This window comes from Haemaphysalis longicornis, unplaced genomic scaffold, assembly GCF_048455015.1.
Source record: "Haemaphysalis longicornis isolate Haplotype H1 unplaced genomic scaffold, Haemaphysalis longicornis Haplotype H1 scaffold_4, whole genome shotgun sequence".
Lineage (NCBI taxonomy): Eukaryota > Metazoa > Arthropoda > Arachnida > Ixodida > Ixodidae > Haemaphysalis > Haemaphysalis longicornis.
Window position 1 is genome coordinate 132,740,958 of NW_027526361.1, and position 144,179 is coordinate 132,885,136.

General features: G+C 48.4%; 3 protein-coding genes across 6 annotated transcripts in view; 1 reads left to right on the forward strand and 2 right to left on the reverse strand.

Moving 5' to 3' along the window:
* Nucleotides 1-2,250, forward strand: part of LOC144180579 (uncharacterized) — a 12,997-nt gene extending 10,747 nt beyond the window's left edge. The window contains exon 2 of the mRNA XM_077708910.1: nt 1-2,250. This exon is cut by the window's left edge and continues 381 nt beyond it. Coding sequence (XP_077565036.1) covers nt 1-1,542 — 1,542 coding nt within the window. The 3' untranslated portion in view covers nt 1,543-2,250.
* Nucleotides 2,251-24,148: 21,898 nt separating this feature from the next.
* LOC144179382 (dipeptidyl peptidase 9) lies at nt 24,149-89,789 on the reverse strand. 4 transcript variants are annotated; one of them, XM_077707717.1, is made up of 18 exons: nt 89,360-89,789; nt 78,701-79,081; nt 74,335-74,623; nt 70,175-70,343; nt 68,431-68,535; nt 66,778-66,971; nt 64,892-64,992; nt 61,677-61,824; nt 60,309-60,480; nt 58,436-58,500; nt 54,447-54,517; nt 52,725-52,806; nt 51,496-51,631; nt 48,022-48,229; nt 47,350-47,461; nt 44,649-44,751; nt 36,492-36,796; nt 24,149-28,926 (listed from the first exon to the last, which is right to left on the reverse strand). In XM_077707717.1, the coding sequence occupies exons 1-18, from the start codon at nt 89,602-89,604 to the stop codon at nt 28,834-28,836; spliced, it is 2,979 nt and encodes a 992-aa protein (XP_077563843.1). In that variant the 5' UTR covers nt 89,605-89,789; the 3' UTR covers nt 24,149-28,833. The 4 variants fall into 4 exon arrangements, with proteins under 4 accessions (XP_077563843.1, XP_077563844.1, XP_077563845.1 ...); XM_077707718.1 differs by lacking the exon at nt 89,360-89,789 and adding an exon at nt 81,996-82,342; XM_077707719.1 differs by lacking the exon at nt 89,360-89,789 and adding an exon at nt 81,577-81,893.
* A 6,106-nt stretch (nt 89,790-95,895) lies between these two features.
* On the reverse strand, nt 95,896-117,987 carry LOC144180014 (endothelin-converting enzyme 1-like). Its single transcript, XM_077708421.1, has 6 exons — nt 117,918-117,987; nt 113,191-113,531; nt 107,008-107,204; nt 102,584-102,839; nt 100,009-100,152; nt 95,896-97,385 (listed from the first exon to the last, which is right to left on the reverse strand). Exons 1-6 carry the CDS (start codon nt 117,985-117,987, stop codon nt 96,150-96,152), a joined length of 2,244 nt encoding a protein of 747 aa, XP_077564547.1. The 3' UTR covers nt 95,896-96,149.
* Nucleotides 117,988-144,179: the final 26,192 nt, after the last annotated feature.

Genomic DNA, 144,179 nt, shown 5'->3' on the forward strand with positions numbered 1-144,179 from the left:
GACTTGCTCAAGGCTGACGTGGACGCTCTGCAGGCGGTAAAAAACGCGTTGGATGACGCCGGAATCACCTGGCCAGCTAGACCGATGAACGTTGACGTGCCCCGCACCCTCCTGCACGCCTCCCTGAAGCTCGGCTTGGACGCCGTCGTCGGCTTCGTTCCGGCGCAGGATTCCGGATGGCGGATACAGCCGGGGAGGTCCTTTTACTACGTCCGGCAGCGCTTCCTTGTCCGTACCAACCAAACCGATGAAGTGTACTTCAACGTCATCAAGGATGCGTTTGCGAATGACGGCGCCGCGAACGTCAGCTTCAAGGAAGTTAAGGATCTCGAAAACGTCGCCATGCCGCCACTAAACAAGTCTGTGGGTACATATGACCCGGCAGTGTCCTCAGTGAGCCAGCTGCTGAATGAATCGGTAGGCGACCTCGTCGACTCTTTGACGACAACGTTATCTGTCTTGGGAGAGCGTACGGAGGACGGCGTTGATTTCGTGTCGAATCACAAGGCGTATCTACATGCCTTCCTCACGTTTTGGCGCCAACGAGGTCCTGAGGACGTGCATCTATTTGTGTCCTGGTGCACAGTGCAAGTAGCCGCCTTGTACGCGAACGAGAAGTTGATCCTCAACTACCACCATGGCTCGCGCGAGTCGGCCTACGTCCGTCACGGTGTGTTCTGCCTCACCAGAGCCTTTTATTTTGGTCGTCAAGCGCTCTTCGGTGCCTACAACCAGCGCGTGTTAGGGCCTGGCGAAAGCGCCGTGGAAGCGGCGAATTTCACGCGGCCAGTGCGTACGGCGCTGTCTCGTCGCTTGTCCAGATTCCAGCGAAACGTCAAGGCCGTCCACAACTGGGCGTCATCCGACGGGCTTTTTCGCCTGTTCCAGAGCGAAGACGCGAACAGCAGCGCGGACTGGTCAGTGGGCAAAAGTTTGTTTATTGACAAATGGCGGGAATCTTCTCGCGTCGTCCTGACACGGGACGAAGAAGAGAGCTTGCACGCCATGTCCGCGCTGATGTTCTGGGATGAGGCAGCGGATGCCCGTGACATCAGGTTGATGCCCTACTCGCTCTCGTTTCCTCTTTTCAACTCCAGCCTCGTCCCCGCTGTTAATTACGGCGGTCTCGGACATGAAGTGGCATCGGGCACGGCCAGGGTTCTCCTCAACGCTTACGCTGAAAATGCTGCCACCCAGCCTGACGTCACGAACATGGAGCAATGCATGCTTGAAAGCGGGTCGGCCGGCGTGGAGGACATCCGCGGAGCCGTGGCCGATGCCCTGGCTGCCAGTGCCGTGTTCGAAGCCTACAGAACCAGCAGCGCCACCGTGGACGCGAAAAAGCTCGAGGGGTTCGAGAGTTGGAGCGAGCCGCAGATGCTGTTCGCGTCGCTGTGCTTCGCGAAGTGCCCCGGACAGGGGCGTTTCCTGTTCGAATCTGTGTGCGACGCGCCGCTGCGGCACGTACCCGAGTTCGCGGATGCCTTCAACTGTCCACTCCCGGCGCCAATGAACCCCTTGCGAAGATGCGAACAGTCTTGAGTGACTTTGTTTCGTTTTGGGAGTTGTGGCGTTGGCTGAGCTTGGTAAACCACATTTCTTAAAACTGCCTGACGCGAATAGTAAAAATTTTCCTTCACACCATGAATAAGCGTAGTCTCAACATTTATGACTCATTTTGTCCTGACAGCCCCGACAAGACGGAAGTAGAATAAAGGGGCGGGGGGACACAGTTTATACGTTGGGTAAGAGAAGTTTATTAAGAAAAAAATTGGCTGGCTATTACGATACTCCCTAATGCGATATTTGGGCGCAGCAGCAGTGCGATGAGGCAGCACTCAGTCGTGGGTTCTCTCGACGGCAGCGATGATGAATCTCTTCGTCGGAGCCGCGAAGTGCGTATTAGGAAGAGACCGCGAACTGCGTCTTAATTAAGCGAACGCACATCATAGGCACGCGCACGCCACCCTCACGTTCTCGCCAAGCGTCGCGCCGTCGAGAGCCTCCTGCAGCCGCAGCATACTGCCCCCTCCTCTGCCCCACCGCACATTTTCGGAGAGCGCTGGCTCACGACGCCACGGCGAACCGCCCTTCCCTCCCAATTTCGCGACACTCTCCTCCTCTCCTTTCTTTCACTCGCCGATCTTCCCATCGTTCGCTTTTTCTTTCCCTCGTCGGTCTTCCCATCGTTCGCTCGGTCACGGCGACGGCTACGCGGCTCAGCCCAGAGACGAGCGGCAAAGGGCTGCGTACTAAGAATCATGCGCCCCTCTGTCTAACGACGGCGGTGGTTGAACGCGAAGCTTTCTGGTAAGATTCTTTAGTTGGCCAATCCCACACTGCGAGTATGTACTGCTCTGTGGAGATACGCCCCCCTTTTCTAGAACATACACAGCGACTCTCGGGTGTACACTGCACAGGCCTAACTTCTGGGTTTGGGGGGTACGGGGCGAATCGGTATTTGCTGCTTGGAGTTCGTTTCGACCATGTCGAAATGGAGTATTTCGTGACTGAGCGACGACTCACTGGAAGGTGACCGAAGGTTCGAAGGTTACGTCGCCACAGTATTTACGTGTGTTGTCGTGAACGCCTCGTGCGTGTCAGTGTATCATGTAATATATGTACATCTGTGCAAATAAATGTCGTGTAATAAAACAAAATGTCGAAATGGAGCAATCGGATAAACGCCGGCTTCATAACTCCAAGGGCCCAGGTTCGATTCCGCCCACGCAGGCGTTTAGAGAAAGTTGGCTTTCCTATTGGCGTGCAACGGCGTCAGTGAGGACACTAAAGCTTTGCTTTAAAAACTATTATGAGCTCCGTTGTGCTTTTTGTTTTGACTAATGCCCGAACATCTCTTCGCAGAGTTAGGTGGCCAAGTGGTCTCCAAGTTTTGTGTTGCGGAGTTTAGTGTTGCTCAGTGGAGCGGAGCGGGCAATGCGACAGAACATTATCGCCGCTTTCCTTGAGGATTGTCAACCTTTCCCAGCTCCTCTACGCGAATAAGGCCGAGAGCCTTGGCCGATCGTCCTTGTATGCCTGCGTTGAAGTTTAAGGTTAGGTAACGTTAAAATTAAGCATGACGATGTGTCTCAGGTACCTGTCCACGTTACTAGGCGAAGGGAAGTTATAGCCCAACATCGGGCTGTCTGCTGCATATTCGCGTTTCGCGCCCCTCTGCGGCCCCATAGTTCGGCTAGCTAATTTCTACCTCGTCTTTAAAGACGATAGTTCATCTTGGGCAACTTAAACATACAACTTTTGGTCTGTCTGTTTTTTAGAAGCAGTTTATTGACAACACACACAAAACCTCACACTATAAACACAAGACACAGAAAATCCATAAACAGTGCCTACAGGTATATGTTGTCACGAAGCCGAAGACGACGCAGCTGTCTTGAAAGAAAAAACAAGTTTATTGGAGCAGACTTGTGCTCCCCTAACAACTCAAAAATATACAGGTGGCTAAGAAGCAGTCAACAAAAATGACGTGTGCAGGCGAGTGTCGGCGAATCGAATGCCGCGGCTTCTGCTCTGCGGGCATTTATCTTTCGGGGCGAGTGCTTCTCGAACCGTCGAATAACATCGAGAACACTGTAGATAAAAGAGCACTATTCTAGGTTAGTGGCGTTAGGGCGAAACATTCTCCCTATCAATTGAGATAATCCGTGCGGCATAAGAAAGAATGGAACGTGGGCTTCACTCGGGACACAGATAATACTGTCACGAAGACAGGCGATGCAGTTGTCTTCAAGGAAACAGGTTTATTGGAGCGAACTTGTGCTCCCCAAACAACTCAAAGAGTACACAGGCGGCGAAACAGCAGTCAACAAAGTGACGTGCGCAGACTGGTGTCGGCGAATCGAATACCGCGGCGTCTGCTCTGCAGGTTTTTATCATTCGGCGCGAGTGTTTCTCGAACTGTCGATTTATATCCAGAACATTGTAGATCAAAGATTATTCTAGCCAAGTGACGTTAGGGTGAAACGCTCTCCTTATCAGAATGAGATAACCAGTCTGGCATAAAAATAAGGAATGGAACACGCGCTTCGCTTGGGACACACATCCGGGCGCGGTCGGGCAGTAAAAACAAAACATAAACTCAATGCATGGTTCGCGGCATTTCTCCTCCTCTCAGAGTGCATCGACCCGATGCTATAATAAAACTACCGTCCGAACAAACAACAACAACAACAACAAAAATCCGTCATCTTGCCCAGTAAGGTGTGAGGCGAACCACGTGGACGACTTCGGGTCGCGTGCGTCGTCGTGATGTGCCGGCATCACCATCGGGGATCACCTCGTAGGTAAGTTGGCCAACACGTTGTAGAATCCGGTAGGGTCCGAAATACCGTCGCAGAAGCTTCTCACTGAGTCCGCGTCGTCGGGTGGGAGTCCCAACCCACACACGATCCCCTGGACGGTACTCGGCGTCTCGACGTCGGAGGTTGTAGTGTCCGGCATGCACCAGCTGCTGGTCCGCTATGCGAAGCCGAGTGAGCTGGCGGGCCTCCTCCGCACGCTGAAGGTATCCTTGGACGTCGGCGTTGAGGTCGTCGTCTTCTACGAGTGGAAGCAAGGCGTCAAGCATCGTAGCCGGCAGTCTTCCGTAGACAAGCTCGAACGAGGTCATCTTCGTAGTTTCCTCGATCGCTGTGTTGTACGCGAACGTGACATACGGGAGTACTTCATCCCACGTCTTATGTTCAACATCGACGTACATAGACAGCATATCCGCGATCGTTTTGTTCAGACGTTCCGTTAGTCCGTTCGTTTAGGCGGGGTACGCCGTCGTTCTTCGGTGATCCGTGTTGATGTAGCTTAAGATTCCTTGCATAAGCTCCGCAATGAACGCCGTTCCGCGGTTCGTGATTAGGACTCCAGGGGCTCCATGTCGCAGCACAACTTGGAGTCACGGCAGTTCCGGACGTAATGGGTGACGTCGGATGTAAGGCGCGGCCAGTAGTACTTCGTCTTGATTTTTCCAATAATGCGAGCATTGCCGAGATGTCCGGAAACGGGTCGTAGTGGCACGCCTCCAAATTTCGTCACGAAGGTCTGCGGAGATAACAAGGAGATAATTCGTTGTCGTTTCGGGCTGAAATTCTTCACGAGGACGGAGTTTTTCAGGCTGCTGGTAAGTTAAGTCTGACCGACCTAGGCACGCTGACGTTGCGTCCTTCGAGGTAGTCGATCATGACGCGTAAGTCGGTGTCGGCACGCTGCTGGGCAGCTAGGTCGCTCTCCGTCACGACTCCGAAAAACGTGCTGTCTTCATCGGAGTATTGTGGTGGTGGATCAACGGGGGCGCGGGACAGGCAGTTGGCGTCGGAGTGTTTCCTGCCGGATTTGTAGACGATTGTAACGTCGAACTCTTGCAGGCGCGAGCTCTATCAACCAAGACGGCCAGAGGGGTCCTTCAAATTGGCGAGGCAACACAGCGCATGGTGGTCTGTCACAACCTTGAATGGTCTACCATACACGTATGGGGGAAATTTAGAAATGGCCCATATACAGTCAAACCTCGGTACAACGAACACCACATTAACGAACTTTTCAGATTAACGAGCGTTTAAGAAATCCCACGCCGACTGCTTATAGTTTTAATGTAAAATTATTTCACTACAACGTACTTCAGAATAGCGAACGTTTCAAAATAACGATCGTTTTATTTAGTTCCGTGCCATGTTAACAACACCTCAGTACTACGAACTCATATTTTCAAGGCCGGAGACTCTTAGAAGTCCGTTAAACAATCGCGGCAACCGGGGCAGTGTGCTAGTAGACGACACGGCAAAGCGCGGCGAAGAAGAGGACGTCTTGCAACTTGCTCCGCGGAATGCGGCAGCCGATGCAAGAGGGAGAAAAAAGGTGAGGAGAAGAGAAGAAATGAAGCATGGGTAGCCTTCTCCGTCCCGAAAGCCGCGGCCGCGCTATTCGCGCTCACCCCAACTTCTTCTACGTTCCGATGCTGCTCACGTGGCTTGCTGGATCTTCACGGACATCAGCGGAGCTGACAACAGAGGACATTGCCCAGACCATGAGCGTTCAGAGGCATGAGCAACGATGCCTCTGAGGGTACCGCAGCAGCACTCGAAGACTACGACGAGCACGCGACTACTGCGGATGTGGTGGACAGCGTACAAAAACTCCGCACATGTCCGGGGAAAAACCGCACGGCCACTGATTCACTCCCCAGGAATGTGTAAGAGTTTGAGTCCTTCGTGCTAGGAAGCTTGTGCTACTCGCGCTAGATGAAAATCTCCAACCACTTTAAATAAACGTGCATTGTTTCATGATCACTAGTGCATTTTTTTTTTTGTGAAAAATGACTCCAAAGATGCACTGCTGTACACGTAGGTCGTTTTAGGCATTGAAATACTATTTCTTTTCTTAAATTTTGCGATTTTCACTATAACGACCTTTCAGAATAACGAGCAATTTTCCACGGTCCCCTGAAGTTCGTTATATCGAGATTTCACTGTAATTGCGAGGCACGTTTTCTCAGAGGCTGAGTAGTTTTCTCCTCCTTCGACAGACAACGGCTGGCAAAGGTGATTACTTTTTCGCAACCGCTTTGCTTTTGGACGAGGATGACACCCAAGCCTATATCACTGACGTCCGTGTGCATTTCCCTTTCGGCGTATTCGTCGAAATGAGTGAGCCCGGGAGGGTTTTTCAGGCGTTGTTGCAGCTCGCAGAATGCTTTTTTTTCGCCGTTTTCCCAGCTGAAACGGGTGCTATCTTTCGTCAAACGCTTGAGTGGCTCTGCAATGCGTGCGAGGTTTGCCACGAAGCGCCGGTATAGTATGCGCATAGTCCGAGAAATCTTTGGACGCCCTTCTTGTCTTTCGGTCTTAGGAAGTTTGCTATGGCTCAAGTTTTCGCTGGGTCAGGGAGGACTCCCGTGGTGTTGACGACATGGCCCATAAACTTGAGTTCCTCGTACGCGAAGCGGCACTTTCCAGGCTTCAGCATTAACCCCTACGAGCGAATAGCCCCTAGTACAGACTCCAACCTTGCAAGGTCTTCCTCTAAAATTCGGGCTAATACCACAAGGTCGTCGAGGTATACGAGACAGGTGTGCCACTTCAGGCCAGCTGGCATGATGTCCATGACTCTTTGAAACGTTGCTGGTGCCGTGCACAGCCCGAACGGCATCACCTTGAACTCGTAAAGGCCGTGCGGGGTTATAAATGCAGTCTTCTCTCGGTCTCTCTCGTCCACTTCTATTTGCCAGTAGCCTGTCTTTAGATCCATCGATTCTACTTCGCGTGGCAGGGGTGGTCGAGGGCGTCGTCAATTCGTGGCAGGTGGTAAACGTCCATTTTGGTGATTTTGTTCAGTCGCCGGTAGTCAACGCAACACCTTGATGTGTCGTCTTTTTTCTTCACGAGTACGACCGGCGGAGCCCAGGGGCTTTTTGATGGCTGTATATCTTCGCTGAGCATGTCTTCCACGTGTGTCCGGATGGCTTCCCGCTCGTATGAAGACGTACACGCGGCATACGGTGACTGTCCGGTACGTCGGGCTCCATGTTCGGTTTATATTCGGAGCTTCGCTAGAGGTGCCTGACGTAATTTTAGTTCCACGAAAAACACTCGTTATAGCAACGCAGCACAGCCAGTAATTTGTTCCGTTCTTGCGGTAGCGCCGGATTCACGTCGAAAGGATGCGGAAGCTTGAAGCTATCTTCGGGTGCGCGTTCTAATCGGCGACCGCGATCACCTCACTTGCTTCTTGCGTTTCTTCGAGGTATGAAACTGCAGCTTAAATGCTGGTACTCCTCGGTGAAATTAGTGACTAAACCGTGGGATTTGAATTGCTTAAAGCGCGCAACGCCTCTTGCGATAGGGACGCCGCGCGCGGTCTAGAAGCAAACTTTACTCACTCTCTACCATAGCGTCGTTGTCAGGAGCAGCATCTTCACAGTAGACAGTGATCATCAAGCTTGCGCGGGGTGGCATGGTGACATTATCATCGGCGATCTTCACGGCAGCACGGTGTTCGGTTCCGGCGTCATGGAGTGATCGGAGTAAAATGTTATCGATTTGGTCTGTAAATTAATTATTGCACCGTTGTCCGTCAAAAAGTCTATTCTATGAATTATGTCGCGGGAGCAGTCGGCTCCCGTGTCTATGAGGGCGGTACATCAAAGCCGTCCATGGACAACTGGACGTCGGACGCCGCCTTCTTCGAGTTCCGGGTGCGTCCGGGCGTCGTTGTTGGTGTTGACGATCGGGAACTATGCGTCCTCGCTGTCGTCGTCTTCTCACCAGCAGGCTCGGTCATGTCGGGCAGGCGTCGCACCGTGCGGCTGTCGTCGTGCTCGGTGGTCACGTTACGGCTAGATCGGGTCGTTGGGCTGAGGGCACGTCGTGAATCACGGTGTTCGGTGCGTGCTTGCGTCGTTGGAGGGTTTTCGTTTTTCCGCCGTTGTGCATTGTGCAACTTCACCTCCAGAAGTTGCTGCTTTTAGTTTCCCCCGCCTGGGCTGGGGGACCTCCCACGTACGAAGTCAGCATTTCTACGGCGGTCCGGCGACTGGTATAGGTAGGGGGACAGCGAGGCGAACGGTTGAAACGGGATGGGCCACGGCTGGTTTCAGATAGGTGCTCGTCGATCTCACGTGGTCGTTGGCCAGGGTGAGGGCGAGGTGCGTCGACGGAGAAACCACGCAGTTAAGTCTCTTGTATTGGCAGCGACGGTAGGTATAGTCGGCCTCACCGCAGTGGTAGCACAGCGGTCGATTATCGGGCGATCGCCACACTTCGGCAATCCTCGGCGTCTGGTTTTCTACTGCAGGGGGTCGGGCGGACGGCAGTGGGCATCGGTACGGCGGGTTTCTTGACGGCGTGTTGGAGCAGGGTGGGGTCGACAAACAGCTGCGGAGTAGGTCATAGCTTGTGGCTGGCGTGGTGCTTCGGACGGCGTAGAAGTCCCCAAAACGTGTTGAACTTCTCCTTGGATCACGTCACTCAAAGAAGCGACTTGGGGTTGTGGCGTCCTATAGGAAAACGTTTCCGCAGCTCCTCCCTCACCACTACACGGGTAGTCTCGCGTAGTATGTCGGAACTAATAGCCCCGGCACCGATCGTCTTCGAAACCAGCGCATTGACTGGGCGGTCACATACTGCCTTGCTCGAACTTCAAGCGTCTTCTCCATCGCCGCCGCCTCAGACGTGGATTCGGTCACCATCTTAGAGGGTTACGGACAAGGCAATTGCAAAAAGCTCCTGCTTTACCCCTCGCATGAGAAACCTTAGTTTCTTTTCTTCTTTCATTTCCGGGTCGCGTATTTCCAAACGCTTCGCTGCACAGAGCACCCACGTGACATGTCTGTTCGCGCGATGGAGAACCGTATTTCAACGTGGCTATTGGCTGCGCCCCAAGCCTAAAGCGACCTAAAACATACCAAATCACCATTATTAACAAAAACGACCCGTAGATTTCAGTTTAGAAGAAAAAAATGAAATGTAGAAATAAAATAGGCAATGAAAAAAAAAGAAGGCAATGAAAAAAAAAGAAACAGATCGACTCGAACCCAAGCCGCCAGCGCCAATACTCAGTGCTCTACGTCAAGGCTACAGAGCCAGAACGGCGCGGGTTCCCTTTAGCAGGCGCGGGTTCTCTGTAGCGCGCGCAGTGACATCACACGTGTCACGTGGGTGCTCTGTGCAGCGAAGCGTTTGGAATCACGCTTCCGGGTCCGCACGGCGAAACAATCTCTTCGTCTCCTCCTGCAGATATCACTACTTCTTCCTTGGAGTGTTGCGTGCGCGTTTCCAGCAAAAGTGCGGCTCGTTCCTTACGCACGACGGTGGCGAACGTTTTAAGGAACTCGCTTTTAAAGAGAGTCCAAATCAGCCAAAGAGCTTTCATGGTTCTCGAACCAATCTCGAGCTGCATCCTCCAAATAAATAACACATGCCGAAAAGTTTCTTCGTCATCCCACCTGTTAAAGATCCGGACACGCTCCACTTTCTCCAACCAGCCCCCATAGTCTTTACAGGGAGATCCGCGGAACGATATCTTGGTTCCCGGAAATGTTGCAGGATGATGGGGGAGTGGCTTCATGCACCGCGTTGTCGGTTGCGGCCGTCTTTCTCTTCGTTCTTTCTGGAAGGAGACCAAACTCGGCCGGTAAACATTAAAGTTGGCGGCTTGGGGTTGTCGGCTTCCAGATGGCGTAGGGAGCATAAAGGGTGCGCACCCAGCACCTCTTCCAGATGTCACGTAGCCAAAGACGACGCAGCTGTCTTGAAGGAAAAACAAGTTTATTGGAGCGAACAACGGAAGGTGTATGACTTCAAAAAACGGCTCTGACACTTGTTTTGTTAGAGCTATCCTGAAAACAATTACGTGACAAGTAGCCGCTAAGACTAGGCTATGATTACGCGTATACTTTCGTTTACTCTTGAATTATACGTAGTTACCCGTGAAGTTGTAAAAATTCTGGGGTTCTTGTCTGCTGTCAACACATTTACTTTATCAAAACTATTCTGAAACATATATTATACGACAATTAGCCGCTAAAACGACTTTGTCATTATGCCGCGTTTCAGTTACTTTTTCTAAATTACATAGCTCAAAGTGAAGTTGTAAATATTGTGCAATTCCCACCTGCTGCTAATACACGAACTTCCAAGGCAGGGAAACGGACAGCGCCTTGTTTGACCGCTGGAATAAAACACGATCCCTTCCAAGTTTCATTCCGCTATTTAACTAGGAAGTGTGGTCAATTGCAAACTACAAATTTGTTTCGTGCACTCCTTGGACTACGCTCTGGACAAAGTATATTGTCGCTCACTTTGAGGCTCTACACCAGATCATTGCTGGTCACCCTTCTTCACAGAGCAGAGGGTCACTGTATTTTTTTTCTTTGCGATTTATGTTCGCCTCATGTTTCGTGTTAGCGCCCGTCGCCAGCGCTCACCGCTGCTCGAAGTTACGTGCACTTTTTCACGCCGGGGCGTAGAGGCGGCAAAGTTCGAGTTTTATAGAGTTTGAGTTTCAGTTTTATAGAGGCGGCAAAGTTTTCAGCGGGCTCTGCTTCTCTGTTGAAATTGCTTTTGCGGCATCGTTTCTGGCAGTTCATCGAATATTTATTACAGTACGTGGGCTCTATGAATACTGCTTCAATTGGCTTCTACAAATATGCAGTCAGTTATAAATTTTCTATACAGGCCAACTTCCCACTCACCAGCAAGATATTATTGGAAAGTCGAATCGGAAACCATTACAGACATTCCAGAAATTTTATTCAAGGATGTAGATAACGACGACGTTCATTGGCATGAACGGGTCCTCAGTGGAATGAAAAGTTGCCGTTGACCCCCATCGATGGTAATGTATTGACAGCCGGCGGGAATACCACAATATTTACACCTTCAGTGCGAACGAATTACGACAAGTAAATGAAACTCGGCGTAGCATAGAGGCGTCTAGGCGGCTAACTGGCATATAATTGTTTCCAGGGGTAGTTTTAATAAAACGAAAGTTGTAGCCGTTTTCTGCAATCATATAATTCCTACGTACACGTACATGTTTCACCGTGCAACACTTAAAGTGGTAAAGTCTTACAAAATCGAAGCCGACACCAATTTTCTTAAAGTCGGCTTCACCTTTCGACCCGAGCTAGGAAGACATTATTGCGGTAAATATGTGCCGTCATATCAAATACGAAGGAACTGGGATTTTCAAAGCAAAGCTTTCAGCGTCTGACTGATGTCGTCTGCCCTCCACCCAAGACGGACTGCAGGAAAGCCAACTTTCTCTACGACGATGATGATGATCATGGGCGAAGTGATGAAAAATTGAAACCCTTTCCGTAGTCGAAATCGAACCGGACATCCTCGCGTTATGAAGCCGATGCATCTATTCCGATCGCGCCATTCTAGCACGGTCGAAGCAGTTTGGATTTGTAGAGGGGTGCCTGGAACTGCAAAATTGGACGAAAATCATGCACCCCTCCGTCTAACGGTTGAGAACCGAGGGTGAACATTTTTCGCCTCTGTTTTTCGTTGTAGCATGTCCTTTCCCCTGGGAGCCTACAAGGCAAATGCCGTAACGGTATACGTACTGCCATATGGAAATGCGCATGTACACCCACAGGCGCTGGCAAGGACAGGGTCAATAACCTGGAATAAATAAGGAACAGCTTCCCTCGTGAAAATGGAAAGAGCATAGCACGAAATCATAATTTCCAGCTTCATTAATCCTAACTAGATTTATAGATGTTAGCTGGAATCGAGCTTCCAACTAAAAAATTCGTAGTCTAGCTATAGAGACGATTATTTCCGCCTTGAAGGGTTTCTTTCTTAGAAGAAAAAAAAACCCACAAGCTGGAAATAATCGTCTGTAGCTAGAATAAGACTTTTTCTAGTTAGAAGCTGTCGATTCCAGCTGGAAGTAAAACTCAATCCATCTAGAAATGAGCTAGAAACCAAGTTTCTAGCTAAAAATTCTGCCGGCCTATTTCTAGCTACAATATTAGATGCGAAGCATCTCTTACTCGGGGGATGTCCCTCGTCCGTGCCCCGTCCGCAGCGCCTCTGATGATGATTGTGGCAGGATGCCCCTAGGGATTGGCCAACCAAAGAATCCATCACGAGATAGCTTCGCGTTTAACCACCGTCGTCACCTTCCCGTAGGGGACCCGCTGAAGAAGAAGAAGGAGAAGAAGATAAAGCTGCGAAGAGGAGGGCGTGTACGTTGCTCTCAGCCGGTGCACCAACGTCAACAACCTTTACCTTACCAACGCTGACGGAGGCTACCGATTTTATCACAGAGACAACATCGACAAGAACATGATGGACGAACCCGCCGCGGTGGCTCAGTGGCTACGGCGTTGCGCTGCTGAGCACAAGGTCGCGGGTTCGATTCCCGGCCGCGGTGGCCGCTTTTCTGATGGAGGCGAAAAGCAAAAACGCCCGTGTGTACGAGATTTCGGCGCACGATAAAGATCCCCAGGTGGTCAAAATTAATCCGGAGCCCTCCACTACGGCGCGCCTCATCGCCTGCGTTGTGTCGGCGCGTTAAACCCTACAATCAATCATCAATCAAATCAACATGATGGACGAGTTTCGGCGCCTCGCGAACCACCGCCTGCTTACCGTAACACAACAGTACTTGCGTGCCTTTGCCACCGGTGTGGACCCGGACGCGGAATTCCCTCTGGCGCTACTAAACGCCAGATCACTCAACATAACGGCAACCCCATGGAACCACACGGAACCCCCATGATGCTTCGCATCCTCATCAGGGTTCCCCACGGGAAGATAGTATAATTTTTTCTAGCTTGAAGAAATTTCTGGTTCAATAATCCAGCTAGAAAAAGCATACATTTTCACCTGGGGGAACAGCTTCTGGCAGGAGCTGATAGTAAACTTCATCATCATCATCACCAGCCTATCTACGCCCACTGCTGTGAAAAGGCCTCTCCCATTAATGTCCATTTATCCCGGTCCTGTGCTAACTGCGACCTATTTATCCCCGCAAACTTCTTGATCTTATCTGCCCATCTAACTTTCTGCCGCCCCATGCCACGCCTGCCTTCTCTAGGGATCCACTCTGTTACCCTTAATGACCAACAATTATCTTGCCTTCGCAATACATGCCCTGTCCACGCCCACTTCTTAATTTCTACTGATATGTCCTTAGCACGCATTTGTTCCCTGATCCCCTCCGCTCTCTTTTTGTCCATTAATGTTACACCTATCATCTTCCATTCCGTTGCTCGCTGAGTCGTCCTCAATTTAAGTTGAACTTTCTTAGTGAGCCTCCAAGTTTCTTCTCCGTTAGTACCGGTAACGTGCAGTTGTCATACACTTTCTTTTTCAGGGACAATGCTAGGCTGCCATTCATTATCTGAGAATGCCTGCTGTATGCACTCCACCCCATTCTTATCCTTCCAATAATCTCTGCCCCATGGTTGGGATCCGGGGTCACAACTTGGCCTAAGTAGATATATTCGCTTACCACTTCCACTGCCTCGCCACCTATCTCAAACCGCTCTGCTGTCCCGAGGTTATTGATCGTTACTTTATTTTTCTGCATATTAATTTTCAGGCCCACGGTTCTGCTCTGTTTGTCCAGTGTGGAAAGCATGCTTTGCAATTCATCCCCTGAGTTACTTAGTGAACTCATAGTCAGACTATTCGAGGCATCTTCAGAAAACTTTTTCAATAAAATCAAAATGTAAGAATGTCAACAGAAACTGTTCCTCCTTTGCGCATCAACAGCCTTCCCCAGCCTGCCGCAAACATACACTCACGAAGAACATTAGAAACTTACGCATCGCCGTTTTACTAGCCACGAGTATTATGCGAGCTTTCTTGATTATTTATTTACCTAATAGCTTCAACAACATAAAATACCAACAGAATTCTGGACCAACTTCCAGACCAAATGCGAAATGCCTGGTAGCCTTGTGAAATCTGTTGTAAATTAGAAACACCTAAAATAGCTCCGTCGCAGACGACACTGCACCTAGCTGCCAGCGGATCTCGCAAACAGCTATGGAGTGGAAGTGGCATTGTGGGCGGCCGGATGCTTTGTTCACCATCCAGCCAGGAGAACCGGTCGAGCTCCACTGGGCACACTTTTTTTAAGGCTGCCACGAGCACAAGCATTGCGCACAGGAGTGTGCCGGCTGACCAGCTCCTGGTCAGCTGTTCACTCGACAGCTGCAACGTCACTTCACCCTGGCCGTAATGATCGTGCTCTTCTAAATTTTGCTTTCGAAATCGTCCATTTTTTTATAGTGTTTGCACCGTGCATATGCTTTTTTCTGCTGTCGTATTATGTATCTTGCCGACTACACGCAAATAAGGCATTCAGAGGTCAAAAATTTTAGTGCGGTTGGCCCTTATTCACTACTCTATGCTCACGTCATGTCGAATACGTCGTTTGAGGTACTTTGAATATTAACTAAAGTAACAGACGAAATAAAACACGAAGCGGCTCCACAGCGAGTCTCAGATATAAAGAAAATGCATGCGCTGGAGTGCCGTCAAACGGCACTCCAGCTCGTCGCTATAGCCCTGCCTAGGGTGCGCCATCCGATGACATTCGAATTTTAAGACCGAGCTGACACGGGTAGAAGCGTCTCCCATTCTGGTATAGCGGTTCCGATCCTAGCTAATTGTTATGAAGGGCGGTGGTTCGAGTCCGGCTATTGCCATCCTTTATTTATTTTACATCTTCAGTTTTAACTATAATTTTCATGTCTTCAGTTAGTCTTCGCTGTTTTAAATGATTTTTTTTTCTGTTCGTTGGGTTATTCTAGGTTAGTTTACATTACGTTACGGCATGTTTTCATCGAAACACCGGTGGACGTCGCTTTAGTGAATCGCTTATAGTACCGTAGGACGGCACTCTAGACACAGCCTAAAGTAAAATATAGGCGCGCACCCATGCGCGCACCTCTACTTTCAAATAAGGTGGAGTCCTCGTGGTTGGGCTCTGCCTTGCGAGAGCCTTACTAGATAACGCAAGCTGACCTAAGGCGCATAATTCGAACCATAGGTGCAGCAACTCTTCGAATCATGGCGCAGTTACAACATTCAATTGTTTGCACACTTTTTCATCCCCATCTCCGAAGAATACGCGTAGGGACCCTCTACAACTTTTATTTGGGGTACCCCTAGTGGCAGATCACAAAAAGTAAGCTTTCTTGCTTGGGAGTTCTTGCCCACAATACAGGTTTTTCTTGCAATTTGGAGTTTAGCCTATGCATTTGCTGCATGCTTCAGCTATAAGTGAGATTAGTTGACGACTGATTACCCTGGTGTGGAGGCCGTGTTGAGAACTGACATTGTTTAGAGAGATAGAAAAAGACACCATAGATATAAATAGTACAGATAAATAGCCTGCCTGTTCTGCAACGTCGCCCACATGCAAAAAGCAACTCAATGCGGCTAGAAATAACTGCCTGCGTACCTGCCTCGGCCTTCCTAAGGGCTCATCGTGTGTTGGCACTGTCGCAGAGGCTGGTTGCTTGCCTTTAGATATTATTAGAATGCAGGAAACATTTCGAATATACTTGAGGCATAGGCTGCTCGCAAAATCCAAGTTCTTGGCAGGTATTGTACGATGCAACAAAATTTCAAGCTTCGCAGAAACTCTAAATACTATAAACATCTCTGTACCTACCCAACGACGACAACTCATGCTATCTGATTTCCCGCCTTGGACTCTATCACCCCTATGGATAAAATTAAACATACATGGACTCACATCAAAAAAAGTTATGCCTCAGATATGCCTCCTTCAACTAACACTTGCCCATATAAGTGACCAATACTCTCGTATGACCCACATTTTTACTGATGGATCATCTACGCCTGACTGCAGTTCTTCTGGGCTCTTCATTACATCCACCGGCCAAGCACTCTCATACCGTCTTGAGCGCCCAGTACATCTGCTGAGCTTCATGCCATCAAACAAGCACTTCGCTACATTCTCCGCCAGCAGCCAGCACAGTGGGTAATCTTTACGGATTCGAAGGCAGCACTGCAGCAAACTCTTCGACGTGCCAGCTGCTTCAGCATTCACGAACATATATCCCGCGATGTCTCTTACCTAAATCATCTAGTTTGTGTCGCCGGACACTGCGTGATACAGCAGTGGATCCCTGCCCACTGCGGCATCATATGCAATGAAAAAGCAGATGAGGCTGCCAAGAGAGGATTGCAACTGCGGAACGAGATGAACATTTTCTTCACGAAGCACGATGCCTCTGGGCTAGCAAAGGAGCTTGTTTTCAGGGAAAGAAGCACCTTCTGGTCTCTCCCGGAAAACCCTATTCCTGCATGATGTCGACCCAACTTTGGCACTGAGGTTACCGGAGCGACTTCCACGTCGGCTAGAGACTTTGCTCCATCGCTTACGTCTCAACGTGGCGCTAACACATACCTACCGCTATCGCCTTGGCCTATCCTCGAACCCCTATTGTGACAACTGCGGTTCACCAGAAACCGTCGAGCACATTTTACTGGAGTGTCCTACATACTATCAGAGTCCGTCAATGCTTTATAAGCATTGAAGGACTCTGATACTATCAAGCAAGAAACAACCTCGCACAGAAGATCGAGTGCCTCAACCACAGTTCCTTGACTTTAAAAGCACTTCTGGGACCATGGCCATCTCCCTCCTCTCAGCGTAAAGTGCTAACCGCATTATTTGAATATCTCAATGACATCGGCGTCGCTGAGCTGATATGGGACCAGACCGTTCTTGCACTGTACAACCGCCCATAGACTTTTCACGTGTCGCACTGACGGACCCCAACGCACACGCTTCCTCCTTTTTTTTCACTTCTTTTATTTTCTCCTTTCTTCTCTCTCTTCCACCTTTCTTCCTATTGCAACTTTTTTTCCCTCCTCCCGTACCCCGCAGAGTAGCATGTCGGCGTTAATATGCCGGCAGACCTCTCTGCTTTCCTATAATAAAGAGCTTTCTCTCTCTCTCTCTCTATAGATATAGACGGTACTCACTGAAAAGCATGGAGGAAAGAAAAGCTTAGGAGAGGCCCTGACGTCACACCCAGCGCAGCCGGAAACGCCATTTCTGTAAGTCGAATGGCGGACCATTGGCCCTCCATGCTAGGGTGGCTAGAATGGGCCACCCTATCTAGAATGAGCCACCCTATCCATGCCATTGGCGGACTCTTTTTGCCTCTCTCTCTCGGTGCACCTTCTCCGCCTCCTCCGTCCTGTATCGCCTCTCTTGTCGTCTGCATCTGCCAGCGCCGAGCCGGCGGAAATCAGCTGATAGGCAGGTAGAAGGCCGTTTTGCAGCGCGTGACCGTGAACCTAAACGCGCGGTTACACTGTTACACGTCTTCAGTGTGGCCGCAGCAGGTTTGCGAAGCGGCTCGCTCTAGCAATGCCGCAATGCTCGGTGCCAGGCTGCAAGTCGCGATCGGTACCCAAGGAATTGGGCGTCACTTTCCACCGGTTAGTGCATCATTCCGCTGACTAGTATTGCTGTACATTGGTGTGCATTCATCCTTTGTTTGCAATCGCCGCCGTTCATAGGTTCCCAAGCGATGGAGAACGCCGCAAACAGTGGGCGAACGCCGTGCGGCTACCGGACTGGAAAGTGCCCAAGTTTGCGTTGCAGTTTCACTGGCAATCCCAGAGATGACTAGTCAATTAAACGGCCGTTCTATATATATAGGTAAGCAGTACTTCATGCAGATTTCACGCTAAAAAATTGTGGAATGTTTTTACCGTTTTTCGCGTGCCTTCGATAGAATTTTTTGCGAAGGAGGAGGAGGAGGAGGCAAAACGTTTTATTGAGTAAAAAAAATGAGAGGGTGGGTGGCGTCAATAAACTTTTTTTCGCCAAGTTTCAACTTGTCTCAGTGTCAATAAATTCAAGGTGATATCAGTTGAAAACGTTCATACACTAACCTCGCAGTATGAAGCGTTGAAAAGCGAAATCCAGAGCGAGACCACAAAAAGATCCAGATTCCAGATCCAGCGCTCTTCCAGTCAACAGACGGACACCTACTAAGGTAATAGGACGATTGAATTATATCAACTGGGAATCTACCTTGTAACAGTTGCAAAGGCACTGCCGCGCATTGCCGGCCTAGCAAACTATATATTGCAGCGGCGATAACCAAAAAATTGAGTTGCGAATCGTTCGGTTGCAAGTCGCCTACGTACTGCACACCGTGTATCACTTCCCGAAAATCTACCTGACGGGTGTCCGCGCGTACGACGGGACGGCGCGTTCACGATATCTGCACTTCAATAGGCGCGTCGTCATCGCGACCGGAGCAAAAGCTTGACGCGGTACAAGGTGCACTTGCAAGTAGAAATTGAATGACATATTCACATCGGCGCAGCTGTCGCAACTCGCAGCATCCTTTTCGAGTTCCGCAAGACCACAGCGCAGCAAAGCGAAGCAGCAATCTTCGCAATCGGACGACAAGGCAGGCGCTGCCTTTCCTCCATGACTGGCGAACGGCGGGCGGGCTGTTGCTAGGACGCCGTCGCTAACGCGACTTCCAATGGCCGCCGAAAACACGTGACTTCCTCCACACTTTTGCCAATGCGCGGGGATAGCTGGGGGCCTCTCCTAAGCTTTTTTTTCATCCATGCTGAAAAGTTTAGCTGTCAAGTTTCTTCCTTTGGCAACACTAGAAACGACCATGTCCGTGCCTCTTCGGAACATTCATGGCACGGCTTGTGCCACTGCGCCCGCGCCTCGCAGAAAAAAAAATTTCACCACGTTCCCGGAGGCGAACCCCGAGTAGTATGCGAAGCAGCCATGTGGTCGATTCAAGTTCCCATTAGTTTTCAGTTCGATCGCGGCGTTGTGGAAGGAGAATGAGGGGAGCGGAGCACGCGCACACGTCATTTATACCGCGGAACTACAGTGGCGCCCCAGCGGAGTATGCAGCGGCTATTGTCGCGTCTCTAACCCTAAGCTGCTTTGCATTATCACGCGCGGAGCCGCAGGTGTTGCCATTCATTGCGCAATCCAGGAGAGGAGAGGAATGCCTCGCATACTACTCAGGGTTCCCCTACGGGAAGATGACGACGGTGGTTGAACGCGAAGCTATCTCGTGATGGTTTCTTTGGTTGGCCAATCCCTAGGGGCATCCTGCCACAATCATCATCAGCGGTGCCTGGCCAGGCATGTGCAGTGGGGGTGTGGTACTCAGGGTTCCCCTACGGGAAGATGACAACGGTGGTTGAACACGAATCTATCTCATGATGGATTCTTTGGTTCCAATCCCTAGGGGCATCCTGCCACAATCATCATCAGCGGTGTCTGGCCAGGCATGCGCAGTGGGGGTGTGGTACTCAGGGTTCCCCTACGGGAAGATGACAACGGTGGTTGAACACGAAGCTATCTCGTGATGGATTCTTTGGTTGGCCAATCCCTAGGGGCATCCTGCCACAATGCAGAGTTACTCAATATCGACAGTTGCGAAACTCCGCTTCAGAATCCGGGCGGCGCTAGCCCCCCCCCCCCCCCCCCCCCCACTCCGTGGAAGCTGAGGGGCAAGTCGACGCGCGCGGCACCTAGGAGATGAAAACGGAACTTCGCTAAACTATTATTACTCAAAATTCTTCTGTAAAGTAAAGATTGCTTTTTAAATTAAAACACAATAATTACGTAAAATTTATTTGTGTTTTTGCGGCTTTTCTTTTTATGACTTACGGCAGCAGCCGCAAGCACTTGAGTACTGCTTCAACGTCCTGCCGACACACGACAGGCTAGTCAACTTGCCCCGTGCTTGCCCCGGCGCAGGGGGGCAACTGAAGACCGGCTTTCGATACATGGGGCCTATGGGGAGTTTCGCAACTGTCTATATCCAGTAACCCTGGCCACAATCATCATCAGCGGTGCCTGGCCAAGCATGCGAAGTGGGGGTGTGGTACTCAGGGTTCCCCTACGGGAAGATGACAACGGTGGTTGAAGACGAAGCTATCTCGTGATGGATTTTTGGTTGGCCGATCCCTAGGGGCATCCTGCCGCAATCATCATCAGCGGTGCCTGGCCAGGCATGCGCAGTGGGGGTGTGGTACTCAGGGTTCCCCTACGGGAAGATGACAACGGTGGTTGAACACGAAGCTATCTCGAGATGGATTTTTGGTTGGCCAATCCATAGGGGCATCCTGCCGCAATCATCATCAGCGGTGCTTGGCCAGGCATGCGCACTGGGGGTGTGGTACTCAGGGTTCCCCTACGGGAAGATGACAACGGTGGTTGAACACGAAGCTATCTCGTGATGGATTCTTTGGTTGGCCAATCCCTAGGGGCATCCTGCCGCAATCATCATCAGCGGTGCCTGCCAGGCATGCGCAGTGGGGGTGGTACTCAGGGTTCCCCTACGGGAAGATGACAACGGTGGTTGAACACGAAGCTATCTCGTGATGGATTCTTTGGTTGGCCAATCCCTAGGGGCATCCTGCCACAATCATCATCAGCGGTGCCTGGCCAGGCATGTGCAGTGGGGGTGTGGTACTCAGGGTTCCCCCACGGGAAGATGACAACGGTGGTTGAACACGAAGCTATCTCGTGATGGATTCTTTGGTTGGCCAATCCCTAGGGGCATCCTGTCACAATCATCATCAGCGGTGCCTGGCCAGGCATGCGCAGTGGGGGTGTGGTACTCATGGTTCCCCTACGGGAAGATGACAACGGTGGTTGAACACGAAGCTATCTCGTGATGGATTCTTTGGTTGGCCAATCCCTAGAGGCATCCTGCCTCAATCATCATCAGCGGTGCCTGCCAGGCATGCGCAGTGGGGGTGTGGTACTCAGGGTTCCCCTACGGGAAGATGACGATGGTGGTTGAACACGAAGCTATCTCGTGATGGATTCTTTGGTTGGCCAATCCCTAGGGGCATCCTGCCGCAATCATCAGCGGTGCCTGGCCAGGCATGCGCAGTGGGGGTGTGGTACTCAGGGTTCCCCTACAGGAAGATGACAACGGTGGTTGAACACGAAGCTATCTCGGGATGGATTCTTTGGTTGGCCAATCCCTAGGGGCATCCTGTTGCAATCATCATCAGCGGTGCCTGGCCAGGCATGCGCAGTGGGGGTGTGGTACTCAGGGTTCCCCTACGGGAAGATGACAACGGTGGTTGAACACAAAGCTATCTCGTGATGGATTCTTTGGTTGGCCAATCCCTAGGGGCATCCTGCCACAATCATCATCAGCGGTGCCTGGCCAGGCATGCGCAGTGGCGGTGCGGACGGCGGACGACGAGGGAGGGAGGGACACAGCCCCGAGCATGAAATGCTTCGCACCTAAAACCACCGGCGCCATTTTCTGCCCAGTTTCAACTCTATTCTGAATGGTGGTGCCGGCAGATATATTATAATTTGCACTCACATTGGAGGCTAGGCATTACTTTGCATACGGTTGGGGACAGTCTGGAACATCAAACACACGTCGCGTGCCTAGCACGGACAAGTACCACCATCTCGCGGAGCTCAACATAACTAGTGACGGTGCACACACATGGTTGCCTGCATGCACATTTTGCGAGTGAATACAACCTATAAAAAGCTTGAACAAAGCAGTGTACTGAAATGGGTTTCTTGGGAAAGCTGCTGCTTTCCTCTCTTCATGCAACACTGAGAGCTTACACTCGTGATTTTAATTTGCTGCCTGTGTGATGAATATATGTTCATTCAAGTAGAAGGATTTGAAAAATGAATGTGTGCACAAAGAGAGAAAAATACGGAAGTGATAGCGTCCCACCATGGCAACAATGAATACGAAAAGAAAAACTACGACCAGGATAAATTCAGTGTTTGCCGTTTTAAAATCAGAAACAATAAAACAATCTTTTTCTAAAGTTTTGTAACGCAAATAGTACTGGACTTAAACTAACAATTTAAACCAGAATGAATGCTAACTAGATTAACACCGGTAGTCAAAAATGCTGGTCAACTTGGCTAAGCAGCTCTACAAGGTGTTCTCCCATGATAAGAATTTCACAAAGACAGCGTAATAGCCTTTATGCAAGCCACCCAATCGCAAAAATTCCAGTACCCAGCTTCTAAAGCACTCTAGATTTCAATACACTGTATTGGCAAAGCAGTGCAAGAAAATACTGAAATGCAAATGTCCAATTAAAGCTCGCCTTTTTATTCATATTTTTTTAATACGTCGAGGACACTGAACCTAGCCAAAGCACTTGCAACACAATAGAGAGCAGACGTGAAGTTTTTCCATCACTACAGCATTCCCACAATTCCGAGGTCGCAATGGCACTCTTTCCTGCCTGCTTAAATATAAAGAGGACAGTAGTGGTCACACTGTTAACTTGTCATTTTTCCGAATTGCCGTAATTTAAAAAGCGTCTGTTTCCTTAACATAATTCTAGGTCACAAAGACAACACCAGGTCACAGAAGCCAACACCCTGCCTTGGTTGTTTGCGTCACATTCATGTTATGCACATTCAGCTAATTGGGGCAAATGCTTTTGCACTGAACACAACTTAGAACTCCAGCCACTGGAACAGACAGAAGCCAGCCATGCTGTCGGCCCTTAGAGTCAATCCTGGAACTTAACTTCTTGCATTCATGATTTTGTTAATTTATTGACAAGGAGAGGAGCACTGTGATGCTACCGTTAATCTGTGGTGAACATCTCATATGTTTACCGAGTACAAGTTAAAATTCCCCCTCAAATCCAAACGTGCAGCCCTGGCTTCAAAGAGACTGCGGAAACGTTTATCTAAGTAGCTGGTAGGCCTCAACTTCGCTCATACCGCACCTGGGCACATTTAAAGAGAGCAGACAGAACATGAAAATTTGTGGTCGAGCTTAAAATTGTGGCGTGCCTGTTGGTTTCCTTTTTAACTCTTTTCGCTGCAAGCAAAATTTCAATTCACAAGTTTCGAGTGAAGTGAAAGTAAAAGTTAAAAACAAGCACAGCAAAAAGTTACTGTCGCTCAGCAACGGGCGCACAGTAGAACTGAGAACTGCCTCAAAAAAGAGGTTCAAGTCAGTTTGTCCAACTCCTTCACGGACTCCACGGTGGATTTCGTCCACCCACACAATCCTTTATTTCAGTACACTGCTAGAGGTTTAGCTTATCTCTGCACATCAAAAGAGAATTAACCACTTCTTGCCACTGCATAAATTACCGTAAGAACAATGCATGGGTATACAACATGGCTCGGTGCTCCAGTATGTGTTAAGTTGCATCACTTGGTGTCCAATTTCACAGCTCCCAGGTTTATTTCTCACTCGTGCACAGTTCACACACAGGGCTCTCAATTGTCAACCCGGCAACTTGTGAATGTGCGGCCACAGCCAACGCCACTAAAACTGTGCAGAGAGAGGCTGGTGGAACAAAACCGGCCGCCCAGCACTTTTGAATGCACGTTTATCCGCAGATAGTTCGTGCAAATGAACTGTAAACTTCAGAGCAAGCCTTTAAGCTGTCTCAAGGTATCAAATATCTGCGACACTTTCTCTTTGTGGGGTCATTTTCTGCTTTTTAAGGGGGGACAGTGGTTTAAACTTTCCTCGCCATTTTCTTCATCCCCCGCCCCCTCTGCACCCCGACTACGGGAGATCTGGAATTATAAATGAAGCAGAAGAGTCGCATAAATTTTTAAGACACTCATTCAACGGCCCCAAAATACCCTGTGATTAGTGCAATATTTAAACTTAATATAACTTTACCATTGGCTGTGAAGCAATACTGCCATTAGACGGTACACTACGACGTTTATTTTAAAGACAAGAATAAAATAGGTTGTCACATTTTTGTCAAGATGTCAAAACTACCTTTTACCAAAACTATCTTTCATGTTAAAATGCAGACATAATAACATCCTGCTGCAGTGCACTGCTGTATCCAACAAGACTGTACCACATACAAGATCAGCTGAGGTAATAAGTGCCTCTGGACACTTAACTTGGGCACAAAGAAATAAAAATATTGTACAGTCTTGATTCATCACTAACAAAACAAAAGAATGTGGATGGCTGTCAGTACACTGAGTGAACCCAGTGTCTCTTAAAGGCCAACTGCACTCAAATTTCACCTCGAACAAATTCATTTTTAATGTGTTGCAAGTACCACCAAATCAGCTGGGACACGAGTGGTATCCCCGTGAAACGCCTCCTTAAAGGAGCCATGAAGACAAAATACAAGTTGGGTTTATTAGAAAGACTGCTTAGTCCCGATAACAATGATACCAATATCATCGCACTCTTTGAACAAATAACAGAGATAATAAGGAATGTGTGTGAAGCAGTCGTGACCCCCTAGCCAATTTCCCGCAACTTTTCTATGACGTCACGGAACCTTGTTTGTGCGATTGGCGGCCGCCTAACTGACCTGTCGCGACGACACATGACTGGACGTCTGTAATGGGGCCGCTAGTTCCATTTGACCGCATCACTAGAATGCTAACGTGCAGTTAACGCACTGAAAATTACGTTTTATTGTTTGCAGCCGATGGTGGCTCCAGCCGACGGTGGCTTCTTCCTCTGGCCAGCCACGCAGCTGGAAAACTGGTCGAGCTCTGCTGTGCATGCTTCACCCATTTGCTGCCCCGCGCGCACGTAGAGCTTGCGCGCAGGTTTGCTACCGAGCTGATGATGGTCCAGCCGCTCGTTGGTCGGCTGCAGCGTCACTCTTTAGGCACTCTATACGGAAATTGTATTTTCAAGAGGTCGAAATTTTGAGCGCAGCTGGCCTTCAAATGCTTGGCTTTGCTAGAGGGATTGTTGACATCAAGCAAAGCTACACCAATACACAATTCAGAATCAGGTCGAGGCTTCTCAAAGCCAGTATTGCAGCAGTAAACTTTTTTCACGCTTAGCTAAAAGGCCTAAATGGGATGTGGGCAAGCATAAAATTTGCAGAGTTTAAATTTGACATACAGAATAAAAACCAAGTGCAAATTCAATTTGACAGTTTGGAGTGCCAATATCTATGTGTTAACTGCTGAGTGTATGAAGCTTCAAAGAGACCTTATAAAAAAAAACATTACCAGGAATCATTCAGACTGGTTAATAAGCCAGAACTAAAATCATGGAAGCAATGCATATTGCACTGTTTGCTAATTTAAAAACAGTTTAGAGCTACACATGTGACACCCCGTCATGGCTTCCTCTCCTATAATAGTGTGGGGAAGTGGTGCGTGTGTGCGCGTGCTTTCTTTTTTTTTTTTACTTTTCTGGCCAAATGATTAACTGACATCGAACAAATAAAACTTTGGCCGAACCGCGTTATAACGGAGTAGTATCGGGGCAGTGAATGAGTTCTTTTTTCTGATATTCGTAGTAACAGTAGAGGTAAAAATCGGCTCTAACAAATTGGCAATCTGGATCGCACAAAAATCCTAGACACTAAAACGCATTATTCTAGACTTTGAGCCAACAACTATAAACGAGGTAATCCTGAGCCGCCTACTTGTGGCATTTCAAACTAAATGGACCGGAACGTGGCAACGCGAAATTGTGGCAGAACAAAGTTTGTCTGACAAAACAAGGCCTGCATTCTCATTTATTTGATAAAGGACGCGATCTGCACCTCGCAACTTTACACAACTCTGCAGGATAAAGTTTTCACAGTGTCCACGCACGAAAGGACCTTTTCTACTCTTGTAGTTTTACAAACTATCTTCTCTCTTTCAGTTTTTTTTTTTTTGCTTTTTCAATCTACCTTTAGAGTTTCGAGCTTCGTCAATCCAAACATTACTTCGTTATAGCCGATATCATGCACGGCTCTGGTGATTTTGCTTTCATTAAATGAAGAATAAGTAACTGAAATAAAGCGTGACCAATCAAAGTTCGTATTTAGTTCGCTATAGCCGATAATTTGCTATATATCAGTGTTTGTTATAACGAGGTTCAACTGTAGCTTTTCTTGTAAGGCAGAAAACGAAAACACGTGTGTGTCAATAATTTGGCACATGTTAAAGATCCCCAGGTGGTCATAATTACTCCAAAGTCCTCCACTACAGACCGATTCATAGCACAGGTACAACTTCGGCAGGCTTTTCAAAACCCCAAAATTTTAGTTTCTGGGGCGGTCGTTCTAAATTTCTAAATATTTACTTTGCAACCTCCGGCAGTGGTGCCGCACTGGTTCAAAATGTGGTTATGCTACTTTAGTCTCTAGCTTAGTTGGCAGCCAATATTGACTGTTCTTATAAAAAAAAACCATTCGAAAACAGCAAAATTCAGGCCTGTGAGCATTCCCATAAGTAGTCACAGTCGATGCTGCCTAGCCAGTCAGGGGGAATGGCACCTTTGAATGGACCTTTTCTCATAAGACGTGCAATAGGGAAAAATAATTCAACAATGACCATCACATCCGAGAATGAGAGCTGCTAGCACAAAAAGACAATGTTGAAAAATTGCATTGCTGTCCATTTAACAAATCGAATAAATCAAGCATTTTGTTTTTTTCAAGGCACATTAAGAATAAAAATAAACTCGGTCATATGGTGATTAGGTGCCTCACAATTTTACTGAATGCAATTGGCCAACACTAAAGCTTGCTGGTTGACCATGACACCCTGGTCAACAAAACTATACAAATTTCATTTATTTTGTTGCAGACAGCGCAGTTTCTTTCGCCTTTAGTTCTCAAAAGTAGTGCTCTAAATAGTGGCGGAGTTAACTGACTACATTCGCCTCTTCATTCATTATCAGAGCTTCTTTACAAAACTTTGCTGATCCAAACTCAAATGCGGTAAAAAACAGGTACAGATAAAGTCCACTTCAAACTGCAAAGCGCAGTTAAAAATGCGCACCACTTTAATGGTACCTAGATATCGAATAGAGAGCATCTGAATTACCGCAACTCTGCCGTAACGATGCTGCATGGCTCACAAAATAAGAGGCACATATCACTGAGAAAAAATAGCATCTGAGGGCCGAATACAAACTGACATTAGGTGGCCAGATACACATTTGCGGGATAATGACCATCAGCTGCAAAAATAAGAAAAACATACTTTCTAAAACTCAGCTCTAAAAGTTCTTTTTCATGCTAGTTTTCAGCAACAAATAACCACATCCCCCCCCTTAAAACGTTAATGGTGGTTTTCTTGTCATTGCTTCAACACCTACGATAACTAAAAGTAGTAGCAAGGTCTCGTGACGTACAGCACAACAGGAGGAGCGGTCAAATAATTACTGCGAAGTAGCAAAATCACACCATTTCGTGCTCGTGGCTAAGCAATGGGCACACATCAAGCCATGCTACAGTCACTTTAGAAGAACCACTAGCCAACGAAACACACGAAAAATCACTCTGCATGCCAATAGCCCTCGCATCGTTATGTAACAACAAGAATTCTACCTCCTTCCTGTGGGCAGATGTGTGCTCACTCCAAGTAAAACAGAAGTCAAGCACTTCTCGCACGCCACTCAAGGTACGCACGGAGTTCGCCACGACACAAAACACTGCGGCTGAAGGTGGTACTGACCACACACTTCGATCGCGCTTTGTGGCACACAGACTACTCCAGCAACTGGACATCACAGAACACTCAGCATGGCCTCAGGCACAGCCGATTCACTGAATAAAAAGTGGCGACCAGTTCAGGGGGAAAAAAAAAAACAAGAAAAAACAGCCACCGGCAACCACCCACACCCCTCTCCTGACAAAAGACGACCTCGCACCCCCGAGAGGCGTTCTCGGCGGAGCAAAAGTTTGATCACTAATCTGCACCAACGGTGCAGTCAAATTCACGAGTCACTCGCAACCTTCCATCACCACGGCAAGCAGAGCACGGGCTGTGCTGGCTGACAAGAACACACACACACACACAGGCACGCACACACACACTGGGCTGTAGGCAACTACAGGGATCTAGATGACTCTGGCTGCTGGAACAGGAGAGGGGCAAGTTTGCTGCCTTGGTGGGATGCCGTTGCCTCTCTGCCGGCACAAAAGCTGTTGGCTGTTTGTCAGGCCCACGGCAAAGTGTCAGGTGATGACACGGAGGATCAACTTTCACTCAAAGACAGGGCTGTGCTCTTGCTTCTCAAGCCTTCTTGTTTCGGGTCACAATATGTGACCTCTGGGGTTGAGCTGATCGCAGCATCTCGTTCCCAAAAAATCGGCCTCTATACTGGCTTCTCAAAAGCCTAATTCGAAGAACAACTGTTGCGACGGTTTCTTCCCGCAGCCATTTCCCGCCTGTCACGAAGCGGAAGCAAGCCACAGGGGGTCAAGAAGTCAGGCTCGGGGTGTTGTGCGTGTGCCGTCATGCGAAAAGCGGGCCGGGCACCCTTCCTCGAGGCTTGCGGGCAGTGCACACGTCCCCAGCCACGAGGAAGTGGCGAGTTGAAGCTAAGGTGACCCTGAGGACGAGTCAAAGGTTGTCTTGGAGGAAGCTGAGCAGCGTCGTCTCGTAGTGCTCGCTCGTGTCCAGGTGCCTCAGGCTGTGCCTCTCCGCTGGGTACACCTGCACACGTGTTCAATTTGGCACGCTTAATTAAAGGGGCCACGAAGACAAAAATGAAACTGAGGTTCATTCGAAAGATTGCCTCGTTAGAACAACACCCACAACACCACTTCTAACGCAACCTTCACTCAAATAAGCTGGAAAATAGAGGAAAATGAAGAATAGGCCTGTTACCCAGCAGCTCAGAAGAGCTTCTTGCTGGGCTAGTAGTTGGTGAATAGAGGCCCTGATTTGAAGTGCAACAAAAAAAACACAGACGATGAAACAGAGTAGACGAGACAGACGAGATAGCGCCTGTCTCGTCTACTCTGTTGCATCGTCCCGTGTTTTTTTGTTGCGCTTCAAATCATGGCAACTACCCAGCAGCTCCTTCCCCCACAGTGAACTTGAGATGTATTAAAGGCCACTTGTTCTAACTATAACAAAATCCAACACAAATTAAACATGGGTTATAAGTAGGGGTGTGCGAATATCAATTTTTAAATTTCGAAGCGAATTCGAATAATAAAAACAGTTCGAATCGAATCGAATATTTTTCGAATATTTTTCGAATACGAATACTTATTGTTTTTTGTAAAATTAATGTTTTCACCATCTAGAGACACAAAAACTGCAACTTTATTGCACAACAAATCACACAAAGTAAAATTAGGAATTACACAATACCACTGCACTCAACAGGTTAAGGTCTGCACTCGCTTAAATGTTAACATGGAGAAAGGTTAACTGCTCGACATGTTCGGGGAGCAGTGACAACCTCCTTTTCGTCACCACTTTACCAGATACCGAAAACAGGCGCTCACTTGAGACACTAGTAGCTGGCGTGCCCGAGCCCGTGCACATTGCCGCGCGCTGATACAGCAAAATCTTGATGATACTAATCTCGCGGGACTGCGAAAAATACTCGTATCATCCGAAATTCGTATGAACCAACACAGACCAAAAAATTTAGCGCTGAAAAAAGTTTTCGTTTATTTCTTTTCCTACTTTCGCGTGAAGAAATTCGTGATTTTTTCTGTTGTTTTTTTTTAACCCCCGTGTCGCAAAGCAGTCCTTTCTGGAGCACGTAAAGCTTCGCGCTCGTCTCCTCACTCGCTGTGCCCAAGCTCGCTACACGCCGCAACAGCCAAGCGTGAACCGCATGGTGCGTTTTTGCACGCGATTCGCTCGCCTCGGCTCTGCGAGCGCTGTATTTTCACGCCCACATCGACGATTTCGCGCCCGCGGTAGCGCCTACCTCGGTCAGAAAATGACGCACGACGCGCGCGGCAGAATGGAGGAGCCTGACTACTTGCGATGAGATCGAAACAGCCGGCTTGGCTCCGCCGGAGATGGTTAGGCTTAGCACCCCGGCAAATATTTTATGGGCGCTTTCACTAGCGGCGCGGATGATGTTTTATAGTACCGTTTTCGCATGCATTATTAGCTCCTTTACCGCACAAGCAACTTCGTGTCTCCCTTGAGCCGCATTTTAAAGAGGGGTTAGAAACGGTCGCTCGAGCACCCGCGCCACTTCGCGGCTGGAGCCGACGCCATGTTGACTCCGCCGGCCGCGCCGCGCGCAGCGTGGGGGTGGTTTCGCGGCGGTGTCCGCGCGTTGGGCGTGCGCAGAGCGTTTTCGCGAGCAGAAAACAACAGCCCGGCCGTTTCTGGAGAAAGAGTGACAAACAGGGGAGCGAGAGCCGTCACTTGCTCGTTCGGCAGTCGGGTGCCTCGCCGGCTCGTTCGTATCTTCCGCCGGGCCGCGCAGGTCCGTTCGTAACAGCCGAAATTTTTCCCATTGCAAACGATGCAATTTCGCCGGGACTTTTCGGAAATTCGTATCATCCCGAAATTTGCACCCCCAGAATCGTATCATCGAGAGTCCACTGTAAATAAACACCGATACAGACACGCTCTGAATTTTTTTTTTTTTTTTTTTAGTTTTGGGTGGTTCGAATATTTCGAACAATAAAAGTGTCGGTCGAATCGAATCGAATACCAAAAAATTCGAATCGAATATTCGAAGTTTCGAATATTCGCACACCCCTAGTTATAAGCTTGCAGAATGGCCTACTGGAAATTAAATTCAGTGCCCATTCTTATTACGGCAGCAAAAATGGAGGGGAAAACAATGAGAGTCATGAACAAACACAAACATAAAAGCGCCCCATACAGCACTATGTCGGCCAACGAACACGGCGTCGGGCACGCTGGACTTGTCTGGCCCGACAATGGCCTACTTTGTGACCTACCTGTGTTGATAAAGATAGCATCGCAAGAAAAGACGTGTGACGCCTTTAATGATTATTTTATTAGCTGAAGGAGTGAATGTGCTACAACGCCAGTTGACAATTCACATTTTTATGAGAGTAACTGCATGTTTATGAACCCAGTGACATGCTCGGAAGTTTGTTCTGTTTTTATGAACATGAAAAATTCTCAAAGCCGGGATGCACATGACGTCCAGATAAAGCCGGTGAAATCGTCCCTGATATATGAACCCCAATGCTTACTGCCATCTTTAATCTCTGCCTTACTTCAGGCGTTTTTCCTACCGAAATGCAGAAGGCAAAAGTGTCCGCCCTCTTCAAAAAGGGAGACAGGAGATGTGTGTCAAACTATCGGTCCGTTTCGATATTTCCGCTATTTTCTAAAGGGCTCGAAAAAATATTTCAAATTCGGGTTTCATCATTTTGCAAAACTCATAAATTAGTTTCTGATGATTAATTCGGTTTTGTAACACACAAATCTACAGAATTAGCACTACTTCAATAAAACGAATACGTGTTACGCTCTTTCGAAGAAAAGAAAGTTGTTCTAGGCGTGTTCATAGATTTTTCTCAGGCGTTCGAATGCATCAATCACAACATACTTTTATCGAAACTTAATAGGCATGGTTTCTGGGGTTGCGTTCACTCTTTCTCACCTCTTACTTAGCCAATCGTACACAGTATGTTTGCATTGACACCCACAGATCATCTATTAAGTGTATAATAGCTGGCATCCCACAGGGTATATTAGGTAGAATATAAGGACCTTTGTTGTTTAATCTATATATTAATGATATTTTAAGCTTATGTCAACAAGCCAAGTGCATTTTGTATGCCGATGATATGACCATACCTTTTTCGTAGGACTCGTCAGACCAGATCGGAAGGGAAACCAATGCTGTCTTGCAGTCTATTCAATGCTGGTCAATTACTAACCGACTAAAAATCAACGCAAATAAGTCTAAAGCTATACTGTTCAGACCCCGAAATAAACAAATCATTGCTCCGCAGTATGTTAAATTTGGTTCTGACTCAATAGAAATCGTGGAATGCCTGAAGGTATTAGGAGTGCACTTCAGTAGCCACCTTACTGGGGATGACCATATTCATTCTGTAATTGTAAAATTGTCTCGCATTGCGGAATTCTTAGCAAACTTTGTCACTTAAGTCCACTTAAAGTTAAGTTACCGCTTTATAAACCTTTGTTTGAATCTCATTAATTACGCTCACCTAGTTTGGGGAACTACTACACTTGCTAATTAAAATAGACTTCATGTACTGCAAAAAAAATCCTTACGTTCAATTTGGAATCTCAGCTTCTCAGCCTACACTGGTCATTTATTCCAGAAATACTGCATTACAAAAATATTCGATCTTTATAATGTAAGATTAGCTCTCAGCTTTAAGAAAGAACTATTGAAAAATTGCAAGAATTTATCTGAGATGGCCTGCCTCTGCACTAATTCACCTGTGTACACTTGCAGAAACACTGAACGATGGCACGTGCCAACCTTTCGTACATCATATGGCTTGCAAACTTTATCTAATACTTTACCGCGCTTACTGAACAAACTGAAAGCAAGAAATATAGATATGACGTGTACTTTGAAAAAGCCAGTGTGTAGACTGATAGTGTCATTCTGGTAATGTTTTTTTTTTCTTTCTTTTTACGTCGCCCATCTTGTTATCATCAAGCTAGCGCCTATCAATGCTGCCTTGCAAAACAGTTCCTTGCGCACCTTCCTTTTATTCTTTCTCTTCTTTGCTACTTTTAAATTTTTTGGGTCTTCAATAACTAACATTACTTGTTTTCCTATGTGTAATGTTTTACTGCATTATGGATCCCACTGCGGGTAATACCCTGACTGGTGTAACCATTTTTCTTGAAGGGCTTCTTTTTGTCCTGTTGTATGCAGCAGCTTATATGTATACTCCTTTGTTATCACTTTTTGTTTAAAAGTGCATCTTTGTAGACTGACAGTATTCGTATTTTGTATGTTTTATGTGCCTCCTCATTTTTTTTCCCCCAGCAAAAACATGTTTTTCGTGTAGCGTTCTCACGTTTTTCAAATGCAATATCGTTTCTTTGTTTAGTTGTTAGCGTGCGTATATTTTTTCCTTTGCATATTTTTGTTATCGCAACAGAAGTGTGATACTTTGGTGTGTTTTGTGTCGATTGCTGCAGAAGCTGTACAGCATGCATATTGCCGCCTGCTGCTTGACGTTTGAATTGGGATGACGGGCTTGTAAAGCTGCTTCTATGCAGTTTTTATCATCAGCCATGCGATGTACTAACGACAAAATGAAATAAAAGATACCTCACCTCAAAAAAAAAAAAAAAAAAAAAAAGGAAGGAAGAAAGAAAGAAAGAAAGAAAGAAAGAAAGAAAGAGAAAGTGACAGCGGGCCACCATCAGCCCGATTCGTGTAAAAGTTGCACGCACCCAGGCAATTTTTCAGGAAAAAAAGTGTGGCCCTTACACGAGTGTATACAGTAATGCAGAGATAATTAGAAGGATAGGAATGGGGTAGGGTGCATTCGGCAGGCATTCTCAGATAATGAATGGCAGCCTAAAGTGTACGACAGCTGCATCTTACCGGTACTCACCTACGGGGCGGAAACTTGGAGGCTCACTAAGAGGGTTCAACTTAAATTGAGAACGACTCAGCGGCAATGGGGCGGAAGATTATAGGTGTAACATTACGGGGCGGAGTTGGTTAGAGATAATTAGAAGGATAGGAATAGGGTGGACTGCACACGGCAGACATTCTCAGATAATGAATGGCAGCCTACCATTGTCCCTGCAGAAGAAAGTGTATGACAGCTGCATCTTACCGGTACTCACCTACGGGGCGGAAACTTGGAGGCTCACTAAAAGGGTTTAACTTACATTGAGGACGACTTAGTGAGCAATGGAACGGAAGATGATGGGTGTAACATTAAGGTACAGGAAGAGCGGAGTGGGTCAGGGAACAAACGTGTGTTAAGGACATATTAGTAGAGATTAGGAAGAAGAAATGGACGTGGGCAGGGCATGTAATGCGAAGGCAAGATAACCATTGGTCATTAAGAGTAACAGAGTAGATCCCAAGAGGAGGCAAGTGGTGGCAGGGGGCGGCAGAAAGTTAGATGGGCAGATGCGTTTTGGCGTGAGGAGTTGGAAAACAAGCGTACTGGTGTTTTAGTACTGTGACTACGTGATACAACAACAAAGACATGAGATGCCAACAGCCCGAGCCCCTAAGGGGCTTTGCCCGTCAAAAGCTCTTCCTTTCTTTCCTTGCTTCCCTACGTATCCTCGTCACCATTTTGCCCAACATTGATGTCACATCTCCACATTTGCAGATATGCGATGCAGCCTCTATGACACAGCTGGCGCTGAAGAGTACGGCGCCGCTATTGGTGGGTTCCGTCAAAGTCACTGGCGATTCAAGCAGTTTCGGGCAGCCATCTGTGCGGGCAATTCTCCTCCAGCGTGGCATATCTTTGTAGAGATGAATGTCGATCTCCGCCATCCATCGCCTGGGCTTAGCCGCTTTGTAGAGGTGACGCGTCGTTTACAAGAAATGGATAACGCTGGAAAGCATGAAGTGTCTTCTGCAGGCAGAAATGCTGAGAGTGCGACTGCCGCAAGCATCTGCCAGCGTGGCTGTGGGCATGAATCAATGTGCGCCGCAGCAGCTAAAACCTGTTGCCTACTGCCAGAACTGTGACAGAGCCATAACGACACTATTGGTGAAAACCCGTTTGCACATCCGTGAAAGGTAATGATAATGTGTGGAAAAATTGCACTGGGGATTGTTGTCACAGTGACTTGTGAAAGCGGCGATCGAAAAACTGCAGTGATGCTAACTAAGCCTTGTCTATGCGAATGAGACACGGACGGACTGGGTTGGCACAAAAGCGCCGCATGTAAGGAATGCAAGTGGACCGCCAGTTGTTGGTGGAAATCTTCGAAAATTGTCAGAAGTGACTGTGTTGTGCTTAAACACCCACCTTCCCCCCATCCTTCCCCTCCCCGTCTGGCCCCATAACACTCAGTTCCTCTATCTGAAAACTAATGCCTCGACGCCAGCACGGCGGTTGCAAGAAGCAGTGACCAGTACCGCTCGCACTCAACCTGTAGTAGATGCAGCAGGCGAGTCAGCTGCTAAAAAGAACGTGGTGTACCACACAGCAGAACCAACAATGGCGCATATCTCAGAGCCGTGACAGGTGTCTCTAGGGGGTCTGGATCTGAGCTGGTGAGCTCGTAGCATCTACAGTGCTTTGAGGCACGAGGAAAGAGTGAAAGCCCCGGGCCTTATACACGGCACTTCTTAATAATGGAGCTGTTGTTACTGGCCGCAAGTTTGGGGTTCGTGCGCGCCAAAAACTCCCCACAAGGACGCTATCACGTAGGCGTCGCGCAGCTGTTGCACTACCAACTCTACAATGGAAAGACACGTGATAGCAACCACCACAATACTTGAGAGAAGCTTGCGCATGTGCTCAGTATCGTAGGAGAGCTCGCATCATCGTGCGCATGCACTCAATATCGTACAAGAGACCTCATGCGCAGCGTCTTTGCAGTTCTCGGCATGGCCCGGCCGTGGATAGCGTGGCCGAGGAAGAGGCCGCAATCATAAAGGCAGAGCGTGCTACTGAAATGAACTATGTGCCCGTCAATGCTTCCCTACAACAGCTTCGCGATTCAAGTCTTGCGCACGAGTGCAAGCTTCCGTAGATTTTTTTTAGTGAACTGTACCTCAACTAATACTTAGCATTTTTAAACCATTTTTGTGAAAGGACGTTCCTCGGATGGTACACCAACAACTGCGAGCACAAAATCAGCCTTCAAAAGTCTATTTAGGCCCCCTTTAGGACAATAACTATTTGGGTAGACATGTTTTTGCTTCACACAGGCATCTTTGGTAACTAGCTCCTGCCTGTACAGCCACAGAAAGTTGTCCCTGACTATAGCCTTTCCATTAGTACAGTGCCACTTGGAGAAAGCTGTCTTCACACAAGAAAAAAATCCCCGGCCATCTCCACTAACGTAAAACCTGGGGAGGGGCGAAGCTTGCAGTGTATACCTAAGTGCACTCTTGGTGCCTTGGTGTTTTGCCAATGGAGATGAAACCGTTGGGAGTAGAGGTATACACATTTGCCGTTAACGTCTCTTGTCTTGGGAGCACAAAGCTCTCTAGCGCGAGGCGTAAACAAGGGTCCCGGTGTTTTAGTACCGCAACTGCATGAGACGACGATTACAACAAAGACAGGAGATGCCAACAACAGCCCCAGCCCCTAAGGGGCATCGCCTCTAAAACCTACCTGCAGCTGGTAGGGCTTGCCGGCCTTGACCAGGGCGGCCAGCAGCTGGGAGGTGTGGGCGAAGTGGACGTTCTCGTCCATCAGGCCGTGCACCACGAGCAGCCGGTTCTGCTCGGCGGGCAGCTGGCCCACGTAGGAGAGCACCGAGCCCCGGTGGTAGCCCTCGGGGTTCTCCCCGGGCAGGCCCATGTAGCGCTCCGTGTAGCCCGTGTCGTACAGGCCCCACGAGGTCACGGGCGCCCCCGCCACGGCCACCCGGAACACGTCGGGCCGCTGGGCCAGCCCCATCAGCGACAGGTAGCCGCCTGCGCGGCAATACCCCATTTTCCAGCGTGCAAGTGGCTGGCACCCGCCACAACAGAAGCCACCCTTTGGATCGACAGGCAGTTGTACACGTCACACTTTTGTATTATACTCCTGTCACACGGGCACTTTCAATCCAGATTGAAGCGAAGCGAGATTGACTTTTCGAGTGCGTTAAATGCACTGCCGCTGCTACACGGCACGTTTCAATCTCGATTGAGAAGTTGCACCAGTTGCACTCACATACCGTATTTACTCCCATAATCCTCACACTTTTTTTTCGGAAAATTCAATGCAAAGTTAGGGGTGCGAGAGTTATGCGGGGAAAAAAAAAAAATCCTGTGCACAGTGTTGCCAATTTGCCTTATGCCAATCCCGCTAAATGTAGCGGTCATTTTTTGTATAGGTAAGCTCAGTGTTGCCAACAGCAGCTATTTCTTTTTATTTTATTATTTACAACGTAAACAGTCTCCCGTCGATCGGCGATCATGAAATTGCCGCCTTTGCTTTCTGGCGCGCGCCTTATCTCGTCGTCGTATGTGCGTGCCCTACTCCAGTAACGCACGTTGAAGTCGGTGACGCCGAAACGCCTGCCTGCGGCACGGTTGCCGTGTTCGATCGCGTACTCTTTCGCTTTCAATTTGAAAGCGGCAGTGTAGCTGGCGTTCCTCCCCATGGTGAAGCGGCACCAAGCACAAAACAATTAGATCAAAAAGTTCTCAAAACGGCAGCGAGCTATCCACCACTGACGCGAGTGACTCACTAGAGAGTTTTAGCATAGCGGCTCCCATACGCTACGCTAAGGTTAGCGGGTAGCGGGACCGGACTGCGCATGCGCGCGCGGGGAGTGTGAGGAGGTTGCCCCTCAGCGGAGGGAAAGAGCAGGCATGGCGAAGGCAGGCCGCGCGGAACTAATCCACCCCACCGTGACGAATTTGCTCTCCTCAGTCGCGCCCCGCTACCCGCCGCCGTAGCGTTAGCGGACGGAGCACGCTATGCTAAAACTCTCTACTGACTGCTGCCGCTCAACGGCGGGACCACGACGGCGACACGACGACACGACAGCGGGCTGCGCGAACACCGTCTAGTTGCGCGCACGCGAAACATGCGCGAAACCGGCTCAAGGACACTGTGAGTATAGCCAGTATAGCGTGTTAGGGCGCCTGTTAGGGAGTAGCCATGCAGGTTGTTAGTGCGCCTGGATGGCCTTGGATACACAGCGCTCTCCGCCAAACGGAGAGGCGGCAGGGGAGGGCGCGTGTTGGAGAGCGCGTGCACCATGCGGGTTTCGCGAGCAGGCAACTTTCGCCGCTGCAAAGTTGGGGGTGCGAGGATTATGCGAGGAATCAAAAAATTCAAGTTTTGGTGGCTCACATTAGGGGTGCGAGGATTACGCGAGTAAATACGGTACGCCAGACGGCGCCAAAAATGTACTTCACGGCCAGCGTCTGGTAACTTTGCGTGGTTGTAGGTACACGTAACTATATAAATGTTACTGCATGCTTATTTGGGTCAAGTTATTTGATACAATTTGTGGCATTAGTTGAGGTTGTCACCTTCTGTGACATTACTCAGCGGGGACGAGAGTGTCACCGCTTTCATCCGACGACGCTTTGAAACCTCAATCGCGCTTGGGGAACCACGATCAAGTTCAAGTGAGATCGGGCTCGATTGCAATTGCAACTGACAGTGTAGCAGCGCCCGATCCGGGTTGAGCTCGATCCAGGTCGACTCAACCGCGACTGAAAGTGCCCGTGTGACAGGGGTATCACATGTGCCTACTGTAATCACTTTATTCTAAGTTGTGCCTTTTTTCAGAAGTAAAACCTGAAAACTGCTACACATCAGAACAAAGCAGTGACTGCCCTCGTTACCAGCATGATGGGACAACCACAGTCACATACTTGCTTGCACAAAGTGTAAAAGGTGGCAGAGCCTGTGCCAAGGTCTACAACCAAGTAAAAAATACACATGAATTTTACCTCATCATAAAAAACTAAGGCATCTATAGCGTGGTATTTCACAGTGCACCTGCACCAACACACACTTTCACACTATAGAAACACCAACACACACACACACAACAAAACAGAAAGATGCACATGAAAAGCAATTCCAGCAAGTGCAGGCACGTTACCTGCAAAATGGAAATGTAACGCACAACCTGCTCAAGGGGCCATGGTTCTGATCAAGTGTTTCCCATTGCAATAGACGATTCAAATTCTTCCAGGTAGCAAGGAAGCACCCCTGCTTGCTATTTGAGAGCAGTTAAGCGCAAGACACATGCACGACTGGAGCATGGGATTGGCATGCGACTGATCATTACGACTGATTGCTAGGACCGGTTTTGGCGTTGTACGCTTGCCAGAGGAGGCTCACAACGTGTGACCAGTGAGCAAGATGCAGTCGTGCCATTATTGCGACCGTCGTGCAGCCGCAGCCAATGAGCCCGAAGGTGTCGTCATAATGACGTCACTGTGAAAGTTTCTTTCAAAGCCCCGAGGAGGCGCCAGTGGCAGTTCCGAATACAGTTAAACCTCGTTATAACGAGACGGGCTATAACGAAATAATGGATATAACGAGCAAATCGTAATTCCCCTTGAAAGTCCCCATAGAAGCCAATGTATTTAAAACCTCGTTTTAACGAGGTAAAATTTGCCCGTTACGGGATATAACGAACAAATTTCGTCAAGAAATCAAATTTTGAGCTAATTTTACAACAGTGCGCAACGCGGATTTGAGACAGTGCGCGACGCGACAACTGTATTAGCAGTTCAAAACTCCCGCCACGCGCGCGAAGCTGGATGGCGCGCCGTGCGGACGCTGCGCCCGCGCAGCCATTCCCAGCCATTCCCACCCTCCTCTCGCTGCGCACGGCATGCAGGCAATGGGGCCCTTCGATTCTCGGACTCGCCGCGGGCTCCCCGAGAAGCAGTCCGACGTTCGATTTTCCCATGTATCCCTATGGCTTCGGGGAATCCGCGGACTATCCGCGGTGAGTCCGGGAAGAGCCCCAATGCACACGGCGCGCGCGGTTGTGTCGCCTTCTTCTCCCCCCTCCTCCCCTGTTCGGCCGACGTCGCTGCGTAGTTGTGTGTGCGTGGGTTTTGGCAGTCTTTATCGTCGTACTGCCCGCGTGATTCCAACAACGCGAGTGCGACAGGCGGGAAGCGAAAGCGAAAGACTATCACGCTTGAACAGAAGACGGTTATGATAAAAGCCGTCGCGTCGGGCGCGAAGGAAGGTAAGGTGCACTTCGTGGTAAGGTGGCAAGAGACTTTGACGTGTGGACGAGTACGCTGTCCACCATCGGGAGCAACCGAGAGTCTATGGTCAGCGCTGTTGCACGTGGCGTGAAAGGAAGCGCTAAGGACGGTGTCGGAGGCACTATTAGATGCGATGGACGTGCTGCGCCGCTACTTCGGCGCGCACGAGGGCGGCGAAGATGGCGTGAACATAGCGGCCGCTGCTGAGCGAGCCATCGCTCGCATCAGGAAGGTGCATCAACGTCCAATTACGGACTTCTTCGTAGCCAAGTCTGTTTGAAATACGAGTTTTGAACTGCAATAAAGTAGGTTCGTGACTTTTCCTTTTTACCTCCGGAATGTGTTTATTTTACTGACTACCGCCGTGTGGCAAGATGCTATATCGCCCGCTTTTTGTTTTAGGATGGTTTTAGGTAACCACAATGCATAATATTTGCAGTAAATATCGGCTACGGCTATAACGAAATATTGGCTATAACGAGCAAATCGCGGCGCCCCTTCAATTTCGTTATAACGAGGTTTAACTGTATTGTTTTTTAATACGAAAGTGTTTTATTCCCGGATACACAAAGATTTCACATACGTCAGATCCATAACAGAAGTGACACCAGTACAATGAAGCAAGCGGCCTGTAAAGGGTGCACCCCTGCACACAGGGTCTTCTTGCGGGGAAAAAACCTTTAGTAGCAAGTATGTTATACTTAGTGTTATTCGTTTTCGGGTTTTATATTTTAACACGAAAGTGTTTTATGCCGGGATACACCAAGATTTCACTGACGTCATATCTGTCACGGAAACAACGCCAGTACACCTTTGCCGAAGCGACCCGCCAGCAGGATGTCGCTCGCCAAGCACACCCACAAGACAGTCACAGACCCGCAAATCATGCTCAGCTGCAGATTTTGCTGCACATTTCACTTTCGTGTTTTACTGATTCCTATGACAGAGGAATCAACTAGCTTTTTTTATTTGTGGGGAGCTGCTCTTCACCACTGCCGCCAACCTGTGCGCTCTCCACCGACAATGCAAACACCTGGTAAAAACATGTCAGCGGTGGCAACAGCATGGACGAGTGGAAGTGTCGGTGCCAAACGCCCCCACATACCTTTGAGCATATAAAATGCTATGCCTAGCGTAATGCAACTAATTAATTTTTACTTCAAATCGATAAATGTCTTCTTTTCCTGCTGAGATTTCTCTTACCCATTTCTAAATTGTCCGGAGTGCGCCTAAACAGGCAGGCAACCATAGAGTAAAAACAGTGGGCACAGTGCCACCGCCAACGCATCGCATGCACGCATTAGACCACGTGTCTCAACTTCGCACGTACAACTAGTCGTGGCGACCATCGTAATGATCAGTTGCATGCCAGTCACATGCTGTAGTCGTGCATGTGTCTCGCGGTTTAACACTGTACTATACAGCCTGCTTCCTTACCGCAGGCAAAAGAATTGCTACTCTAACAGCCTCTCACCAAATTTTTTTATGTGTGTGTTTTTAACATCTCCTCTGCTTTTTCTCGTCCCCTACTCAGGCTGCGTTATTACCTCCTATTGCCATGATGCCCACCCACTACAAACAGGCCAACTACCCAACCAGTGTCTTACCACCGGGAAAAAGGCAACTGCAATCAGCTGTGGGGCACTCCAAAGCAGTCGGTGTGATTAAAACCATCTATATGGCCCCTTCCATTCATTGTAAATGTGGCAGCAATTTTCACCTCACCCCATTGTCTGTACAAAAGAAAAATACTCGTGCAAGATGCATCGTTGACAATTTTTTTTTATTATTTTAACTTGTATGCTGGAAAATGCGGTACATGTGGACACAGGTGCCTGCCACTGACTTCCAAACAACTTTACGACTAATGCAATCTGCACGTGCTACCTAGTTTTGTCGTAGCAGGTATTTTATGACTGGCTCCAAACTTGTCCGCTCACGGTGGCCTCCAAATCCAGCTGTCATCGTGGCCCACTCAAATTTCAGTTTGCACAAGAATGCATCCCATTAAAATTTTTCTTCCCCTCCCCTACGACACTTGTTAAGGGGGGACGTGGCTTTCAAAATCAACTTTTTTATTTCTTTGTGGATTTTGATGAAAATTGGCACAGCAACTGAAAATGCTTCTGTGATAACACCATAAAAATTTGAAGTTAATATTTTGCTAACTTTTTTATGTATGAAATTTTCTTTCTGTTCCGCTTGTACCGAGCTTGAGCGGCTTATAAAACACGATAGAAAACTTGTTCGAAGTGCTTTGCATTCCCAAATGAATGGACGAGGTCGTGACAGTTTTAGAATTTTTTTTTACGACACAATGTTTTTTAGTTTTCATTTTTTTAGAGGTTAATGTGCAACAGGCATGTCAACTGTGAACGATTATTTGAATAAAAAAATCACAAAAAACAAATCTGGAAAACCAAAAGTGTCACGACCTGAACAATTCATCAAGGAATGTAATGCAAGAAATGGAATCAAAATAGACCCAGCGGTCACGAAGAAATCCCTGGGACAAGCGACACAGGTGGCAAAAAAAACTGTTTTGAGAAAACGGCTTCCGAAGTTGCAACATAGGTTTCACATATCAAAAGTCGTCACGGTTGTAGCCTTTCATGTCCTTTTGAACATGGGGCTTCTGGAAAGCCTTGCCTTGAAATTGGAGTGCCTTTTCAGCCTTTCTCTTTCCAGAAAACATCATTTTCAGCTCCTCTGTGAAGAGTACATACCCCCCTTTGCAAACCAAACGGAGGGGAGATGGGTTTCAATGGGCTTTCAATGCAAAGTAGGTTAGTTGGTTGGCTGTATCGCACTGGACAACCTCCTTTTGCAGTGTTGTCACCATGGCAACGAGTTAAGCATTTTTTTTTACTTAAATTTGAACATTTTTGGCTTTTTTTTTATGTTTTATCTTGCCTGGCACAGCAACTTAGTACTCATAGTGCAGGTGTTCATTGCCAAAAGTTTGCATACCACAAGGTTGAAAATGAGCTACTTTGAAGCTTGGTAGAGTATTCTGCACAACTCCCAACTTCAATGCTAGAGCATATTTTTTTTTACTACTTTTGACATTCAAGGCATCCAATATTTCTCGCAGCACAGCCAGTATGCCCTGAGCAATGGTATCAATAATTTACCTAAAACAATCACTGTTAAATGCTGCCACAGTAACGTACATTTTTAACGCAGAGAGCATATTTTTATTCCTATATTACTAACTCAAACCTGTTTGCATGAAAATTACAAGTGCACGGGAAACGTTGCGCAAGAAAGGCGATATGGCTCGCGCGCATCGCAGCGCACGCTTACCGCGACATATCGAGCTTTGATTATACCTGATATGGCTGGTCGGTCGCTTTTAAGATTAAAACTAACGTCGCAGGCATTAATTACAACTACTGGCGTTCAATCGTAACCGGTTGCCCAGTCATGTGATGCTCCAATGCGCGTCGGCTATGCCGTGCGCGCCGCAGCGTTTGACGCGTCCACCGTTTCTTTCTCAAGGCTAGCGAGCCCACAGTCAAAACACAGCAATAACTAAGCATGTAAACATTGCAAATCCGACTAAAAGTTCACTTCACGAACCGCTATCGCAAGCGCGCACACCGCGTCACCCTCCGCGGTCTGGCGACGGTAGAGTCACGCGCACCACGAAGCGTTCGATGACCTCCGCCTTTCGAGCCACACAACTTCCCGTAATCTGGCTCGTTATCTCTGGTATTCCCATCGCGATAACGTCCGTGTTGAATACCACAGATTGAACAGAAACTCGGCCGAGCGAAGCGGCGAAAATGAACTCAATCCGCTCGCTACGCAGCTCAGGCGGCCGCCATCTTGCGTTGCGCCCGCAACATCCAATCAGGAGGGTCGTTGTTCTGCGCCCCGACCGGAGGACCAATAGCGCTTCAGCATCTATTTCTAGCTTCGTTTGTACGTCGTTTCTTTTCTGCCGTTTGTGCGTTTGTGAATGAACGAAGATAAAAGAGACGAGCGGAACCGGGAAGACGATCGCTCGGCCGATCTAACCATATCAAAATGGCCGCGCCCGGTGGCACCGTTGAGATAGATAGAGAGATAGAGCGCTCCGAAAATTGCCGTTTTTTCGCCCTTTTGCGCTGATAGTTTGTCACCGCGCCTGACAAAAGTATTTTTTTATGCCACTTTGCGACGCTTTTCAGCGTAAAAACTTTGCAGACGCACAGAATAGGAAACATAGAAGCCGAATATGTGGGTTTCAAAAAAACGATGTTTTGGTCATTTTTCCGAAGTTGAAAGCCGCGTCCCCCCTTAAGTATGAACTTTTACCACAGTTCTTACGAATGACCTAAGTTTCTTTTCTGAGGAGCGCTTCAAGATTAGCTTCCCTCCCCAAGAGTGCACACCAAAAGTACAATTTATTGTGGCTTTACACTGTTCCTGACAAAAATCCACTGTTCACCACTTGAGGCAGGGCTTCTCCAAGCAGCCACTAACATCAATCAGACATACTATGGATAGTGCCACTTTTTATACAATACAGCCAGCAGGAACGTCCTTCGTGCATCCAACAAGCAAAAAACTGGCGTGGTGGTGGTGGAGGTAGGGCACCTACCGTACGACCAGCCATGGATGGCCACCCGAGACAGGTCGATGTAAGGTTTCTCCTGAGCCAGCCACTGCAGGACCTCCACGTGATCTGCTATCTCCACTGTCCCCTGAAAACAACACAAATAAGCAGCGAGAAAGTTGTTGAGTTCACGAAATGCAAATGTGAACTCTAGGAGTGAGCGAGCAAGCAAGGAAGCAAACTGGAAACAACTGCTCTTCCTTAGTACCAGGTACTTATAAAAGCCACAGAGGCTCGATTTCAACAAAAAAGTAATTTTTCAATAATTCCCCACTTTTTCGCAGTGATAGGAAACCATTGAGAGGTACATCCCAGCATGTAGTGCAGCTATAAAGATCATTACTTTTGCACTGTGAAGCTGAATGTTCCAACCATCCGATGAGAAAAGCAGATTTTGCATTTTGTGTTCCAGTATTTGTTTAATTAGCATTATTTGTAATTGGTTAGCAGGAGTACTTCAAGCCGAGAAGTTAGAATTAGTGTAAACTTGTATGTTATGGCAAAACAAAAAAACTGCTTCCCATATTTCATTCTCCACAACTTCTGGTATCTATTCATGCCTTGTGGTAATTTCTTGTTGAATAGTTTTTTTCCCTATTGTTCTCAAGAATAATCAAGGAACATTTTTTAATTAACTCTGAAGCTAATCACCTCACATCAAAACTAATTGGACATTTGAAATCAGCTAAAAAGCTGAACAAGCTCATGAAGTTTCACCAAAAATCGTTGGAAAGCAAAAAAAAAAAAAAAAAAAAGTTTCTAAGATTAAATGTCCTACAGTGGAATCCTGATTATACGTCCCCCGGTTTTACAATGACCCACTTCTTACAATGAATCACAACAGTCCCAGCAAATTCCCAAAGAAACAATTTACTAAAAACCCCAATTATACGACGTTCGGGTGTACGCGGTCCGCTGGCGGGAATAAGCGAGCATTTCTTCCACTTTTTACTCCCCCTCATTCCGACCTTTATTTCTTAATCCCCATACGACACTGCTTGATTTGCAAAGATAAACAGTTCACGACCAGCCAGACCACTTGCTGAACGAACTCAAGCAAGCCGGTAAGCACTGGCAGGTTGGAGCTCAACATTTGAATGGAGCAAAATAAAGTTTTTACCAACTAACCACGCAGTAGCAGAACGCCAACGCACCAACTGCGAGAAGCCAAAGTCCTGATGGCCGGCAGACTACCGTATAAACCGGAATATAGGTCGAGTTTTTTTCCAAAAAAATCCGCACAAAAGTCACCCCTCGTCTTATATAGCAGTCATTGGCAGAACGTAAATTGTCTGGCAACAATGTGCAAGCGTATTCCGTCGCCATCACCATTCGTGTCGGACTGCTCTCTCGCGCTATCAGGCCTTTATTTGATTTCGCTTTTCTCTAGTTTTTCGTCTTTTACTCGTCTATTGTGCGTGCGTACATTTCTGTACGTCTCTGTTCCGAGATGAGTAGCAGCAGTCGACGCCAGTTTACGGAGGCGTTTAAGCTGATGGCGATTGAGTCACCGAGCAGAATGGGAATATGGCGGCGCAACGCCAGTTAGGCGTTTCGGAGAAAAGTGTGCGGTACTGGCGGAGCCAGAAAGCTAAGCTGTGCGCGTGCAACCCCCGAAACCGATCGTCCCGTGGGTGCACCCCGAGTTGGAGAACAAAGTGGCAGACTTCGTCCGGGAACTTCGCTCACGATCGCTCCGGAGGCCACGCGCGGACCGGCTCCGCGAACTGTACAATGAGTGGATCGCCGGCGACAAAAAATGCGACCGTGTCAAGCTGGGTGTCCTTCTCTGGGCAGTCGCTGCCCGACGACATGGTTACACGAGCGTTCAGGAAGTGCTCCATCAGCAACGCGCCTGATGGCATGGAAGATGACAGTGCGAAGCAGTCATCCTCGTCCGAGCTCTCAGAGTCGTCCGAGTGACTTCGGCAGGCATAGTGAGTGGCAGTGACGGACAGGCGTCGAAAATATAGACATTGTGAGTGCGGTTCTGTGCTGAATTATTCTTTTTGTCAACTTTTCCCACCTCAAGGTAGGGGGTCGACCTATATACCGGGTCGACCTACATTCCGGTTTATACGGTACCAATTTGAAGCTCCCATCGAGCCGGCAAATGTGACAACACAAACGCCACAACCCCATGGCGATGACTGAACACCCGTTTTTCTTGCCTGCTCAACCCAAGTCTCTTCCTTTCACGACATTCTCTCTCCCCCCTGTTCATTGTTTCAACCTCTACATCGCTCCAGGGTCCTTTCTTTCCAGACTTACCGCTCTTACCACCTGATCTATGCTTATCAGGGTCTTTCAAAGCCACGTTGTCGCTTCCTTCCTTTCTTTCCTGCCTACTGCCTCGTACAATCGTTTGCTTCACTTCGCCTTGGCAGTTTCACACTCTCACCTTTTCCCCTCTCAAATGGCTCGGCCGCATGGGCCTTCCAAGTTTATCTCGCCAGTGCAAGGCACAGGGCTGGCGGACTAGCACCAGGTGGCATGGGGGGGGGCTCAAAACAGACGTCTCTTTTTAATGGTTTTTTTTAAGCTTGAGACTTTAGTTAGGGGTCCACAAAATGCCAACCATACCCATCCTCTCCTCCTATCCCCCCACCAAACAGTCACCCCTCATTGCCCTAACCCCCATGAACAAATGCAGGCAAGCATGCGGAGCCAAAGAAAGAGCACCGACCATGCGTCCCTTGATGTGGGACTCAAACTCGATGCCCCGGTGCCGAGAGCCCCGGCAGTCCACCACGACCACCACGTAGTTCTCGGAGGCCAGCAGGTGCTGCCGAAGGTGCCTGCGGGCAGAGGAGAGGGCAGAGAAGCGCCAAGGCTCGCAAGTCTTCGTCAAAAGGACCTGAGGAACGGCACACTACAGGACACACTTGCAACTTGGACATCTTCAAATGGGGTGCTTTAGGTGCCAAAGACTGCATACGCCCCGCATGCCATACCCCAAACCTTCAAGATGGCCGTAAGCCCACCTGTGACCGCCCCTTTCACCACCCTCAGCTAGGAGGGGGAGGGAGAGGGAGAGAGTGGAAAAAAAAAAGGGAGGAAGAAGGAGCGAGAGCAAGAAGGAGGAAAACAAATTCAAATTTTGAGGGTTGAACGCACTAAGCTACACCCAGGATGTGAAGCGTGCTGCACCAGATTAGTTTAGACCTTTAGTTTGTGAAACTAAATGCACACCGAAGTCTCGACACAAGGCCGCTTTCATTTTCCACCTCCATCAGAAAAGCAGCCACCGTGGCCGGGAATCAAATCCACGTCCCTGGGCCCAGCAGCACAACGCCTGAGCCACTGAGCCACCGCAGCGGGTAAGAGCAGGAGGTCAAAGAAGGACGGCCGTACGTACCGCATGCCCTTGAAGGAGTTGGTGACCAGCTGGACCTCGGGGCCCCCGTAGATGGTGAGCACGGTCGGGTAGCGGCGGCCGGGCTCCAGCCGGCCCGGCCGGAACACCAGGCCAAACACCGTGTGGCCCGACGAAATCACGTGGCTGAACAGCTCGGGCTCCTGGTAGCCCCCGCCTCCGTCCAGCAGGGAGGGCACGGGGCTGGGCCCTGGGCACCGTTCCAATGGGAGATTAACTGCAGCTCCACAAACTCGGTGGGACAAGCGTCTTGCACAAACGCCTCAGCACACGAGATAGAAAGGCTCATGGGCAACATGAGAACAGTGTGCACCATTTTCCCTCCGACCAGGCAGCTAAAGGCAATGTGCGACTTATGGGCTCTTGGGTTCCTATGCTACAACAATGTGGAACTTCTGCAGCCGTACGGCAACTGGAAAGGAGGTTTTAAAAATGTCTGCAAAGCAAGCTGCAATGCAAATAACTCTGCCAAACATGATTTAGAACGCCCTAAAGTGCACTTGGAGAATAGCCGTAACTTGGTACCTCGAACGGTGCTGCCTGGGTTTGATTTTAATAATGCGCATCTGTCACCCATGTTCTACGAACCTAACGGGGCTCCCGTCGTCATTTTTACAAAATTTGACAACAAAACGCCCCCAGTTTCCCCCTTCCTCCTTTCCATCGACTACACAACCAATTTTGTAATTGGCAAAATGACGCCGCCTCAAAGTCGTACCTTGCGACACTGTGGCGCCGCCCGCTTGCAGGCGCACCTTTGGTATTTATGGCACTGCATCCATTATCTGATTGCCCTCACGCAGCTACACCTGACCTTGGAACAGCAAGAGTGAGCTTAAGATGCAGCGCAACTCTGCATATAGTGGAACTCCCCATTCATTAAAGTGGGATCTCCAGTCTCTCAGGACCGAATTATGGCATGTGCAAGAGCGGCCAAAGTTGACAGAAGTCTATTAGTGTCGACGGAAGCCGACCGAAGACGCCTGGAAGAAGAGTCAGCTTTACCAAACAGTACCCTGAGAGCACAAGTAGGTGAAGTCTCGTCGTGTGCGAAAATGGACGCAAAGTCGACAAGTCGATTATGGTCGATACGAGTCCATTAACTCTTTCGTTACGGCGGAAAAACGGCCGATTTTAAGTGCTTCCACAAAACGTTTTTTTTTTCTCTTGAGCTACTGGACACACGTAGCCTTGCTATGCATGAAATTGTAGCTTATAGATTGCTCTTCCAAACACAAAGCAGCAGTTTTGTTAAAGGTACAATTACTTACAGTTTATTCGTCAAGTAATCAGAAAAAAGCCCCCAAGAAAAGTATACGAAAAACACAAATCGGCACTTTTACCGAGACCAAAAATTATTTCAGGTATTTTAAGATATACAAATTGTTCCTGCGTTCCTTGGCAATGATTCAATATATAAATCAACAATGTACACCAAGGTTTGAATTTTTGAGGGCCCGTCAACCTAGCGCAACTGACGGCTGTGCCACGCCGCGAGGGAATTCAAGGGTGAGTGAGCCTCTGTAAAATGTGCATCCAAGTATCGCACTTACCCGATTCTAACGCGCACTTTTTTTCCAGAAAAATAGGTCGAAAAATTGCATGCGCGTTAGAATCGGATACGAAACCGAAACCGAAACCGCGGAAATTTCGTCCCACACACCGCCATGGCCATGTCAAGATGGGGCTAAAGCTTTTAGCAACAATTTTTCGGACACAGGAAGCATGGGCACCTAGGCTTTTCTATCGGCGTTCACACAAATCGTCAAATCGTTCCACTTGCGCGCTTGATAACAGCAATGGCAGCAGCGGCTCTCACGCGTTCAAAACGAGCGGTCGGCTGAAGCGTGCGCCTCTGGAGAAGCTCGCGGGATGGGCGTGTGGGGCATGGGCCACGATCCCATCGACCATAGTTGAACATTAGTTCAGAAGTGTGGCATCGCAAATGTGCTTGACGGCACCGAGGACGAGATGTGGTCAGCGGAGAGCGACGAGGAGTGAGATTACTTCGGGAAATAAATCACCCGTTTCTCTCGCATTCGTTTTTCTTGCTCACACAGTTCCGTGCATGTTACAATCGGAGGTGCAAGTTTTTTCGGTTTTTTGTCAGGAAAATCGGGTGCGCGTTAGAATCGGGGGCGCGTTAGAATCGGGTAATTACGGTATACTCTTTTGTGTCCTCGCACAAAATCCTTATCCTTACCAACAAATCGAGCGCTCCCGACAAGCGTCGCACCTGAACCCTGCAGTGCTAATCTGACACGAGCGCCAGGTTAACTTGAAGGTGATAGCGCGATACGGCGCGGTGCATTTGGCAAAATATCCTAGCCGTATGTTGTCGAGACCCTAAACACAAAATCAAAACCGCAGTCGTCAGATAAGAAGCACGTTTTGTTTATAAATACCTACAGCGCGGAGTCACAACGAAATTACCTGCCAGCGCTTGTTGAAGTGCGAGGCACCTGAACCGGAGCTTCGTCGTCCTAACTGAAATCTGAAGATCCCACATCATTGCTTGACCCCTCACTGCTGCTGGAATCAGGAAAATCGACAGCAGGAGCTGCCGAAGTGCTTGCTACAGCAGTCCGACTGTGCGGAGCGCGGCGCGAACCCGACGCCATTTTTCTTCCACCTCCCCTCTCTACCGTCGGTTCAAATTTCTCTTGCTCACCGCCACCACACGAGACACATAAACAAACGAAACCGAAATTGAAAGAGAAGTTGCCAATGAACACACCAGATGGCGATAGATGTCTGTGGAGCGTGGGTTTCAGCATAGGCGTGCGCAGAGTTCTCAATTTGGGGGGGCAAAGTCTCACCGCTGCGCCCCCCCCCCCCCCCCCCAGAGCAACTCCCGACCTCTTCTCACTGAAGGCCTTGCGGTGCGAACGCAGTGCAAAGAGGGATGGTTATAAAATTTTTATTTCAATGTGATGGAATTGCAACACACAAAATATTTCTGAGCAGAAATTTTACTTTCATGTGTTACATCGGCAAGGCATGGGGCAAATTTGGCGCCCCCTTCAGATGATTAGGGGGGGCGGCCGCCCCCCCTGCCCCCCCTGTGCGCACGCCTATGGGTTTCAGATTTTGCAAGAGATTTAAAATCATCGGACGCCGGCTTCCGATTGCCTATGGCGCCGTTGTGAAAGAGTTAAGACTGATAAAAAATTAAGGCTAATAGAAGTCCATTAAGGCCAATGGAAGTCCACCACGGCCGATTGAGGTCCACCACGGCCGATGGAAGTTCATTATGGCTGATGGAAGCCAATTAATGTCGATAGAAGTCCACGATGGCCAACAGAAGCCAATCCGTATCGATAGAAGTCAATTAGTTTGACAGACAACCGAAGACACTCAGCAGAAGATTCAGCGTTGCAAAGCAGTGCCTTGGGAGCACAAGTACAGAAATGCTGGGGAAGCATGAAGAGGTGGGGGGAAGAGGAGCCCACTCACAGGAGGGCTCCAGTAGAAGGGCCACCAGGCAGGGGGTGGGGGGACACGAGGGCTCCTCCGAGTGGACCAGCTGGAAAACGGAGCTGGAGGGAGGCTCCCGCAGGCTGCTCTTCACCGTCACAAACATGCCGCACTCCTGCACGAGGAGGGGGAGGGGGGAGAAAAACGGGCACAGCCCCGCGAGGAGGAGGCTTCACACGTCCGATTATCACGCAAAACAAAATCACATGCCATTGCCACTATTGCGAGCAATACGGCAATGACAGAAGCAAGTGCTGCAAACAGGGCTCGGAAGGCAACATGCTCCCTTATGTCCCTTCCGTTGGAAAGACCACAGCCATGGGTAACAGTGAATCCCATTCGCGACCTTGCAACACATTTGCCCCCTAGCTACCGCAATGGGTTGCACAGAGTATGCAACTTCACACATTCCATACAGTATGGTACTTCAGCTGAATTCGTTGGTGTTCAGTGTCTTCACTGCACACTTGTGAAACACGGTTGCTTTGGGGCCGTCAGGTATCTGATGCAAAACTGCTGCAGTGAGGTGTCCTCCAAATGCAAATTTCCACATCCCCCAGTTTTGCTAGGTTTTTCCTGGAGCAGCTCATTCAAAATTGCTTGACTGAGTGGTACTTGACTGCCAGTTCATTGTTCCTCATTTCAAGCAAGAAGTTGCCTTTTTATTTCAAGAACTTAAAACTCGCGCTTTAGGGATGACAAATGAGGAATATACTCATTAAAATGCATGGCGATCGTTTGTTAATAACTCTAACAAGACATTATTATAACATGGTCAACTTAATGACAGGAAACACGGAAGTTTTTGATGACAGCCTCCGCAGTTTCCATTGCTCCACCTATGCAGAAAAGTTAGCAAATAAATATGTGCACAGGGTGTCTACCAAGCTGTCTACACCCCCCCCCCCCCCCCCTCGATTCTGACAGTATTTATTTGAGAGTTTTTGTAAAACTCACCGTGTGACAGAACTTCATTTTCTCTCAGGGCAGGCTTTTTCCCCGACTTCAATCAAAATTTCCATTTCTTTCAAAGATGAAAAATGAAAATTTCCCGAGATTTCCCCGACTTTTCCTGACACTCCGAATTCCTTAAAAATTCCTGGCTGTCTACACTGGTAGGCACCCTGTCTAGCCAATGCTTTAGCAACTAGGAAGCTTGGAGAACAAGTTACCCTAGTTCTTTGCACCAAGGCTGGATGGAGACTTACCTGATCCATGAAGATGGAGTGCGAGTACCCTGGTTCTGTAAGCCTCGACACCGGAAGCTGCCCATCAAGGCCCACCACATACCTGTGTTGTCAGAATGGCACAACAGGGAACCACAGTTTCAAAAAGAGCACCTCACCAACACCAACCGATGGGCTTCGAGCCAAACAGCTTCCTTCGAAAATTCGAAAACTAGGCATACATGTCAAGGTATTTTGAAGTCTGACAACTCAAAACAGTTGTTTCAAAGAACCCATGTACAGCCATGGCGAAATGAAATGCGAACACAAAAATATGAACCCGAACATGCAAAATTGAACAATACTGTTCGTTGAGGTCGAATAATGCCGCGCTATTGGTATACAGCTGAACCTCGTTATAAGAGACACTGATGTAAGAGACAAATGGGTATAAGAGACACTATTGACTTACATGGTTGGCTGCCCTATCTTTCCCATTAAATTGACCTCTTTTATAACAGACATCGGATGTAGAAGATTGGTTATAAGGGACAAGTCATCCTTGAACTTTAATCAATAATCTCGCTTGTAACAGACATTTTAACTTCAGACGCACTGCCACCAGTCGCTAATTGCAGTTGCTTCCATCCTGGAAGCACAGGTGAATGACAGACGCCTGCAGTCACTATTTATTATAACTTCAGCAAACACACAGTGGTTCAGTCAGCTATGAAATGACGATGAGAAGCCCTGCCAATGGAAATGCAACATGCAGAAGTGGTTGAAGCTTACTGCCATCTATTGGATGGAGTGCGATCGCACATGCGGGTTCTCCCACTCGCATAGCTCCCAATTAAGAAGCATCGCAGATGTTGAGTCCTGCAAGCATAATGAATAGCCTGAGCCCACAGCGGAAGAAGCTGTGCGCTCTGCCTATTCATCAGGCTTGTGAACTCAACATGTACGATTCATCTTCCACAAACGAGGAAAGAAAAAAAAGCTTGCAGAATCAGTTGTAAAATACAGTGTAAATACAGTCATGAAGCAAACAAGATTCGGAACTGTTTCATAAATTCTGGGGGCCGAACATTAATTAGAATGGATCTTTTGCAACATGCTGTAGTGTTCTTTTGAGCTTATTTTAGTCATATGGTGCCCACATTGAACTAGGGTCTGATTAGTAAGTGAAAAAATGGTTCCCTGCTTATAAGAGACATCTGATATAAGAGACAGAAACTGCTCCCCGGTACGTGTCTCTTATAAAGGGGTTCAACTGTATTTGCAAAGCCACATTTCCGGACTTTGTTTTTGTAACCAAGCCATATGTCACTTTGACTTGCATGGAAAGAAATTGGACTATTCGTGGGTTCTGGTTCATGTTTTCGTGTTCCCGTTTCATGTGTCCATGACCATACATGAAATTACGCCTACTGAAAACGAGAAATACTCCGCTAGGAATACACGCAAAATATATCCACTGTAAATTTCAGCTTGAATGAGAAGCCATGGACAGTAGAAAGGAAAACACTGACACAATGCTGTTCTATTTTCTACAGTCCATGGTTTTTCGTTCAATCTAAAATTTGCAGTGGATATGAACCAACTCACCCAATCCAAAGCAAAATATATCCTCTACAACAAATTACAACCCCGTCGCTTTTAATGCAGCTAGCACTACCAAAATGTTCCCTCCCCTGTCACATAGCCTACGCGCAACCTGGATTGATAACGACACCTAAAGGCAGAGCAGTCGTGAGCACTCACAGGTGCCTCTCCAGTGGGCTGTCCTTGAGCCCGACAAAGTAGACCAGCCGCCGCGTCTCGTCCACCCAGACCTGCAAAGCAAAGGGGAGGCGGGAAACACCATTTCAGAGTTGCCACTGCTACTGTGTCCCAGCCAACCTGTTCACCACTTTTCATCTAAGGCACTGGGCTATAAAGAGGTGCTTCGGGATGACGTATGAAACTACTCACAGCTCAGAAAATTTGGAACTTAAAAAAAAGAATAAGGATAAGAATAAGAAGAAGAAGAAGAATAAGAAAAAGATTAAGAATAAGAATAAGAAGAAGAAGAGAGAAAAAAAAAAGCACGGCAAGTGGGTGCCTGCTTCTCCCACACGCACAGTGCAAACCCAAACTTCGAGCTGCAACAGCACCAAATTGCATTTGAAATCAGTGCAACGGCAGTGCACTGGTTGGCGAGACAGCCACAAAGGGTACACCTCATATACTCTCCTCCTGCGGGTTTTTACACATAAGGCTCTAGACTTCTGCCGAATGGTAGAAGATTGTCAGTAGCAGTAAAATTTCAGCTCAAATTAAATTCGTATCTAACAGTTCTTGACAGCAGCAAAGATAAATAAAATCAAATAAAATCATAGATCCTTCACCTAATTAAAGGGGCTATGCACACGAAATACAAGTTTGCTTTATTTGAAAGATTTGGTGTTTTATACCCAGCGCTTGTCCGGCACCAAACGATGCTTTATTCACTAAGAAATTAATCAACATAGGTTCAAATTTTGATTCTCCTGCCAAATTGTGTTTCCTGACGTCTGCGATGACGCAACAAGGACAAGCTTCAAGCAAACATTAGTACGCCCTTTACTCTGCAGCGAACTCCGGAACGTCTTGTTCACCGTCAGTCCTCCTGGAGGGCGCCACCATACTGCACAGGACCGCTATCCGCATTCGCTTTGCTTCTGATCGTATTTGCACCTGGCTTGTTTTTGTTACGGTAGTACGTAATCGTTTCGTGAAACATGGGTTATGCTCGACAAACAGGGTCACGTAAGACAACGTCGCTCACGCCAATCGGTCAGTGTTGCATTAGACAACTCCAGAGCGGCGGCCTGCTGTGCAGCTAAAACAAGAATGTGTGCCCAGTACCAACAGCAGTGCGCATCAGCCCTTCAATGTTCACGTGTATTTTTGTAACTTTCATTGTTTAATTCCCCATTCTTACTGCTGTAAAATTAATGTGGATTACATTTGGGCGCAAATAGCTCGTTTGGCAAGCCTATAAGCCGTGCCTTATTTGAGTTTGCTTTTGCCAGTATCAGACAAATCGCAGAACTGGCGCGTATAACATCATAGGTTCTGCTGCGGGAAATGAGCTAGTGGATCACATGGCCACTGCCTTTTTTCCTACTTATGAAGCTTACTTGAGGAAAGTTTACATTCTAACGATTATGTTTTATGATTCTAACGAGGCAATCTTTGGAATGAGCCAAACTTGTGTTTTCTCTGCATGGCCCCTTTAAGAGACACCGCTGGTAAGTAAGTGCTCCACATTTCCTGTGGTTCTGCCATTTTGCAAAGTGCTCGGTGGCACTGCTGCCTGTTTACTGCTGCCTCCCCATGAGGCTATATACTGAAGCTACACAGCTGCCTTTGGACTGAAAGGCATCGCGTTCGCTTTCGAGCCACTGGCACAGACAATTTGGTGTCGATTACTTTTTTAACTGCTAGTGCAGAAAGCAGCACAATGGGGTGAGAAAAACAATATGATGTGCCCGGTGTTAAGTTGCTCCAAGACTGGAAACTTCTCACGCATTGAAGCTGCACCCCTTGCTGGGCATGCTGTGTGGACCCAACTGACGAGAAATTAGGGCAGGCTGGTTCGCAATGTTAGCGCAATCTCATTGAGAGTCTCATGCACTGTCTTGCAAGTTTCCAGAAAGTGTCTTGTACCCCAGAGCAGGGGTGAGACAGCTGAATCAGATTTGGGAGCAGTTTTTGGAGCAGCGAAATCTTGATTTTGGAGCAGAAGAACCTTGAATTGGAGCAGAAGAACGACATTTATTATGTAACCTTAGGAGCCTAAAAAATCAAATTTTTGGAGACTCACAGGGAAAAGTGCACTTTTTAATCGGTTTTGAACATACATAACACTGAAACAGCCTCTCAATAAAGTTTTTTTTTTCTACCAGAGTATCACAAGGTACGAACTGCACTACCTTTTTAGAAACCATTTTAAATACTCAGGTTCTATGCATTGATAGTGGATTTGCTGTTGAAAATATCGAATTGAAAAACTAAATCGTAAGGCATTTTTATTATCATGTGAATGCCAAAATTGTTATTTTTGTTATCCCTGACTCGGCTTTACACACAAGTGTAGAGCCATGGCAAAAGTTGCGCAAAGCGAGGTGACAGTCGTCGCACCCCACAAGCCCTCCCATTTCATTCGCCAAGGTACACATTCACTACGATCGTAATTTGAGTAATGTTGATATGTTTAGCCGCCTCCCTCTTGGCAATAAATTTCACTTCAGATAAATGAGCCATTATTACTAGCGTGAAATCGTTCCACTATCGGACACTGCTTGAACATTTTGCAGCGATGTAGCCTGCGACGCTGCTCCTGCAGTGTCGATCGTCCCATTCCCGCCGCTCGCAAGCTCGCTGTGAAAGGCAGCAATAACTCAGCGTTTTATAACGCCGCAGTGAGTCCGAAATTTCACTTCAAGCACGCGCTGGCCTCACACTCAAAGTCGAAACACGGCGAATTCGCGGTCGCCATGTTGTTTTTGATGAACTCCCGTCTTTTGAGTCCCGCAACATACCCGCCACAGATCAAAGGACTAAATGTAAACCCAGCTACCCCCATAACTAAAACCAAGGTAGACATCGGCGAAGAGCACTCTGCCTGAACCACAAGCAACTGCTTCGCACGGTGGCCATATTTTCACACCTTCACCGCACCAAGATGGCGGCGCCCAGTAATGTCGTTCCGGAGATTCGGCGCTCCAAAAATTGCCGTTTTTTCATCAACTTGCACAAGTGGTTCGACGCCTCAGTACACATAAGTATTTTTTCTACAGGACTTTGCAATGGTTTTCAACGGGAAAACTGTAAAAACACACAGAATATAACATGTGCAACCCGACATTGTGACTTTCGAAAAAACTATATCGGGGACAATTTTATGCCGGTTTTTTATTGAACGATCAATCAATTGAATCTTTACAAACACCATCACATCGGGGATGCTGGAAAATAATGCCGTCAGTAAGCATTTCCCCCAACTGAAACTGACGGGAGCGTTAAAATCCTTGGCTCTCAGACTGTTTTGGAGCAGTTTGGCGCAATTTTTGCAATTTTCAAGCTTTTGGAGCAGCCTGGCGCAGGAAAACAAATTTGTATCAAATCTGCGCAATATGCGCAGCTGTCTCACCCCTGCCTGAGAAGTTTACACCACGAAATAATAGTCGGCCAACAAGATTAAACTGCTGCCAACTAGTTGGACTTACTGGGTTTCATGCAAGTGGGCCTAGGTTTACGCAACTGCAAAAAGTGTGGGCCTCCCGGCGCAAGTTTTCAAGGCAGCAATGGGTGTGTCACACAATTATGTTGCACACTGGTCTGTCCCTTCGAAGGCAGACTTGGCCAGCAGTTAGCAGCAGTTAGTGACAAAACCCCAAATGGGTTTGGGTGGCCTCCCCAAATAAACACTATTGCAATTTGCACTCGCGTTGAACACGCACATTTATTACCAGGTAACTCCTGATCAGGAAGAAAAAAAAACTGAACAATGACCGGCACAAAAATCGAGGTGCAAAGCCTGTGTATATCTTTTTGCAGTATACCGCAAATATTTCACCAAAAATTCATTGCACATTTAGTGCACCACCTAACTTTGCTTGCATTTTCTTTCCCCCAAACCAAGTGCAGGCATTTCAAAATACAATAAAATAAAATAAAAGCCCTGTGCCAACAAACGCCGACATGCTTATAGGCAAACCACTCACATCCTTGTCGGAGACTTCCCAGTCCCCAGAGGTGAGCTGAGTCTTCGACACCAAATAGTCGGAGCCTGGGGAGGAGGGAAAAGAGGCGAGACCAAGTTAACCCATCAACAAGAAAGTGAGGTAAGCTCCGCATAAAATGGGACACTGTTCCAGTAAGTTCTCTGTAGTTGTTAAGAACACACAAATGCAAGCAAGCAACTACACGCATGAAAAAGAAAAGATCTGGCACACTTTCTGCTAATGCGACAGGATCTGATAAGCTAGTAAGTGATTCAAAACTGCTGAACTACAGTATACAGTAGCCCCTGACCTTTTACGTCTAATATTTTACTTTTACGTTTACATTTACATTTTACGTTTAACATTTGTTTCCCCACGAGTTAAGTGGCAACTTGGCCACGCTTTTTTACAGTGCATCTGTTTCCTGCTGCTTGATTAGATGTTGACAGACAGGTGCTTGCATGGGTATGCTTAGCACAGGAAAACATCAGTGGTCCTCCTGAGGCACAAACAGGAAGCCTTTCAAATGGAGTGGTCAAATGCTAGCACATGAAATGCTTACTCTCAAACGTGCCTCGCTGACATGAAAAATGCTAGTACCTACTACGTCCAGACGTGCTGATTGCAGTGAATTTAAACACAGCCAAAGCGACGGCACAGATGGCTCTATGCTAATGCTCGCCTGATACACGGAGGTTTAATACAGTTAAAACTGCTACAGATTTTCAGTCGACTCGAACTCTTATATCTCGAGATATCTTTTAAGTCGAAACATTTTCGCGTTGTGCCTCCCATAGGCACCCTTTAACTCGAAACTCCGCTTGACTCAAAATTTTCAGAGGATTCTAGGACTTCGAGTTAATAAGGGATTACTGTACACGTTCCCGTATGCAGCTTTCATGGAAGCTCAGTGCTTCATGCTGGGTGCCCTCCACTGTGGCTAACAACAACCTCCCCTTGCCAGATCTTTCAAAGGTACACCATCAAAAGTCAATTACAGGACGCCCTGCCACTGTTGGCATGCCAAAAACCGATGCAAGGATGGAGTTCCGTCTCAATGGTCCATGGACACAGGGCATGACCCTCATAAGGCCCCACATTAGTTTTTAATGCGAGATGTTTATGTAATACCTCAACCAAATTTTGACCATGCATCAACCTAAATAGACCTTCGACCTTTAGCCTGACCTATCATGCAGCAGCTGGTCACCTGACACTATCAGGTGACCAGCTTTTGTAATTTTTCTCCCCCCATCAGACGCTGCTGCACGGTCTTGCAAAACTACAAGCGTGAGGCTTGAACTTATAGTTTGGCTTTGTTTGGAGAGATCAGTGTCTCTTGGCACCTAGAAGAATGGCTGCCATAGAGAGGGACTCAGCTTATGTCAGCGAGACAACATAATAAAAACGCAAGCCAGATTTTTTTTTCCTTTAAGCAGAAACAGGTGCAGCAGAGGCGACTCCCCAGCCACTTTCGGGCGATTTCTCTGCGACATCACAGAATCTTGTTTGTGCGACCGGCAGCCACTGGCCTCAGCCAGGAAACGTGACTGGGTGAATGTAGGGGGCCTCTATTTCCGTTTGATTGTAGCCCTTAATGCTTAGTCTACACACTGATAACAAAGTTTTCAGTGCAGGTCCATAGTATGTCACTCCCGACCATATTAGGTCACTGTAGCACTAAATTCAAAAAGTTTGGCGTACTTCTTGCTTCTTTTTCACTTAAAGGAAAATGTCTTTCATGGCTTGTGGCTGGAATGGGGCTGAGTACGCTGGACCAGTTCTTTTAAATTAAAAAGAAAAGTTGAATTTTGTGTCTTGATGGCCCTTTCAAGAAGAAAGATGGCCGCGATGGATGCTTCGACGAGCGTACCGTGCCCCGACGGCAGCAGGGGCACGCTGGTGCAGGGCGGCCCGCCTCCTCCGACGCAGTCCACCCGCAGCCGGAGCAGGTAGAGGTGGCGGAAGCCGGACTCCTCGCTGGCCCAGAGCAGGCGCACCTCCTGGGCGCACTCGGGACGCAGGAAGAACAGCACGTCGTGCACCTGCAACACCATGGGAGGGAGGGGGGGGGCAGGTGGAGAGAGCAGAGCGACAACGGGCTACAGCGCCTGCCACACACCCCTTGTACAGACTAAGTCAAGGACCGAGGACGACATACGATGAACTAAACATCAATGCCTGCATTGCAATACTAGGATACTAGGCCTAGGCTTTAATGAGCCATTAAGAGCAGAGCCAAAGCACTGCACCTAGCTGCTCCATTGCAGCAACCATATAGTAATCTCATGGTGATAGAAAATAGCCAGCGCAAGAAAGACGAGGACGAGGAAGATTACAGACATAGCGCTGTGTCTGTTACCTTCCTCGTCCTCGTCTTTCTTGCGCTGGTTGTTTTCCATCACCATGAACCAATACCAACTCGCCCAGCTTGCCTTGTTGGTATATTAGTAATCTACTTGTGAACTAAACGATTCTGTGTCCAAGCATGGCTTGATCAAACTCTGACAACCAAACCCTGACCTTTGACCAAACTCTGACAAAAAAATAAAGGAGAAAAAAAGGAAAGAAGTGTGGAAGGCACTTACCTTTCCACTCCAGATTCAGGCAACTACACCTGCTTCCCCACATTTTTTCAAGCTCCCAACTAAAAGCCACCTGCCAAGTCGTCTTACAACTTGTGTTTGGCACAAACATTGTACCTACCACGTACAGACTGCACATGGGAGATGTCACTGAACTCATTAAGGGTAAGATGTGGCAGCTTGCCACCAATGCATTACACTAGAGGGCATAATACAATGCAGCAACTGCATTCTTTTGCACAGCTTCAAACATGACAGTGCCTTACACAGTGAGTAAATGGCCACTGTGCAGTCGCCACTGCCAAAATCGGAACAGGAAGTTCATCAGGTGTAACACACAGCCACTAGTTCTAAATAAAAAAAATCTGACTTTGTAGTTAACACTGCTGCAAGACTTGGCCAAGTGAATTAGACTTACAGGCCACCAGTGAAAATTGAGGGGGGCACCCAACTCAACCAGACATTCGGAAAAAGGAGAACCTGCCATGTTTCAAACTTCAAACTATTCCCGATTTCGAATGCTGGGAATTCGTATCTCAAATGAAATTGATCCCCCCTCTGCTAAGAGATTCCACCAGACACTAATCCGCTGTCAACCACCACATATCCAATCACAGGCAGGAGAGAGAGAAGAGGAAGAGGAAGGCAAGACGCACGTTGATCCAGACGTGGGAGGTCTCCTGCCAGAGCAGGAGGGAAGAGCAGGCCGGGTGCAGCCCGCCCTCAGGGGGCTGGAAGCAGCCCAGGGGGAACAGCACCAACTGCAGCCTCTGTTGAGGGCGGTCCAGGAGCTCCGCCCACACCCTGCAGCACACGTGCATATGCACACGAATGGCAAAGCCTCAACAACAATTGCAGCAGCGAGGGAAGACATTCCAGCATTCGTCTATTCAAAGAAAGCTCGGCTGTGGCTAACAGACTCCTTTCAGATTCAGATATGTGGCACGCCACAGTGGAGGGCTCTCCCAGATTAATGTCGACCATTCGCAGAATCTGTAACGCACGCCAAAACTGCAACACACGGGTGTTTTCGGTTTTTGCCTCCATCATCAGTCTTGCTGCTTTTCTCACCACCAATTCCAAATACGGAATTATTTCATGAAGAACGTCAATTAGTTCTGAAGACAACCAGTGATAAATTTGCCATTTTGTTTTCACCGCAATGGACAAAATAAAGTTAGTCCAAGGTAATCTTCATCTTTTCTGATACAGTCGAACCCCGCCATAACGAACTCCGCTTCAACAAAATATTTCCAATTCCCCATCAGCTAGCCACAGAAGCCAATGCAACAAAGTCCTCGCTACAACAAACCATCTGTCTGGCTTGTTTTTGCTTGCCTGAAATTTTCACTCAGCGGGGCTGGGATTGATTTATTTTACGTTACAATAAGTGTAACGCTAGCCATCTGCACCTTTTATACATTCAGGGCACTTAGTTACATTGATAATGAGCATTGTCTGCCCACACTACCACCCATAAAAAAAAAACAGTCTATGGACACCATTGTTTGTTGGCAATAACGACATGGCTGGCCGTCTTTACACAAGGCACAGGCCCAGTTCGTCAAGCCGGAGCTGCAGCCAATCCGTATCCAGTTGAAATCGCGCAAATGTGCGCTCCTGGCGTTGCATCGTGATGTATGTGTTGTAAGCACCTGTCATTGCAGTTTTTTTTCTACCATTCTTCAAAGTCAAAAGAACGTTTTTGTGCTTAGTCTTTCGCCTGCATCATCGTACCTCAATCATCAGCGTGGGCTGGCAATAAATGCAAGCGTGCGTGGCTTGCCTGCCAAGGTCAGATGCCGCAGTGCCCAGTCAGAAGATAAGATAATGCACTGGGCTCCTGTCACACGCGAGATGGGGGCTTTCACCTGCTGGCCCAGCAGCTATCTGCAAGTAATCAGCTAGGTAGATACGCCTTGTTGTGCAACAATTTGTTTTGAGACTGCATTTCTTGAAATCTCTCGGTGCTGATTGAAGCTCGGTGCTGATTGAAGCACTATGGACACCATTGTTTGTTGGCAATAACGACATGGCTGGCCGTCTTTACACAAGGCACAGGCCCAGTTCGTCAAGCCGGAGCTGCAGCCAATCCGTATCCAGTTGAAATCGCGCAAATGTGCGCTCCTGGCGTTGCATCGTGATGTATGTGTTGTAAGCACCTGTCATTGCAGTTTTTTTTCTACCATTCTTCAAAGTCAAAAGAACGTTTTTGTGCTTAGTCTTTCGCCTGCATCATCGTACCTCAATCATCAGCGTGGGCTGGCAATAAATGCAAGCGTGCGTGGCTTGCCTGCCAAGGTCAGATGCCGCAGTGCCCAGTCAGAAGATAAGATAATGCACTGGGCTCCTGTCACACGCGAGATGGGGGCTTTCACCTGCTGGCCCAGCAGCTATCTGCAAGTAATCAGCTAGGTAGATACGCCTTGTTGTGCAACAATTTGTTTTGAGACTGCATTTCTTCCCTCGTAACATGATCTTTACATGCGAGTAAAAAACATAACCACTGGTACATGCATTATCCGAATAAACAACGCAATTGCCCGTCACTCCTTTTCCTAAACATTGCATTATGCGGTTAATGACGTGGATAATATACAGGGCTATTTTTCGTGCCGTTCCATGGTGTGTTTGGGCAGACTTTGCCTCAACAAATATCCCATTTAAACGAAATTTTTCGCACGTCCCGTCAATTTCGCTGTAGCGGGATTCAACGGTACTACGAACACAGCGAGTGCAACGTAACACGGATATTTGACGCATCACTGGGAAGAACTTTTGCAGCTCGTTAAACTTGGTGGCACCAGTAACCACCCACTATTTCAAACACCCATTTCAAACACTCAACTTTAAAGGGGCCATGTAGACAAAACAGGTTTGGTTCATTTGAAAGATTGCCTTGTTAGAATCACACTGACATCTGTCTTAACGTAAACTTCGCTGAAATAACCTATATAATTAGGAAAAAAGGGAATGGCCATGTGACTCACTAGCTCATTTCCCACGCTAGAACCTATGACGTAATATCCACAGCTGTGTGATTGGCTGAGGCCGGCAAAAGCAAACACAAATTAGGAAGGGCTTATAAGCCTGCTGAACGAGCAATTTGCTCTTAAATTTAGGGCACATCTTTTTACAGCAGTAATAATTGTCGGGTGAATAATGAAAGTTACGAATACAAGTACCAGTGTGTACTGTCAGTACTGTGCGCACTATGCTTGTTATAGCTGCACAGCACTGTGGTTGTCTCAGACGACACTGGCCAATTGGTGTAAGCGACATTGTGTTACGTGACCCTGTTTGTTGAGCATACCCCATGTTTCACAAAAGCAAAACTACCGACCGTAACAACAACAAGCCAGGTGCAAATTCAATCAGAAAGAAAGCAAAGGCAGACAGCGATCCTGCGCAGTATGGTGGTGCCATCTAGGAGGACTAACGGGTAAAAAAGGCGCTCCGCAGTTTGCTGCAGCGTACGAACGTTCGCTTAAACTAATACCTGCCCTTGTTAGGTCATCGCAGACGAAAATGCACAATTGGGCGGGAAAATCCCAATTTTAACATGAATTCATTAATTTCTTGGTGAATAAAGCATCGTTTGCTGCCGGACAAGTGCTGAGGGCACTATGAACAACCAAACCTCTCGAATAAAACACACATGAATTTTGCCTGCATCGTCCCTTTAATGTCTTTGCACATCTGTCAATAATTTAATACATCTGCACAGCTGTATGTGACGTATACCTGATAATGTGATGGCGTTTACAGCACGCTTCAGTGTCCGTTTACTAGTAGTGTTTGAGAGTGAAAACTAGCCAAACCCTAACTGGCCAAAGTAGCCTGACTGCTGCACAGAGCAGTGGACACTCACGCAGTGCTGTCGGGTGTCCAGCCGGCTCTCAGGAGGTACTCCGAGCACGGCGAGAGCGATGACAGGGGCTCCGACAGGGACAGCAGCTGCACCTGCTCAAACTGCACACAACATTTGGGAGGGAGGAGAAGAGAAAGAACACTGAGACTGCAAATGTCAGGCCACACACCACACACGCTCCTTTACACAAGGGCTTAGTTCCCTTCAACCAGACACAGCCATGTTTTCCAGTGTATTTAGATGTGAGCCCAGTATAAGAGTAAAGCACACTCTCGGTGCTGATTGAAGCTCAGTTACCTTTGTACTGTATATCACCTCAACGCCTGCTTGAACCGCATCCTTGTTTCCTTTTAACTGTGCAGTGTGCAGACAGCGTACACTGTAGCGTTATCAGTAACTGGGTCCTTTTAAAAATGTATTTGGCCTTTCGTCAATGAGTCCTGCGTTACTATGTCCCAGTTCCTAAAATAACTTTACAATGACAGTACCACCCAGAGCAAGGAGACCATGGCATTGCGCTGTCATAATTTATGCGCCTGTTATTGCACAAGCGCTTTGCTACGCCACAGTGACACGCGATAAAAATGCTATTCCTGGCTATGTGCTGCTCATGTACGTATAATAATGCGTGCATTCATCGAGAGTGAGCAGAGCTGAAAGTATGCCGTGTCTGCTATGTCCACAGACAAAGCAAACTTATACCTACATAGGTGTAACACCTAAGCGCCACCATACGTTGCTCCGAAAAAATAAAAAAACCTCAATAGCACACGATTTGCTCCGAAGACAACAGCTGACATGGAAGCAGGCGTATACCTGAACAAGGACGATATGTTTCCGCTCTGAATGACCCTCTCGGTGGCAAGGGTCAAAATTCAAACTCTGGGTGTTCAACACGCTGAAGCTGTGCGTGGGTGCTGCAGTGGAGGGGGGCTCCGGATTAATTTCGACCCCCTGGGCATCTTCGACGTGCGGCGAAATCTCAACACACAAGCATTTTTGCTTTTCACCTCCACCTGAAAAGCGGCCACTGTGGCCGGGACTGCACCTGCATCCTTGGGCTCAGCAACACCTGAGTCACTGAGCCGCCTCGGCAGGTTGGCGGAAAGTGGCCGCCTTTGCTTTTTACACTGTCATGAACGCAAGTTAAGAGTTCACTCAAGTACAGTTCTGGATTACTCCTCTAGACAGTCGAGCAGAATACCAGTACACCAGAAGGGTTTCCTGAAGGGCCAGTTGGTACATTGTGCTACGAAGAAAAAACAGTGCAAAAGACAGGACGGAGTAAGCGCAACAAACCACGGGCGCTGACGAACAACTGAGCGCTTTATTGCGACAGAAACATATATAGAGGATAAGCTGGAACAACGAAAAAATTAAAAAAGAACGGAAACAGATATCGCAATGAAATATGATAGCTCGGGACACAAACGTAATCGCCCACATGGATTTTTGGCGTAAGATGCTCGAGACAAGTAAACAGTATTTCCTTCCCCAGAAGTGCAACATACGGCTCGCTCACACACGCGTTTCCTTTCTTTTTGATTTCGAAGGCTTCAAATTTCTGTTGCACTTCTGGGGAAGGAAATACAGTTTACTTGTCTCGAGCATCTTACGCCAAAAATCCACGTGGGCGATTACGTTTGTGTCCCGAGCTATCATATTTCATTGCGATATCTGTTTTCGTTCTTTTTTAATTTTTTCGTTGTTCCATCTTATCCTCTATATATGTTTCTGTCGCAATAAAGCACTCAGTTGTTCGTCAGCGCCCGTGGTTTGTTGTGCTTACTCCGTCCCGTCATTTGCACTGTTTTTTCCTTCGCAATACACCAGCCTCAATCACGGGTCTCTTTCCACAGGTAGGGGGGGGGGGGATGGCAGCTCACCTGTCCCGTCTGGGAGAGGGCGAACTGGGCGATGGCGAGGGAGGAGCGGGCGTTGGGCGAGCCCGCCCGGGGAAAGCGGTGCTCTTCGGTGCCGGCCACCCCGTCCTCGCTGAACGAGGGCAGCTGCAGCACCTCCACCTCACTCTCGTCCACCACCTCGTACAGGATGCGGTACTGCCCACCCGAGGACACCTCTGACAAAGGCACCGGTCACGGCAACAGTCAGCGAAACAGCAACACAGGATACAGACAGTGCACATTAGTGATGAATGGGGGCAGCAGCTTTCAAAGAGGGCTCGTACAGTTCTAAAGTCATCGCATGCCGCGTTCGCTGTCCTACAAAGAGCTGGGGCTGAGCTTGCATTGTCTTCCCGCATTAAGGATTACTGAATTCTCTGTTGCACGGGTGGATGTCAAAGTAGGCACACAGTTTCAATGCTCTGTGCAGAAACTGTAGTTGCCCGAAATAGCAGACACTAGCCAGCTGACATGACAGCGGACGGCAGATGGATTCAACGTTCCAGAGGGATCGGTGTAGGTACCAGTGAAAACCAGTTGAAGATGCCATCGCTAGTGGAAGCAGTAGGGGTTCTTTGGATAATGGACAACAAAAATTGCATTACCCTTTACGTAGTGTTTCTACAATTCAGGTGTCAGATGCTGTCAATTCATCCGAAGAAAAAAAAAGAACGGCTTTTTACGATGCTTCTGCTACTGTACCACTGATGGTGTAAGTAAACATATTGCCCAGTTCAGAACGCTTCACTTCAGGATGCTCATACCGCTATACTGACATTAATACAACAGTTTGTTTCGCAGAAATGGGAGCCCTTACAGCTTTTTCACCAAAACAAGAAAACTTGCTGCATAATCCCATGCGATTTCGAGGGTTGCAATATGCTTTGCCGCTGTCGTAGTAAGCAGCATCTTTCAAGTACGCTGCCATCCTACTTACCCCCACAAAAAATGCATTTTACTTGACACTTTGTACACATTTTCTTTGCTGCTACTGGTGCGACTTAGGCAAGGACCTTACAGTGAACCTTTTCATCCAGGTCTTGGATGGCAGGAGTGAGAAATGCAGGTACGAGTCTGCCGTAACCGAAGTTACTAGGCTGGCTGTCTGCCCAACTCCTTTAGGCGAACTGCTTCTGCAGTAACTGCCTCATTTACGCTGTCCTTACAGTTTACAGTGAATTTGAACGTCTCCAGTGCACAGAAAAATTTATTTCTTCGCACACGCTCAACACCACAAACAATCCACTATAGCCATGCTATGAAATAAAAGCTGTTCACATGCAAAAGCAGCCCAATGTGACTGGAGCTGCTGCTCCAAAAAGAAAACCTGAACTACTGGAAGCATCCTGGTTGCCTGCCCACTTTCTGCTTTGTGCCAGGAAGTCATTGGCAATTCAGGGGTATCATGGAGAGTACCTGCCCCCCTTAAAGTTCAATCAGAACGTGAAGAGTAAAAAAAAGCCCAGGGGAACCATTGGCGAGTCCACTTCCACAACTATGTGTTTTGCGTCACAGCCAATAGGAGGCTTGGGAGCCGTTTTGCTGCTACAGACGCCGACGCCGGCTTGTGCTTTTGCACTGAAAGAGTTGTGAACAGCTGAAAGAGTTGTGAACAGAGGAACCTGTGTCACTTACCCAGAGAGGGGCTCCACCAGTAGCCAACGTAGCGGTTGAACTCCTCTTGAGTCACATAGGAGGGCACTCCGACACTGATGGGACTATCAGACACGCTCGCCCCGTCTGCAAAGACAGAAATGACGTCCCTTCAGTCTAACATGTCCAAGTTGTGAGAATCCGTTCAGAATAGGATGCCTGTTGCACCCAAAAGACCATCACCTACACATTTTTGCTTCTTCGTTGTTCAAACAGAGATGATCTGGAATCATCTGCCAGATGTTGTGCTTCACTCTAGCCATGTTTCACTCAGAAAACAACTAGGAAGCTCTGCACCAAGAGCCCACCCCTCATGTAACACCCAGCACTGGGGTGTGTTGAAGATAGGTTGACATGTGGGGAAAAAAAAAAAAGTGTTCTGATTTTATTTATCTTTGTTTGGATGCAATTGTTTGGATGGTCAGTATCAGGGAATGCAAGCTTTTGTTTGAAGCGAGTACACTGGCGTTGGGCCTAGGCTGTACGGCGGCCATCACAGTAACGGTGGCTGCTGCTGCGGCGTTCCTCTCCCAACGCCGGCATAGTGTAGCAGCTAGCATCTAACGCTATGTTATTAGCAATGTGCTAGACCAAGCAGCCACGAAAAGATCAAGCTCTTCCAGTTGAAGGTTGTAAGCACTGGAAAGAGGCATTTCAATTTAATTTCTCATGAACTATACGCACGCAGAGCGCAACGATGCCACTTTTTCCCACTAAAATTCTCACATTTACAGTCCAACTTTCTTCTAAGTGATAAGGAGAGATCCACCAAGGCCATACAAAGTATAAGTTGGGTTCAGGGTACACCCTGTATTTTTAGGGGGTCACAAGTTATAAAGCCTATTGGAAACAAAAAAATTACGCCCACCTCCCCTCGCGGGAACCCTGGTGTGATGCGACGCTGAGGGGGTTCAAGCGCAAGCGGAGAGCAACCGTCGACCGAAACGCCGCCGGAGAACGGCACACCGGTTATATTCTAAGCACTATATATGCGCAGCGCGCCCGAAGGAGAGGAAACCGCGGAGAGAGAGAGAGTACTGCACATGCGCAGCACCGCACGCAGTGCCGCCCACCGGCGGAGTGAGAGCGCGCTGGGCCGCACACGCTCTCACCTGGGCACGCGCCGGCGCCAGTGCGTCTGCCGCAGCTATGACGCAACACATTCCAACACAATTCACTCTAATCCAATCCAATCCAATCCAAGCCAAGCCAATCGAATCCAATGCCCCTCGCGAGAGAGTGTTCGCTATCGGAGAGGAGAGCGGGAGAGTGGCTGCAGACAACGGACGCACGCAGGAAGGACAGGGCCGCCGACAAGAGATGCTCTGAGTGTCGCATCTAAAAAGAGCGCCTTTTGAGAGAGCGCCTTTTTCTTTATGTACATTATGACACAGATTGACAAAATATGCATTTTTTGAAGCTCCCTAATAAAAAATATGTCAGCAGTCTGGGTGGCCGAAGCCAGTGCTGGATCCAAGGAATCCTGGGCGAAGGCTGAGGGAGGAAGAGGCCATCCAAGATGCCTACTTTTCTGAACCCATCACTGGCACCCCCCCCTCTCTCTCTCCCTGTGTGTGTGCGTGTGCGTGTGCGTGTGCGCGCGCGTGCATGCATCTGCGTCTGCGTGTGTGTGTGAAGAAAAAAGTTTGCCCCCCATTTACTGCTGCCCTCTGTTCCTAAAGAGAAAAAAGGTCGCGAAAATGCGGAATTGGGCGACAACCCTGACCTGATCGGGTGTGGGTGAGGCGCACTTCGGCCCCCGAGCCCAGGTGCGTGACCCAGAGGTCGCCCGCAGCCACAAAAGCCACCAGGTCGCCGTTGCAGGGGCACAGCTGCGCGTTGAGGCGCGCGCAACTAAGCGACGTGCGCAGCTCCAGGGGGAAGTGTGGGCCGCCCTGCATCGGGGAGGCAGGAGAAGGGCACACAGGCAAGCACACTGTCAATCAATCTAGACCTCACTGCTATAAATGGGGCTATGAAGACAAAACACAGGTTTGGTTCATCAGGACTGCTTTGCCCACACAACAGTGATGCAAATTTGAATGCAAACTTAAAATAAATTCTGGAGCTACTATTCAGCAAAAACAGGTAAAGCAGTGTAGGCTCCTGAGTCACTTTTCGGCAATCTCTCTCCGACGTCACAGAATCTTGTATGCGCAACCAGCAGCCATTGACGTACACTACCACCAGGAAACATAACCGGGCGATTACACTGGAGCCCCTAGTTCCCTTTTAAAGTATCATTGATGCTAACGCGCAGTCCACACACTGATAAATACACTTTCAGTACTGGCGCACATTATGTCCCTCCAGCCCAAGTCACTGTAGCCCAAACGTGTAGTTTTTCAACACTTGTCTTTCTTTAGTTAAGAGGATGTCTTTCGGGACTGGAATGGCACCGAGTGAGTTACCAAGTTCTTTCAAACTGGCCAAGGAGTTGTATATTGTCTTCATGGCCATTTCGACCGGCAGTAGGAGATGCTGCAGTAATGTCAAACACTGCCGACATCATTTGGATGTTTTTTACAAGTCACACCGGAGGAAACGATATTGTTACGGTGCAAAGGGTTTATTTACAACCGTAAATAGGAATGAGAGCATTGAAGGAAGCGGCCACCGATCCTGTGGTCAGTACGAGTGCGGTTCGTCCTCCACTTCCTCTTCTCCTCCACCCCTTGACACATATCCTGCTTGGGGATTGGTTGTGACCAATTTAACGCTGTACAGTTTCGAGCGTGACAATATTTTGGCAGGGGAGCAAGAGTGCAGTAAAAAGAACATGCAAGGAACAAATGGGCTGGAAATGGGGTGGAATTAAGTCATAGAACAGTAGTACAGTCAAACCCCGAGATAACGAAATCCCGCGAGTACACAATTCGCACGGCCAGAAAATATTTTCGGATCCCTGGCGAACGTCCACAGAAGCCCATGTATTTCATATCTTGCAACAACAAAATGTTTTTGGAAACTGATCCCATGTTAACGAAATTCGCTGCAAGTGCGGTCGGCATTTTTTCTACAGATTTCAGGCTAACAGAGTCCAAGAAGTGCTCAAATGCATTTTTTTCGGACCCAAATTGCGTAAATGTCAGACACAGTGCACTTGCATGGCCGCTGCCATATTTGCTTACATAAAATATCGTGCAACAAGTGGCAATAAAGACAGCCTCACAGTGACTCCACGAGGGGGCAATACATAGTCACTCACGGCATGTCTTTGGTTTGGCTGAACAGCGCGCGTGCGTTTGTTGTGTGGGCAGCAGTTGGCACATTTGCACTCAATCAAAAGTGGAAGTTTTTGTCACTACAAGATAAGGCAGCCATCATTGCCAAGACGTGGCCCAAGTGGAGGAAGAGAGGGTAGTGCCTATGAGTTTGGAACCACCTGCAGCTCACTCGGTCATTTTGAAGGTAGAGCTAGCCACTCTTCAATGGCACACATGCGCAAAACAAAACAGTGACGGCTGTGACCTTTATGGTTGTCAACAAAGCAGTGCTCGCTTAGTTTTGAGAAAAATATTGGAACAACGAGGTGCCACTGTCTGGCTAAGTTCGTCAACCGGAAAAGTTGGATTATGCCTGCATGCTTGAAAATACTCGGTGCTGAGTGAGGACCAGGGAGAAAAACATGCAGAGAAGGCGAGCCCGCGGGATGTTTTGGATGCATTTGGCACAATTCGGTCGTTCGTTGGCACGTACAACTACCAATGAAGTACTTCTTATAGTGCAAGAGCTGAGCTGTGAAGTTATTGCAAGGTAAGGCTCGCAAAGTAATATAACCGACTTTGCGAAATAAATCTTTGGTTTGCAGGCGATTTTCGTGTAGTTTATGTTTCGTTCTCATGGCAACGAAATTCCTGCAAAAGCGAATTTTTTAGCTTTCTCTGGCGGATCTGTTATTGCGGGGTTCAAATGTATACAAAACTAACTTCGCTGATTTAGCTACCACCTTAATGATGTTCGAACTGTGTCAATACAGAAACAGAACAAAATATGCACCAAGCCCCCTACCCGCACAGATATTGTGAGTATGCCATTGATGTAAAATCCACCAACCCATACATTAAGTGCACTAAATGGGGCAAGGGATTATTCGTCGAGCAGAATTTAAGGCTGGACGGCAAAGTTAGGGTAGGACTAAATGCTTGAGGACATTCAGGGGCACATGAACTTGTCACATATCAAAGCCTGCAGTGAACCTCCTTAGAGGTTCAAGTATGCCATTTAAAGGTACTCCTAGTACTGGCTACGCATAAAAGTACTTTTGCTTTTTTTTTTTTTACAACTTCTGGTCCCCCAGCCCAGCTGTTTGGGCAAACTGAATTGTGGGGCAAAATGTTTTCTCGAACTGTGAGCTGTCTCCAGTAATGTTTGTGCCAGTAGTGCTACCAAGCTAGAATTTACACGCAATTACAGACTACTCAGTCACCGCTATTTCGTTCGTTTTGCCTTAAATGTGCCTTTCTCCTTTTCCTTCTTGCCTACTGGGCGATTTCGCCATAACAACAGTCTTTCATTTGCATTCAATGCAAGTCAATTTCAATTCACGTCCCATAGATACACAAGGAGGTGGCAGAAAAAGCTACCCAGCAGCAGCTCGACACCTCTGCAGACAATATCCACTACACACCCTGAAACAACCAGCCTAACCCACGCCGATTCGGCCTTTCCGCCGCAGAACAAAACTCAGATGTTGAAGGGTTGCGATGAAATTTGAAATCTGTGGTGTTAGGGGCGATGCTGCCACCACAACAGTTTTTCAAAAGAACGCCCCTCGACTGGTTACAGTTCAAGGGTGTGCAGAAGAAAAGCTACACAGGGGCAGTCTGAGACGTCTTGAGACAGCCACCCTACCCCACACTCTGCTTTGCTCGAAGAAAATTTGTATGTCAGAGTTTTAGGACGACACATCGTGGCCAGTTTTGAGGCCACTACTCCCTTTCCAGCCTTAAAGGAAAAATGTGACTACCCACTGACATAGTGATCTGGCATGTGTACCTCGATGTGAACTTTTTTTTCCCCCCCAAGAAATGTACTCCCCTCACATGGCATGCCCCAAATTTTTCTCAACACTTCTGTTTGGGCGTTAGGCACACTGTTTATGTTTGCCTGTACTGGTGCCTATTTGTTCTAGCGAAAAAAAAGTTGACAGAAGAGTGGAAGCTTTCTGAAATCAAGACTGCGTCAAAACCTTCGCTAAAGTGCGTCCCACCTTTGCTGAAAGTGTGTCGAATAGATCATCAAACCTTCGAGGCCCAAATCGAAAACGAAGAACAAACCCATGCGCTAATTTTTCATCTGCGAGCGGTCTCAATGTGTACCGATAAGTGGTTTACGATTGATGCGTTAATTGTTTAGTGTAGAACCACTCCTTTTTCGAGATTTTCAAGGGGGCGTTTTGACACAATAGAAACCCGGTTTTTTTACCCGCCGCGTTGGCTCAGTGGCTAAGCCGTTGCGCTGCTGAGCACGAGGTCGCTTTTCTGATGCAGGCGAAAAGCAAAAACAACCGTGTGTGCGAGATTTTGGCAGCCCTAAAAATCCCCAGGTGGTCAAAATTAATCCGGAGCCCTCCACTACGGCACGCCTCATCGCCTGCGTTGCGTCGGCGCGTTAAACCCTACTCAATCAAGAAACCCGGTTTCACGCACGCACCGTGTGTCCAGAGATTTTATCAGGGCTTTTCAGTCTACCAACCGGTCTACGGGGAAATCCATAAGTTGTTCAACAGGATGCCATCAATTCTACTAAGAAGGCTTTCACTTAAAAGCAACACTAGCGCGTATTCCATTCATTGTGCACACTTTCCTTGTCGTTCCAAAACCCTTCGAGCCACAGGCACGATGAGTACGGAAGGGGAGGGGGAGAAGGGGGAAAGGGGCCGACCTTTGGCCGGTCGTCGCAGCAGAAGAGGGACCCGCCGGCGGCGAAGAGGAAGCGCTCCTGTCGGTAGTCGAAGGCCGTGATGCCCCAGGCCATGAGGCGGCGCCGCTCCCACTGCAGCTGCTCCTCCCGCGAGAGCCGCCCCGGCGGGTGGCACCGGTGGAACTTGGGGTCCAGCAGGGGGCGCCACTGGAGCGGCACCGACGAAGACGACGGGGGCGCAGTGGCAGGGGGGGGAACAAGGGGAGACTGCGTCCCGCCAACGTCAGCACCACTCAAGCCGCCACTGACCCTGCAGGAAAGGGGGGGGGGGGGGGGGGGGGGGGAGTTGCCGCCATACGAAAAACCACTGCTCTAGCTTTCCAAACACGAAATGTGGGGAAGCTTCAAGCTCAAGCTTAATTCAAAGCCACTTCAGCTTTTCCCTCAAAGGGAAGAGCATGCCGAAGAGGCGCGCAGGAACCCATCCCAAAAGTGGATCACATGTTCTGCAGTCTCTCGCAGCTAGCTACACTCAATCCCAAGCAGCAGAGAAATATATTTCCTTTTTTGTATGCACTTAAACACATTGCGTTTTTTGTATGAACATTGACTTCCGAGAAAAAAAATGTAATTGAAAGGCTTAAAAAATTATTCCAATAGTTTCCTTTCCATTTCTGTGGAAAGCAGGAACAAGCCACCTGTAAAAGCCCTACGGCTAGCACTAAGAAACAGCCCTATTTCTTTCCACAGCTAACACAAGGATCAGAGAAAGCTTGTCAATATTAGAGTGAATAGAAGTCTGAATTCATGCGTCCTTGTCAAAGCTTCCCTGGTGCTTCTGGCCATCAACTCAAAGTAGTATGAAAGAAGGGTTAAGCAAGCAATGATAAAGGAAAAATGAAACGGGAACCATCTCCTAGCTAAGAAACCTGAAATCTACGCCACCCCAATACAGATACAGACAGCCCAGTAGATGCACTGAAAAATTTATATAAGAAAAAACAGCTCTCCCCAAGAAACGACATTGTAATTCAGGATGTACAGTCGGGGACTTAATTTTGCAGACCGCGCGAGCGCGTGGCAAAAGCTCCCGATGCACGCTCTGGAGGCCCGGCGCCTGTTGTCGAGACCGGCGCGGAGCGCATGCGCGTCCTGTTTTACTCACAGGCACGCCGATTTTCTCGCTTCCTGCAGCGGTGCTGCAATGGTCACTCAAGCACCTCATAGCGACGCCTTTGTAGCATTCCTTTCTTCCCGATGGCACATTTGGGGCCTAGCGTGATGATTGCGAGGACTTTGGCGCAAGTGCTCCTCGCATCCTGATAAACACTTGCGCGGAATGCTTTATTTGTTTGTTTGACGCTTTATCGTTGATAGACGATGAGACTAGCGGCTTGCAAACGGCGTCGCCGAATAAAGCGCGTACGAAGCACAGTCTCACGGTACCGCACTACCGATGACGAAATGCCAGCTATATGATTAGCGAACCTTTATACACCTTGTTTATTTTGTAATTTGGCCACTGAAAATATATTTCAACTCACTCTCCGCTGCCCATAAAGAAGGCGATTTGCAAGTTTTATAAAAAATTATTTCGGTGTTGTTGCTGCCTAGTTTATTACATCAAAATGATAAAAACACGTACTCACATAAATTGTCTGTTCACTCTGCCCATCGCATTCGTAAAAATGGCACCTCGGGTTCCCACTGAATGCCGCAAAATTATTCGCTACCTTTGAGAAGCCGTTTTTCAAAGGGATGTTTGCCGGCTTACTAATAGACCAAGACATTCTGTTATCCCAGGAATTCATGCTTACTGGGATGAATTGCTCCAAGGCCAGAGCAGTTCTTCAAGGTCGGCTTGCATTGATTCATTATGAGGTTTTAATGCGCCGATACTACACAGGCGATTAGGCGCGCCGTAGTTGAAAGCTCCGGATTAATTTTGATTACCTGGGGATATTTAACATGCGCCAAAATCTCGAACACACTTGAGCATTTTCGCTTTTCGCCGCCATTAGAAAAGGGCCACCTTGCAGATGCCCAGCGGGGCATAAGGACAAGGTCAACAACAAAACAGGAGGACAAGCTGATTGTTTTTCAGTGGTTGAACACCCGTTCATTAGTGACAAAAACATTCGGAAGGCCCTAAGCAGCGATCAGTATTACGGCGAAAAGTAGCGAATAATGTCATGGCATTCTTCGATGGGAACCCGAGGTGCTGTTTTGAATAATGCCGACGCACAGAACGAACAGACAATTAAAACGGGTATGTCTTTGAATCATTTTTAAGTAAGGAAGTAGACATTAAAAATAAAACAGGATTTCTTTTATACAACTTGCAAATCGCCTACCTACTTTATGGGCAGCGGAGAGTGAGCTGAAATATATGTTCAGTGGCCAAATTACAAAATAAACATGGTGAATAAAGGTTCGCTAATCATATAGCTGGCATTTCGTCGTCGGTAGTGCGGTACCGTGAGACTGTGCTTCGCACGTGCTTCATTCGGGGATGCCGTTCGCAAGCCGCTAGTCTCATCATCTATCAATAATAAAGCACCAAACAAGCAAATAAAGCATTCGGCGCAAGTGTTTATCAGGACGTGAGGAGCACTTGCGCCAAAGCTCTCGCAATCGTCATGTTAGGCCCTAAATGTGCCATCGAAGGCGTCGCTATGTGGTGCTTGAGTGACCATCGCAACACCGCTGCAGGAAGCGAGAAAATCGGCGTGCCTGCGAGTAAAACAGGACGCGCATACGTGCCGCGCAGGTCTCGACAACAGGCGCCGGGCCTCCAGAGCGCGCATCGGAGGCTTTTGCCACGCGCTCGCGTGGTCTGCAAAATTAAGTCCCTGACTGTACATGTAGTTGCTACACCTAGGATATGAAGCACAGCTCGATGGAAAGGGCAGAAAATGAATTTTACATTTCGACATCTCTACCACTTGCTCAAATCATGCCCACATGGACTCTTTTTGTTTGACTTGAAAAAGAGCCACCACAACTGAGAGTTCCGTTTGGATCCCTGTTCTGTGCAGCCATGCAGCGAGTCACAATACCTGGTATTTATTCCCAGCCCCCACATTCCCCTATCATAGGAAGTCCAACCTACTTCTAACATTACGGGTCACCTGTGCACTCGTGGAAGAAAGAAGAGCTTCAGAGGGGCCCCGACGTCACATCTACTTTAAGCAAGAAACGCCGTTTTAGGTGCTCTCTCTTTTTTTCTTGTATTTACGCACACCCACCACCTCCTCCTCCGTCCTCCTCAACTTCCCCTGCCTGCTACGTCTGTGCCAGTGGACCACTGGACATCAACTGGACCATGCAGTGACGTACGGCATCAATGGGCCAGCCTGTCACCACTGTCGCTACCACACTGTTGCCAGTGGCTTCCCAAGAGCATGAAAAAGCTGCACTACCTGCACCCCACTTCTTCCAATGCGCTGGTGGCCAGCAGGGCCACTCCTAAGCTTCCTATTCTCCAAGTGCGAGTTTTAACGATGGAGCTGTACTAGGGCTGGCCCGGGTGACAGCCTGACCTGACATGTGTCACGCTCTCCCTGTACGGCGGGTTTCTCTGCCATGCAAAAACCAGTTCCCAGTATAGAATAAATTCCTAAAACATAAAAAAAAAAAGGTCCTAAGACCTTCATATTTTCATACAAGACAGCCCAGAAGGAATGTCTTCCTAGCAATGCATGCCTGTTTAGAGGTTAAGCTGACTTGAAGGAGATCGGTGCAAGCTTGCTTTTTGTAAGCCGGCTTTCCCACAATGCCCATTCCGCAGTGAAGCATGGTTATCTATGGAGAAAGTATGGCAACAGAAAGTGGCTGTAACTGAAACGCTCAACTATCAGAAGCTCTTGTGTTGACTCCTGCTGACGAACTCCTTGGGCATGCCGGGTGATACTGCACCAAAAGCACCCCTCAATTCCCCTCGCTCAATTGTCGCACTGAGGGGACCTAGCCACTGCCCTCAAGATTCCTTTCCCTCCACGGTTAATGAAGAGCAGAGGTAGGGAGCGGTGGCTGAGCTGGGACCCAGAGGTGCAGATGTGTCTGGTCACCTGCGCTGCCAACATCCCTGCCGGCCTCAAACCAACATCCGCACCAATCCCCTAAACACGTTTAAGGCTCAAGACAGCAATGCTTCTCGCCAATTCTCTTCAAAAAGGTGACTCAGCATTTTCAAAGCTGTCTATCCTTTGACCAACTTGGCAAACAACAATTACCAGTTACAACAATACAATTTTGTCGGCATTTCAATATTCTCATGGTAGTAGGCTAACCAGTGGTTCAGTGTCTGCTCACGAGAGGCCGCCTACCCCTGCCTAAGCTTCACTTGGTACCTTCCAACCCTACACGCAGCTCCCCCTCAACTCACCCGGTTAGTCCGCCGTTGGCCTCAGTGCTGCCTCGAGCTGCCAGTCCGCCGACCTGCTGCTGCGCCGGCTGCTGCTGTTGTGCGGAGGGGAGGTCGACATAGTGCAGGCTGCTCTCGCGGCCCTCCGTCAGGGGGCTGAGGAAGTAGAGGCGGCCCTTGCCGAAAGTCACGCTTGACGGGAGGCGAGAGGCCAGGCCGTACAGGCGGCAGCGCGTCTGCCGAACCGCCTGCCGCAGCTCCTGCCAGCTGCGCTTGCCCCCACCGCCTGCACCGGTGTTGCCCCGGGGCAGTGCGGGTGCGACTCCGGCCGCACAGAAGTCGGGAGGGGAGCCTGGCATGCCCTCCGAGGAGGAGGCGGCCATGCCCTCCATGGGGCTGCGGCTGAAAGAGACAAGTTTGTTCGTCCACACGAAAACATACACGCGCATTATCCAGCCAGAATGAGACGCAAGGCCTGTATGCGAGGTTGGTCAGTCTCAGTTGAAAGCCGTTCAGCCGGTAGCCAGATGTACAGGTACTAAACAAGAAATACAGCCCAGAACATTAGCAAAGAACATTAGCAAAGAAAAAGAAAACTATTTTCTTCCAGAGAACACAACAAATAATACTGACAAGCATCACTGATCTTATACAAAAAATATCCTACGCTTAATAAAAAAAGAAAAAATAGATTGGCCATTTCCAATTATACTCGGGGACAAGTTAAGAACCGCAATGTGGTGCATCCCTCGAGTGAGGAAATAGACTCGTGACATCAATGCAGACAGGTTTCGAAAGGAAATTGCACTTAAGGCTAAGGGCGGGCTAGTTGGTGTTGACTTGAAAACATTTTACCAGCGAAAAAAGGACAATGACCAACAAAGAAGCAGACAGCTTCGTTGCTCTAGTGACCATCCTGTCTGCTTCTTGCTTGATAGTGTTCTTTTTTTGCTGGCAATATGCTCTCAAGAAAATTCACTTAATGCATGACGTCGTCTGCCTTTTCTCACACAGTTTGTTTGTCGTCGCTGCATTAGTTAATAGGCATGTTATTAAGTCCGAAAAACCACGGAACAACCCGTGTAAATTTCAAAATACTCGCAGGGACGCACTCTTTGTGCCGTGCAGAGGAACAGCCAGCTACGGTGATGAGGCACAGGGGAAACTTCCATTGCTGTTTTTCAAGTTGTACTCAAGTTTAATGAACCATGTTCTGCAAAGGGGAGCTTTTCATGTCTTGTATGGGGTGAGACCAGCGCAGCCCTGCCATACACATCTGGCTCCCTGCCCTGCGGGCATACATCGTTGTCACCCCCTCAGCCACACTCCCATAATCCCAGGACGAAGATGCAGAACAAGGATTTCCTTCTATCTCTTGGTGCAAAAACTAGGGTGAAAAGAAGACAGCCCGATTTGGAGGAAGAAGCAACCCTGACCACAAAAACTAACCAACGCAAATTTTCCTGCCAGCCCACTAGGATAACGTTGCATTCAAAGTTTGCAGTATGCGGGAACTCCAAAAACACGTCAATGTTTGAGACTGATTGATTGCAGGGTTCAACGCACCGACGCGCAACGCAGGCGATGAGGCGCACCGTAGTGGAGGGCTCCAGATTAATTTTGACCACCTGTGGATCTTTAACGTGTGCCGAAATCTCGTACACACGGGCGTTTTTGCTTTTCGCCTCCGTCAGAAAAGAGGCTGCCGCGGCCGGGAATCGAACCTGCGACCTCGTGCTCAGCAGCGCAACACCTTAGCCACTGAGCCACCACGGCAGGTCAATGATCGAGACATTGCTGGTAAATTGCAAACCACTGCAACTCCTTAATAAGTATTACCCTCACCCCATGAATAAATCTTCCCGTATAATGGCCACGATGACGCATTTATACGTGGGTGAAGTATTTCGCGATGGCCGTATCTGGAAAGTCATTCGGCTTCACTAAAAAGATGCACTTTTCTTAGCCCATGATGCAGCCAAGACAACAAATCGGTTAATTGAGTGAACAAGCCCTCAACCGTTCTCAGAAAGACGTTTGTTCCAAAAAGATGGTATGATTGGTATCACGTGACTTTGCAAGTAGACGCACCCCCTGGAGATGACAGCACCAACCAATTGCATGTGGCCAACAAAACGATTCTTGGAGAACCCCAACGAAGAATGTGGCCACAAATGCCCAATACGTCCACCCCACCTCACAATATCTACTCTGTGGTTGCTACATAATGAACTGAAACAGAAGGCAATTCCGTTCAGAATTGCTCCCCTCAAATGTCTTGACCACGCCTGAAGCAACTACAGTGCAACCTTGATTATCTGGAATTCGGTTAAAACGGTATTTCCAATCACACGAGCCAGACAAGTCGGGTAGGAACTCATTGGGGATACTGCAATAGAGCCTGACTTAAGAACCAGAAAGTGGTAGGCAAGCATTCACCGATACCAAACTGTTTGCAATGAAATTCAGCAACTTCCGTAACGCACTTCCACCACTAAGAGCCGTTCCTCAACCTTAATAACGCTACAACGTACCGGGGCATTACTGAAAAATAGCAAGTCACAGTGAAGACAGAACCTAAACCCGAACTTGCTAGCACTAGAGCAGCGTACAATGGTAAACTAAAAGGTATATGCCGAGGTAAGCTAAGCGAACCGACAACCAACAACAATCAAAACAAAAGCAGTTGATGCTTCTGGCCTCGCGCTGCGGTCACACGGGTGGCCAAGCATGCACACCAAATACGTACGCGCTCGTGGCGGCTCGTGCTCACCCCTCGCGCCTCAGAAATACAGAGTTCCGTCACGTGAGGTTCGACTGCCGCGTATGTGCGCCGCGCACGAGTCTCATCCAGCGCATTCGCACCCACTTTCGCCGTTTCCGAAGCCCCTGCTCGCCTCCGTGCTAGCCTGCCGTCCCCTTGGATGCGTGCCGTCTGCACTGATAAAGACGATCGGCCCGGGAGACAGCATTGTTTTCCATTTTCGCCGCCAATCAACGACCACGACTCTGTTCCTATCGACTGCCGACGCGCCTTGCTAGGACAGGTAACACATCACCCCGGTACGTCCACGGCTAGATCGCAGGTAACAGCGGCGGAGTACCGTAAGATCGAAAATGCAGTTTTAGCCACTGCATGTTACACGCAACCGAGGTTGATGCCGGGAGGAGCGCAGACAACGCGCCCAGCACCCTAGATGGCCTGCATCCCAACTGGCGGGCGCTCGACAAAAACAACGCTCTGCCTGAGCGATAAGCGATGCCCAGGAATGTCCGCACAGTAGCGGACAAGGTAGCAAGCCTTATTTAGACTTACCGCGTTCTTGTTGGCCCGCTGCAGTATTAACTAGCTGTCCTCAAAATGATTGCTACGGTGGGCAAGTGTCCTCTAGAGCTGGGTTGCCGTAGAAAGCTTAGCGGTCCTCTGACGAGCTCTAGGTTGGGAGCGAAAGTCCTCCGTCGGTCCATGCGTGTAAGCGCTGCGACGAGCTCGAGCAGGCGACACTACGGTAGCGCACACACTTCTGCGATGCCCTCCCGGAGTGTAACGACAATAAAAGGCCCCATGGCGCGCGTTAGATTGCGAGGAAGCGACGGTTTAAAATAAGCACCACACGGCCGGAACTACGGACAGAGAGAACCACGACCGGCTATATTTTGTACGACCTGCGCACGCCGCCGCTCCCCAGCGCGCGCAATTTGTTTTTGCTTGTCTTGTTCTTTTTAGTTCGCTGGAGCGCCACTGCAAGCCACGGCGCTGCGTTTGATCCTCAAGTCGTGGCACGGTCGCATTCACTTGCATAGGAATTGTGCTAGGAAACTGCGCGGGCCCGGGACTGCCGAAAGCCCGAGCCCGGTTCTGACCGCATGCCGGGTTCGGACTTTGTAGCACGCATTTTGTCGGGCTCGGGCCAGGCTCGAGCTTGAACAAATAATTTTTTTCTGGCCGTGCCGGCGCGCGCCGGCCCGCAGTGCCTGAGGCCCGGCAGTCGCGTGCCGCAAATTTTAAATTGTTGATAACAAAAAGTTTGCTCTGAAGAACTATAAAGAGCTTTTTGGACAACTTTTTTTCCTCCACAAAAGCATATTGAAGGAGAGTTTTTCTGTGAAACGAATTCAATGGATCAACGGAAGGTGGAATATCTGTTCAATAAATGTGTAAATAAAGAAGATTATCCCCCTTTCTCAAAATCCTTTTAATAATCCCCGGTGTGCGTCGCAAGTGCAGCACAGTCGCCCAGATTCTTGAAAATACATACTCTAAGTCAGGGAATTTTGGTTGCACAAAGCTCAGCCCAAGTTTAATAAAAATTTAAATCCAATATACTTGCAGTATGCTTATACGTACGTTTCTAGGTTGAAGACCGCAAATTTTTTTCGCGCTCATGAATTATGACTAGGGCTGATATTTAAAAAATGACTGGTTGGCGCAGGCTTATTTTATTACATTCTGTCAAGCTCGGGCCAGACCAGGGTCATATTATAAATTTGTCAGGCTCAGGCCGTGTCTCCCGCGTGGCGCCGGGCAAATTGCCATTGCAACACGCGCATGCACTGCTCGAAATGAATTGTGCGTGGTCGTGGTTGTTATTTCACCTTTTTTACAACATCTTTACAGCACTTTTTTTTACAATGATTTTTTTAAAAACCGCAGCACGTCATCGCGCTTGTTGTCGACAATGGTACACTGCTGCGTTCCGTAGGGTCGGCCACCCGCGGCCCTCGGGCCACCTGCGGCCCTCGATCGGGCCGCATGCGGCTTGGTTGTCAGAACCGTACGCCCCTCCCCCTGTTCTTAATTCTTATCTGAAGGCCGACGCGTCAGTTTTGACCTCAAATGACCCGGGTGATAGGCGGGAGACAGCAGCAGAGAATTGATCGCTCCCCATCTTCACATTTAGCCAGATTATTGTCAAGTAGCAATTCGCTGATTTTTTTTTTTTTTTTTGCCGTGCGGCCCTCCACCGTGTCGGATTTATACAACTGGGCCCTCTACCTCAAAAGGTTGCGATCCCCTGCCTTTTGCAAATCGAGCAGCCGTTCCGCCAAAGGAATTTCCTTTCACGAGTTCCCGTTGGCCAACACTGCTGCGAATACCACATAAAACAAATACCAAACAAATCAAACAAATACCAAATAAAGACCACTTTCCCGAAGACCAAATCTTTGTAATGTAAATGTACCGAGTCGTTTTTTTTTTTTACTTTAAGACAACATATATTTTACTTCACAATGCACTACGTTTCGTAATGTAAACTTACGATGTAATTATGCTCACTGATATCTAAAACGGTTTTCCGGAAAGAGACTAGCCAAACGTAAACTTATAATTGAGCCGAATATTCCATTTGCTTGACATAAAAAAAACGGAATTGAAGTCTATCATAGCCACAGTTACGAGTGAGGCTGTTGTCAGCGCACCCCAGCAAAAATGCATTTGCACGAATATCTACAAATACGTTTGCATGAGACTTAGATGCATATCTAATTAACTTCGAAAATCGCTTGCGACATCCGCGATGTTTACGCTCTCTATTAGCCGTGGAACTTCGCACACCGTATGGAAACCAACGGCGGGCCGTGCGTAAACAAGCGAAGTTGAGGATCAATTACAGAGCCATCTGACGGGGGCGCCCGGCGTGAGAGCGAGCCCACGTGACATTTCTGGGGACGCGCGCTCCCGTAGGAGACGGCGGCGTGAGCAGGTCGTAGCCGGTCGTGGAGAGAACCACAGGCGCCGCCATTACAAGCAACGACCGATCAGTTGGCACCAAGCCTGCCCAAGCCATTTCAAGTACAGCCGCACCAAGAGACAGTGTGTTTTTTTTTATTGACGCCAGGGGAAACTGAAGCCGTTCCCTCTGAGAGAGAAAAAGCCAGACAGGTATCCTAAGACCAGCACAAACGGGTAAACTTCTTTTCTGAAGGTGAAGGCGAGGTGAATGTGCAGCGGCAACACCATTGCAACAGTGCAACACTACCACATTACAAAGAAGCCGCTAACCATCATCATCATTTATTATCTAAAATTTTCTTCAAACCTTCAAAACACTACCATCCTCAGTCTTTTTTACAAATAAACGCTTTATATTTCTCGTTGCCTTTCAGGCATTTGTAGAACCTTGTACTGGTTGCTAGCGTCACTTTGCTTCGCACCATCCCAACCATTAGGGTAGCTCCATTGCTCTACGGTGTACTCGAAGATTGTAGCTCCATGCATACTGTGCACCGACTTGTGCGCGGGTGGTTTGATTTTAAAGAGAATTGCAACATTCTCAACTGGCCCTTCACATGCATAGCTTCAAACAATCTTTCTGATTTATTTTTCTCAAACTCTAGGATGGATCCAACTATTCTTTACTTGCTGTTACGGCGAGGACTAGACCTTGGAGAGGCCCTAGTCATAGTACTCAGTATATACCACTTGCGAAACTTATCTTCAGAACCGAGGCGCTGCGTGCACCCCCCCCCTCCCCCCCTTTTGCAGCAAATAAAGAATAAGCATGGCAATAAGTGTACTGGCGCGGCGTATCATCATTATCACCACCAGCAGCAGCCTGTTTGTGGCCACTACAGGATATGCCTCTCCCAAGGATACCGAGCTGCTTGTACCGGGCTTTAGTCGAGTTCATTCTTAATTTGAACTGAAATATCGTCTAGACGGGTTTGTTCCCTTACTCATGCTGCTGTCGTTTTATCCCGAAATGTTACATCTAGCCGTTTTCGTTCTATAGCTTGCCGGGCCTATCTAAGTTTGCCTTCGAGGCCTTTTGTGAGACCGCCAGTTTCTGCCCCACATGTCATCACTGGAAGTAGGCATTTGTACTATATCAGCCGTTCAAGTTTCAAAAGTAGCGTACCACCGAAAATTTCGGGATGCTTATTGAACGATTCCCAGGCGGTATTGATTCAGCGCCCAATTTCCTTAAGATTTGAATGACAACTGACAATTTTCCCAAGACAGTTATAATCGTCTGTTGTTCTAGTACTTGATTGCCTATCTTGAAAACACGCCTAACTGCAAGTCTGTTCAACATTATGTTCGATTCCGAGGGGTTTATAACTAACCCCGCTACTTTTGGACACAGCTGCCAAACCATTTTGCGTAAGTTTCGGCAGAACTACTCATACGACAATTAATGCTGTCTGCAAATCTCAAACGATTGAAGTAATCCCCATTGATGCGCCACCCCGTATTTCCCAAATTATTTTTTCTGAATATTCCCTCAAGACAAAGCAGATAATTAGGTGAGACTGTGTCTTATCTTCCTGAAATATTTTCTGATAAACAACCGTTTAGCCTCGTTATGTAGAAGAATCGTACTTGAGCAACATTCGCAAATATTCTCGAACGCTCTCATGTAGGGCTTGTCAGGGATATTGGCCGCGAGGCCCACCACTGGAGAGGCCGGCGCTGCGATCGTTTTGACGTCACTTGTAGGATCACCGTTCCTATCTTGCTGCGTAGTTGGCTTGCAGCGCGTGACACTTCGCTTAGGAAGCGCGTTCTAAAAGTGTTTTCGTGTTAATTTCCTTCGTTTGAAGTTAATTCTCAGTGCTTCAAGCGCAGTTCGACCTCAAGGGGAATTTATAACCGTATCAACTGTGGTAGATTACCCGCAACCACCATGAGCGTGGTGGTGTACTACGTATGCGACCGAAGCGTAAGCAGCGGCTTGTTTCCCCGATCAACAATGTGGACTACGGCGATCGCCGAGTGAAGTTTCTAGATTTCTCTTGTTTGCAAGAAATGTATAAAGCAGGAAATCGTGAAGCGTTAACTGCTCGCAGAAGCACACGCTCCCGCCGTGCCTGCCCGCAGGGCCGACGGTGCGGCTCGAACCGACGCAGCTCGCGGCAGCAACAACAACAAAGAAGTTACAGATTGGTGAAAGTGGATGTTAGTGTGATGAAAAATTCTGATAGGTAGTGTCATCAGCTGTGGTTTTCAAAGTGATGCTCAAATATCTGCCGCGATTTACGCCGACCGGCCGCGGAGGTCGGTCCCGGCAGCGCCGGCCCGTTCACGCCGGTGAGGCGAGCGGCCGAAGGATGGCTATGCTTGCGCGCAAGAATCGGCCGAGGCCGTGCAGGTATCTTGATCGTCGATCGCTTCAACGGAAATCACCGCGCTTACAGAGTTTCCAGCGCGGTGAAACGTTTTGTTAGGGGCTGTCACTCGCAACTCTAACGGCTATGAAATATATTCTGCGACGCCAAGCCTAAAGTTCTCAACATCCGATTACGTGCATCCGAAGCCGGCTGCGAGCTGTTGAAGGCCCTCCCGTCGCGCACGCGCGTGTTGCGTTTGGGTTCCTCTAACTTCTTGGGGGCCCCCAACGCTCGGCTCTCCATTCTAAATCTCCCCAATTACCCGAAATCATTAACGACGTGTTTCGCCTCGTACGCAGGCTCGCCTTCTGTGAGCAGTCGTGAGTTTCGAAATTGATGCTTGAGAAAGGCCGGCTCACTTTAAACATACAAAACACGCTGCAATTATAAATTACCACGCCGAACACCTAACGAAAACTAAATATAGCCTTGTTCAGACCCGCGCGAAGGCGTTAAAAACTCGAGTTCATACCGTTCATACATTGCGGACAAGTCGCGAAAGTAAACATCAGCCGTGCAGAGTACACGCTACGGCAGTAATCGTTAATCAAATCCGGGCATGACTATAAAAACATCGTAGGGGAAATAGGCACTGATTAAGGCAAACTACAGACCATAACAATACTTTTAAGCATGTGCGGCGAAGCAATCCGATCACCGTTCTCGCGTAGTCATTCATTTACCAGGCAATACGAGCAGTTCGCGTGGCGAGATCATAATTGAGCGACGCGTTTCCGTCGCTGTTACAAGGTGTTTCCTTGCACACGCATGTACCGACACAAGTATTTCATAATGAATTTACAGCGTACTTTTCTCGGCATCAGTGTCATCGTCCTTGGCGTTAGCTGGCTGCGTAGCTGTGGGTCGCGATGGTACCTAAACGCGGCGGTGTCGCCGGGAACAAGCGAGTTGCTGATTGCTTGCTCGAATTATTTGGTTTACAGACAACTTTTTTGGTAATTTGCATCAAATCCACAAGGAAGGGGCGAGACGGTGGCCACAACAAAAAAACACGCTTCCGCATACGCACGGGAAATGTGTTGTAGCAGACGACAACACGATTCGGCGTCCTACAAGTGACGTCACTCATAGGTGGCGCCACAGTATGTCCTCGAGGCCAATATCAGTGCAGGATAGGCATTGGGAAATCAGAAATCGTGCGCAGGAGATGTAACGGAGTACGTGAGCAGTGTTGTGCGCATTGATCAGTGCGCACATGGGAAGGAACAAAAAGAAGGCTTGGCTGTGAAGCGCGTCTGTGTAAGTTGTTGGCGACGAGTGTATCAAACTAAATCTGTAATCCAAGCGTTGCAGTGGAAGCATAGAAAAAACTGAGACGGCAGCGAGCGCAGGCGCAGAACGGTCACGCCAGTTTGACTGTCGAAACCTCCAATTCCCTTAAAGCACCGTTTTTATACAGTCGGCTGCGTTCATCGATAAATGATACAGAATTCGCGTTCGGTGAGGTCGCCGTTTTCTTTTATATTAATGTAGCAACACGGGAACAAGCACACTTTACAGCAAAAAAAGAAAAAAAAGGAAAAGAAACAGGGAGCGTTTTTGTGTATCTCGTAAGCGCCAAGTTCCACGTGTGCAGTGTAGACTAATGGCTGGCAACACAAAATTACCAAAGGCGCTCATTGCCACTATATATCGGCTTATTTTCCCGCGTTGACCGTTTTAAGGCTCGACATACTCGCTGGTCGATGCTTCACGACATTGAAAAGTGCACCTTTGACCGTTTTAAGGCTCGACATACTCGCTGGTCGATGCTTCACGACATTGAAAAGTGCACCTGGACTGTTCCCTTTGAAGGTGAATATGGAAGCCCTGGCATCGGGTGATATAACAGCAGCGTGGAGAACTTCGGCGCATGCGCAGTGCATACAACGAACCCCGTCGCACGTGAGCCGCGCATGCTCAGACATTCACTCAAATTACAGCATCTGCTGCTGCACGTGAAGTGGCAAATGCTTTCGAAAGTGTGTGCCATGGGTTGTTGCTTCTTAAAACATACGTCACCAAGTTTTCATGCGTAAACAATTCCAAAGTGATTCTTCATGCGACTTCCGAGAACTGCATCGCACTAACTAATGCCGCGTCCGTCACACTACGCGACGGACGCGGAAGCTTCACAAGTGAGACTAACTATTGCGTAGTCGCTCGCGGAAGATCGATCGCTGGGTATAGATAGTTAAAAATTTGCAGCGCAAATTCCTCCGCTCACGTAGAGGCTGACTAAAGCGGATTTTTAAGGCAAATTACGCCATATCGTACAAAAAGACGAGGCTCGAATGCGTTTTCACAGACCTGCCATTATTTCGTAGCCCCGCAAAGTTATCGCATTGGTCTTTGGGTCTTTTGCTCAAACCAGTCCCCGAAAACAGATTGCAGGATTTCCGGAAAGCACTCCTCCTGACGTCTAATCAGTAGCCGCTATAGCTGCAAAATGTTTTCACATCTCGCACAACTTCCCCAAGCGCCGCAGTTATCAAACGGGTTTTAACGTCTTAAGATTTAGGCTAGAGTGGGATGGGCAACAGTACGGAAACGATGCCAAGCACTTACCTGCGCCGCCTGTGTTTCTCGCCAAAGGTTGCCTGGACATTCGTTCCACAACTCGTCAGTGAGGATCGCTGCGGCGCCGACGGAACCATATCCCCGCTGAGAAGGTCATGGGCGCATCCAGCCGCCCTGTCCTTACGGGCGCCCGCGGACGCGCCCAGGCCCCCGGCCGTGGCTGTGAACGGCCGGTGCGTGGGTCTTCCGTCCCCCACTGCCCCAAACGTCGTGGTTGATGCGCGCTGCGGCATCGCCCAACCAGTTCCTACTCTGTCACGCTTCTTCGCGCCGCTCCCGAATTCAGGCGACACTGCGTCGACGCCAGCGCCACGCCACCGCTATTAAAACACCAGCGTCACAAGTGGGCCCCCATCAATTTCCGCGGCAATACGGCAACGATGTCAAAACGCACGCCGGGACGACAAACCACGACTCCTTGTTTTCCAAAGCCTTAGGCCACCTGCGGTGAAGTTAGCCGCCGGAGTAGCAGAGCCAATTCCCACATCCTGGTGACTCGAGACGCCATCACCTGGGCCGCTGACCACCATCAAGCGCCCCTTATCGCCGTATTTCGTCTGATTCAAAGAACGTGAGAATCAACGCTGTGTCCTAGATGATGACAGAGACAGCTATCAACAGCTGCGCCACCGATGCATTGAAATGTTAGGCGAGCGGGATAACGTCATCAGAGCAAAACAGGCGACTAAATCGCTGCTACTTTACCCTTTTTTTTTTCGAGGAACACATACCGTAAACAATCGATTAGATACCTTGGAGGCGGCCAATCACACACTAAAAAAAAAGTGGGAAGGAGGAAGGTATGTACCCATTGCAGTTTTGTTCACTTTTTTTTCGCCTGGTCTTGCCAGATGACACTGTCATTCGGACCTCCCGTTAACATTCATGAATTATTACGAGGCATGGAAAAAACTTTTTTTCCCCGTTTCTTAAAAAAGTATATACAAAATGGAAAAAATGCGACTGCGCACGGAGCCTTGAAAGATATAATTGTTGCATAACTTCCATCACAAAAGCACCAGAAGAGCTTCAAAGAGCCCCAGGAACACAAGAAGAGCTAATAATCATATTATTACTATCAAACATCTAGGCATTTTCACGTTAAGACATGGATTCCCCATCAAGGTGTCAAGACTGACTTTTATATCAATCCGTGTCCGATTGCTTTTCGCTTGACACGTCAATGCTTAGCTCTGCAGAGGACAAAGCCTTCCGGACACTGAGGTTGAATTGCACGTACACAAGTTTTTTTGGACGCGATCCCCGCCAGCGTACTACGCAGCTTGGTGTGCGCATCTCGAAACTGGGACCAGTTTCTTTCACAAGCCGCTGAAAAAAAAAAAAATTGGAGCAGCTTCGCACACGAGGCGTGAAGACTGAACAATTCAGCAAAGCTGGCGGCCCCACCTATCTTATTCTTGGTCCGGCTAAGTTAATGCATGGTTATGCTTGGAGACTCGGCCAAGTTTTCTGCGTGGTTATGTTTCTAGACTCGGTCAAGTTTTCTTTTTTTTTTTTTTTGATTCGCATTTTGCCATGCGGCATATAAAGAAAAGATAAGACATCAGGTAGAATAAAGAGAACGCTGCGCGGTATCGTCGTTAGCCCCCCAAAGAGCAATGAACACCCGCCTTCCCGTCGGTTTTGCAGTGAAGCTCCAAGAGAAGCGGAGGGCGTAGCGGGACAAGAGTTTACTGGAAGTATTTTAACTCGTTCGGTGGCCACTGTTCGGCTTGTGTGGTCTGGCGTTGGAGTGAACCACCCCGCGACACGTTTCCAAAGCTGTGCTTGTACCAGTTGTATCGCGACACCGACAGGTGGCGACACGAGTCCCGCTCGAGCGCGGTGAGACAAAGTTACGGAGGTGCCGGCGCGCGTGATACCGTCCTCACTCGGAGCGGTTTTTCTGCGCACATTCGCCGGCCCTAGCGTCACTAAATAAGCTACGCTTAAGAGTGCCGCCATTTAATGCACCCGGAAGTGTCTGGGGCCATTTTGTTTCTGGCTTGCAGTGTGTGTTGCCGTCTCTTCCAACGAAACCGCCGCCCGTTGTGACGGGCTGAGTGTGACCGGCCGCTCTAGCATCCACGCAGCAAAGAGAGAGAGAGAGAGAGAGAGAGAGAGAGAGAGAGAGAGAGAGAGAGAGAGAGAGAGAGAGAGAGAGAGAGAGAGAGAGAGAGACGCCCAGAAACAAATATCACGTGGTGACGACCGACCAATGAAAATCCTGCCGGCACATAACAATGAGAGAAAAGAGTACCGATACTCTAAAAGCCTTTATTTAGTGACGCTAGCCGTCCCCACCATTCGATTAAACAGCATTGCTTTTAAAATGGGAATCTACAGTACGCGACCAGCGAGGGGACTGAAGGGCTATAGAAGCGAAGTCCTTTTTTGACTTGCAAGCTGACCAACTCTTGCTTCCAGGCTGATGGATGCTGACCAAGTCAAACCTCCCACAAAATGACGATATACGTGACCACGTGAACTAAAAGCACGTTCAATAAAATTAAAAAAAAAGACCCTGCAGTCACAGTTACAACGCAGATCGGTAACACTCACTCCATCTCTGAACAAGCTGCCAAGCCAATTTTAGAATTAACTTGAACTGTTGACCGGGCCCGACGAAATGGCCTTATATTCTGTGGGTACACATAATCCGACCAGGGAAACATGGGCTGATGATGATGATCGATGATTGCTATTGGTTTCCCTTTGTAGCGGGGTGATGACATGTCATCTTACCAAAAAGGACTAATATACCCATGTTTTACACTCTTGGTTTAATACTAGCGTTGCTTAGGGCAGGCACAAAAAGCTTATTAGGCACAAAATACTTTTTTTTCTGTTACAGGTGGTAACTGTCCTAGGCAATATTCCCCTCTCTGCTTTTCGCCCACCAGCATTCTAATCTACTTGTAATAATTGTAATAATCACCCCCCCCCCCCCTCTCCGCCAGCAGCGCTGCTATCAGGAATCTAAAACGCAACGACACGACAGTGACCGCACATACCCACTAGAAATTTTCGAGTTTGGGAAGAATTTGGGCATTATTGTAAATTTGATGCATTTTAAAGGTAGTGACTTTACTCCTTGAACGGCAAAGCGGCCCATTGCAGGTCAGTGCATTGCAGGAAAACCGGCCCACCGATAGTTTGATACACAAACGGCTGATTGGGTTTTTCAGAAACCCTGTCCAGTGAACTCGTGCATCGAGAAATGGCCATCGACAAGATTACTGGCACATTCGGCCGAACTACACAATGGTTATGTCCTGTCTAGTAAGTAGTGTATCGAAGCCCCTGCTTAGTGAAATTTTCTCCTTCACCTAAATGCTATTCACCACATATTATAATGCAGGCACATCATTTGACTTAACGTAATAACGGCTGAACACATACACGTTTCACTCGAAGTTGCTTCGCATATATTCTGACAGACAGTTTCCACCGTGACCTAAAAACAAACTTCTTATACGCCGCTCTTATCTCCCATCTCTTATACACGGCTGGTAGGCTTTGGTTCCCTTCAGGCCTTCCTTGTGATTTTGTACCGTTCGTGTCAACGCAGATGACATTCAAGGTCACCTTCCAATGAGATTGATTGATTGTAGGGTTTACTGATTGATTGATTGATTGTAGGTTTTAACGCACCGTCGCAACGCAGGCGATGAGGCGCGCCGTAGTGGAGGGCTCCGGATTAATTTTGACCAGCTGGGCATCTTTAACGTGCGCCGAAATCTCGTACACACGGGCGTTTTTGTTTTTTGCCTCCATCAGAAAAGCGGCCGCCGCGGCCTGGATCGAACCCGCGTCCATGGCCTCAGCTGTACAACGTCCTAGCCGTACAGCCACCGCGGCGGGTAGGGGTGAGACCCTCGATGGTACTAATAATACATGGTGTTCGGAGGATAAGCACAAGTAAACAAGTTTTAGCTAGTAGCGTTATATGGCCTTTGTGAAATAAATATAAGTGATAGTGTCCAACAGAAGGTGTTAAAAATGCGTTGAACGGCTTTTACCACATGCCCATGTTGTCCACGCGCACATTATAATTTCCTTAATTCCCATACAAAACAGGCGCCCTTTACCACAAAATAATAACTGGTGGGTACTGATTCGATTAATACATGAATGGCCCTCGAAGTTGTGTGACGATTAAATAGATGGTTCTTTAATGAGAAGGACTTTAGCCAGAACTCCACTCCTTCCTGTTTTCCTTTGATCTCAGTATACGTAGTACTTCACACGTACCACTTACCCGAATGACGGTATACGGATCATGATATCACCACAAAAATTCTGATGTCATGAGCAGAATTGACCCCATTTTCACTCACGCCGTTTCAGAGGAGGGCACTGGTGTTGTGACGTCGATTTCGGCTATGACGGCCCGTTTGCCGTTAAAGATTTGCATAAGCCATATCGAGTCCAAACGCGAGGGTGCTTATGTAAATTTTTAACGACAGACCTTTTGAGCCTTGCCCCGCCCCTGCGGTGGTCCAAAAAGATAATGCCGTGGAGCGGGCCGTCGGTTACGAATGCACAGATTACAGCACGCAGGTCACTTCACCATTTGCGTCATCAGAAGTTGATGGCTTAGCTAGAAAGTTAGCTATTAAGTTGAATCGCTCCTTGGAAACTTCGCGAGGCATATGCGCCAAGTATCTCCATCGCAAGAGCTTTTCCCGGCTGCGTGCATTCCGCGCTGATTAAAATGTGCGTAATGGGCAATGGCGGCGTATACACACATAAAAAAAAAACCGTAATGGGTCCTTTACAACTCCGGTCGAAAAGTGTTGCGTTTATGGAAGCGTGCAAACAAGCCGGCAACATTACGCCCTCACCTGCGGTCTATATACTGCTCGAACAGGCGGAGAAGTTGTCCTGGCGTGACATGGTACCGCCGGATTAAAATAACTGTGAAATAGAAACATCCACTCCCGAGATTTTTATCGAGAGTAACGCGGTCTTGCCTGCCTTTTCGATGTATATACATGTCAGTTACAGTAGAAAATGCCATAAGGGTGAACGCTTCCATTTTTCACGCCAAAAAAGTGGAAGTAAGCAAGAAAGCAAGCAAGTAAAGAAAGTAATGAAGCAAGCAAGCAAGCAAGCAAGCAAGAAAGTAAAGTAAGTAAAATAAGCAAGACAGCAAGAGAGCAGGGAAGTAGCCAAGCAAGCAAAGTAGGTGGGTAGGTAAGCAGGTAGGCAAGCAAGAGAGGAAATAAGGCAAGTAAACTAGAATATACGTAAGTAAACAAATTGGAGGCGTAGCTGTGCTTTCGTTAGGGCGATTTGGTGCCTCAAAGGCATGTTTAGTTTTTCTTCTTGTGCTGGGGGCTTGAATTAGGCTGCGGCAAAAAAAAAAAAAAACATCTGCAGAAATTCAGAGACTTGTCTACTAATGCGTAGCATTCTTATGTCACGCGTCTAGAGTGCGAGTTCTTTAGAGTAAACTTGTTTGGTTTTTTAAAACTGTCCCACCATTTGTCGCCATTTACGATACTATAACGATTAAAGGTGAAACTTTCACGAAATCTGAATTTTTGTTGGAAAGCAGGGCGTTACACGGTTCGCCATTTTTATTATTTTAAAATGTTTTTTTTTTAGTTTTTGAAGATTCTGTTCAAACATATTATCTCCAATTACGCTATTATAACGATTAAAGGTGGAAATTCCGCAAATTCTGCATTATTTTGTAAATGCAAGGCTTTACAAGGTCCTGGCTGTGAGGGTACACGGCAAAGAATGCTACGCATTATAATTCGCACAAGTTCTTTGATCGGCATGTAATTTCTATCGCGCATACCCTGAGCTTAATTTGCATCAGTGAGGGAAACGGCTAGTCTCTTGTTTTATTTTATCCCATGTAGATTGATTCGGAGACATAAACAGGGCCATGCATCACAATAACACACAAGCTAACATTGGTTATTTCTGTTTTACATCCGGAACCCGAATTGACGCATAAGAAAGCAGCTGAGTTATCTGCGTATACTGAGGTAACGGTAATGTGACGGCACTTATAAAAATGTACCCAATAATTCACCTCGCTTTTGACCGTATTCCCCGGACGCTCATCAATCCCTATGGAGAATATAGATATAGTGTCACTCATTTAACCATTTATTTAAAGGAATTGTGGCGGGTTGTAAGGGATAATGTATAAGAAGGTCCGCATTTAATGTGGCTGTGCATGAGTGAATTGTGGTTCTTTTTGCTTATGCAGTTCTTGCTCATTTTTTTTTTGTACACAGGTACATCCCTTGCTGGTTGTAGCGAACAATATCACTCACTCAAGGCGAATAAAAATGGTGTCTGTTAACTTAAATCACATTGCTACAGCCTAAATAGGAGTAATTTAACGATAATTAGGTCGGACACAGTTCGTAATTTATATGCTACTAAAAAACCGAACCCTTAGAGACGCAAAGGTATATGTGCTTAGATACCGTTAGAAGGATGTAATAGAGCACTTATTCGAATATAATTAAATATGTATTTTAGAGCAGCATATTGGGTTAGAAGATTCAAAGCACTGTTCTAAATATAACAGAAGAGCAAAAAAAAAAAAAATACCGGCATTGTGACGAATTTGATGGGAAACAAATACACTGGTCGAAATGACCACTAACAGTAACTAATACGACGGCACAGACAGTGAGGCGAGCTCACCACACGCCGTCGAACGTCCTTGATTAGAAATAGCATTCATTTACGGCACAGAAAAAAAAAAACGCGCGTGTTTCGTCTAATCAGCCCACAGGGCGGTTGTTTACAAAAAACTGCACCGCACTGGTGGATTCATGGTCGTTCCGGCGCCGCAGTCGAAAGCCTCGGCGAACTCGGGCATATTCATGAGGGGCACGTTACAGCGCATCCTGGGTGGAGAGTACGAGCCGGGGCTCTGCTTCTCGTTGTTGGAACACCACTTGAAGCAGCTGCTTAGGAAGAACTGCTGCTGCTCCGTGAAGCCCTCCAAACCGCCGGCCACTGGCTGGGTGGCGCCGGCTCGAACAGAGCGGAGAGCCCGATACGCTTTAACGATGCCACCAGAGTCAGCGAAATTCTCGTTCAGGGCATAATCGCCGTAGCTGACGCCTTCCGCCCAGGGCAGCCCGTTGTACAGCTGGCGCAAACAGCCCAGGCGGAGCTGGAAGAGGGCGCGCGACGCCGGCGTCCACCAGTCCCGGCGCTGACCGTCTCGGTCGTACAGTCCCGTGTCCGGGTCGATGGCGTGGGTCATCTCGTGGCCTAGGACGTGGCCGAGACTGCCGAGGTTGTAAGCGGGCGGATAGCCGGCCGCGTAGAATGGCGGTTGCAAGATGGCCGCCGGAACCACCATGGCGTGGTAGACGGGAATGTAGAAGGCGTTGACCGCCGTCAGCGGCACGGCGACGTCGCCATCGGCCGAACCATTGGCCCGCAAGAAGCGCTTCGTGTGGCTAAGCTGCGCCGCACGAAAGGCGCTCATCTGCGCCCAGTACGAGCCGGAGCCTGGTAGCAGGGCAGCGTACGGGTAGAGGAGCTGCAGCGCCCCTTCGGAGGCGAACTGCTCCGGCCGTCCAACGATCGCGCGAAGAGTGGACAGCTTCAGCAGAGCCGCACTCTTCGTCTCGTCGTCCATCCAGGGCAGCGCGGCCATGCTGGCGTTGGTCTCTTGGCGGATGCGAGCCTCCATGCTGGCCGCGTCGCGTACAGCGCCATTCGGCAGCCATCGACGGGCGAAGACGTGGACGAAAGCGAACGGCAGGGCCGCGTCCGCGTCCACGTAGCAGCGGCCCAGCATGTAGATGGTCGACGCCCGCCGGTCGCCGTCGAACTGCGCCTGCACCAGCTGGTGCGAGGTCATGGGCGCCAGGTTTCGGACGACGTGCCACGTGGTGTAGGCGAGCAGGGGCCCCAAGTCTGCCTGCTGCAACAGCTCGCCCAAGACCAGCAGCATCGGGCGGTTCATCACGAACATTTCGTCGTCCGTCCCTAGTTCCTCCGGCAGGTGCTGGTTTACAGCCTGGGAAAGGAACAGGGTACTAAATCATCCCGCAATACGCCCATCTATTAAATGTGCAAGTCTGTAGCAGAATTAGTATGGACTGCGGACAGAATTCTGGAAGCACTCTCAGGTAACGAACAGCCGGTTGCCTTAGTCACCAAACAGAATAGTGTGAAAATGCTGCGTATACAGGGAAGACATATGGGTTACCGCCTTGGCCATTATATTTTGTTTAATCAGCCACAGACAAATGTGGGTCATCCGAGTGACAAAATGGCTACCAAAGGACGGCGCTAGACGCATAGGAAGTTTCGATAAAAGGGTGACATGAGTAAACTAAGAGGGCAAAGAATTGGTTTGTAAAGCGCAGGATCTGTGGGAGGGCCTTCGTCCTGCAGTGGAGATTAATTGCCGTACGGTAATGATGATGATTGCTCCATGGGCACTAGAAGTCTTTCACCGTTATACAACAGAACTAATTCATACCATGAAACACAGCACAGCTTCTACTGGCGTATATTAGAAAACTTGCTGTCCGTCATTTACAGAAGCGGAATGCTCCTAAAATGGCCGAAGGCGCGAAGATGATAAACGAAAGTAATTGGGTTGAAAAAAGAAGCAAAAAAGAAAAATTAAGACATATGGGAGTCAATCCCAGGCCAGCACGCACCCCGGACTCCACTACGGCTTTGCGGCTCTAGTTTACAAAGGGGAACTTAATGAGTGCGTTGCAACGCGTCTAGCACTGGCATACGTGGTTAATCGTATAATTAGTCTGACGTTGCTTGGTACGACGTAAGGGGGCTAAGCGTTAATTTACCCACACATTTAGGCCTAATTATAGATACAACAACGTACGCACTCAGGTGGATCTCCCAGTGACGATGACCGCTGCCTCAGAAGCTCACGGCCGTTTCACCAATTGCAATGTGGCTGTTACGCCAACGTATACCTCCTCATTTCCCCATATACCCTAAAAAACTGACTCATGAAGGGGCCATCTATCGTCAGAAATTCTAAGCCAATTCAGCAATTCCCATTTGGTCGTGACGTCAACATAACAAGTCGAAATTTCCCTTCTGTGGGTAGTGACATTTGGCAAGTGTCGATACCAGGCGCCGTCGGACGCCTAGGACCAATTATTCACCAATTCCATGCAGTTGGCTTCTACATCAACATACACGCTCTAAAGAGTACGCTGCGGTGTTCAATAGAACATTAATGCTGCCGCATCCACAACTCATAAAGTTTATGCAGGTGTCCTGGGAGCTTTTGCAATTACTATGTTATAACCAGACAGAAGTCTGTCGAAATGTTCACTTTCAAGAACAAAAGTTACACTCATTTTTCAGGGCTCTGCTACTGCTGCTTGCACCTGGCGGTAACGCGTTCATTTCAAAACAGCGCTTATTATTTTAGTTCGAAATGAGTTCACAATAAGGGACTCGGAATAAATGCATAGTTGCCCTAACGAGAAGACGCTGGGTAATATGTTTTAAGGTGCGTCGATCCTACGCGATTTAGGCCCGTTTTTAAGACCATACTCACGCCGAGTCGTACAGGCAACAACCACGATGATAATATCACTCTGTCACTTCATATTGCAGAGCATATATTGTTGAAGCCGCTAAAAAGCTGCGGTGCCCACGCTTTTTCATCCATCAAAATCATCTCGAAGCAAACACACAGCCAAAGGGACAATAAAGTGGCCGCGTATCTGCTCCTTTCGTTGCAAATGTCGACAAAAGACGATAGTCTTTGTGAATGCCTCCTTTTGCTTTCCCGCTCACCTCTCATGCTGTCCCTCTTCCGTCGCGCTCCTCCTATAGGGTAAACACACTAACGGTTTGCCCAACTCAATTTAAATTTACCGCGTTCCACTGCTACAGGCCGGGTTCCTCGATGACAACGCTGCAGTACGGCGGAGACGCGCGTGAATCCAGGCGCCCTGCTTCAACGTTTATAGAACCACATTTTCTTACTCCACGTGCATTCCAAGCAAAACGTGGAACCTATCCAGTGGAACGTTTTGTTGCTGTTGCCGTGTGATTTCTCAAATGCCGCCAGGAGCGCGGGCAACAGCAGGCGACGGTTCTCTGCAGTAGATGTAGTATATTATTCGCTATCGCAACAACCAAGCATCCATGAACTTTTTAATAAAGAAACACTGCAAATATCACTTACGTATTAATGCTCTGCCTTATGTTGGCGTATGTTTTGTTCTTGTTCAGCAATGCTGGCAAGTATGAACACTGACACCAAACTTAGACGTTTACATTTGGCTGTGAGTATATAACACTACTGCGCATATTTCGTTTCACTTTGGCCGGGTAGCTTAATCGAGTCGCAGACAACCAGACAAACATACATACAGACAGACCAAAATTTTTGAGTTTAAGTACCCACGAAAGATGCATCGCCTTTAAAATGGAGACGCCTCTTCAACAGCGCTAGGTGTGAGGGCACCAGGCTATACAAACCGCAACCGTAAATAACTTTTCTCATGCAAACACTGGTCACGCAGCTCTCTCAGTTAGGGAACCCTGACTGAAATTCAGCCAGATTGTAACGCGGCAATATTAATCCGTGTCTCATCGTAAACGCTGGCCTCAAGCCAGAGGCAAGGACATGACAGGCGCACCTGAAGCCACTCGGCGGTTGTGAGGCCCGGTCCCGTCAGGCCATCCAGTTGGTGCATGAAAATATACAGCATTCGCGTGTCGAATTGAAAATCCGTCATCCACGGCATCATGATTGACCGCACCCGGTTGTCCACCGTGAGGATCTGAAGGCACAAAACAATCTGTCAGACGACAGCACACACGTGACAACTACTAGTTTGTAAAAAAGCTGTTCATATCGACACTGCTACCTGCAAACAGTCGGCGGAAAGTTTGTCTTCCTTTTTACACTAGTAAGTACTGCCCTCGGTTCCTATGTTGTCATTGGAGATATTTTGCCGTGCGTGCCTATTATTGTATAACGACCATAGCACTGAAATACCACCATTGCATTTTGCATTGTGCATTGCATTTTGCAGTGCAATGCATTCGACACGCAAATGCATTGCTTTCACTCTTCAAAAAAGGTTGTGGCATTCACTAAGGGAACACTAACAAGTTACTTGTCCCAGTATACACTAGGTACTTAGTAACTGGAGGTCGTCAATGCAGCACTTGTCAGGGTTACTAATTGACGCAGGCAGTAATCACCCGTAGCTTCACTAGTAAAATCCCAGCAATAACACCCTTCTGAGCTACATGCGTTTACTAACTGGCCACGCCTAACCTAGTCTCAAGCACTACCTTAATTTCGTGTATACTACTTCCTACACCCAGTTAATTTCCTAACAATGCAGTTGCTAGTGGCACAGCCTACAGGCTCTGCTAGCAACCACTAGCCACTAACCGTCACGTGGGGTAGTAAGGTTCGTAAGGAGTTAGTAAATACGGCCGTTACTACCCTTTCACGACCTTTTTTTATTAAGAGTGTTCAGTACATGTCACGCGTCCTGTGCGACGGGCCGCGTATGCGCAGTACCAACAAGTTGCGCAAGTTCGTGACCAATCCTGGTATGCAAAGACCATAGCCCTTCCATCGTCTCTTGGGCGCTCGGCCCGAAGTAAAAAAAAATACAGGAATATAGTTGCGTACACCGTTTCAACTCAGTGCAGCGACGAAGTTGGATAACGCTCGCTAAGCGGGACCCGAATGCGGCGGAAAGACAAACCAAGATCCTCACACGCCGAACCATAATGTTTTTATATCAAGGCTGGGCACAAACTCTGGTAACCTGCTCCTACTGCGCATGCGCGCCCCATCGCCAGGATGCGCGGCATGAACTGAAAGCCACGAGCTCCGTTGTCAGTATTTAAATTTTTATCACGATTTACCCGCTTTTCGCCTGACGTAACCACAACCCTGTGTAAAAAAAATAAACATTTAATTGATTTGATTGGTTGATTGATTGAACATGAACCCCTACGCTGATAAAAACTGCGTACCATGAACTGCGAAAATCACACTGGATGAGCTGAGTTTCACATGCCTCAGGTCAGCCAGGTAGAAGTACTAGAAAAAAAAAATCGCCACAACTGGACAAACTATCTTCATAAGCTGGGTCTGTGATTTTGGCTCCTGCACTTGGAGCCAAACCAGGCGTCGGAATTTGGATAGATGCCTGTTCTACTGCACTGTTGTTTTAGGCACTTTCTTTTTGTAAACCTCGTGTTACTGTTTTGTCGTTGGGACATCTTTGGCTCGTCCCTAAGCCTCAGCGTTTGCATAAGCGCTGTAGTTGGCTTCTGGCTTCCCGCAGCGATGGCACCGCGGTTTAAACTTGGCGCCTTCCGTATATACGAAGGACGTGGCATATCTGGGTAACCATAGTGTTTTCCAGATTACAATCCTGTGATTTACGCAATGTTTCTGAAAGCCATTTATACACTGCGCGTGCTCCGCCGTCCCCAAATATTGTGTGTCCTATCGCACAGTATTTGTGGCCTTCCTTTTGCACTAACCACGGCGTATTTCTGTTCTCGAAGTCTGAAGCAAGGTTAACCAAGAAACTAAGAAGAAGCTATACCAAGATAATGTGTTTCACCATAAATTACGTTTCAGTACAATCCCCTACCACAGCCCGTACATGGAACCGACTTAAGCCCGTTCTACATGGGGCGAATTTCGCCTGCCAATTCGCAGTCGCGGCGCCGCCCGTGCGGCAAAACGATTTATTTTCCTGTTTTCACTGCTGCGACATATTGCCAAATGCTAAGCGGCGTTCACAAGAGAAGTTCGACTCTTCCAAACATTTGGAAATTCACCACAGCAACGAGAATAACTCGTTTTGGTGCACGAGCGGCGCCGCAGCTGCGAATTCGCAAGCGAAATTCGCCCCATGTAGATTGATTGATTGATTGTGGGGGTTTAACGCGCCGACGCAACGCAGGCGATGAGGCGCGCCGTAGTGGAGGGCTCCGGATTAATTTTGACCACCTGGGGATCTTTAACGTTCGCCGAAATCTCGTACACACGGGCGTTTTTGCTTTTCGCCTCCATCAGAAAAGCGGCCGCCGCGGCCGGGAATGGAACCCGTGACCTCGTGCTCAGCAGCGCAACGCCTTAGCCACTGAGCCACCGCGGCGGGTTCGCCCCATGTGGAACGGGCTTAAGTCCACTGCCTTGACTCTACGTGGATAAGCGAGAGAGGTACATGCATCGCGAATGACTGCGCCGTCCATGAAGGGGCCGGCCCCGAGCACGTCCGAAGTGCGGTCAAAGTAGGCGAACAGCGTGCCCTCTTTGAGCACGTCGCGCACCGCGAACCACTCCAGCATGTAGGGGCTGGCCGCGAAGTGCAGGTTGCGGTATCCGGGACGTCGGAAGTTCGTGTCCACGGACAGCTGGAACAGGACCGGCACACCCCAATCCAGAGACAGTGCGACCAGCAGCTCGAGCGTCTTGGCTTTGGACCTGCGGTGGACGGTGAGAGAGAGAGAGAGAATAAACGTTTATCGAGGCCAACAAGGGGAAAATCGAGCGGCAGATGCTTTTCGTTGTTGTAGCGTTGATCATCCAGGGTGGGTGGCGTCCCTAGTCCGGGATGCTATGTCGTCTAGCCACTTGTCCAGGACCCCGCTGAACAGCAGGGCCTCCTAACACTTAGTTAATAGCCCGATGACCTCTACGAGTTCGTTGACACCCGCGCACTCTCACACCATGTGATAGAGTGCGCTATGCATCCAGCAGAATAGGCAGTTTTAACGGCAGATACTGGGGTGAATAATGTGCTTCTGTGTGGCGAGAAATCCTGCGCAGTTTTAGCTTAGTGGGAAAGCTGTTCCATCTCCACTTGCGGAACTTGAAGCAGAGAGAGGCACAAAACCGTTTAATGCCCAGGATGGGTGGGAGTCTTGGTGTGCGAGCCAATTGTTAAATGTTCCGACTGGAGAAGCACGGCTGGTTTTGTAAAATAAAATACTATACAAGGGTTAGTGCGATGCCTTTCTCACTGCAGCCGCATGTACAGGGTGATCAAATTTAAGTCGACAAGTTTCTTAAAAATTAGGCGCTTAGATGTACGTGAAGACCGTCTCTACAGTGAAGCTATGCGCCTAGGGGGACAAAGGATGACGTGGTAACTATTGATGTCGGTGGTTTAATGAACCAAAATTGAATAAGTAACTTTTTAGTAGCTGCAGTAAGCAGGCATGTTTGTATTCAGAAGTTAGGCGGAATCGTGTTCCTACGCAGTTTCAATTGGCAGAATTATTCTAGCGTATCCGTGCTTGGAAATATCGAATGGCAAAGTTTAATTGCCGTTCGCATGATTACGCATGCAAGACAGTGAAGACCGGCGCAAAGATCCTCCGCTTTCTGACGTCCCTGCCGTGTACGGTGTTTAGTTTTACAACGGGGTGGAGACATTGACACAAGTGATAACTGGTACCCTTTCAGTCTTGGCTGGCGGTATCGCAATCTGAATTGCTCGAAACCGCTATCGAAACACAGAACAAAAGGTAGGAGCTTTACGCCGGTCTTTACTGTCTTGAATGCGTAATCATGCGAACGGCAATTAAACTTCGCCATTCGATATCTCGGCGTACGAATGCGCTAGGAAAATTCTGCCAAGTGAAACTGCGTATAAACACGATTGCGCCTAACTTTTGAATATAAACAGGCCTGCTTACTGCAGCCACTAAAAAGTTAATTATTCAATTTTAGTAATTAAGCCACCGGCATCAATAGCTACCACCTCATCCTTTGTCGCATGGGCGCGCAACCTCACTGTAGATGTGGTATTCACGTAAATCTAAGCGCCTAATTAAAAAAAAACCTGTTGACCTAATTTTGATCACCATGTATTGGTGTGCATGGCCTCGGTCAATCAGATGTCTACAAAAAATAAGCAAGACGACCGAATTTCCCTTTTATCCCACGTTTTGCTCAATCAACGCGGGCAAGTGATGCGGCCATGCGACGAAGCTGTATACCTCACGATCAAGGAGAAATTATGCTTGCGACTGCACGCCGCCAATCCAGTGGATGCCAAACGCGCTTCAAGCAACAGAAAACATTTATAGCCTAGAAAGATAGTGCTACCTCTTTAAAGGCGTCGCCAGACCCATACTTTATGATGACGTCACCGAAAGACATTTTTGGTTCTCTTCTATGGGCCAGTGCAGAATAGTTCTGAGTGGTTCGTGTGCGGTTCTCTAGACAAGAGATGCTATAAGGCAGTCCTATCGGACAGTTTGCTATAGAACTGCTGTGTGGCAGTTATATGGCAAATCGAAATTCTATAGTTAAATAAATGGAGCTTATCTCCGCTCCACTTACTCAATTTACCGCTTCATTATTCACGTTTCCAAGGCGACCATATACAATAATCGGACTACAGTATAAATTTTTTAGGGGGAGGGGGGGGGGTACAAAAACTAAACCCCAGAATTGTAGCTTCGCGCAGCACTTCAGACGTATCCACGGTGACCTGCAGACAAATCGCTTCTACAGCTACGGGCCCGTCAGGGTCAACCAGACGGTATTACTAAACACCGGGCTTGTCTACTGCGCGTTTTATTGTGTTATTACTCAACTGCTAAAATTTGTTCATCGCCTTGTGAAGCTAGGAAACTTTGCCCTACGCCACTCCTCTTATGTTATGCCTTTAGGCCCTTTAAAGTTTTACAAATGATAGAAAGTACAAACAATTGCCTAGGATGATACAATGGGTATAATCTACTCAGTGTACTTTTCTGTCATGTGATCTGACATTTCAGACGAACGATAAACGATGTCAAGTGCGCTTGAGCAAAAAATTCTCTGCCGTGATTTTACAGAGAAACTTTCTTGGACGGTGGGTCATTTTTGTGAAGTTATGTCAATAAAAACTAAAGAATGTTTGCATCTAACCTTCCCCGCCACTTCGGAATAACCGACGTCCTCAACAAGTGGCACACTATTGTCACGTAGCCAAAGACGACACAGCTGTCTTGAAGGAAAAAAATTGCCCCCACCTCCCCGAAGGGAATCGTGAGGAAGTGCGAATGCATTTCTTGCGCCGAGAGCACACGACGTAGTAATTCTGACATCGCCTTGAGAGGCGCCCAGCCAGCGAACGGTCTAAACTGGAGCAGAGCGAGCAGGAGACTCTAGCGAGGGAGCGCGCGCGAGCCGACCCACGGAAGTCTGGCGGTTTATCGCTGCATATAAAGGGGGGTACGCCGCGCTGAGCGCGCCGAGCCAGGTGGCTGAGAGAGAAGGCGGGCGCGCGAGAGAGAGGGGTGCGCGCGCAGCTGCAGCCAGCGAGGAGAGAGGAGGAGCGAGCGAAGGGGGAGGGGGACGCGCGCAGCGGCGCACGGCAGCTGCCGGGAGAGGAGGTGGTGCGTGACGTCACGGCGCGGGTGAGGAGAGGGATGCGCGCGGCGCACACCGCTGCGCCGCGAGGGAGCGGTGAGGGCGTGGCGTCACGTGGTGAGTGACGTCACTGCGCCGTTGCTACCGACGCTCCTCTCCGCTCTGCGCCGTTGCTAGGGAGAGCAGGGCTGCGGACGCCGCCGCCGCCGGCGGTGGAAGGTTTGGGGTCGCTTATAAAGTGCATCGCACTTAAAACAAGTTTATTAAAGCGAACTTGTGCTCCCCTGGCAACTCAAAGAATACACAGGCGGCGAAGCAGCAGTCAGTAAAGTGACGTGCGCAAACGAGCGTCGGAAAGTCGAATACCGCGGCGTCTGCTCTGCAGGCTTTTATCTTTCGGCGCGGGTGTTTCTGGAGCCGTCGATTTACATACAAAACATTGTAGATCAAAGATTATTCAAGGCTAGTGACGTTATGGCGCAACGCTCTCCGTATCAGAATGAGATAGCCCGTGCGGCATAAAAATAAAGAATGGAACACGCGCTTCGCTTGAGACACAGATAACACAAGCGGGCGTGGCCGGGCAGTAAAAACAAAACATAAACAAACAAACCCGATGCATGGTTCGCAGCACGATATGCTCAAGCGGAGCACCAAGGTGTAAAAGTGAAAGCAACCCTTTGAGATATCAAGTTCTCTGGTCCACCACGGATGGCTTGTCTGAAATACCCTTGATATTGTTACGCGGAGACAGGACAAGTGGCAGGAGTCATGGTTGATGGTAAAACGATGTATTTACAATTCCGTAAGCAGAGAGCCAGAGCCAGGCCGTACATCACACACATCTTCATCTTTGTCTGAGGACTTGAGCACAGCGTTATGCGGCATTGCCCTCTTCGTTGTCGTCCAGCGACAAGATTACAGTGGGGCACTTCGATTTACAGTCTCGGACTCACTGCGGACTCCCCGAGAAGCAGTCCGGCATTCAATTTTCCCGTGTATCCCTATGGCTTCGGGGAATTCGCGGACTACCCGCGGACTATCCGCGGTGAGTCCGAGACTGCAAATCGAAGAGCCCCAGTTTCAATTGAGCGAACGTAGGCTGACTGAAGAACCTTTCAGTTTACGTGAAACTTCATTGAAACAAAGTGACAGAAGAGACCCATTCACAAGAAATTTTTAAAATAGTTCACTGATCGGAAATGTACGTCTATATACTACTTCTCTATATAGAAGCAGTATCCGCACGTTGATGCGGGAAAATGATGCCAGAGGGGGCGTGTACCTAGCCCGTGGCGTTGGCCACGTGAGGTCGAAGCGTGAGAGGAAGGCACGCAGTTCGTCCACGTGGTCCTGCTCGTTGAACGCCAGCTGGGCGCAGCGCTGGAAGAGGCGCGCCACGCGGTGTGCGGGGCTCGGACCGTCCGCTTCATGTAGCACAAGACTCATGACCACGGCATGGACGACACGCTGCTGAAGGGCCTGCGCCACCAGTTCAGGACGGCGACAGCCACCAGGGACGAAACAAAGTGCAATTTAACGGTTGTGGGAACTGAATGAGAAGGGTTTTCGCGGCACAGTATTATGACATCCAAAAAGCCCGAAGAGATTCTACTCTTCGGAGAGGTCATTTAATTGTACAATTGAACTGAAAAAAAAAACGAAAACAAAAATTACAGCAACGGATATGTTGAATTGAAGATGGCACAAAAATATACAAAAAGTAGCACTAAGGTTTTACTTTTCTCCCTTTAACATGAAGATCACGCACATTATAAGGTGCCAGGAAAGGCTGATGGGTTTAGGAACGAGGCTCTACCAAGCCGCACATGCACCCAGGAGTTCAGCCGCGCCAATGTTTGGGCATTTCAAACACTTATGAAAACGTCAGCCATGAAGCTGTTATTCAGGGTTGAGACCCCATTCTCGGATTACGCAGGAAGCTTCAAGCCGCAATTACTATAGTCTTAAAACACTCCAGTGTGTTCTTTTAGTGCCGTTCAGAAAATGACTCGAGTGTCGGTATGCTTGCACCCACAGTTCACACTGTTGCCATAACACTCCTCATGTGGAAGCATCATGAAAGCTGCAAATCTGTCTTTTATGCTGTCGACATGGCTGTAAATTTAAGTGCGTACTTATAAATGTAGTGTCGCCACGGCGATGGCCCAGAACGCACGGCAGAGAGAATATTGCTCGTTTGAGGGGGGAATACCATAGAGTTTCATACTAATTACGCTAGAGGGGACACTGGCGCTAGTGTCTATGCGAGCCGCGGAATGGCGGCTTCAACTCCCCGGTAGGCGGCCATGCTATAGTGCCTAGAATGTACTGGCCAGTATGTTCTAGGCACTATAGCATGGCCACCTATAGGGAGTTCAGTATATTCTAGGCACGATAGCCATGCCTGGACTATGCGTGATTTTCGAACTTGGCTTGACACAGCCGTTATCTTGACTTGACTCAAATTACTTTTCTTAAAATACAAAAAAAAAAGCTGTAACTAATATTGATTAGTGTATAAATTAATAATCATGAAAACAAATTGTTCTTCTTGTTAATGTTATATTGAAGCTTAGAAGAATTTTGTTATCAGACGGGAAGATATTCGGAAAGTGTATACACGCCTGAGCTTAGCGGAGCCGACGATTAGGCCGACTAAGCGGCGAAGCGTTCGTTTTTTTTTTTTTTTTTTTTTTTTGCGTGCGAGTCGGCGATGGCGTGCGGCTGAAGCAGGGCGGCTGTACTGCATTCCACAAGTTTGCATGGTCACTGGCGGCGACAGCGATTGTGCGTGCGCCTTGTTCGCGCCAATAATTACGGGCAGCTGATTACGGGCGGAAGAGGCCAGCCTAGCAGATGACGGTTGCATTGGCGTAATCTTTCTGTGCATGCGACCTACCCTCCCTTGTATCGCCGCTGTATACCGTGATAAGGTGCTGACCACGATCAACTTGGTGGTGACCCACCCGCCGGACGATGCTCCCGCGATATCGTTTTGTGAAGAAAAATTAGACGGCTGTACACTTATACTTACTGCTGGTAAATTTTTTTTATTTGGCTTAGCCGCACCGCGCTCATGTTGTTCTCGCAAGCGCCGTCATGAACGGGACTAGGATAGAACAGCGTGCTCGTGCCGTCTACCTTATGCGGCATCTCGAGTTCGCGTCCGTTTTCAGAAATGCCGTAGGACAGGTCTGGTTCTAGTGTAGGGGCTACCCGGCGATGCTACTGCTTTCCGCATGCACTTCATTCCAGCCGAGCAGCATTTGATAATTGCAGCCACTGGAATCGAGCGCTAACACCAATTCTGCCCCGGAAGGAGCCCTCCGCGCTTTCGACAAGGTAAATATAAATGGTAGCGAAGGTTCGGGCGAAAAGCGGTTCAGAACCTATTGCCAGCGGCATCAGCATGGGGGCTTATGGGAGTGGCGATTGAAGCGCGACTAGGTGAGGAGGGAACAAACACTAGTAACAAAAAACCAAGTTTTGTTCTACAACAAAACAACATTTATATTTTACGAACGATATTTATTTCTGAATCACATTTATTTAGGCCCAGTATGCAAATAATTTATGAAAATGCTGTTCATTCTCAAAAACCTTTTTTGTAGCGCCCCCTGAAGAATGGCACATGTCATTGCTCTATGATGCAGTCCTTGTAATGTTCGGAAAGGCGCTCCTAAAGTTCGTCTGCTGGGAAACGCCCCTCGCGTGTTTTGGTGTGCGCATTTGCATTCGTTCTTCCTTGTTAATTTGGTGTGCTCTTAATTTTTGCTGTGCTTGGACTTGCGAGGTGCGTTGTATCGTCGGTGAACACGTTTAGTACCGTGCCCGGCGGGCACGGTGAACTACGGGGCGATGCTGCCAACGGTTGGAGCGGAGCGCTTTCCTCGGTACCTACGGAAACAATGTGCTGCAAAAGGTTGCAACAGCAACTCCCGTACGCCTGGCGTTTTACTGCACCATTTTTCTCTCATTTTCACAGGTAACGCGAAACTATAGTACTGTTAATACGTGCACGGGGGTTGTGTAAGAGGACGTGGTGTTGCTTCGAAAAAAAAAAATGGGTCTGAAGCTTTGTTATGTCACAGTTATCTCTTGATTTCACCTCAGGCTAGCTCGGAGCAAGTGGTGTGAATTTTTCTAGGACTTCTCAGCGTAGTACCACTCGAACTTAACGAGTCGCTTTAATTGTCTATCTCAGTGTCTTCTCTATTGTATTACAACGCTTGTAGTAAGCTTCCCGCACTTGTATGCGCAAGCATTATTTCCATCGCAGTACTGTGTTGTGCTGCTCCGTGCTGCGCTGCTGTCACATCTTTCCTGCTATGTGCTTTTACATACTGCCGTCGCTTTCGTTTGCATTGATCCATTTTTCCTCTTTTTACTTATCTGTTGCGACACTTGCCTAATAATGCAACCAGGAAATTGCAGGCGTGAATGCTGAGTGAACTTCTGTAGAAACCCATGTCTACTTGATAAGACGCCGGTGCAGCTGCGGTGTGCTCGCTGCACTTTCGTGAATCGGCATTCCTGCGGCCCGGTTTTCTGCGTCGAGATGCAGTGCCTAGTTTTTTTCTCTTGTTTCGAAGTAGTTCTGTTGACGCTTTCATTGCTCATAATGCTAAGTGTTACGGGCAAAGTCAATTTTTCGGCGCGTAAGGAAAATCATAATGCATGTAGTGCCCACGAACAGTTTGTACTTATTGTATACGTGCTGATTTTGTGCAGTGTGGTAAATTTGTTTTATGTTTATCCTGGAATAAAATTCAAATGTCTTAATTATAGCATGACTATGCGTTATTTCTTCTCTTAGAACAGAAGTACACAAACTGAGCAAGCATTATATAACCTTGATCTATACTTAAGGCACGCACGCAACCAGCGTATGTGCGACGCAATTAAACCCAGCAGTGGCGTTGGTAGAAATTGGTATCGGGGTAAAGAGTGGGCACGTTTTTTATATGAAAGGGGGGCCGGAGAGAGTGGTCAAGTGTCATTTTGTGCTCCGTATCCCAAGGCAGGAAAAAAATTCCGGTCGGGGGGGGGGGGGGGGTACGTTTGCCACCCACTGCAATCAAATTAAGGAACTGATTGCTTTTATACAGCAGTGGAAGGCATGAATAGAGAATAAAGGTTCAGAGAAAATGCAAGATGTTTTTATAAACACCGAGGCGAATCATACGACAGTATGCTAAAGTACGTTTCTCTAGCCACGAGTATAAGCTGGCGTTGACTTGAAGCACACACGCCAAGGGCACGCCAACTTGCGTCAAATGGCAATGACATGAGCCCTGAGTGATCAGAGGCCTGCTAAGGCTATTTTGAAGTCAAATTTTCCCGCTAATGCCACCAAAATGACGTCACTGTCTGACCAGATTTTGCATCACATCCTGTTTATTTTTTGTTCCACCGGAAGTGTTCCCTCCTCACACAGATGGCGCTAAGCCCCATGAGCAGCTAAAGAGCCGCCATTTTCTGACCGTATGGGCTTCTATGGAAGCTTCGCTACCAGTTATATTTACCTTGCTTTCTACGCCGAAACCGAAACTGATGGCGCTGAAAAATCCGAAGCCAAGTGCACATAACAACCGCCAAGCCTGAAGTTAAGCCAAGTTCTAAAATCACGAGTCTACGTCACACAATCCATAGAGTTAATGCTACAGGACACAGTTAGCCCCATAGTGGTTGAACGATTGCAGTCCCAGTGTCCCCTCTGGCGTATATTAATATGAAACTACAGTGAACTAGAATATAAAACTCTATGGGGAATACAAAGATAGGATTTATTCATGATGGAGTCGCCTTTTATATCCGGGTCGCAGCCCCCTGGTGGTAGACCACCAAAATGCTGCGGTCCGAAAGCTCTGCTACGTATACAATAAAGATTGGAAAAAACGCTTCAAGGAGCTCCGGAAACACATTAACTGCTCACTACACCCCCGGGCAGGTGCGTTGCCCCCATATGAGGTTCATAACACAAGCCGACTTTACGGCCGCCACAGCTTCACACAGCTCATTAGACTTTCTATCAAACAGAAGGCCTTTCAAGAATAGAGTAGGGCTAGATGAATAGGAAGGGCTTGGTCTTTGTGCACAGCATATCTTTACCGGGAGCCCATGGCTAGCGGAAGTGGCACGCCAATCAGCTCAGGGGGTTAGCCTCACCTGTCGCATCGCCCTTGAATCTGGTGGAATGTGTACGCTAAGAGTTCGCTGGAACTTGTGCGTGCTGGTTCCACCGACACATCATTTACCGAACGCACTGTGTGTATTTTAGCTAAGGGAATTGGCTGGTCTGAAGACTCAGTGGGAAGCCTTTAACCAACCTCCCAGCATTGCTCTGTTATTGCCCCACTACCGCTAGCAGTCGTCTGTCAATTAACTTGCCTTGTTTCACGCACGAGAGCTCTCCCAGCTCATACGCAAGAAACCTACTTCACTGCCTCGGCTCGACTAGATATCCGGTGTATGTTGTATACTTCTGCGGAGATGCCGGTCGGGAAACACCCACCGTCATTGCGTTGTCAACGTTGCTGCCATTAAGCGATTTTCAATACTAAACGGCCGCTGGTAATTCTCATACACCCGCAACTGGACACTATCATGTTAAACTGGATAACCTTCCCATCGAACTAGCGCATTCCATAGCTATGTCACTGCAATGCATTTGAGTAGTGCGTCTCAGCCAACATTCTCTGTGTGGATCGTAGTATTATAGGGGACATTAACGTACCGACGAGGCCACTGGTCGTCCGTCCCTGTGCTATATACACACAACAGCTTGTCTGTACCGGAACTGCTCTATAGCTCCCGTGTGGAGGTATGGAGCACAACCAGCACAACCAGCACGTGGACGTATAAAGCCCAACCAGCCCTTGCCTCCATACGGAGGCAAGGGCTGGTTGCTCTATCGGAGGTTGTAGATAGCCCCCCACGAGACTTTGCCTGCAGTAAGGTGGTTTCTTTGCGGGAGATCTGTGTTCGTACGGTAGTCACTACGGCAGGGGTTCATAGCCGTCAGGGAGAAAGAGATGCCGCTCAAGGAGGACATTACCATTACTGCTTCCGCTCAAGCACCGTCATAAGCAAACGCAAGCTGTTGTGGGTTCCCCATACAAAAATTGGCTTGGCTGCCTGTCAGCAACAGCTTTGATTGAGATCAGTGAACATAGTACAAAGCGTGACTTCGCAGCCGCCTGCATCGAGCACAGCAGACCTTGAATACGAATGCGGGCTTGCTTCTATGCATATGGGTTGTTTCTTTGCGCTTAGATGCATGAATAAAGGAAAGGAGCAAAGGTAATGGTCCTTTGAATTAAACTCCTGCACTCTTAAACTCCTTCCCTACTCTGGTAACGTCAAAACGAGGCATAACCGACCAGCCAGACCTAAAAAAATATGGAACATGCAAAGGGTTCACACAAAGCGTTAATGACGGCACAAAACAGCCCCACTCGCTTGCCTCGAAGTGATTCCCGGCCGTCGGGTTCGCGCGCTGCCACCCCGTGCACACGTATCCGTAGAAGTCCTGACACGGGCCGACCGGGGCTGCCCGTATCGACTGCACGATGCTGGCACCCGGGTCCACGCAGTCCGGGTAAGCACAGCCCACAAGCCAGCGGTGCACAAGCTGAGGCACCACGCCCCCCAGCGCCAGTGTGGCCACCGTCACGGCGGACACGAACACTCCGTACCGGTACCACGACCATCTCGGGTTCTCCTCGAGGACGCAGCTGCTCTCTCCCGCACCGCCCTGATAGAAGCGGTGCGTCGGTGAGGCTGCCTGGTGTGCCACTGGAGGTTCTGCACCGGGGAAGGATGAAAAACGCATTTTCTCAAGCCTGTCCTGGTAGTCGCGGTGAATGGTACTGCCACCACAAACGATGACCTCATACCCACACGTGGGATTGGCCGCGAAAAGCGGGCCTACTATACAACAATACCAAAATGCATACAAAGATGAACACAAAACAATAAAAAATATTCAGAGATATCTTGGTGGATCTTTAGAATGCGTGAGCACCAGTTTTCTATCCTCCGCGAACGCGGTCCTCGAACGTATGGTCATACGTTGCTACGGCTGTAGAAGCTTGTAACACGGTGTTTATCGTAGCAGCGGCTTTGGCTGCCTGCCGCTTCTTTTGTTGTCCGCCAGTATCGGCATATTGCCAACGTCGTTTTTATTCCATCCAGTTTTGGCGCCTACGCTGCCCTGCGCTCGCTGCTCATATCATTATACAACGCGTACAAGTGCTTACAGTGCTCGTTGAGAAGCCGCATGATGGACACATCGGACAGAGTGAAGCCAAGCAGATCCATTTTGACTTGACTTCCCCCGAATGATGATGTTTGGATTTTAATGGCGCAAGGCCAACTAAGGGCAAAGAGCGCCAAATGAAAGTTATTTAGTGAGAGTGACATGACAGTAGAAGTAAAGCATTTCAGTAAAAACAAACGAAGTAAAACACAAGGTAGTGAAGGTGACTGGTGTAGAGGGCCAGGTTGTCATGATGCATGATAAGAAATGAGCTGTACAAATTTTACGTCGGTAAGAAACTCAAAAACGTGTTTGATGGAAAACATGGGCTCGTTTCTTAAAAAAATATGATGGGTTTTGTGGAATATGTCATGTGTGTAGCTGTGGGAAGTGTCTGCTTCGTGTTGTATCAAGTGCCTTGCATTGAATGGGTATGTGCATTATGGATAGGCCCTCTCCACACCCGCTGCACATGGGTCTTGGTGATCCAGTGAGAAGGTGGGAGTGTGTTAGTCATGTCTCGATAATATGGACGCCTCCGTTCCCCAGAAAAACCGTCCTTAATGTGAGTCGTCCATAATAACGAATCAACGTCAAAAACGCGAACATTAAGGAATATTATTTTAAGGAAACCTCGTTTCAGGAAGAATCGTTTGAGGAAACATAAGGAAACCTCGGTACATTTACGCTTAACACCTGCCATTCATTGCCTGTAACGAACTGACCAGAGAAGCCTTGCCCTTTATGCGCAGTAATTATTGGCACGAAATATTATCTTCTTTCATCTTGTCCTGAGCCTCAGGACTGACTCTTTCCGGCGTATGCCGCACTGGGAAATCTTGTTCGATATAGAAAGGATGTCACCCTGTCGTCACTACCCTAGAGTGATGTTCGCTGATCCCGAATGTTCTCTATCTAACTCGATGGAACTGGTTTCCGAGATAAATACACGCTTCGGCTTTGTATGCTTCGGCAAAAAGTAAATTCCTAGTAAGCACTGGGACCTCGGGGGTCGCCAGTCATCTTTTTCATTTTTTTTCTTTGTGCACCCGTGTCCATAATAACGAGACAAAAATGCCTGTATCTACCCGTTTCGTCTCCAAAATAGCCGTCCATAGTCCGGACTGCGGGTTTCTATATTAACGGGGCAGAATTGCATGGCAAGGGACCGGTCGCTGAAAATTTCGTCTATATTGCGGGGTGTCCATATTAACGGGGTCCATATTAACGAGACATGACTTACATGTGTGTGGCCTATCCGTAACCTTGCTAAGGCAACTTCTGTGTGTCTGTTGTGTGAATCGGTTGTGTACCGTCCCAAGTGTGGTTTTACAATGTGCAGTTTGTCGTCTGTCTGTTCACTCCAATGTTTTTGCCATGTTTACGTAGTTGTTTTATGCGTGGCTTGAGGTTGGTGTAGGGTACTGTTCTTATGTGCACTGTGTTTGTGAGTGCAGCAGCAGCGGCCATTTCATCTGCCGTCTCGTTTCCCGCGATACCTGAGTGGTCCGGGGCCCAACAAACAGTCACCTCACGGTTTGAGCGATAAGCTGACATAATCGACCTGAGAAGAAGATTGAGGATGCGATTTTTCGACTTCTTTCGGTGTGATAGCGCACATACAACGCTTAGTGAATCACTGTAAATGATAGATTTTGGGATTTGACATTTGACAATGTGATTCACAGCGAGAAGATTTTCATATGCCTCTGCTTTGAAAATGCTGCACACTCATGGTCTCAGAAACATTAAAATTGGGTCCGTGCCTGGACATGACATGGCGGAGGCAGTTTTGGAGGCGTCGCTGTAAAATTCTGTACACTGGTACTTCCCTTGCAGTGACAGAAAGTGCTGCAGAATCGCATTTATAGGTACCCTATTTTTGTCAAATTGGATGAAGGACAAGTCACACTACACAGCGCGAAGCTGCCATGGCGCTATAAAATCAATGCAAGATGATTTGAAGGTGTTTAGAAAGGAGACAACAAGTAAAGCCACCTCCTCTCTGACTCTTTGTGAGAAGGGAACAGAAATGGGTGGGCGATTTAACAAAAGCTGTGGTGTGTGTGTATCCATAAAAACAGGTTTAAAAGGATGGTTATCGATTGATGAGATTTTAGAAGCATGTAACAGATCAACATAACTTCGGTGGTGCTCTAGGCACCATTTGTCGCATTCCACGTACAGGCTTTGGACAGGGCTTGCACGGAAAGCACCACATGAGAGGGAAGCCCCAGGTGCAGCACGGGGTCGGGCATTTTTAGCGATGTTTTCGTGGCCGACACGTAGAACACAGTTCCGTAATCCAAACGAGACCCTACCAAAGCGGTGTAAAGGCGTAGCAGGAGTTGTTTGTCTGCGCCGTATGATTGGCGAGATAGGGCTTTAAGAATATTCATTTTTTTTAGACATTTTTGCTTGAGCTGTTTGATGTGAGAGATGAATGTGATTTTTTCGGCCTTCACCACGACCAAAAACTTGTTCCTTTTTTACAGGAATTGGTTCACCATTGAGAGTTATGTCAGGATCGCGCCTCACTCCGCGTCTCTTTGAGAATACAGCACCGGTACTTCTTGCGGGATTAAGTTTGAAACCATTTTCGTCTGCCTAGCGATAGAGTTTGTTTACCCCAAGCTGGACCTTGACATATGAATTTGCTACAAGATTTAAAAGATATTTCTACATCATGCACATACACTAAACAGGAGAATGATGGAGGCAATGATTTTCGAAGCGAGTTCATCTTGACAATGAGGAGCATGCAGCTCAAAACGCCGCCCTTAAGCGCGCCATTTTCTTTAATGCGAACCTTTGACAGTGCCGACCCGACTCTGACACGAAACGTTCGTTTGGACAAGTAACTATAAAGAGTGTTCAACATGTTACCTGTTATGCCATAAAATTTTAAATCTGCAAGGATGCCGCAACGGCATGCTGCATCGTAGGCTTTTTCGGTGTCAATAAATACGGTCATGAAGTACTGTTTGGGTATAATAGCTGCTTTAATGTATGATTCTAATGCAACTAGTGTATCATTTGTGGATCCTCCTGCCCGGAAGCCTGCCTGGCAGCTTTCGACAAGACCATTGTACTCAAGAAAGTACACGAGCCTACGGTTTATCATCATCTCGAGAAGCTTACACAGGCAGCTTGTAAGGGCAATGGGCCTATAGCTGGCGGAAGAGGAAGGGTCTTTCCCTACCTTCAGAAAAGCCACTACTATGGCCTCCCTCCAAGACCTTGGAAGGCGCCCCGAAAGTCATATTTGGTTGTATGGTGTAAGAGTGTCTCAAAAGTGTCTGCCTGTAGGTGTTGTATCATAGTCTATGTAATGTTGTCTGGCCCTGGAGCTGAAGGCTTGTAAGTGGCAGGAGCGACCTTCAGCTCAAGAAGTGTGGGTTCAGAGTTTTAAGCAGATTTTTACTTGCACTTGTCACGTAAGGGCTTCTTTTCTGCAGATGTTTTGTGTTGCTTGAAAGTGTTAGTGTAGGGTGCAGAACTGGAAACGTGTTGGAAGTGTTGTGCGAGTGTGTCAGCTTGGTCTTCCAGTGTGTCCCCTGTTGTAGTAACCAGGGGCAGGTTGTGTGTTTGTTGTCCTTTTGGAATGCAATATCTTATAGACATCATCAAGATTTTTAAGGGGGCCTGCACAGTTCCCTGAATAATATTTTCTCTTCCCATTATGGAGATTTGAGAGCTACTGGAGTCTGTGTGTATGTGTGTTCATGTTTTGTCTTCGGGGGCTTGTACTCTTGGAGGGGACGTTTTGGGCCTTTCTGTTTGCTTGGACATCGAGGCCGCTCCTTGCAGTCCGTTGCAGACAACAACCGCCCGACGTCCATCTCGTCATCAGATGTCCTGGGGGTGCCCGACGAACTGGGCCTCTCATGAGGGTGCCCTTTGTGTGAGCCGTCGCCATCACCGCCACTGACGTCGGGACCACCCCGGGTGGCCCAAGCGGTGGGACGAAGGTGGGAGCCGATGCGGGGCCCCCGTGTCCATGTCCTCAGCAGCCTCCAGTCTACTGGAGGATTGGGAAGGAGGGGCAGGAGCGGCATTGGTCCCGCTGGGAACGGTTGCCACCACAACCGCTGAGGGCTCAGCAAGCGGTGTGGTGACTGGTTGGGCTGCCTGAGGCAACCCAGGGGGGCGGGTGTGGGACCAGGTCAGACTCGCTGAACTGGGTCCATGTGTAAACCAGACGCCGCTCCACCCCCCCGGCGAGCTGCGTCGGCGTACCCTCTCAGGGGGAAAGAGGCGAACCTCTTCCGCGCCTCTGGGAAGGTGATGTTTTCTGAGACCTTGAGATTGATTATTTTCTTTTCTGCTTGAAACTCGCATTTCCTGGTATAGGCCGCACGTGGGCCCCTGCAGTTTGCACATGTGAGGTTGTCAGAATCACAGTTGTCGGTGGGGAGGTCCTGCGCGGCGAATTTCACACAGGTTGTTTGGCACTGCAAGAGGTTGTACTGTGCCCGAACCGCTGGCACTTGAAGCAGCGGCGCGGATTCGGAATGTAAGGACAAAAGAAGCATCGAATGAAGCCTGCGTTGATATTTTCTGAAAGCGAGGAGCGGTTGAAGGTCAGGAAATTATGTTTCGTGGGGATTACCTTATCATCCCTGCGCATCGTGATGCGGCGCACGGCTGTGACGCCCTGATACTTTAAACCTTCGAGAAGGTTGGTGTCTGTTTCGGAAAGGAGATCTGGCTCAGAGATCACGCCCTGCGAGCTATTCAGGCTGCGGTGGGGTGTGACCTTGATGTCCAGATCGACCATTTTCGTCTGACCAAGAAGTGTGGTTGCCTGCTGTTGGTTCTTCACCTCAACAAGGACTTCACCTGGTCGTTGTTGTTTGGCATTGTAGGTTTTCCCAATTATCCCGTCAAGGTATTTTGTGATCAGAAATACTGATTGTGAAGCAAGAGGGCGGGCTGCGTCAAGTGATTCAATGACCAGAAAACCAGAGAAGTTGTCTGGCTCTGGGAAGCTCATGCTTGGAAGTGGAGGAAACAAGACATCGGTGCAGCCCCTTTTCAGGGACCGATCACGTTTTGGAGGGTGTTTGATTTTTCTATACATCCTAGACAAAAGCAGGGGACGGAGGTACTTTCTTTGTTCGGGTTATCCTGATACCGAGAGAGGTCCCGGAGCTTTCTGCCTCGTAAACAGACAGGGAGCCCATCCGCTGGAACTTGACCTGGGCTCTGACGGTCACCCTTTGTGGTTTCTGCCCTTAACCTTAAAACTTTTAGCCATGGTAGATTACAGTATGAGTATTGGGGCTCGGGGTCCACGGTGTCGCCAATACCGTCACCGAGATTACTCAAGGTGCCCCCTGCGGGGTTGACTTCCCCCTAGCAAATGTGAGAGCAGCGCCACCGCAGCCGATGCCGGGGCCAGCTATAGAGCCTGGGCTTGACGTCCCCTTCTCTGCACGCACTCTAGGGGCTAGGCTTATCATCGACCTCTCCACATGCGCTTTCATGTGCTCTTTTCGTTTTTGACTCGCTGTTGACGAATTGGTGGCCTATTTGCTCGCGCTATAATATAACCATAAAAAAAGAAAAAACAAAAACCCTTAAGGGACACTACTATGATGATGTTCTCTTTCTTGAAAGCCTGTGAAACTGACTCATGAGCAAGGAAGAAGGAAATGTTCACATTTCGACGGGGAGCCATCAAGTTCGAGATATTTGTTTTCTTATCCCAGCCACAACACAAAATAAGAACCTCTATAGAAAGAACGAAGAAGAAAAAACTACACTAGAACGCCGCAGGCCTCGGTTCATGAATGACCCTTATGGACAACATACCTAAATGCAAAAGGCGGAAAACTTATACAGCACAAAAGAAACCCTCAGCGACCACTTTTAGTTTGCGTTTGCAGGATCACCTTCCAAGACCAAATAAATTTACCAATTTGTCGCAGTGACACATTCATTTAAATTAGTGTTGAAAACCAGGGTCAGGCTCCTGTAAAGTTTACATTGAAGAGGAAAAGCCTTGGAGGCATCTAAGCCGGTGAGGTATTAGAATTTTTTTCCTGATCGTACGGCACGGGAAATTGACTAATATCTTGAGTTCGGGTAAAATCAGTGGCCTGGAACGTCACACTAGGTCGGCTCTTACCGTTATAGTCAAAAGCAAGCCGGCATTCCTCAGCAACAGCAGCAGCAGCTTCTTGGCCCGTACATGATTCTTGATGGAACCACAGCTGTCTGATGGTTAGGCAAGAAGGTAAGTCCCCTCCCGTTTTTCCCCCATGTATCTCTCCCCCAATTTTTGTATGCCAATCATTTGCCAACAGCACTGATGAGCCATCACTGCTGATCTTGAGACGAGCATGCCTACATCTTTACAGATACCCGAACTACAGCTGCCGCACTCCAAATTCCTGGCGCGGGTGCTGACATAAAGTAACGTATCTAGCTGTACGATTCTTCGTAGGGCATAATGGAAGTAACGCGACAACAAACAAGAAAACAGGAGGAAAGATAGCGAAAGCATTACACTTGCAAGTGAACATTTTATTGAGAAGAAAACACGGAGAAAATGTATACTATACAGAATTATAAAGTTTACAGTGCCGTAGCAGTAAACGTATTAGGTAATTGAACATCAAATTTGTATTCCGGCTTCAAAAAAAGCGATCTCGCTTGCTGTTGGCGCAAGGGCTGGCAGCTGATAGTTATCGCCAGCCTTTGATGTGTATAATGCCTCCCCAGCTTCGCGCTTGCACTCATGTTTGTTGGCAAAGCAAATGAGCGTCTTCTCTAGCAACAGTGACAAAAGATTTAATTGTTCGAGACGGCAATGAGACCTGTATTAGCAAACCCATGCGTTCTACCGTACATCAGCTCACTAATCTAGAAAAGAGAAAGCACTGACGCTAGCAGAGCTGACCTCTCCAGCCCACATTAAAGAGTTCTCTCTCTCTCTAGAAAAGAGAAAAAAGGGTCTGATCAGGCCCCCGCTATTTTTCTCGCTTCGCGCGCTGAAGGGAAAGCAAATAAGTTGCGTCAGAATAAAAAAGTACGCAATGACCCAATGAAAATTTTTCCTGCCGTTTTTCTTACGATTTCTGTGAAATGAAGTAAAATAGAATCAGTGAAATTAATTTCTGTGAAATGGAATCAGTTATTCAGTATTATTTCTTGCATATAGTTTATTTTGTCATGCTTGATCTGAAGGCAAGCTTCGCACCAACGTCATTGGTGAGCCTCTCAAACACTGGCAGCGTAACATTCGTCCGTGTAAAATGTACAGTGCTTTGGATGCCACAATGTTTTTCACGCAGCTTCTGTATCTTGCCACGCCGACGAAGGCCAGCACGACGGAAGACGCAATCGAACTCTACACTGCAAGCACCCCTGGGCAAGCCTTAATCGTAGACTGCACACAAGCTGCGCTGCACGACAAAGATGGCTGGGCATCCATGCGTCCGGCTTCAGTGACGTCAGCACAACGGCATATAAGAAGCGATCCACCCGGCAGTACCTTCAGTGGAACGCCGGGTGGCTGAGCATCGGCATAACGTCAAACCTGCTTCTGTTTTTCCCTCAGGTTAGTCACTACACTTCAACTATTAGGACCAGTGATCCTTGTTTTGTGCAGCCGGCGTCCACGCAGAGTTTTTGTACTGCATGTGTGAAGGTCCGCAGTTCTATTATGCCACTGTTGATGCTCTGTGGAGATATTGAAACCAACCCTGGGCCCACTGTGGAGGAGCTTCTGGAGCAATTATTGCAAGGGCAAACTAATATCCAGAAAAGGCTCGAGGTTATTGAAGAAAAGTTCGCGACGTTCGAAGCTCCAGCAGCAGCGATTAAAGAAGTCACCACGAAAATGAATTATCTTGAAAAAACGGTTGACAGTTTACAGAGTAGACTTATTTCCTTGGAGGACCACAGTAGGCAAAACAAACTTACTGTGGTTGGCGTTCCTGAAAGCACTAACGAAACAGCTGAAAACCTTCAGAAACGCGTAATTCAAGGCATATTTAAGGATGTGCTGGATGTAAGTGTGAGCACTCGGGAAACAATCCACAGGACAGGGCGACATTCTGATAAGCTCCGACCCATAATATTAAAACTAATAGACTACTGCGAAAAAATGCCGTGCTCAGCAACTGTGCCAAGCCTAAGGGCACAAACTTTTTCATTTCGGAGGACTTTTCCTTGGCCGCCTGTCAAAAACGTAAGACGCTCTGGGATAGTGCGTCTGATCTAAAAAGAATGGGGCAAAAAGTTAAACTGGTTCATGACAGGATCAAAATCGATGACGTTGATTGATTGATTGATTGATTGTAGGGTTTAACGCACCGACTCAACGTAGGCGATGAGGCGCGCCGTAGTGGAGGGCTCCGGATTAATTTTGACCACCTGGGGATCTTTAACGTGCGCCGAAATCACGTACACACGGGCGTTTTTGCTTTTCGCCTCCATCAGAAAAGCGGCCGCCGCGGCCGGGAATCGAACCCGCGACATCGTGCTAATCGATGACGTGCTATTCCAATAAGACGATGTGGAGGGAGAGAGGGGTCCCATAGAAGGCATGGAGGGCAAGCAGGCACTGAAAAAATGACCAAGAATCAACAAGGTAAGGCCTTTACTACGTTTACACGTAAATGGTCGTAGCCTTGTAAATAAATCATCTGAACTGGAAAGTATAGTACTCACCCATAAACCGCATATATTAGTACTTACAGAATCCTGCTTAAACACCGGCATTAGGGATGATGTGACGCCGCCAGGGTACCGAATTTACCGCAAAGACAGACATTCTCAGGGGGTGGTGTCGCGATTATTTACCAGGAAACCCTCTCAGTGTCAATGTTGGCTGATATCGCTGGAATAGAGTGCGTTGCGATAAATGTATGCCTGTGTCAATTTAACTTAGTTATAACTGCATTGTACACCCCCCCCCCCCCCTCCCAGGTCCCGGAAATTATTTCTGTGAGAAGCTTAACGAATTCTTGTGTACTTGTAAATGTAACTGAAAAATGTAGTAATCGCGGGCGATTTTAATTTTTTACTAATTAATTGGGATAGCGAGTTCCCCGAACCTCTTGCCAGCAACGCTGGAAACTTTGTAGATGTTATTATTCTTCATGATCTCACACAATTGGTCAAGCAAGCGACAGGCATTCATGGTGATACCCGGCCAATATTAGACTTGTATCTTTTTAGCAGTAGCATTTGTAACCGCGATCCTCAAGTACATCTTCTTGATGGCATATCAGATCACGCTATGGTTGCCCTCATAATATCTCGGAGTTCCATTCGTAAAGTCAGTAAAGAAAAACGCGTAGTTCCTGTGTTCTCGAGAGCTGATGACGTTAGCATAATAGATCGTCTTTACGGTTCATTTTCAGATCTTCTTTCCCTTTCTGTGTCCAGATCTTGCACAGTCAATGATTTATGGTGCTTTTTCAAAACGCTTGTATTGAAATATGTTGAAGAATTTGTGCCAACGAAGCTAAAAGTTGTCCATAATGGGAATACGTGGACGACGCGAGATGTAGTACGTCTTCATTGAAAAGCAAAGGGGATCTGAAAACAGTGTCTGGAACAGCCTGCCCCAGTTAACAGCGATAAACGCCCCGCAATACGCTTACAGCTTAGTGATAGTATTAAAAAAAGCCAAGCAGCATTTTTACGGCGTGTCAGTGAACAACTTCTTTCTGTCACCTCCTGCGAAATTCTGGGGACACTTTTCACCAAGAAAACAAGCGTTCCCCCGTGTAGGCATAAACAGACAACGGGAGACAAACAAGTGAGTCAAAATCGGCCTTAGAAATATTCTTCAACGCAAAAACGCATAAGGTTCAGTGGCCCTTAAGAGCAATTGTTTCTCAGAACGGAACTTGGCCGAAAGCAGTATCTTTGTTTTTACGTGAGAAGCTACGGATTTTACATATTAACGATCCCTTCATGGTGAAAAGTTCTTCATATTGTCACGTAGCCAAAGACGACGCAGGTGTCTTGAAAGAAAAACAAGTTTGATGGAGCGAACTTGTGCTCCCTTAACAACTCAAAAAGTACACCGGCGGCGAAGCAGCAGTCAACAAAGTGACTTGCGTAAGCGAGCGTCGGCGATTCGAATGCCGCGGCGTCTGCTCTGCAGACGTTTATCTTTTCGGCGCGAGTGTTTCTGGAAACGTCGATTTACATCGAGATCATTGTAGGTCAAAGAAGATTATTCTAGGTAAGTGACGTTGGAGCGAAACACTCTCATATCAGAATGAGACAACGAGTGCTGCGTAAAAATAAAGAGTGGAACCCACGCTTCGCTTGGGACACAGATAACACAGCCGGGCGCGGCCGGGCAGTAGAAACGAAACATAAACAAATCCAATGCATGGTTCGCGGCATTACTCCCTCTCTAAAAGTGCATCGACCCGATGCTAAAATAAAACTACAGTCCGAACAAACAACAAGAACAATAAAAAGTCCGTCATCTTGCCCAGTAAGGTTTGAGGCGAACCACGTGGACGACTTCAAGTCGTGTGCGCCGTAATGATGTGCCGGAATCACCACCGGGGATCACTTCGTAGGTAAGTTGGCCAACACGTTGTAGAATACAGTAGGGTCCAAAATACCGTCGCAAAAGCGTCTCATTCAGTCTTGTTCAGACTTGTTCAGACGCTCCGTTAGTCCGTTCGTTTAGGGGTGGTAAGCCGTCGTACTTCAGTGATCCGTGTTGCTGTAGCGTAAGCATAAGCTCCGCAGTGAAGGCCGTTCCGCGGTCCGTGATTAGAACTTCCGGGGCTCCATGTCGCAGCACAACTTGGTTTATGAAGAACTTCGCGACTTTTTGTGCAGTCCCCCTCGGAAGAGCGGCCGTTTCTGCGTAGCGCCTCATGTAGTCTGTCGCTGCAACAATCCACTTGATATCGGATTGTGACGTAGGGAACGTGTTTAGAAGGTCCATTCCAATCTCTTGGAAGGGCCTCGATGGGATGGCGATTGGCTGCAGAAGTCCGAAGGGTCTCGACAGCGGCGTTTTTCGTCGCTGACAGTCACGGCAGCTCCGGACGTAGTGGGTGACGTCCGAGGTAAGGCGGTGCCAGTAGTACCTCGCCTTGATTTTTCCAATAGTTCGAGCTGTGCCGAGATGTCCGGAAGACGGGTCGTCGTGGCACGCTTCCAATATTTCGTCACGACGGTCCGCGGGGATGACAAGAAGGTAATTCGTTCTCGTTCCGGGGCTGAAATTCTTCTTTACAAGGATGGCGTTTTTCAGGCTGAATGCTGGTAAGTTGCGTTTGAACGCTTTAGGCACGGAGACGTTGCTTCCTTCGAGGTAGTCGATCATGACGCCTAAGTCGGGGTCGGCACGCGGCTGGGCGGCTAGGTCGCTCTCCGTCACGATTCCGAAGAACGCGCTGTCTTCATCGGAGTCTTGTGGTGGTGGGTCGACGGGGGCGCGGGACAGGCAGTCGGCGTCGGAGTGTTGCCTGCCGGATTTATGGACAATTGTAATGTCGACCTCTTGCAGGCGCAAGCTCCACCGCCCAAGACGGCCTGAGGGGTCCTTCAAATTGGCGAGCCAACACAGCGCATGGTGGTCTGTCACAATCTTGAACGGACTACCATACACGTACGGTCGAAATTTTGAAACGGCCCATATGATAGCCAGGCACTCATTCTCGGAGGCATAGTTTTAGATGCGACGCTCAGAGCATCTCTTGTCGGCGGCCCTGTCCTTCCTGCGTGCGTCCGTTGTTGTCCGCGTGCGTCCGTTGTTGTCCGTGTGCGTCCGTTGTTGTCCGCAGCCACACTCCCCCTCTCCTTTCCGATAGCGAACACTCTCTCGCGAGGGGCATTGGTGGATTCGATTGGATTGGCTTGACTTGGATTGGATTTGGATTGGATTTGATTAAAGTGGATTGTGTTGGATTGTGTTGCGTCATAGCCGCGGCACTCTCTCTCTCCGCGGTCTCCTCTCCTTCGGGCGCGCTGCGCATATAACCGGTGTGCCGCTCTCCGGTGGCCTTTGGGTCGACGGTTGCTCTCCGCATGCGCTTGAACCCCCCTCAGCGTCGCATCACACCAGGGTTCCCGCGAGGGGAGGTGGGCGTAATTTTTCTCCTCCTTCTACAGACCACGGCTGGCACAGATGATTACCTTTTCGCAACCGCTTTGCTTTTGGACGAAGACGGCACCCAAGCCTTTATCACTAGCGTCCATGTGGATTTCCGTTTCGTCATTTTCGTCGCAATGAGCGAGCACAGGCGGGTTTTGCAGCCGTTGTTGCAGCTCGCAGAATGCCTTTTCTTGGTCGTTTTCCCAGCTAAAAGGGGTGCTATCTTTCGTCAAGCGTGTGAGTGGCTCTGCAATGCGTGCGAAGTTTGCGACGAAGCGCCGGTAGTGTGCGCAAAGTCCGAGAAATCTTCGCACGCCCTTCTTGTCTTTCGGTCTTGGGAAGTTCGCAATGGCTGAAGTTTTCGTCGGGTCAGGTAGGACTCCCGCGGCGTTGACGACGTGGCACAAGAACTTGAGTTCCTCGTACGCGAAGCGGCGCTTTTCGGGCTTTAGCGTTAACCATGACGCACGAATGGCCTCCAGTACAGACTATAACTTTGCAAGATGTTCGCCGAAAGTCCGGGCGAATACCACAACGTCGTCAAAGTATACGAGGCAAGTGTGCCACTTCAGGCCAGCTAGCACAGTGCCCATGACTCTTTGAAACGTTGTTGCTGGCGCCGCGTAGAGCCCATAGGCATCACCTTGAACTCTAGGTCTCTAGGTCTCTCTCGTCCACTTCAATTTGCCAGTAGCCGGTTTTCAGATCCATCGATGAGAAGTACTTCACATGGCAGAGGTGGCTGAGGGCGTCGTCGATTCGTGGCAGAGGGCACACGTCCTTTTTGGTGATTTTGTTCAGTCACCGGTAGTCAACGCAGAACCGTAATGTGCCGTCTTTTTTCTTCACGAGTACGACCGGCGCAGCCCAGGGGTTTTTCGATGGCTGTATAATGTCGTCACTGAGCATGTCGTCGACTTGAGTCCGGATGGCTTCCCGCTCGTGTAAAGAGACGCGGTACGGTGACTGTCGGGTAGGTCGGGCTCCGTCTTTGGACAATTGCGGTGCGGTGCTTCGCTAGGGGTGTCTGACTCGGATGCGGTGCTTCGGATGCGGTGCTTCGCTAGGGGTGTCTGACGTAATTTTGAGTTTGACGAAAAACATTCGCTGTAGCGACGCAGCAAATCCAGTAATCTCTCCCGATTTTCTTGCGGCAGAGCCGGGTTCACGTCGAAAGGATGCGGCAGCTTAGAAGCATCCGCCGGTGCGCATTCAATGTTGGAGACCGCGATCACTTGACTTGCTTCTTGCGTTTCTTCGAGGAACGCAACTGCAGCGCCCTTGTTTTGATGCTGGTACTCCTCGGTGAAACTGGTGACCAAAACGTTGGATTCGCATTGCTTAAAGCACACAATGCCTCTGGCGACGGTGAAACTGTGGTTGAGAAGCAATCTTTGGTCACTCTCATGATAGCGTCGACGTCAGGAGCAGCATCTCACAGTATACGGTGATCATAAAGCTTGGGTGCGGTGGCAGGGTGACATGATCATCGGCGATCCTTACAGCAGCACGGTGTTCGGGGTTGGATTTCGGTGTCATGGAGTGATCGGAGGAAAAAGTTATAGACTTGGTCTGTAGATGAATTATTGCACGGTTGTCCGTCAAGAAGTCCATTTCAAGAATTACGTCGCGGGAGCAGTGAGACAAAATGACGAAAGTGGCAGCGCACGTGGTGCCTTCTATGGTGACGCGTGATGTGCACGTTCCACTTGGCGTTACGAGATGGCCTCCTGCTGTGCGTATGTGCGGACCGTTTCATCTGGTCGTAACTTTCTTCAGCTTAGAAGAGAATGATCCGCTCATCACTGAGTAGTCGGCTCCCGTGTCTACGAGGGCGACTACATCAAAGCCGTCGATGGACACCTTGACCTAGGACGCCGGGTTCCTCGAGTTCCTGGTGCGTCGGGGCGTCGCATCTCGGCTTGTGCGTGTTGACGGTCGGGCACTGTGTGTCGTCGTTGTCGTCGTCTGTTCAGTGGCAGTTTCGGTCATGTCGGGTACGCGTCGGGCCGTGTGGCTGTCGTCGTGTTCGGGAGTCTCATCAGGGTTAGGTCGGGGCGTCGGGATGTTTGCGTGTCGTGAATCATGGTCTTCAGCGAGTCGCTCCGTCGTTGGAAGGTTTTTATTTTTCCGCCGTTGTGCAACTTTACCTCCCGAAGTTGCTGATTTTAGTTTCCCCCGCGTGGGCTGGGGGACCTTCCACGTGAGAAGTCAGCAGTGCTATGGCGGTTCGGTGACTGGTACGGGTAGGGCGACGGTGAACGGCTGAAGCGGGCTGGTCCTTGGTTGGTGTTGGAGAGGTATTCTTCGATCTTAGTAGGGCGCTGGCTGGGTCGCGGGCGTGGTGCGTCGACGAGAACCCTCGCAAACCGAGCCCCTTGTAGGAACAGCGACGGTAGATGTGGTCGGCCTCTCCGCAGTGGTAGCACAGCGGGTGATTATCGGGCGTTCGCCACTCGTTGGTCTTCCTCGGCGTCTGGTTTTGAACTACAGGTGGTCGGGTGGGCGACATGGGACGGCGGTACGGCGGGGACTCTTGACGACGGGTCGGAGCAGGGCGGGGTCGACGAACAGCTGCGGAGTAGGTCATAGCTTGAGGCTCACGGAGTGCTTCGGATGGCGTAGGATTCCCCAGCGCCTGTTGAACCTCTTCTCGGATGGCGTCCGTCAGGGAAGCCCCTTGAGGTTGCAGCGTCGTTGGCAAAAGTTTCCGGAGCTCCTCTCTGACCATCTCTCCGATGGTCTCTCGCAAGGTATCGGAGCTCACAGTTCCGGTACCGATGGTCTCTGAGAACAGCGCGGTGACAGGGCGACCGTACTGCCTCGTTCGAATTTCGAGCGTCTTCTCCATCGCGGCCGCTTCAGACGCGAATACTGCCACCGTTTTAGCGGGGTTGCGGACAAGGCAAGCAAAGAGTGCTTGCTTTACTCCTCGCGTAAGAAATCTCAGTTTCTTTTCTTCCGTCATTTCCGGGTCCGCACGGCGAAATAGTCGCTTCATTTCTTCAACAAAGGTCACGACTCCTTCGTTGGGGTGCTGTGTTCGAGTTTCAAGCAAAAGCGCAGCTCTCTCTTTTCTCACCAGGGTAGTGAATGAGAACTCGCTTTTCAATTGAGTCCAGTCGGTCAAAGAGCTCTCATGGATCTCGAACCACGTTCGAGCTGCATCTTCTAATTAAAAGAAGACATGCCGGAAAGTTTCTTCATCGTCCCACCTGTTGAAGATGCGGACGCGCTCCAGCTTCCCCAACCATTCTTCGGGGTCTTCAGCGGGGGCTCCCCGTAACGATGGCAGTTCCCGGGGATGCTGCAGGACGATGGGAGGAGTGGCTTGTTGCTCCATAGTGTTGGTTGCAGCGTTCGTTATCTCGGGCCCTTCTGGCAGAAGACCGAACTCGGGCATTTAACCTTGCGGTCGGCGGCTGGCTCTAGTTGGACTGCCTTGGCGGCTTCCAGAGGAAGTAGGGAGCATTAAGGGTGCGTACCCTGATCCGGTTCGGTTGGTTCCGGTTAGACACCAAAGGAAGCAAATGTCCTGACACCAAGCCTTTTTTCGCTTTACCGCTCGCCTCTCATGCTGTTCCTCTCCTGTCGCGGTCCTCCCAAGGTAAAAACGCTGGAGATTTGCTCAAGTGAATTTAAATTTACCGATTTCCACTGCTCGAGGCAGGGTGCCTCGATGCCAGCGCTTCCGTACGGCCGAGACGCGCCTGAATCTACACGCGCTATTTTAACGTTTATAGAACCCCGTTGACCTTCTCCACGTCTGTTCCAAGCGGACCGTGAAACCTATCTAGTGGAACCTTTCGTACTTATTTCCGTTTGATTTCCTAAAATGTCGCCAGGAACTATAGTAACGCGGGTGACAGCAGGTGACGGAGTGATTTTTTTCCTGCAGGGGATGTAGTATTTCATTTGATCAAGCATCCATATATTTTATAAAAGAACACTGCAAATATCGCTTATGTATTTATTTCCTGCCTCACATTTGCGTAATGTTTGGTTCTTGTTCAACAATGTTTACAAGTATGCACACTAAGCGTTTCGATTTGGCTGTGGGTATATATACCTATTCTGCAACTTCTGTTTCACTTTGGACTGGTGGCTGAATCGAGTTACAGACAGACAGGCCGACGACAGACAGACAGACAGACCAAAAGTGTAGCGTTTACATAGCGTTATAAAGACCATGCGTCTTAACAAACAAGTTTATTGGAGCGAACGTGGGCTCCCCCAACAACTCAAAGAATAAACAAGTGGCGAAGCAGATGTCAACAAAGTAACGTGCGCAGGCGAGTGTGGGTTAATATTATGCCGCCGCGTCTGCTCTGCGACTCTGCGGGCATTTATCTTTCGGCGCTGGTGCTTCTCTAACCGTCGAATAACATCGAGAACACAGTAGATAAAAGAAGACTATTCTAGGTTAGTGGCGTTAGGTTGAAACATTTCCCCTATCAAATGAGATAACCCGCCCGGCATAAGGAAGAAAAAAATGAAACACGTCCTACACTTGGGACACAGATGAATGAGTGAGTGAGTAAAGACTATTGAATCGCCTGCTGTGGTGTCCCTAATGGAGCCCCATGACGCGGCCTACGTCATCCTGTCAAAGACCCTTTACTTGGCAGCCGCCTCTCTACTCCAATTGAGGTCCTGAGTGGGGACGGAACCCCTGAGTGAAGCTGGCTACCACCCTCAAGCGTCAGATACAGTTGTAGTAAATATAAATACCCCAGAAAGTGAAGGAGAACACAGTCGCCCAGATAGCCGAATTGGTAAGGCATTCGAGATCTAATCGAAAGGCGCGGGTTCCGTCCCCACTCTGGGCGCGTGTTTTTCTTTCTTTCTTTCTCACGTAACTGATAAAAAAATAATGTAACGTCATTAACGGTAAAAGATAGTCTAACCATTCCCCTATGCCTTTTTTGGCCTTGTAGACTGCTGGCATTTGTTTCTGTATTTCCTAACCAGCCCCTCATTTCCAAACCCTATTATCGTGCGAAAGCTTAGCGAGGGCCTCGGTTCTGGCAGCCTTGATGCCAAGGTAGCATAAGTGGGTTTCCCGCCAGTTACCCGCTTATGACAGGCTGTAGACGTTCGCGTCACGCGCCGGGGGTTGAAAAGAAGGTCCCCTTCTCCCCGTGTAGTCTGAGTGGCGCTGGCTACCACCCTCAAGCGTCAGATACAGTTGTAGTCAATATAAATACCCCAGAAAGTGAAGGAGAACACAGTCGCCCAGATAGCCAAATTGGTAAGGCATTCGAGATCTAATCGAAAGGCGTGGGTTCGGTCCCCACTCTGGGTGCGTGTTTTTCTTTCTTTCTTTCTCACGTAACTAATAAAAAAATAATGTAACGTCACTAACGGTAAAAGACAGTCTAACCATTCCCCTATGCCTTCTTTGGCCTTGTAGACTGCCGGGATTTCTTTCTGTATATATATATATATATATATATATATATATATATATATATATACAATGAGTACAAAGTAGGGCACACGGCAAGAACAATAACAAGGACGTTTACTTACGTCTCGCCGAAGGACTATCTACCTCACATTACTGCCATACACGCTAAGATTACAATTTTTATATACCTTCAAGGCAATTGCGAGAAAGATGGAAAAAATTCACGCATCTCCACGAAGTTAACCATGATGAGTGGGCGAAGCACTGGGCATCATTCTTACCGTAAATCACCGGTGGCATTGCCCACTTGCGCTTTAAATGAGTGCCAACGCGGGTGTACAGTATATACAATTCCAATCCAATCAAATCCAACCCAATCCAATCCAATCCAAATACAATCCAATTTAATGCTCCTCGCGCATGCGCAACTGTGTACACATTCGACAAGCCCCAAACAAAGCTAGGTCCTAAGGTAATTTGCCCCTAATATGCTTTGAAAGGGGGTTATATGCATACAATTTAGTTGTGCTCGAGGAGCAACCAGAGAGAGAGGAGGTAAAAAGCGCGAAACGGTGACTCAGAAATGTGGGCGACCTGTTTGCAAGACAAGACAGCAACTAAAGGAGAGTTAGGTGATTGATGCGTATGGGCGGCACGTGCAGGCATAATTGAAGCGTGCGTCCGGCTCTCAACAATGTGGGCAATAAAAAAATAAAAAATACTGGCCGCGTATCTGTTCCTTTCGTTGAAAATGTCGACGAGAGACGATAGTCGACTGGCGTCCCAGGCAAGTAAGTGCCTCCCTTCTCTTTCCCGCTCACCTCTCATGCTGTTTCTCTCCCGTCTCGTTCCTCCCAAGATAACACGCTAGAGGTTTGCTCAAGTCAATTTCAACTTACCACATTCCACTGCTCCAAGTCGGATTCCTCGATGCCAGCGCTGCCGTACGGCGGAGACGCGCGTAAATCGAGGCACCCTACTGCAACGTTTATAGAACCACGTTGCACTACTTCACGAGCGGTCCAAGCGGAACGTGGAACCTATCTAGTGGAACCTTTCGTTACTGTTGCCGTTCGAGTTTTTGAAATGCCTCCAGGTTGTGTAGGCAACAGCAGGGGACGGTTTCTGGAGTTGATGTAGTATTTTATTTCCTATCGCAAAGACCAAGCATCCGTGATTTTTTTAATAAAGAAACACTGTAAATAGCAGTCATGTATTGATTTTCTGCCTTATATTTGCGCAATGTCCTGTTCATGTCCAACAATGGTGACAAGTATGAACATAAACACCAGACGTAGACGTTTAGATTTGGCTGTGAGTATATAAGACTATTGCGCAGTTTCTGTTTAATTTGGGCCGGGTGGCTGAATTGGGTCATATACAGACAGACAGACAGATAGACAAATTTCTGCGTTTAAGTAGCCAAAGAAAGACCATCGTCTTTAAAACGATGAGCACACAAGTGAGACAGGTTTCGGCGGGTACGTACGGGCAATAAATGAAGTTTTCAGTTGATGTGTACGTCCCCGTGAGCAATGCGGAAGAAACCAAAACATAGGTAAAGTGCACAAACGGGCAAAGTAGAAAAGCAGCCCGGGGAGGGGAGAGTACAATACAGTTCAACAAAAGAAAGTCGGCGGAGGAACCCCTATGAGAATAATTTTCTACACTGAGAAAAGAAAGAAAAGTGACAGGCACAGAAGAAATCAGACAAACACACGTTCTCCACAAGAGTATTTCAAAGTAAAAGTGGGAACGCGGCCTTATAATAAGCAAAAAATTCCCCGCATTTCCCCGAGGGGAAGAATGTGAAAGTGCGAATGCACGAGTTGAATTTGCGCGGTTCGGTAATGTTCGCGAAAGAGAGATCACACACACACACACAACTACAAAGAAAGAAAGATGCATTTATTCACAGACACCTATTTGGGTTGTCGTTGTACTTGATTGCTAGAGCGGATCTCAGCTTTGAAATTTCGTGTCAGTACTCCTTTAAGCGGGTGCATTAGCCCTTCTCACGCCCGATTCCTGGCCAATCCCCCACGTGGGTATGTGCCATGTCAGCGGCCAGGCAGCGCGCGCCCATCTCCCCCCGTTGCCAAGGAAGACGAGGAGATTCCTGGCCAATCCCCCACGTGGGTATGTGATGCGGACATCGCCGGTGGACGCAGGTTCAGGGTCGCTTAAGAAGTGCATTGCACTTAAAAGGGTTTTCCAGATATCTTTTTCGTATGGAGGCGAACCGTCGGCAGAAGAGGAGAAAATGTTCTATAGTCTCTAATTCATTGCAAAATACACAAAGGGGTGAAGGGGCCAGATCACAGCGGTACAAATAATAATTTAAATTTGGTACGCCACAGCGAAAGTTAGTTAGGCTAACTTCGCATTCGCGTGATTGGCTAATCCGGCACTTCCAGGAGAACCGGAGGTGCTCGAACTCTGAACCTACGCACGCAGTTTCAGCCATGCTTTTTAGGAGGCCTAATCGGCGAAAACGTGCCGAGGTGAGGAACTGTTATGTGCGGCAAGATTTCCACCACTGGGCCGTCCAGTGCAAGTCCCGCCAACGTATCTGCCGATTCGTTAATCCAGATGCCAGCGTGTCCAGGCACCCACACCAAGCGCAGCTCTCGTAGTGATGTAGGCAATAAATAATTAAGAGCTCTACGTAGAGGAGAGCTATTTGGGGACGAAAGAGCAGTGCAAACTGAGAGAGAGTCAGTGATTACTATTACATGTTGTTCAGTAGAATCTAACTTTCGAAGGGCTAAGATAATTACCAAGTATTCTGCATGAAAAGAGCTAGTGTAATCAGGTAGTCGGACGGAAAAAGACCAATCTAAACAGGGAGAAACAATACCTACGCCTGCCTTCTCATTACGGACGGAGGCGTGAGTGCCGATAATGACGTGACCAGGAAAACCTGTAAGCTGATCCTGCAAAATGCCGGATAAGAGATTTGACGGGAGCAATTTAGCATTCCTGGGGAAAATTTCATCGAAAGCTACATCTAAGGATGAGACATGACGATTAGGTACGGTAACAGATAATAGGGCCACGCGTAACGGGTCTAGTAGGGATTGTGCCAATATCACTTGTGGGTGTTTGAACCTGGGCCATGTTCTGCTGAAAAACAACGACGGCCATGTTACAAAGGCAGTCTGCGGTCTGGATATGGGCGACGCCATTATTCTTAGGAATGCATCAACAGTGAGGGCGTGCAGGCGGGAGACTAGTGTGGGAATTCAAGCTTCCATGTATAAAACGTTTATTGGCACGTAACATGGGAGACCCAGACATAGTCTCAGAGCTTGCCGTTCTAGCATTACCAGCGGCCGAAGTTTGCAATGTGCACTTCCTGAGAACAGCACACATCCAAATTCAAGCATTGGTCGTACATACATTCGGTAAATCATTAATAAGGTGTCACGGCGCATACCAAATTTTTTGTGGCTAAGGCTTCTCAATAGCGAAACAGACCGCGCACCCTTAGAAGCAATATATTCAATGTGCGGACGCCAATTTAAAGTGTATTCGTATATTATTCCTAGGTATTTCCGAGAATTGACCTGGGGAATGGTTTGCTGGCGGTAATTAAGAGAAATGGAGAGTGGGCCACCCACCGGACGAGGAGAGCACATTTGTTCACATTTAAGTTCAAGTATAGACCATCTAGCCAAGCCTCTAGAGCGCATAGATAGGTCTGAAGGCATTGGTACAATATGTGAATGTCTTTGGCTGACGCAAAGAAAACGATGTCGTCAGCGTAAACGTACAGCTGAACGTCAGGGTGTATTGGAATGGAGCTCATCAGAACGTTAAAAAGCACTGGAGACAAAACAGAGCCCTGAGGAACACCGCGGGTTTGACTGAATACTGGGGAGGACAGACCCTGCTGTGAACAAAAAAAATTTCTATTGGTCAGAAAACTGATACTCCATGAGATGATGTATTTCGGGAAAGGATGACGCTTAAGCGAATTGAAAAGAATTTGGTACTCAACGCTGTCGTAAGCCTTGGCAACATCCAGGGTGACCAGGACGGCCACACTTCTCTTCGTGAGCGGGCCAAATGAATGCGGCTCTCCAAATCAATGTGGGCAGACCCAATTGAACAGCCCGGCCTGAAACCTATCTGTTTGGGGCTTAAGATGCTGTGGGATTCCAGGGTATTTTCTATTCGAGTGAGTAAAATTCTTTCAATCAGTTTTACTAAGTTCGACGTGAGAGCGATGGGTCTAATATTATCAATTGTAGAACCCAAACCTTGTTTTTTAAGGAGGGGAACAATCTGAGCCAGCCGCCACTCAGGTGGAACCCACGAATGCCGTAAAGAGTGGTTAACCACGTGTGGTTGGCAGGCGGGGGATTCGCTGAAGAGAAGTTTCAGCATGCGAACTGTGATGTTATCAGGTCCTTGAGCCGCGTCAGAGGCTAGACGCAATGCCTTCTCGAGATCTTCCACAGTGACTTCCTCGAAGTCATCCTGACCACATCCTGTGAGGATTGGTGGCACCACTGATGTAAAACACGTATGCAATCCTAGAGCGATCCGGTTCAGAAAATCTTGAGTTTCATCCGGGGAATTGATAACGGAATCAACATTCTGATCGCGAGGAGCCACTTTCCAACTGCGTAATAATTTGAACAGGGTGCTTTTTCTCCGCGGGTCTGATAGAAGAGAAAACCGATCTGACTTATATTGTTCTTTAGCCTTAGCAATAGTGCGTTTAAAAATTGCGCGACTAAATTTAAAATTACTCCAATTAGCAGGGCACTGATTGCGAAGCAACCTTTTCCACGCGGCATTTCTGCGCCTGTACTCTCGTGTGCTCTCATAATTCCACCAAAAAGTGCAAGGACCATCCCTAACTGACGAGACTGTGAATTTTGATCGCACTGCTGTTTCAGTAATCAAATTTAAGACCTCCGTCGCCACACGGTATTCGTTAACGTGGGTTAGTGAAGGAAGAGCAGTGCGTAATTCTTTTCCAAACCATGTCAGGTTTACGAAAGATTGGACTCGGCGGTTTGGAGTTCGGTCAGAGCATACAACTTAAAAAAAAACGGGAACATGATCACTGTTGGTTGCATCGGGGACCGTATCCCAATCCGTTACCAGACCCGGCGTAGACAGAGTCAAGTCTACAGCCGAGCGGGACTGACCCCTGACACAAGTTGTCGCTCCAGAGTTGTGGCATGACAGGTTATTGTCCCCAATCCACTCCCATAAACGTCGGCCGCAAGCATCTGTGCGGGAGCCCCAGGATATGTGGTGGGAGGTGAAGTCACCTGCTAAGACACAGTAGGGTTTGCATGATGCCAAAGCAGCGTCCAATGGTCTAATTTATGTTACACCAGATGGAAAGTATGCGTTAATCACCGAAAAGGGAGCAGCATTCGGAAGAAAAAGGTCGACTCCAAGGATTTCGCACTCACTGGTCAATGACGTGAAAGAAACAGATGCCCTGTGGCAGAATGCGGCCGAAATTAATATAAGCAAACCTCCACCCCTACCTTGGCGATCTAATCAAAATGAGCGGAAGTTACGCACAGCAAATGATTTTGAGGGAGAGAGCCACGTTTCCTGAAGTAGAATGATGTCCGGAGAGAGCTTAGAAATTTGGTAGGAAAGATCGGGAGACGCCGAGAACGCAGAGCGACAATTCCACTGCAGTACTCGGATCCGCCCTATGGTGACTCGAGCTCTGCCGAAGCGATTGCCTGTTTCAAGATGACCCGACAGACAGACCAAAATTTCTGGGTTCAAGTAGCCCAAGAAAGACTATCGTCTTTAAAAAGGCATAACTTGGACCCTAAAGTCAGGAGACATCTTGAAACAGGCAATCGCTTCGGCAGAGCTCGAGTCACCATAGGGCGGATCCGAGTACTGCAGTGGAATTGTCGCTCTGCGTTCTCGGCGTCTCCCGATCTTTCCTACCAAATTTCTAAGCTCTCTCCGGACATCATTCTACTTCAGGAAACGTGGCTCTCTCCCTCAAAATCATTTGCTGTGCGTAACTTCCGCTCATTTCGATTAGATCGCCAAGGTAGGGGTGGAGGTTTGCTTATATTAATTTCGGCCGCATTCTGCCACAGGGCATCTGTTTCTTTCACGTCATTGACCAGTGAGTGCGAAATCCTTGGAGTCGACCTTTTTCTTCCGAATGCTGCTCCCTTTTCGGTGATTAACGCATACTTTGTGGGAAACCAAGGACAGGATGACATCTTACAATGAAATCGTGAAGTGGTACAGACTAGATAGAAGGACTATGCCACCACCTCATCCGGGCTTGACCCGTGAGGAAGCAGTAATATATCGACAACTACAGACAGGGTCGTTACTCACCCCGGTTCTGCTGAAGCACATATGTCCGAGTGTTTATGTAAGTGACCTTTGTTGTGTGTGCCGAAAGGAGAGAGCCACTGCGGCTCACATCCTTTGGGACTGCGCCAAGAACCCGCAGCAAGCTACAACGATGACAACGATCCCGCCGCGGCTCGAGGCCGCAATGCGTTGCTACGATCAAGAAGTCCAAGCCCAGGCCGTCCAGCAGATCTCGGCGGCCCTCGAAAGGCAACGACCGAGCGAAACCGGAGGGAGGCTGCCACCCCAAAACAGGGGCAGGCGCAGTCGACCAAAGGGAGTAGTGAGGCCGCGGCCGGAGTAGAGGCGCCAACAGCCGGGAAGACGTCATGGCCGCGTCACGGTGACGCCTTCCTTACACAGGAGGGCTAATCGTTCTGCAGGCATTTTTAATAAAGTTGCTTCGCTCGGTCTGTCTGTATGTCTGTGTGTCTGTATGTCTGTCTGTCTGTCCGTCTGTCTGTCTGTGACTCGATTCAGCCACCCGGCCAAAGCAAAACAATGCCTGCGCAATAGTCTTATATAGTCACAGCTAAATCTACCCGTCTTGGTCCGGTGTAATGTTCATACTTGTCAACATTGTTGAAAAAGAACAAGACATTACGCAAATATGAGACAACAAATCAATACAGAAGTGATATTTGCAGTGTTCCTTTATAAAAATTCAAACATGCTTGACTTTTGCCAAATTAAATACTTCATCAACTGCAGAAAAAGAATTCACTCCGCCATCGCCTGCTGTCGCCCGCGCCACAATAGCTTCTGGCGCCATTTTAAGAAATCAACCGGCAACAGTTACGCAAGGTTCCACTAGATAGTTTCCACGTTCTGCTTGCAACGCACGTGGAGTAGGGAAACGCGGTTCTATAAACGTTGAAGTAGGGTGCCTCGATTAACGCGCGTCTTCGCCGTACGGCAGCGTTCGCATCGAGACACCCGGTTTGGAGCAGTGGAACGCGGGAAATTTAAAATTATTTAAACAAACATTTGGCGTCTTTGCCTTGGGAGGAGCGCGACGCAAGAGGAACAACATAAGAGGTGAGCGGCAAAGCGAAGGGAGGCATTTACTTCGCAAAACCGATAAAGACTATCGTCTTTTGACGTCATTTGCAACGAAAGGAGCAGATACGGGGCCAATTTTTTTAGATTTTGATTTAGGTCCCTTGACTGTTTTAGCACCAGCGGGAGAGAGTGTCCTTTTGCGTTTGTGTGCGGAAGTGGCGGGGGCAAGATCCATGTCGGAGCAGCTATCGTCGGAGGAAAGTGGAACCTCTGGCACGTGCGCGGGGGCAGAAGATGTACCGGGGTGATTACTCTCGGCCTCAAGAGGCACTCCAGCGTTCAAGGAAGGACTTGCTCTTGACGATTCAATTTTCTGACGACCGTGCACTGAAGGAGAAGTGACTCTATAGTGGGAGGAATAACTGAATTCACCTCCGGAATGTGGGTGTTGGGAGAAGCAGGGGAAAGAGGGAAAGTCTGTATAAACGTACACGCCCTCGTCTTCGCAGCTTTGTCTTCTTCTCCTTCTTCTTCTTCAGCGGTTCCCCTACGGGAAGATGACGACAATGGTTGAACGCGAAGCTATCTCGTGATGGATTCTTTGGTTGGCCAATCTCTAGGGGCATCCTGCCAAAATCATCATCAGAAGCGCTGCGGACGGGGCGAGAGCAACGTACACGCCCTCCTCTTCGCAGCTTTGTCTTCTTCTCCTTCTTCGCCTTCAGCGGTTCCCCTACGGAAACTCTGCTTGGCCCATTAAATGTGGCCCTCTTGTCGGCTCCAGTACTTGACAGAGTGTCGCACTTGGATATTTCTTTCGATGAAATCTTTCCCTCTAACGCGAAATTACTCCCTCTGAACCTTTTAACAGGCCTCCTACAGGATCATCTGAACGGTTTCCCATTCCACGCCATTGTTGCAACCGATGCTTCTGTCCGGAAGGAGAGGGCAGGCGTAGGTATTTTTTCTCCCGGTCTAGATTGGGCCTTTTCCCTCCGGCTGCCTAACTTTACTACATCTTTCCACGCAGAATTTCTCGCGATAGTCTTGGCCCTTCGCAAGCTTGGTTCCTCGAAACGACAGGCAATAATTCTCACGGATTCATTTTCTGTTTGTTCTGCCCTTACTTCTTCAACTTCATCCCAACTACGTCGAGTCCTTGCTTCTTTAGCGCCTTCCTCCCTTCGTGAACTTCGTTTGGTCTGGGTACCTGGACATGCAGGTATTTGGCTTAACGAATCGGCGGATGCTCTGGCGGGGAATGGCATTGGGCGGTCCGGTAGTGGAGGTTCTGCCGCCCATTTCCCTCATAACTTCGGCTCGCTTCCGTAGGCAGTGCTTACTTCAAAGTCTGCCTGATTCTACTTACGACGACTCGCAGCTCGAGCACCTCCGGTACTCATGGAAGTGCAGCATAAGCCAGTCGCGAGCTTGTGAAGTAACCCTCACTAGCTTTCGCTGTCGCGTGCCAAATTTAAATTATTATTTGCACCGCTCTAATCTGGCCCTGTCGCCGTTATGCGCCTTTTGCAAAGAACCAGAAACAATCGACCACTTCTTCTCCTGCCGACGGTTCTCATCGATAAGACAAATATACTTAGAAAGTACATGCAGCCGGCTAAACCTCCCGCTGTCTGCTACAGTTATTTTGTCATTCGGGGCGAATGAACTGGGATTCTGCCACGGGGATCTTTGCAGTGCGTTGCACTCATTCATCCTGGAATCAGGCCGTCTGCCTTGCTAGACAGCATTTAGCTTAACTGGATTTTCTTGTCAAGAATATGCGCGTCAAGCTCACTGCTTCGTCTGTACCACTTTCTTCGTGTTTCTTACTTCCAATTTTCATTTAATGGTGTTCGTTTTTACCTTTTTTTCTTCCTTTCTCTAATCTCCTTACTTTTATTTCTCTACTCATATACTGCTAATCCATCCTAATAATTAAAATTGTTTCTTTTTCTTCAAAAATTACCTAATTTCTTTCGGTAAGGCGCCCATTTCCTGGCCAATACCCCTGAGTGGGTACGCGCCATTTCATTGAAACCACCACCACATGACGACGGTGGTTGAACGCGAAGCTATCTCGTGATGGATTCTTTGGTTGGCCAGTCCCTAGGGGCATCCTGCCACAATCATCATCAGAGGCGCTGCGGACGGAGCACGGACGCGGGACATCCCCCCGAGCAAGAGACGCTAACATCCTCCTCTAAAGTTTTCAGTTCGTCGTTTCTATTGACGTTCAGCTTCGCGTGCCTTCGTTGTACCAGTAGCTTCTTGGCGTGGTTTGAATGAGTTAAGGACATAAGGCGCGTTCGTAGCACTTGCTCCTGTCTCGCTTTTGTAGCGCAGTGGGAAGAGCGCCGCGTACCTCCCGTTGCGGCCGGAGAGTCGTGGGATCGAAACCGGGCGCCGCTATTTCCTTTTTTTATAGTGTAGGAGGAGAGGTGCGGACAACGGACGGACGCCGGACGTAGCCCCGGGCAAGAGATGCTTTGCATCTAATAAGTCTAAGCAGACCATCAAAGGTATTGTTTTGTGTTCAGCTTCTGGAGGTTTCGTTGCGAATGTTCAGCCTTGCCAAGGTGGGGAATGAAAGAGGAGGAAGCAAAATCACCTAGTTCAACTGTGACTCCGCCAACGTCGTATACCTGCTCGGGTGCACCATTGGTGGTCAAGAATATATACTGACATGCCCTTTTGTAAGCCATAATCACCACTCTCATGGGAAAAGTTGCCCTTAGTGGCCTTTTTCAAGACATGTGAATGCTCCCGGTCATGTATTTGGACAACCTACAGCCAAAGTTTCGTTTTTTTTTTCAAAGTTTCGGAATCCGCTCTCAAAACCCACCACGACCGCGAGGTTCGGGCGACTTGTCTCATATAAAAGTTCAAGTCAGCTTCGATGGGTATCAATAAAGGTTTCCGGAAACTAAAGTGCTTATTATCTCTCAAAACCCAGGTGTTTCAAACAGATAACGTCGCTAGGTCTATTAGGAGATTTTTCTGCGGGTGCTAGCCGTCCGCAGCCAGCCGTGCTCAGTAAGCGTTCGTAAAATTACCTCATCTCTCCGAACCGAAAAATACGACTTAGGGCGCTAGATGCGAGGCCTCGCTGGATCTGGAACACGGCGGCAGATGGAGTGTGTAATGGAAGAATGAGTAAATGAATGGCTTTTTCGAGAAGGAGGACGTAAGCCCTGGTGGGGAGTGGGTCAGGGGAAAAAACAACAAAGTTTATAGTTCTTAAATCACCGTCCAACGTTCAAGTCATAGTTCCACCTCTCCTCTTAGGTCCGTGTGCGGGCACATGGAGTCGGAGCACACATCACACTGCCTTAAACAGGCCACTCACAAACGCGTAGTTCGCTACAATGATGACACTTCGGCGGAGATAGAGAAACGATACGTGGTTCCAGCAGGCGCCGCGCCTGTGTAGTGAAGTTTGTTCTATTCCCCGTGGATCGTGGCATGCTCGGAAACACGGTCGTTAGCTGCTCCCGCAAGTGACGCCCTCACACCAAAGCGCCGCTGTTAACTGGGAACTGGTTCCGGTACCAACACTGCGTCACCCAAGCAAACAAAAGGGCCAAAGAATAACGTCAGGATCTCAAAAACCAAGTAACGTCAAGATTTAGAGCCCAAGCAAGCTAAAATATGTCCTGAAAAAAAATAAAAACAAAACCAGTATGTAAAGTGTAATTGCCGAAGGTTTAAATTGCCTTCTCAGAATTTTGAAAATTTCATTTTCAGAGCCCGTTTTACGGTTCAGTCGTTCTCACGGTCGCCAAAATACAGAAAATCTTGAAACATTTGGCCAGTATGGTTGAACGCCTAACCAGGGGAAAAGAAAAAAAGATTAGAGAATAAGGGATGGTGGTGGTGGTGATGATGTTTATTGACGAAGGGATCTAGCCTTGCGTGATATGCCGTCAATTTCTCCCCCGATCAACTCCTTCTTGCCGCTATGCGCGGGAAATGACCAGGAGTCACTGAGGCGTGTGTCCCTTAAGAACCCGATGATCAGGCGCAAAATGTCTCTTCTGCTGATACAAGGGATTATAGGAAAAACTATCATTTAAAGAGGCATGCGGAGCGGCTCTCCTTCGAAGTTCTTTAAACCAAGCTAACCCCTCCATCGTATGCTCTCGGCAGTCCATAAGAAAATGTCCGATATCACCTGGTACACAAGACGTTGCGCACAGAGGTGAGGAGATGAGGTTCAGCTTATAAAGAAACGCCGGTATCCGCGCTGAGTTGGTCTGGATGCGGAACAGTAAGGATGCCTCTCTCCTCTTCATTCCTTTGGTAACACAAGGCTGGTGTTGTGGTTGCCAACGAAATCTGAAGTGTTCTTTAATGATGGTTTTTAGAATTCGCCGTTCGCCTGGCGCCACGTTCAGAAAACGAGTACAAGATGTCGCTTCACGGGCCAACTTGTCCGCGGCTTCGTTTCCAAGCACTCCGACCTCGTAAGGAACCCACTGGAAGCGAACGCTAAGCCCGTTTTCATTTAGCTGATGAAGGAGACGTAGGGAGCGTTGGCAAGTTTTATCTGCGGGAAATGCAAGATAAAAAAGTTGTAGGGCTGACTTGGAATCCGTAAGAATTACCGCACGCCGCACCCGAAGCGATTTGATTGTTTTCAAGGCTGACTCCGGCGTTGTAGATGATGTCAAATGGCCAATGCGAGCCATCCAGGAAACGTTTATGCCGGGAATCACAAAGGTCACTGCGCTGATGTTTAATTCGCTGTCGACAGATCCGTCCGTAAACACGTGAAAAACATTTCCCTACAACCGGTTCAAGTGCTCAAGTGCTAACATTATCGCTTCAGCCACTGGTGTAAATCTCTTTGAGCGAATGCCTGCTATGGCGAGCTGACATTCCAAACACTCGAAATACCACGGCGGGTCCAAGTGATGTTGATTCTTCCGCCATTGCGGGCAGAGAACGCTAAGAGTGTTGAGTGCCGCGTGTATGCGAGATTCCACCCTTAAGTGAAGACGCCTGAGCAATGTCTTTCCAGCATCGGACTCTCCCAACCGGATGAGCTGCAACAGCAACTGCTGCGACGCCATCAAGCGAAGCTGTAGAAAATGGGACTCGTCAAGGACCTTTTTGTTTGCGCCGCCTGGTGAACTCCTAGGGATATTTTAAATGCAGAGCATTTCTTTAACTCACGATGCCACCCGGCGTTGGCATGCCTCGGCGTCCGCAACAGCCGTTCCAGGTGCGCCCTCTCCCCCACTCCTCCTCTCCCGCATCACGCTACCCTCCTCGCTCTCAACAACAGGTCCGCACCCCTCCCCCTACACTATATAAAAAAAT

Excerpts from the sequence above, each read along its gene's own strand:
- LOC144179382 (XM_077707717.1), bottom strand. The coding sequence starts at position 89,604 with ATGCCGCAGCGCGCATCAACCACGACGTTTGGGGCAGTGGGGGACGGA. Across the intron at positions 68,536-70,174 it reads CCTCACCCACACCCGATCAG|ACGGGGCGAGCGTGTCTGAT; the intron begins GTCAGGGTTGTC and ends CTGTCTTTGCAG. Across the intron at positions 60,481-61,676 it reads CCTCCCACGTCTGGATCAAC|GTGCACGACGTGCTGTTCTT; the intron begins GTGCGTCTTGCC and ends ATGGTGTTGCAG.
- LOC144180014 (XM_077708421.1), bottom strand. The coding sequence starts at position 117,987 with ATGGACACGGGGGCCCCGCATCGGCTCCCACCTTCGTCCCACCGCTTG. Across the intron at positions 113,532-117,917 it reads CCACCCGGGGTGGTCCCGAC|AACCTCCAGTGGCACACCAG; the intron begins GTCAGTGGCGGT and ends TCCCCGGTGCAG. Across the intron at positions 102,840-107,007 it reads TGGCCAACGCCACGGGCTAG|GTCCAAAGCCAAGACGCTCG; the intron begins GTACACGCCCCC and ends CGTCCACCGCAG.